Here is a 121,896-nt window from a genome sequence, read left to right on the forward strand (position 1 = left end):
TACCATCACATTGGGGGTTTGGACTTCCACATACAAATTTGGGGTTAGAGACACAAATACTCAGTTCATACCTTTCTCTCAAAGACTAACCAGTTAAGAAATACTGTAAATAAATACAACACAAATGGGGCACCTGGGTTGTTCAGTTGGGCGTCTGTCTGCCTTTGGCTCAGGTCATGATCTCAGGGTCCTAGGATCCCACTCCCTGTTGAGTGGGGAGTCTGCTTGTTCCTCTCCTTCTGCCCCTCCCCCCACTCTTGTGCACACATGTGCTGTCTCTCAAATAAAATCTTTAAAAACAATAAAAACGGGGCGCCTGGGTGGCTCAGTGGTTGAGCGTCTGCCTTTGGTTCAGGTCATGATCCCAGGGTCCTGGGATAGAGCCCCGCATCGGGCTCCCTGCTCAGTGGGGAAACTGCTTCTTCCTCTCTCTCTCCTTCTGCTGTTTCCCCTGCTTGTGCTCACGCTCTCTCTCTGTCAAAATAAATAAATAAATAAATGGTCTTAAAAAAAAGAAAAATAAATAAAACACAAAATAATTGTATTACAATGTCATTTTTGTTTCTCTTTCTGCCTATCACATTTTATCACTATCCTGCTTAGAGCCTTCCAATGGCATAAAATATAATCCACATGCGATTGGCCCTACATTCTTCGACACAAGCTAACCAGGCTGCCTCTGGCTCACCATGCTCTGTCGTATTAGCCTTCTTTTTATCCATTTACTCAATATTTGCTGAATATTTACTATGGACTACACAATATTCTAGATCACAGATCACAAACTATGCTCATAGGCCAAATTGTGAGGCTGCTTGTTTTGATAAATAAGGTTTTATTGGAATAGAGCCATACCTGTTTGTTTAAATATTGTCTATGGCTGCTCTCATGCCTCAACGGCAGGGCTGAACAGAGATCATATGGCCCATGAAACCTAAAGTATTTACTGTTTAATCCTTTACAGAAAAAAGTTTGCTAACGTCTCTTCAGTTCAGTGCTGATATATATTGCAAGTCTCCAATTTGAGTCACATATATAATTTTATTTTATTTTATTTTTTAAATATTTTATTTATTTGAGAGAGAGAGAGAGATAGAGAGCAGGAGCCAAGGAGGAAAGAGAGAAGTAGACTCCCCACTGAGCAGGGAGCCTGATGTGACTCAATCCTGGGACCCTAAGATCATGACCTGTGCTGAAGGCAGACTTAACTGACTGAGCCACCCAGGCACCCTGCCATATATGTAATTTTAATTTTCTAACAGCCACATTAAAGAAGTTTATAAAAAAGAAACAGTTGAAATATATTTCAATAATATATTTTATACAACCCAGTACGTCCCAAATATCATTTCAACATATAACCAATACTATAAATTATTAATGAGATATTTTGCATTTTTTAAAATATGAAGTCTTTAAAATTCAGTGTCTATTTCACCCTTATTGCATATGTCAATTTGGGGATAGCCACTATTCTGGTGCTCATGAGCCACAAGTGGCTAGTGGCTCTGGTACTGGATGGTGCAGTTCTAGAAGCAGGTGATGCAGGGATGAATAAAGAAGAGAAAATTTCCTGCTCTCATGAGGCTTACATTCTTAATGGAGGGAAGAAACAATAAGCAAAAGCATAAACAGATAAAAATAAGAGATAACATAGATTTTATTATTTAAAAGCTTTTTAAAAAAAGATTTGCTTGGGGATGCTTGGGTGGCTCAGCAGTTGAGCGTCTGCCTTCGGCTCAGGGTGTCATCCTGGGTCCTGGGATCGAGTCCCACATTGGGGTCCCTGCATGGAGCCTGCTTCTCCCTCTGCCTGTGTCTCTGTCTCTGTCTCTCTCTCTCTCTGTGTCTCTCATGAATAAATAAATAAAATCTTTAAAAAAAGATTTATTTATTTACTTATTTGACAGAGAGAGAGATTGAGAGCACAAGCAGGGGGAACAACAGAAGGAGAGGGAGAGGGAGGGGAAGAAGCAGAGGTTTTAGGCTTGATGGTGGGTAATAAGTGGTGGTGTGAATGTTGGGGCAAGAGTTGTGTGTTTAACCCAGGGAAGGCCATGCAAAGAAATCACTTACTGGTCTCTGTAAGTAAGATATATAGTGAGGATTAACTTCACCCAGAGAGAGGTCTGGGAGGTGTATCCAGGCCCCCACAATGTCCTGCCTGTAGAAATGTCTCTCTTTGCCTGGGGACTTTGGCCACAAGGCAATCTAACAATGAGACTTAAGACAGGGGCTGTGGGCCATGCTGTCAGATAAACTGGAGACCACAGTCTTCATCCACACCCGGCAGGGACTGGGGATGAAAGGTCGATCACCTGTGCAGTGCAGTGTGTGACCGAGCTCCCATAAGTACCCTGGACACTGAAGACTTGGGGGGACTTTCCTACTGGTCTCATCACTTACTCTCTGCATACCGTCATATTCTGTGGCTGGTAGGAGATAATGCCATTGTCTGTGGTTCCACAGAAGAGGACAGCCTGAAGCTTCATGATTGGACTCTGCCCTATGCACCCCTTCTCTTAGTTAACCTTATCTGTATCCTTTCCCTGTAATAAACCACAACTAAAACAGCGTTCAGTGAATTTTTCTAGCAAATTATCCAAGCTGAGGGTGGTTTTTTTTTTACATATTCTTTTTTTAATCGGAGTTCAATTTGCCAACATATAGCATAACACCCAGTGCTCATCCCATCAAGTGCCCCCCTCAGTGCCCGTCACCCAGTCACCCCCATCCCCCGCCCACCTCCCTTTCCACCACCGCTTGTTTGTTTCCTGAGGGTGGTTTTAGGAAGACTTCTGGACTTGTAGTTTGTGTCAGAAATCATGTGGTCTCTTGTGGGTACTGATTCCCATAACAAATAACCTTGCCCGAAATAATCAGCAAGACCAAAGGCCAGGGGAGTTCAGTAGTTTGGACAAGTTTCAAAATGTTAAGCTTGAGGATCCCATTAGTTGTCTCGACATCACCCGCTGACTGAGGGTGACAGGGTCAGTGATAATTCTGAGATGTTTGCAAGACTTTTGTTAAGGCTCGTGTGATTTGCCTGCTGAATTGGTGTCTTGGTTACTGGAGATTGCAGAAGGTGTGAAAAATTGACATGATTGGAACCATTTTGGAATAGAGCCAGAGTGGCCCTAACAGAGAGACCGCCTCTCCTGTCTGTTTAAACTGGGCCAGAATCTCTGGACTGGGCAAAGCAGCAACTGTTTCACAAGCAAATGTTTGAGAAGTCAACAGGACAACAGTCATCCTGATCATGAACCTGGGTCATGTCATGGACTTTCTGAACGCAGAATAGCTAACTCAGGCAGGCCAGGGATGGTTTCGTTCGCTAACACTGATAGAATTGACCATGAATGTGTGTTAGCGGCTCAGCCCCTTGACCATTTCATTTTCTCTTATCCAACTCTTCGCTCCATGTCCTCTTTCTCATCCAAACCCCTGGTTTCATCCCACAGGTACGGCACTTTTCTGATTATCACTGGAGTCTCTGCTTCCCAAACTGCAATTTTTTAATCCCAAATAAGTATTTCCTCTGACTTTGGTTCTTTGCTTTCATGTTGACAAAGGTATATCCCAAGTGGGAAACACACTCTCGAACAGATTTTTTGCCACTGGGAGGGCAGGGCAGGGGAAGGCTTCAACACATCGGGAAAGCATTCAGATAGTAACGAGGACTATTTGCTAGTCCTATACTAGGACTATTGTTAACCTATACTGAGTGTGAGATGAATGAAGTCTGGTCACAGATGTTCAGAGGGCCCAGAGGGAGGAGTTCTGAGGCCTCTGGGGACAAACATAGTTCATTCAGGATCGTGGACCTGACAGGCCAGACATTACTGGTAGATCGGTTTTGCAATTTTATGGAAGTCTCCATACCAAATTCATAATTTGAGTCATTAGATGCACTCTAGTGGACGAATGAATGCAAAAACCGAAGAATGTTTTGGTTCTTCCCTTGTCTGCTAGGGAGCTGGGAAGAACCAAGCAGCTGTCTTGGTTTTCCCAAAGTCTTGACTGTTTGTCTAATTTACAGCCATTGTTTACCTATCTTAATTTCTCTGGTTCAGGAGCAGATCATTGCCATGTTACAAGGACAAACCAGGATGGCAAAAGTCTGGCAAAGAGGGGTCATTTTTCTACGGAAGCAGAATGGATGTCATGCAAATGTGCCACAACTTTTAGAATTTGTAGCTGCTGCTTTTGTATAGAAGTCATCTGGGGCATTTTCCTGATGCTCAGGTTCAGTCGTTTCAGTGTGAGTCTCAATTGTGAGGATAGCAATTTCAGAAAGGGAATAGCAGGAAGAAGATCATTTACTTATTGCCCATTTTTAATTGGAGTCCCAGAGGATGTGAGAAAATCTCCTTTGTTTCTAATACATCTCCAAATTATGAATGACCCCAAAGGCATATGGTTGTCAGTATAAATATTAACAGTTTGTCCTTCTGGTAGCTGGCACACTTGGATCAAGGCATGGAGCTCTGCTCATTGGGTTGGTCGGGTTCGTAGGAGCTCTCCCCTTCTGAGTAGGTCATGCTGGGTAGTCACAGCACAAACAGCAGAGCAATTCCCTTTTTCATTTCTACAGCAATGAACGAGATTCGATGAGGATTCATTTAAGGGGTGTCTTGTAAATCAGGACTTACTGTTAAAATTGGACGTTACTCCCTCAGTCATGAGGCTCACCATCAGGTAAAGGTAGTAATGTTGCAACATTTAAGTAGATTAGGAGGTAAAAGCAGAGGGATCTCATAGGAAGTTACTTGCAAAGAGATGTTGAGTGCATCAACTTCTTAACGTTGAAGAAGACTTTGGACAATGTGTGAAGTTTGCAAATAAATGTCATCTTCTAAGGTTAAATCTGCTGAGCTTGCACTAACTCGTAGCTGAGGCTGGAGCCTTAAGACAACTAGGATACACGGGCAACAGAATCAAGTATGCTGTAAAGGTCTTTGTCTATTACTGCTTTCTTGCCTGAGCATTCCCAAAGCTTGATTATCCCTTTCATGGACAAATAAAGTAAAAGATTTTGAATACTTAGGTAGCTTTAAAGCAGGCAGTTCTTACAGAGTTTATTTTAGTCTTATAAAGCTCATGTTTATCTTCCCAAGGAAGCGATTCAGGGATGGAAATTTTAGGTAGGCCAGAGTACAGAAGTTGATAGAGAAAAATCAGAAACCCACAGTCTACAACATCCAGCCAGGCCTAGGAATCTACAAAGCTGTGGTTTTGTTGTAGGTGTAGACAATTCCTGGATTACTTGGATTCTTTTTAGAGACAGCTGGCTTAGACTCTGACCTAGGTAATGAATAATATCTAGAAATAATTGTGATTTTTCCTCAGAGACTCTGCATCCTTTTCAGCTAACTGTTGCAGCAAATACATGGACGCCTCTTTGGCAAAGGACCACAGCAAGAAGGTATCTACATATCGTAAATGGGTGGATTTCTTAGAGAACAGGAGTACTTAAATCTTGAAGTTGCAGGGATCAAGGGCAGGCCACCCTAAAATGAGCCACTTTGGCATATTGATTATTTTATTTTTTAAAGACTTTATCTATTCATGAGAGACACACTGAGAGAGGCAGAGACACAGGCAGAGGGAGAAGCAGTCTCCCTGCGGGGGGTCTGATGTAGAACTTGATCCCAGGACCCCGGGTTCAACCACTGAGCAACCCAGGTGTCCCAGTATATTGGTTATTTTAAATGAAAGTTACTTAGGAAACAACTGGTGCAAGAACACTTGGAGCCTCCTCTGTTCCCTCCAAACAAGAAACAAATCTCTCGGATAAAAAATATCATCTTTGTACTAAGAAATACAAAGACATCCCTATCACCAGAGACAAGAACTTTAAAGTTGTGAAAACTGTAGAAGCAAATCGTTACCTTTCCCCTAATTTATTACCTCAACTGTTGCTTAAAATTCTCTCCTAATTAAAGCAGCCAAACACCTGCTTTCTTTATCCTGTAAATTCCTCACAAATTTATTGCCTCTTTGTCTAAAATGTATGAACACTGCCTGCCTTGGTCATTTCTTTGGGCCTCAATTTCATCATTGGACCTCCCTGAGCATGTAATAAAACCTTGCATTTTTTTCTCTTGCTAATCTGTCTCCTGTAAATTCAATTAGTTCAGCTGGGAGATCTTAGAGGGTAGAGGAAGACTTTCTCCTTCCCTACAAAGTACTTGGGAGAAATAAGAATGGGCTTCAGTGAATGCTTGAGGCATGATTGTCCAGTTATATTGTCCAAATAAAGTAACAAAAACTTGATTGGGTGACAGGTGCACGGAGGATTAATCAGATTAAAATAGCCCACCAATAAGCCCATAAAACCCCCTAGATCTAAATGCCAAATCAGCAACCCTTTTGGGTTCCCTCCCTCTTTGGGGACTTTGTACTATCACTCAATAAACTTTACTATCACTTAATAAACTGCTCTGCTGCCCACCACCCTTTGTCTGGTCTACCTCTTCATCCTTTGAAGTAGCATGACTGAGAACCATGGGCACTGAAGGAAAAGAAATCCTGTAACAGTAGAACTAACAATAGGGACCTTGGGTGCAGAATAACTGGGAAATGGGAAATAACTGTCTTATTAATTGATCTTAAGTCCTGGACACACGGTTATCCTTGTGCATTGGATTTATGATCCAGCAAGATCAGGAATGTTGCAGGGACAGGTACAGGGAATGACAAGCCCCTGGGCGATTAGGCCTTCTTCTCTGGATGTGAGGCTTTGTGTGGCCTCAGGTCTGAATTGATGTAATGTAGGGGGAGGTTTGGTTATATCTATCTGAATCTGTATAGGTTCTGCACTTTTTATTCTTCCAATGTCAGCAGTAGAAGTAGGCCACAGGGGTTTCTGAGTGGTGCAATGAGTTAAGCATCTGACTACTGGCTTCAGCTCAGGTCATGATCTCAGGATCATGGGATGTAGCCCTGCATCCAGCTCCATGCTGAACACAGAGTCTGCTTGAGATTCTCTCTCTCTACCTCTGACCCTTCCACTTGTGCTGTCTCTGTCTCTGTCTCTGAAATAAATCTCTAAAAAAAGAAGTAGCCCACAGGTTTTTAGGCACCTCAATTAAATTAGTGGACTGTTTTTGAATTCTTCTTCTGTGTCAAGGACAGACTGTAAGGAACATAGAAGATCAGGTTAAACTTGATCAGGAATTCTAATATGAAGTCTTCATTGGAGGCAAAATATAATAGTCCTTTTATTTTTTATTTTTTTAAAGATTTATTTATTTATTTATTAGAGAGATTGAGAGAGAGTACACACACAAAAGTGGGCAGAGAGGGGAGGGGCAGAGGGAGAGGGAAAGAGACTCTGCTGAGAGAGGAACCCCAAGCAGGCCTCAATTCCACAATCCTGAGATCGCCACCTGAGCTGAAATCAAGAGTTGAACACTTACCCAAATGAGCCACCCAGGTGCCCAACATATGCCCTTTTTTTCCCCCCTTTTAATTTAGCAGAAAATCTCTGCCTGGGGACTGGGGCTGTATCATATAGTAAGTGTTTTTCAGGAAAAGGTCCCAGAGCCATTTGTACTGATGGTGATGATTCTCTCTGGACTTTGTTAGATGACTCTACCATGGAAACTTCCTCTTTACTCTGAGGGATTTGGGATCCCTGGGTGGCGCAGCAGTTTAGTGCCTGCCTTTGGTCCAGGGCACGATCCTGGAGACCCGAGATCGAGTCGCACGTCGGGTTCCCGGTGCATGGAACCTGCTTCTCCCTCTGCCTGTGTCTCTGCCTCTCTTTCTCTCTCTGTGACTATCATAAATAAATTAAAAAAAAAAAAGTCTGTTTACTCTGAGGGATTTGTTGTTTTATGAGGGGGGGGTTCAAAGTAGAAAGCATCTCTCAACTAGAATTTGACAAGGTATCCCATTAATTTTGATTTTAGTTTCCCCTAGGCTATTCAAGAGAATTATTGGCAATAATTTACTGGAGAACCCCTTAGAGCCGTCATCTGTGGTGGGGCCCCTATGGGGTCCCTCCTTTGAAGGTAGACATGAGGACATTTGAGAATTCACATAGGACCTTTGAAGGCAATCTCTTTTCCAGTGTCCCAGTGTCTTATACCTGAGGCATTACTCTTTGGACCAGCGTTTTTCTGATGATGGAGCCCTAGGAGAGTGCAGTGGGAGAGGTGTTATTTTGAGTTCGTGGCCTTGAAGATGTTATAGCCATGGAGCCATTAGCTTGATGGATTTTTGTGATTTTGCTCAGGGTCCTTTCAAATTGCTCATCTATGGTTACAGTTCAATCAGGCAGTGGCCTCCTGCCTTATTTTCAACTACTGATTTCAGGAGATGGTTCATTTACAGAAAGGGCAGGCTGGGTGACCTGATTTATTGTATGGAACCCCACATGCCATAGAAAAAGGCCTTCCAAAAGGGCTCTAAAACCTGCCACAGATTTATCTTTATTTTGTCTGCATGTTTGTTTTACACACCAATCAGTGCAAGCAGTTAAGACTCTAGGAATGGCCTATAAAAAGATTCTGCCAGCCACTTCTGGTTGAGGATCTCTAATTCATCACTCGAATTCATTTGCCATCTTGCTTTCTGAATCCACCTGGGCTTCCCAAGGACCTGCCAACAAGTGCACAAGCTGATAGAGATCTGGCAGCCCAGAGTCACAGGCCTGGGTGGTGACTCCACACTCTTCAAAAGCTTTTGAGTTTCCTCTATAGGTGTAGGAAATTCTGTAACTTTGTTTTGGTTTGAAAGATTATTTATTCATGAGAGACACAGAGAGGCAGAGACACAGGCAGAGGGAGAAGCAGGCTCCATGCAGGGAGCCCGATGTGGGACTTGATCCCGGGACTCCAGGATCACACCCTGAGCCAAAGGCAGATGCTTAACCACTGAGCCACCCCGGCACCCCTGCAATTCTGTAACTTTGAATGAGGATACCTGGGTTTGTCTAGGGGTGTTTGAGTGGCTAAGTCAGTTAATCGCTGACTCTTTTTTTTTTTTTTTTAATTGCTGACTCTTAATTTCAGCTCAGGTCATGATCCAACCCAGCATGGGGCTCCCCATTCAGCAAGGAGTCTGCTTGAGTGTTTCTCTCCCTCTCCCTCTGCCCCTCCTCTGTGCCGCTCACATGCTCTCCCTCTCTCTCTAAAATGAATACATAAATCTTAAAAGGTAACTGTTTAGTAGCCTCTTAAGGGGTGAAAGGCAGTTCAGACAGAGAACTTAGTAAAATGTGAGCACTCAGGTGAAAAGAGATTGCACAGAAGTGGTAGGAATCACATTGGCTATCCTCACCTTGCATTTTTGGTACTTCTTGCCTTTTTTTTTTATAATAATAAATTTATTTTTTATTGGTGTTCAATTTGTCAACATACAGAATAACACCCAGTGCTCATCCCGTCAAATGCCCCCCTCAGTGCCCGTCACCCATTCACCCCCACCCCCCGCCTTCCTCCCCTTCCACCACCCCTAGTTCATTTCCCAGAGTTAGGAGTCTTCATGTTCTGTCTCCCTTTCTGATATTTCCTACCCATTTCTTCTCCCTTCCCTTGCCTTTTTAATCTTTCATTAGCCTTTTGTGATGAGTCTTTTAGTGAGGCTATTTTGGAATCTTGAAGCCTTTAGGAAGTTTCTGCATATCAATTAAAGTAGGTATTCTATTTTGTTTATTCAGCTTGGAATCCCTTGTGCATCTCTCAAGTGCCAGTTTCTTTTTTTTGTTTGTTTTGTTTTTTTGTTTTGTTTTGTTTTTTGTTTTTAATTTATTTTTTATTGGTGTTCAATTTACCAACATACAGAATAACCCCCAGTGCCTGTTACCCACTCACCCCCACCCCCCGCCCTCCTCCCCTTCCACCACCCCTAGTTCGTTTCCCAGAGTTAGGAGTCTTTATGTTCTGTCTCCCTTTCTGATATTTCCCACACATTTCTTCTCCCTTCCCTTCTATTCCCTTTCACTATTATTTATATTCCCCAAATGAATGAGACCATATAATGTTTGTCCTTCTCCGATTGACTTACTTCACTCAGCATAATACCCTCCAGTTCCATCCACGTTGAAGCAAATGGTGGGTATTTGTCGTTTCTAATGGCTGAGTAATATTCCATTGTATACACAGACCACATCTTCTTTATCCGCTCATCTTTCGATGGACACCGAGGCTCCTTCCACAGTTTGGCTATTGTGGACATTGCTGCTAGAAACATCGGGGTGCAGGTGTCCCGGCGTTTCATTGCATCTGTATCTTTGGGGTAAATCCCAACAATGCAATTGCTGGGTCGTAGGGCAGGTCTATTTTTAACTCTTTGAGGAACCTCCACACAGTTTTCCAGAGTGGCTGCACCAGTTCACATTCCCACCAACAGTGTAAGAGGGTTCCCTTTTCTCCGCATCCTCTCCAACATTTGTGGTTTCCTGCCTTGTTAATTTTCCCCATTCTCACCGGTGTGAGGTGGGATCTCATTGTGGTTTTGATTTGTATTTCCCTGATGGCAAGTGATGTAGAGCATTTTCTCATGTGCGTGTTGGCCATGTCTATGTCTTCCTCTGTGAGATTTCTCTTCATGTCTTTTGGCCATTTCATGATTGGGTTGTTTGTTTCTTTGCTGTTGAGTTTAGATCTTGGATACTAGCCCTTTATCTGATAGGCCATTTGCAAATATCTTCTCCCATTCTGTAGGTTGTCTTTGAGTTTTGGTGACTGTATCCTTTGCTGTGCAAAAGCTTCTTATCTTGATGAAGTCCCAATAGTTCATTTTTGCTTTTGTTTCTTTTGCCTTCGTGGATGTATCTTGCAAGAAGTTACTATGGCCGAGTTCAAAAAGGGTGTTGCCCGTGTTCTCCTCTAGGATTTTGATGGAATCTTGTCTCACATTTAGATCTTTCATCCATTTTGAGTTTATCTTTGTGTATGGTGCAAGAGAGTGGTCTAGTTTCATTCTTCTGCATGTGGATGTCCAATTTTCCCAGCACCATTTATTGAAGAGACTGTCTTTCTTCCAATGGATAGTCTTTCCTGCTTTATCGAATATTAGTTGACCATAAAGTTCAGGGTCCACTTCTGGGTTCTCTATTCTGTTCCATTCATCTATGTGTCTGTTTTTGTGCCAGTACCACACTGTTCAAGTGCCAGTTTCTTAAATGAGCAGTCTTGTTTAAGTGGAATGTTGCTCATAATGGCTCTTGCAGTGCTACATCACTTTCAGTAAAATTTTGCCATTCTTCCAAAATGGAAGTTTTTTTTTTTTTATTAATTGAAGTTAAATTTACACACTTTTAAAAATTAAGTTAAAGTTTAAGATGCAGAGCAAGAAGTTCTGTTTGATGGAGCAGAGGAGTCATGGGATGATAAAATGAAGGCAGTTTATGGCCTACCCTCTTCGGTGCCCAAATCTCCAGGGAGTTTACAGAACCCTATCTGTCTCAGGTTCCCATTCTCAGCAACACTCTAGGAATCCGCTCAAGGAATCTATATACAGCCTGTTCCTCCAGCTCCCCTCCAATGTGCTGGGACTTCAGCACCCCTACGCTGCCAGAGACCCGCTCCAACTGCTCATCCTGCTGTTCCAGACCCACTGTTGCTGTGCTTGCTGCTCCTCAGTGAAATGGGAGCTGGCCAACTGGAGCTCAGAGTTGAGGCATCTGTATTTCTCTGTTGTTCCAGCTCAAGTTCGGGCCACCACTGTCCCCTAGCAGTGCCTGTCTAGTTTTTCTTCAGCTAATGCCTGCACAGATGAAGCTCACATCTGATCCTTCATGTCCCTGACAACTGGCTGAGTACTTGGATAAAGGTTTTTCTTATACTCAATTCAGTCATGTTGAGGTTGAATTTTCGAGGATTTGCTTCAACCATGCTGATGATCTCAAGGTCCTCTCGATCCCACTCCATGCTCGAGAGGTTGTTTCTCAGCTTGATGGCGATCCAGCTGATTTCTTGCCTCCTAGCTGTGAAGGGGTGCTGGAAGAGCTCTGTCCATTTGTCAAATAATCCCTGAGCAGTGTGGACTGCCTTCTGTACCTCTCCTTTCACCATAAAGTAGAGGTCTTCTGTAGACACAGGGTCCCAGCTTCTAGCTGCCTCATGCCTACTCTGTGCACAGGGCATCTGCGGCCTCTGATCCTCCTTCTGCTGACCTCACCAGCCTTCCCCAGCCACTGCCTCCTCAGCCTGGGTATCCCAGAGCAGCTGGCGTGCACAGGCCTGGGCGTATGGGTACACGGGCCCACCGTGGGTCCAGCACTCTGTCACCCTGCAGATGGTCCCCTACTCTGATGCTGGTCCCCTCGCCTGCCTCCCACCCTGCCAGGACTATGGTAAGCACAGGTGCCAGAAGATGGCATGCTCAGTTCTTTAGATACAAAGCATCCCATTGAAACAAATTTTATTCACCTGAGGCCTCCTGCTGAACCCAGTTGGGTTTTTTTTTTTTTTTAAAGATTTTATTTATTTATTCATGAGAGATACAGAGAGAGAGAGAGAGAGGCAGAGACACAGGCAGAGGGAGAAACAGGCTCCATGCACTGGGAGCCCGATGTGGGATTCGATCCCAGGTCTCCAGGATCGCACCCTGGGCTAAAGGCAGGCGCTAAACCGCTGCGCCACCCAGGGATCCCCCAGTTGGGTTTTTAAACTGGACCCAGACAACTCCAGCCATAACCACGAATGATTCCTAACATGGCAAAGGTTGAGATTTCCCACTGAAAAACCTGGGAATTGCGATCCGAAGGGCTATGAGCCTGGCTCCAACCAGAACCACCTGGTAGCTCACTTGGCTCTGGGAGGAACCTGCTGCCAGCTCAATCTGACCTGCCCTGGGGAGGAGAGCCAATTAGATGGGGAGCTCGGTGCAGGGCACAGAGCTCAGGACTGAGAGCCAAATGGCCCTCAGAAATGGCAAGAAAGACCATGAACTCAAAAGGCTTCGAGGGATACCATGCCTGTGTTTCTCACTGACCCCCAACCACCCCCAGAAGTCCACCTCAGATCTTGTCACTGTATCAAGTCTGTTGAAGAACAAAAATCTGGTGTCACCTGGAGCTCAAGTTGCTGCAAGAGGGTCTCGAAGATAGTCACCAATGAAAAGCTATGAGGGCAGAATTCCAGGAATGTATTTCATTTAGGCAGCCATAAAAGCTTTGAGATTAAAGACAAAACAAAACCAGTCACCACTACTAAGAAGATAAACATTGTGAATGATGGAAGTGTTGACAGACTGAATACAGCTGTTGTAGGAACGTGCACATTTCTCAACAGCTGATTCCTCAGCAGTGTCATGAGAATGTAGATGAAACAATTAATGGCTCAGTTGTGATACACTGGTGATATATCAAATATCCCCAAAGACAATAAATTAAATGTTTTATGCAGTTTTATGTTTAAAAAACTTGTTAATGTATAGGCATTGGCACATTTAAAAAAATATTTATTTGAGGCAGGGAGGAGCAGAGGATGAGGAAGAGGAGAGAATCTCAAGCAGATTCCCCATGAGCTCAGAGCCCAACTTGGGGCTCCATTCCCATGACCCTGACATCATGACCTGATATGAAATCAAGAGTCAGAAACTTAACCAACTGAGCCACCCATGTGCCCCAGCATTAGCACATTTTTATTTATTTATTTAGGCAAATGAAACCTTTTATTTTTTAAAAAAATTTTTTATTGGAGTTCAGTTTGCCAACATATAGCATAACACCCAGTGCTCATCCCGCCGAGTGCCCCCCTCATTGCCCATCACCCAGTCACCCCAAACCCCCCCCCACTCCCCTTCCACTACCCCTTGTTCGTTTCCCAGAGTTAGGTGTCTCTCATGTTTTGTCACCCTCACTGATATTTTCGCTCATTTTCTCTCCTTTCCCTTTATTCCCTTTCACTAATTCTTATATTCCCCAAATGAATGAGACCATATAATGTTTGTCCTTCTCCAATTGACTTACTTCACTCAGCATCATACCCTCCAGGTCCATCCACGTTGAAGCAAATGGTGGGTATTTGTCATTTCTAATGGCTGAGGAATATTCCATTGTATTCATAGACCACATCTTCTTTATCCATTCATCTTTCAGTGGACACTGAGGCTCCTTCCACAGTTTGGCTATTGTGGACATTGCTGCTAGAAACATCGGGGTGCAGGTGTCCTGCCATTTCACTGCATCTGTATCTTTGGGGTAAATCCCCAACAGTGCAATTGCTGGGTCGTAGGGCAGGTCTATTTTTAACTCTGTGAGGAACCTCCACAGGGTTTCCAGAGTGGCTGCACCAGTTCACATTCCCACCAACAGTGTAAGAGGGTTCCCCTTTCTCCACATCCTCTCCAACATTTGTTGTTTCCTATCTTGTTAGTTGTCCCCATTCTCACTGGTGTGAGGTGGGATCTCATTGTGGTTTTGATTTGTATTTCCCTGATGGCAAGTGATGCGGAGCATATTCTCATGTGCGTGTTGGCCATGTCTATGTCTTCCTCTGTGAAATTTCTGTCCATGTCTTTTGCCCATTTCATGATTGGATTGTTTGTTTCTTTGCTGTTGATTTTAAGTTCTTTATAGATCTTGGATAGTAGCCCTTTATCTGATAGGTCATTTGCAAATATCTTCTCCCATTCTATAGGTTGTCTTTTAGTTTTGTTGAGTATTTCTTTTGCTGTGTAGAAGCTTTTTATCTTGATGAAGTCCCAATAATTCATTTTTGCTTTTGTTTCTCTTGCTTTCATGGATGTGTCTTGCAAGAAGTTGCTGTGGCCAAATTCAAAAAGGGTGTTACCTGTGTTCTTCTCTAGGATTTTGATGGAATCCTGTCTCACATTTAGATCTTTCATCCATTTTGAGTTTATCTTTGTGTATGGTGTAAGAGAATTGTCTAGTTTCACTCTTCTGCATGTGGATGTCCAACTTTCCCAGCACCATTTATTGAAGAGACTGTCTTTTTTCCAGTGGATAGTCTTTCCTGCTTTGTCGAATATTAGTTGACCATAAAGTTGAGGGTCCACTTCTATATTCCTCAGCATCTTAAAAGCCATCTACAAAAAGCCCACAGCAAATATCATTCTCAATGGGGAAAAAACTGGGAGCCTTTCCCCTAAGATCAGGAACACGACAGGGATGTCTACTCTCACCACTGCTATTCAACATAGTACTAGAAGTCCTAGCCTCAGCAATCAGGCAACAAAAAGAAATAAAAGGCATTCAAATTGGCAAAAAAGAAGTTAAACTCTCCCTCTTTGCAGATGACATGATGCCGTACATAGAAAACCCAAAAGACTCCACCCCAAGATTGCTAGAACTCATACAGCAATTCAGCAGTGTGGCAGGATGCAAAATCAATGCCCAGACATCAGTGGCATTTCTATGCACTAGCAATGAGACTGAAGAAAGAGAAATTAAGGAGTCAATCCCATTTATAATTGCACCCAAAAGCATAAGATACTTAGAAATAAAGCTAACCAAAGATGTAAAGGATCTATACCCTAAAAACTATAGAACACTTCTGAAAGAAATTGAGGAAGACACAAAGAGATGGAAAAATATTCCATGCTCATGGATTGGAAGAATTAATATTGTGAAAATGTCAATGTTACCCAGGGCAATTTACACGTTTAATGCAATCCCTATCAAAATACCATGGACTTTCTTCAGAGAGTTGGAACAAATCATCTTAAGATTTGTGTGGAATCAGAAAAGACCCCGGATAGCCAGGGGAATATTAAAAAAGAAAACCATAGCTGGGGGCATCACAATGCCAGATTTCAGGTTGTACTACAAAGCTGTGGTCATCAAGACAGTGTGGTACTGGCATAAAAACAGACACATAGATTAATGGAACAGAATAGAGCATTGGCACATTTTTAAATCAAATTGCATACACAGGGCTTTTTATAATCTAGGAAAGTAGAATGCCAGGAGTCAACAAAATGTAATAAACTTAAAGCATTAAAACAGAAGGCACTTAACAAAATCTATTCACTATAGCAGCTGATATACCCTCATTTATATCCTTCACTTTATAAGTGGCAGTGAACATGTACCTGGATTGGAGACCACACAGAAATATGATGGAGTTTCGTGGCCGCAAAAAATCTAAGACAAACAAGTAATGAGCCCTTGGCCAATGTTTTTTTGTTTTTGATGACCTTAAGTCTACTTTGACTTTTCTCTCGTAAGAGGAAAAAACCAGAAGGATTCAGAACTGGAAGAAAAAGTGAAAGCCCGGAATGTAATTACTTGAGGGTGGGGGGGGATTGGTGGGTATTAACTCACTAGCCCCCCCACCACCCACCCCTGCCCCAGAAAAAAAAACCCACAAAAATTCAGCTGAGTTACCTTGAGACCTAATTGGCCTTATCCAACAATTTGTGAATACAGTAGACTCCTAGTCATAGGACAGGCTAATTTAAGACACCTAATAGACAGGCTCTCCAAGGAGCTGTACAAAATGGGGCACCTGGGTAGCTCAGTCAGTTAAGCGTCTGCCTTTGACTCAGGTCATGATCCCAGGGTCCTTGCTCAGTGGAGAGCCTGCTTCTTCCTCTCCTTCTGCCCCTCTCCCCTGCTCCTGTGTGTGTGTGTGTGTTTGCATGCTCTCTCTCTCTCTCAAATAAATAAATATCTTAAAAAAAACAAAATGCAAAAAATGGAAGGCTTTTATAGGAAGGAGGGTAGAACAAGGAGATTATTAGCAAAAGAAAAAAAAAGGATTATTTAAAGCATGATTACCTTCTCTTGGGGGAAGTTTGGGGTCTTATCAGGCAGATGACCTCATTCATGCTGACCAGGAAATGCCAGACTGATTGGTTTAAAATTCCACTCCTGGGAGAGGTTGAAACTACAATTAAGTCTTGATTTGCTACCCTGGGGGCAAATGACTACCTTGGGCCTATTATTTCTTTTGTTTTTAACAGTTGTAAGAGTGATAAATGCACAAGGTTGACATTCAAATCTAAGGAAAGGTATGCAAGCAGGAGTAACTAAAAGTAAACCTCTCCTAGAATTTCCCTTCATTGCTCTCCTGAGAGGGATTCCTTATTTCTTACCCTTTTCTGCCTCTGTTTATTCCCTTATTTTGTTGGGATACATCCCAATACTGTGAAAAGTGTGTTTACACTACTCGCCAGTTGTATTGGTAATGGAGCTGGGTCTAGACCTCTAGAATTTTGAAGGCTTGGTGTTTGGCTTCTAGCCTCCTGGGTTGCTGATAACGGTCTGATACTCCTTTCTTTGCAGGTGACATTTACTGCTGTTACAATATATAATCTATCTATCTATCTATCTATCTATCTATCTATCTATCTATCTATCATCTATCTATCTATTATCTAACTACCAGAGGCTGTTTAGATTGAGTTTGAATACCTTATTCTGAGGCCTGACCACTTGTGTCTAGTTGCAGGTCTACTTCCATTTAGTCTATGCAGCACTTGGAGGGTCTTTCCAACAAGATTGTATCTCAGTCACCTACATGAATTAACCTAGCCCTTCGTTTCAATCGTGAATAGGCAATGACTAACCACCAGACGTCTCTGCAAAATCAACAACAAAATTGATGAAGGACCAAGATGAACAAACAGAAAAAAAAAAAAAAAAAAACAAAAATAATTCAGGGAACTGAAAGTTTTAAATTGCTGACTGGTCTCTAAGTTCGTGCCTACCAAAACCTCAAGTGACCCAGCGTGCTATTCAGTAACTCACTCCCTTCCTCCTATAAACAATGTTTGTATATCTCTATCTCTCTTTTCTGACCTCCAGTATGGCCTCCCTCATCCTCACCCACAGCAGGCCACCTTGATTTCCCTGAGAATTAGAAGAGTTAGAAGAGAATTCGCATGAGCTCCCAACACCATATCTACCCAATCACCTGATCCTCTGTCTTCCTCTTACCATGAAGTCATTGTCCCTGCTCTTAGAGCAGCCCAGCTCCTTCCCCTATGCCCTAGATCCCATCTTTTCTCTCCATCCTAGGGATGTGGCTTCACCTCTGCCTCCCCTCTGTCCTGTATCATCTTCCCCTCTCTACTGTATCATTCCCATCAGCATGCAAACAGGCAGGTATTTTCATGTCTTGAAACACAACAAACAATCCTCTGCCTTTCCCCTCCAGGTACTGCCTTTCTCTCATCCTCCCTTTGCAGATGAACTTGAAAAACTTGTCTAAACTAGTTGCCTCTGATTCTTCATCTCCATTCTGTCTTAATCAAAGATTTTGCCCTCACCATTTTGCCAAGATAAATCTTGTCAAGATCAACAATGATCTCCTTATAACTAAATCCAATGCTTGATTCTCAGATCCCATCTTAAGTCAGATGCAGGCAATCACTCCTCTTTGAACACTGTCATCACTTGGCTTCAAGCCCTCACATTCCCCTGGTTGACCTCCAATCTTACTGGCAACTCCTCTTCACTCTCCATAGCTCGTTCACCCTCCACTGTCCACCCTCTTAATGCTGGAGTCTCTAGGACTAAGTTCTTGAACTCTTATCTACACTCTTCATGAACTTCTTTTTGAAGACCATCTATATATAATATCTACAGCCCCAACTTGTCTCCTCTGATCTCAAGACTTCGTGAATATAACTGCCTATTTCATATTTCCTTTTGGATGTCAAAAGACATCACATGTTTAATAGGTTCAACATTGAGCTCCTCATCTCAACATCCCTCTTCCCAAATGGCTCCTCCCATAGTGGTTCTGTTACAGAAAACAGTAATGAGCTTTCCTAGCATTCTACCTAAGAACATGAGAAGCCTCTCTTTTTCTCATATGACACATCTCATGCATTATACATTATATAATATACTCATTTTATATCCAGAATATGACACCTTGTAGTCACCTATGCCATACAACAATCATTTCACACCTGGGCCTTCTGTAATAACATCCTTACTAGAATGATCACTTCTTTCCAGTTTGCCTGATTTTCTCATTCAAAGTTCAGTCTCAGGAAACCCCCTCAGCCCCACAGAAAACTAGGATAATTTTTCATCCTACTTCTACCTGAGCTCTGCTTCTTCCATGGCGTCCTTACAGTCTATTCTCAATGGAGATAGATAGGCTGATTTTTATGAAAAGCAAATTTAATCATGTCACTTCTCTACTCAAAACCCTTCATTGGCTCCCCATGGCACTCAGAGAGGAAGCTGTTGTTTTCAGTGGCCTCTGAGACTGCAGGATCTACAGACTTGAAAGCATGAAGATGGAGAGTTCCTTTTTGATCAGGCTGATATTGAGGTACTTGTGGCATGTGCAATTGGCAGTGTCCAGAACTAGAGGGAGAATTGAGAACATATTCTATTTGTAAAACAAAAACAGATGGTTATGGAAAAAGTGGCAAGTAGGAATTCCAAGAAATTAGATATATTTGTTAAACTGGAAAAAAAAATAAACTGGAAAAAATAGTAGATAGGACTGAAAAGTAGATAGGACTGAAAGACAAAATTATATAATCTGTATTTAGGTATTATAATGATAAATGTCATATACATGTAATTTGTTTATATAGTATCTCAATTACAAAATGAAAACCACATAAATCTATATCTTTGTAACATGATGCCCTAAACTCCCAGAATCTTCAGTGTGACCCTTCCTAAATATGACCCTCAAGATCAGGAAATCTGAAATCAGCATTGATATAACACTGACATCCTATCCAAAGACCATTCAAATTTCACCAACTATTCAATGATGTCTCTTTCCTGTTTGGTTCGTGCTTTTCACCTAATAATCACGTTTTTTGTCTCCTTCAACTTAGAACAGTTCTTTAGTCTCTTCCTGTCCTTACAACCTTAAAAGTTTTGAAGAGTATAGACCTTTCATTCTGTAGGATGTAGCTTGGCCTGGTTTCCTCAGGACAGGACTCAGACATGCATTCTTGGGAGGAATATAATGAAGGGATGCTCTTCCCACTACATCACATAAGGAAGCTCTTGATATTGACCTATTCGACTACTGGTGATGTTAATCTTGATCACTTGGTAAATTTGTTGTCCTCTAGGTTTTTCCACATTATGTCATCACTTTTCTCTTTGAACTTGATAAGTATTTTGTGAAAAGGTACTCTTAAACCATGTCAGTATTCTCATCTCATTAAACTTCCATTTATTTGACTTAGTATCCATTGATGATTCTTGCCTGAATTAATCACCACCATTGTGCTAGTTGTTAGTTTTTCTCTCTCATTCATGATTTTATTTATTTAGGTACTTTCTCTTTTCTTTTTGATAAATCTGGCTAGGGTTTATCAATTTTACTAATTTTTTCAAAGAAGCATTTCCTGATTTCATTGATCTGTTCTATTGTTTTTTAGTTTCTATATCATTTATTTCTGCTCTAATCTTTTTTTATTTTCTTCCTTCTGATGGCTTCAAGCTTAATTTATTGTTCTTTTTTAGCTCCTTTACATATAGGCTAGGTCATTTGAGATTTATCTTTCTTCTTGAGATAGGCCTATATTGCTATATACCAGCCTCTTAGGACAGCTTTTGCTGCATCTCAAAGGTTTTGGACCATTGTGTTTTCATTTTCACTTGTTTCCATGTATTTAAAAAAATTACTTCTTTGATTTCCTTTTTTTTTTTTTAAAGATTTTATTTATTTATTCATGAGAGGCAGAGAGAGAGACAGAGACATAGGCAGAGGGAGAAGCAGGCTCCTCTAGGTGAGCCCAGTGAGGGGCTCAGTCCCAGCACTCTAGGATCATGACCTGAGCCAAAAGCAGATGCTCAACCACTGAGCCACCCAGGCATCCCTCTTCTTTGATTTCCTGGTGGACCCATTCATTGTTTATTTAGTAGCATGTTGTTTAACCTCCATGTGTTTGTGGTGTTTCCAGATTTTTCTTGTGGTTGACTTCAAGTTTAATAGTGTTGTGGTCAGAAAATACACATAGTATGATCTCAATCTTTTTGTATTTGTTGAGGCCTGATTTGTAACCTAGTATGTGATCTATTCTGGAGAATTCCCATGTACACTTGAAAAGAATGTGTATTCTGCTGCTTTAGGATGGAATGCTCTGAATATATCTCTTTAAGTCCATTTGGCCCAGTGTGTCATTGAAAGCCATTGTTTCCTTATTGATTTTCTGTTTGATGATCTGTGCATTGATATAACTGGGATATTAAACTCCCCTACTATTATTGTATTATTATCAATGAACTCAAACAAACATCATGTTTGTTATTGGTTGCTTTATATATTTGGGTACTCCTATGTTGGAGGCATAAATACTTACAATTTTTAGGTCTTTTTGTTGGATAGACCCCTTAATTATCATATAGGGTCCTTCTTCATCCCTTGTTACAGTCTGGCTTAAAGTCTAGTTTGTCTGGCAGAAGAATGTCAACTCCAGGTTTGTTTTGACATCCTTTTGCATAATAAATATTTCTCATCCCCTCACTTTCTTTCTTTTTTTATAAGGATTTTATTTATTTATTCATGGGAGACACAGAGAGGGAGGCAGAGGGAGAAGCAGGCTCTTCACAGGGAGCCCGATGCAGGACTCGATCCCCAGATCGAGATGACACCCTGAGCTGAAGGCAGATGCTCAACTGCTGAGCCATCCAGGCGTCCCACTCCATCCCCTCACTTTCAATCTGTGGGTGTCTTTAGGTCCAAAATGAGTCTTTTGTAGGCAGTATAGAAATGAGTGTTGTTTGGGAATACACATTTTTAAAATTCTCTTCTTTAACATTATTTTTTAATCCCTCTGGAATTTTTTCTTTACATATGAGGCAGGAATCCTATCTTTTCCCAAGTATAGCAATCAATTATATTGTTGAAGAGTTTATCCTTTCCTCCACTTTAATTACAATTTCTTTGGCTGTAGTTTGTGTAAGGGACTCATATCAAGAATGGGAGGATAGTTCATGACTCACGTTGGTGCTAGAACAGGAAAGTTGGGAACTGAGGATCCTCTACATCTTTCAAAAGCTAAGTAGTTTGTTATCTTTCATGGACTATAGGACTTACTCATCATGCTTCTCTCTGCCTCCTCCTTCTTGTAAACAGCTTCCCCTGCTTGCACATGTGCCCCATAGCCACCAACTTCTATCTGTCTGATTTGACCACTGGACTGCACACCATTATTGACTATAGGGGCTCTACAATGCCCGTGGCTTGAAAGGAATAATCTACTTGGCTCCATCCAGGCTATAGATTGGTTCATCTTTCAGTGGTCTACCTCTGGTTTGATCACCTTTGGTCAGGGCAGGGAGCCAAAGTTAGAATAGTTCCTGGGGAAACCCCTACAAAGCTGTACATAAGATAAAGCAGTTTCTTGGGATCCCTGGGTGGCACAGCGGTTTGGCGCCCGCCTTTGGCCCAGGGCACGATCCTGGAGACCCGGGATCGAATCCCACGTCGGGCTCCCGGTGCATGGAGCCTGCTTCTCCCTCTGCCTGTGTCTCTGCGCCTCTCTCTCTCTGTGACTATCATAAATAAATAAAAATTAAAAAAAAAAAGCAGTTTCTTTAAGAAGGCTGAGTCATATGGAGAATACTGAACATATCTACTAATTCTATAGTCATACATTAAGTTCTCATGAGGCAGGTTTAAAAAAAAATCAATTTGTAGGGGCACCTGGGTAGCACAGATGTTTAAGAGTCCAACTCTTGGTTTCAGCTCAGGTCGTGATCTCAGGGTCCTGGGATCCAGCACCGAATAAGGCTCCGTGCTCAGCATGGAGTCTGCTTAAGAATTTCTCTCCCCTCTTCCTCTTCACCTTCCCCCCTCAAATAAATAAATAAAATCTTTTTTCAAAAATCAATTTATACATTTTAAGAAGTTAGGATATTTGGTAAAGGTTCTATGAATCTGACAATTAAGGATTAGTTTAGGTTCATGGGTCACTATTGAGAAACACTGATTTAAGTCCTCCACTTCAACTTCTCAGATGAATAAACTGAGGCCCAAAGAGGATGATGGATTAGTCCTGGTCCACATGGCCTGTCAGTAGTAGACCTGGCATGTGAACCAGGGTTGGCAGTACAGTGAGGCAAAAGCAAAGCACCCAGGATATGCAATTTAATGAGGCCATCACTCTCAGAGTCATGCTAGTGTTAGAGTGCCTTCCTGGCCTCACCTTAGGCCCCCAGGCCCTATTAGAATGCTAGAGTCCTGCCTACCATGAGGGACAGATCAATCACATCTGATTTGAAGGGCTTATGTGAGGGGGACTTATGGAGAATTTTCCTGCATTTCTGTCTTCAGGGAGAAGTTCCTGAGAGACTGGTTCAGCTGGTTTTCCCAAAGTGAAGGATCTGATCATTTGAGATAATTTGAGATGGCTTCTTCAGTGATGGAGAAGCCTGAAATATCCTCTATACCCAGAGTATTGAGGGCCCCTCTGTGCACAGAGTTCCTTTCCTGGGCTATCTTTAGCTGGTTGCTGAGGGTTGCAGCATTTCTGAGACCTGGTGATGGATACTTCTCTTTTCTCCCTTTCATAAAAATAGGTCTTCCAGTCCAACTAGTCTTGTAGGATCTGTTCTTGCAGAATTGGAACATGTAGGGTTTGAGTTTCTCTTGTCTTCTGTCTGGTATCTGCTTCCTTCGTGCAGAACTGCTTACTAAGAATTTTACCACAGGAGGATTTTAAGAAATTTAGTGCTGGCTTTGTTTTTGGTCAAGGTGAAAAATCTTCAAGATGATCAGTAAAACAAAGAGGAAATAAGAGAAGAACCAAAGAGAAATGCCCTGAACCACTTTGTGACTTTTCTGCTCCCATCTACTCCTGCCTGCTCCTGCCTTTTCCCATGCACAATCTTTTCCCACCTGGACTTTTACTTTTCTCTCATCCTGATTTGGTGTATTCTCAACATGGCAGCCAGAGGCATTTGTCAAAATATGAATCTGGCAAGAAAATGAACAAAAGACATTCAGATTGAAAATGAAATGAAACTATCTCTATTTGTGGATGACATAATCTTATATTCTGAAAAATCCGAAGATATACACTAAAAAAACTATTAGAACTAATTAATGAGCTGACTGAAATGATAAGATACCAGTTATAAAATCAGTTGGATTTCTATATACTTGTAATAAGCAATCCAAAAATGAAATTAAGAAAACAATTTCATTTATAAGAGCAATCACAAGAATAAAACACTTAGGAATAGATTTAACAAAAGAAATGCAAAACATATTCTGAAAACTACAAAAGTTGAAAGAAATTAAAGAAAATCTACATAAATGGAAACATCTCATGCTCATAATTTAAAAGACTGAATATTAGTAAGATAGCAATTCTCCAAATTCATCTATAGATTCAATGCCATCCCCTATCAAAATCCCAATAGGTTTCTTTGTAGAAATTGACAATTGATCCTAAAATTCATGTGGGAATTCAAGAGACCTAAAATACCCAACACAATCTTGAAAAAAGAAGAAAAAGTTGGAGGACCCACACTTCCCAATTTCAAAACTACAAAGAAATAACAATCAAGACAGTGTGGTACTAGGGTAAGGATATACACATATATATAGAATAGAAGTGGAAATTCAGAAATAAATACATACATCTATGGTTCATTAATTAAGGATATCAAGATCATTCAATGAGGCAAATGAATAGTTCTTTCAACAAATGGTGTTGGGACAACCTGATAGCTACGTGCCAAAGAATGAAGCTGGACCCCCTACCTTGCACAATGCACAGAAATCAAATCAAAATGAATTAAAGAGTTAAATGTAAAAGCCCAAATTCTTTGTATTTTTTTTCATAGCCTCGATAAGACAAGGCCTCAAAAAATTGGTTTAAGACTGATTTAAGGGCACTTGGGTGGCTCAGTTGGTTAAGTGACCCACTTCGACTCAGGTCATGATCTCAGGGTCCTAGGATTGAACCCTGCATCAGGTCCTATATTGGGCTTCATACTCAGCAGGGAATCTGACCCCTTCCCTTCTGAAGGCTTGTGTGCTCTCTATGTCTCTCAAAGATTTTATTTATTCATGAGAGACACACAGGGAGGCAGAGACATAGGCAGAAGGAGAGGCAGGCTCCCTGCAGGGAGCCTGATATGGGACTCGATCCCTAGACTCCAGGATCATGCCCTGAGCCAAAGGCAGATGCTCAACCGCTGAGCCACCTAGGCATCCCTTGGCAACATATTCTTTGCTGTGACACCAAGGCATAAGCAACAAAAGAAAAAGATAGATAAATTGCACTTCATCAAAATTAAAAATTTTGTGTTTCAAAGGATACCGTCAAGAAAGCAAAAAGGCAACCCACAGAATGGGAGGAAATATTTGACAATCCAGGATATATGAAGAATACTTGCAACTCAATAAAAAGACAAATAACCCAATTAAAAAATACATGAAGGATCTGAATAGACATTTCTCCGAAGAAAAATAAATGGCCACTAAGCGCATGAAAAAATGCTTAACATCATCAGTCATCAGGAAAATGTAAATCGAAACCACAGTGCTGTAACATTTTCACACCTACTATGACAATTAGTATAAAAATAAGATGAGTGTTAGCAACAATGTGAAGAAAGAACCCTCATACTTTGCTGGTGGGTGTGTAAAATGCAGCCACTTTAGGAAACAGTTTGGCATTTTCATAAAAAGTTAAACATAGTTACCAGTTGACCTAACAGTTTCACTCCTAGGTATACACCAAACAGAAATGAAAACATAAGCCCAAACAAAAATAAAAGCTTGTACATGAATGTTCAAAGCACCATTATTCATAATAGCCAAAAGGTAGGAACAACCCTGAACTCTATTAACAGAGGAAGAGATAAACAAGATCTAGTATATACAGACAATGGAATATTATTTGGTCATACAAAGGAATGAAGTACTGAAATGTGCCGCAGCATGGATAAATCTTGAAAATACGATGCTAAGTGAAGGAAGCCAGTCATACAAGAGCACATATTATACAATCCCATTTATACAAAATGTCCAGAATAAGTAAGTATATATAGAGACAGAAAGTAGGCTGGTGATTACTATGGTCTGGGGTGAGGAGGTGACATCCAAAGGGAAGGGGTTGCTTTTTGGAGTGATGAAGATATTCTAAAATTGACCTTGATGATGGCTACATAACCCTGTGAATATACTATAACGCAGTGAACTGCGTGTTTTACTGAATGAATTATATGGTATATAAATTATATTTCATTAAAGCCATCCATGCCTACAGCCATATCTATATATCTATGATCACATCCTGCCTCTGCCGAGCACCCTCCAGGGCTCCCATGTCACTCAGAGTCAGTGTCAAAGCCCTTACAATGACCTAGAAGCTCCACCAGGATCTGACACCCCACTACTTCACTGCTTTCATCTCTTGCCCTTCTGCCCCCTTTGCTGTTCCTCTAACAAGACTGTTTTCTCCCAGATGAACTGCAAAGCTCATTCCCTTCCTTCCTACAGATCTCTGCTCAAATGCCACCTTCTTGATCATTCGATTAAAAATCACTGTTCTTATCCCATTGTCTTGCTCTATTTGTCATTTCTATAGCACTTACCATCTTCCTAGCAGGGATGATATACAAAATATTTAACAACCCACACTATAGGTATAGAAATATAGAGTGTGGAATAAGGTATAGATCCTACAGACCCCTGCTGTGCTGAGTATCAATCCTTTAGGATCTTAGGGAGATGGAGGCAGATGGTGTTCCTGGGAAGAGTCAGGGAAGCCAGGGGCACTTAGGCTTTAGGGCAGATGTACAGAAATGTTTCAACTGCTCTGCCTTACAACTACATACCTGATGAATAACAGCTCTGTTTGCATCATATCATGCCCGTTTCTTATATTTATCATCAATCTCTCATGTGAGGGCCCAGGGCAGGCCACCCTAAAATGTACCACTTTGTCATATTGATTATTTTGAATTAAGAGGGATGCCTTGGTGGCTCAGTCGGTTAACCATCCAACTCTTGATTTTGGCTCAGGTGGAGATCCCAGGGTTGTGGGATTGAGCCTCAGGTTGGGCTCTGCATTCAATAGGAAGTCCGCTTGAGGATTCTTTCTCTTCCTCTCCCTCTGCCCCCATCCCCACTTGCATGCACTCTCCCTCTCTCAAAACAAAAAACAAAACAATAACAACAACAACAAAAACAAATTAAAAAAACTTCAAAATAGAGTCACTTAAATGGCAAGGTAGGAAGAACACTTTGACCCCTGCTTTGTCTCTAGAAAGCAGAAAATTTATCTCCCACATGAAAGGTACCTTGCCTTCACCAGCAGGGGGAGAGACATCCTTATCATCAGAGACAGGGAATTGAGGGCCAAAGAAGCCTATATAAACAAACCTTGTTACATTTACTAATTTATTACCCCAGCCCAAATTCTCCTTAAAATTCCTTGCTAACTGAAGTTCCCAAACGTAAGTTTTCTTTGTCCTGTCAATTCCAATCTAAATTTATGTTTCTTTGTCTAAAAACTATGAAAGCTGCCTACCTCGGTCATTTCTTTGGGTCTCAATTTCATGATTGGGCCTTTGTGTGCGCATAATTAAACTTTGCTCTTTTTTCCTGTTAATCAGTCTCATATTAATTTAATTCTTAGACCAGCTAGAAGAAGCTTGAAAGGTGGAGTAAATGAACTTGGTCAGAGCTATTTCGGTGAAACCATGTGGACAGAAGTTTGATTGGAGTGCATTTAAAAGAGAATGGAAAGAGAGAAATAGGAGTCAAGAAATAGACAAGAAACCTTTTTTTTTTTTTTTTTTTTTTAAGAAAGAGTTTTTCTGTGAAGGAGAATACAGGGTAATTCGGCTTTCCATCTTCCTGCTAAGCTAAATTCCAGGCCCCAATGAGGTCTGTTTCTTGCTCCTAGATCCTTGGTGGCTTTGGTCTGCTGGTGCCAGGACCTGCCTACCTGGCTGTCTACCTCCCTCTGCTCCCCTCCCTCTTCTTCTAGTTTTAGAAATGGGTTATAGTAGAGAAGGGGAAATGATTTCAGGAGGTGTTTTTAGAATCAATGCTTTATAATTTTTTTCTGTCAGTTTAAGATTTTTTATTTTTATTTTTTATTTTTTAAAGATTTTACTTATTTATTCATGAGAGACACATAGAGAAGCATAGACACAGGCAGAGGGAGAAGCAGGCTCCCTGTGGGGAGCTCGATGTGGGACTCGATCCCAGGACCCCGGGATCATGACCCGAGTCAAAGGCAGATGCTCAACCACTGAGCCACCCAGGTCCCCAAATTTTTTATTTTTTGATTTAAGTTTTGATTTGGAGGTAATAGTAGAATAACACAGGAAGACTCCATGTACACCCAGTTTCACCAAATGGTAACATCTTACATACTTATGGAGCTTATGGAACAGTATCTCAACCAGGAGGTTGACATTGACCATCAGGAAACAAAGTATTTTTGCAACCACAATGATCCCCTCTGTTGCCCATTAAGAGTAACACCGCATCCTTAACCTCTGGTAGCCACCAATCTGTTAATGCATTTCTAGAATCTTGTACTTTTGAGAATGTTATATAAATGGAATCCTATGATTCCAAAGGTATGTAAACCTTTGGGATTGGCTTTTTTCCACTCAGTATAATTCTCTGCAGCTACATCCAGGTTGTTGCTTATATCAATAGCTCATTTCTTTTTATTGCTGAGTAGGACTCCATGGTATTGATATACCACAATTTTTTTTTAACCATTTGTCTGTTGAAGAATGTCTGGGCTATTTCTAGTTTTTGACTTTTACAAATAAAGCTGTTATAAACATTTGTGCACAGATTTTTTATGCATGTGTGAACATAAGTTTTCATTTCTCCAGGATAAATTCCTAGGAGTACGATTGTTGGGCCATATGGTAGCTGTACATTTAGTTTTTAAAGAACTTGCAAACTATTTTCTAGAGTGTCTACACCACTGGCAATGCATGGGTGATTTAGTTTCTCCACATTTGATGTGTCACTGTTTTTATTTTCACTATTCTGAGAGATATATGATAGTATCTTATTGTGGTTTTAATTTGCATTATCCCAATGGTGAACCATGTAGAATGTCTTTTCGCTTGTTCATTTGTCATCTGTACATATTATTTTTTTTTCATAAGGATTTTATTTATTCATGAGAGACACAGATATAGACATAGGCAGAGGTAGAGGCAGAGGGAGAAGCAGGCTCCCTGTGGGGAGCCTGATGTGGCACTTGATCTCAGGACCCTGGGATGACACCCTGAGCCAAAGGCAGATGCTCAACCACTGAGTCACCCAGGCATCCCTTCTGTATATCTTCTTTAGTGAAATGTCCTTCACATGACTTTCCCACTTTCTAATGGGATTGTTTGCATTTTTTACCATTAATCTTGAGAGCTGAAAAAATATATTATTGCTCTTAGTCTCTTGTTGGCTGTGTAGTTTGCAAAGATTTTTCTCCCACCATATATCTTGCCATTTGCTGACACGAGCAGGGGTGGGGCCAGTGTTTCCTCTGGTGTGGTGCTAAAGTAGAATGGTTATCATTTAAAGGTTTCTGTCTTGCTGGGCTACTCCTTTCCTGGTCCTTTAGATTAGACAGAGAAGCCTTTTCTTGGTGGTTTTGTTTTTGTTTTCGCCTGTGTCCATTAGTTTGAGTTTTCAGCTCTTGGTGAGGATATATGAGGCAAAAACAAAGCTAGGGAACAACCATGTCCTCCCTTGGGTCCTTAGGGTTCTAGACAGTCTGCTCTATTCCTTCATTATTCAGAGTTTCTTGTATTTGTCTTATATGCAATGTCCAGGTTTTTTTTTTATTGTACCTAGCATAAAGAATAGATGAGTGTGTATCTATTCCAGCTTCCCAGAAATGGAAGAGTTTTAGGAGAAGCTTTTAAAAATCTTTTTGAGATGTGAAATAATGCAAGCACATCTGCATGCGATGGGAATGATAGGGAAAACATGAATGACACGGGATGAAGAGAGAGTTGCTGATAAGATATCTTGGAGGAAGAGAGAAGCATGATTTGGCCTTAATACACAAGATTTGGCCTTAAATAGGAGAATGGACAGTTCATCTAGTAATGGATGTGAAGGCGGAGAACATGGGCACAAATGCAGTTAAATAAGTGTGCTGAAGAATGATAAAAGAAGGTGAAAGGAGAAGTGTGGTGGTGAAGAATGCTGCCTTAGGTGGACCATTTCTCTGAGCGGATAACTACTGATCACATGCATGAAGCCAGGGAATGGTTCAGGTAAAATCTGGAAGACGAGTGGTCCAGGCAGAGGCACCACCAGTCAGAAGTGTGTTTGTCATGTTCCAGAAACAGTAAGAAAACCTCCTACAGCATTCCCAGACCTAATCTACCTTCCTTGTGGACCACTTGGCTCATCTGTGTTATTTACATGGGTGATTCTCTGTTGCCATGCTTTTCTTTCAGCTCTCTAAAGTCCTCCCCACCAGGATGTGGACTGCATCTGTTTTGTCTTTGTAACCTCAGCACTTGCTGCCACACTTGAAACAGAGGAGGCACTTCGAAATATTCTTTCAGTGAACAACCACTGAAAAAGTTGCTCTAGAAGGTGACTAGGCAGGGACAATGGAGAGATCATGGATTTGTAGTACACAGATTTGTGTTGGAGTGCTGGCTTGAGCCAGGAAATAGCGAGGTGTGTGTGGATGAGCTGCTTTTCCATCTCCGCCCAGAGAACACATGCACGTGCAAGGACCATGGGTTTTTATTCATTGTTATTCCAGATCCCCAGCAATAGAATGGAAACCATATAGAGTGGTAATTGTCTCTTGGTCTAATGTATCCTCATCTTCCTGCTTTAATCTTCATGATTATCTGTGGATGGTCTCTTGACTGGTGCAGATGGTCCTGCACAGATCACCTCACCTTTTTTTCACTCTCCCACCTTCTCCCTACCTTCCAATGTCCTTTCAATCCTCTCCCCAAAGTACCTTCTTCTCTTGAATCATGATGCTTCTTCTTATCTTGAGTCATGATGCTTCCTAAAAATCACAAGCCTTCAGACTCTTTTTCCTTTTTTGGAAATTGACACAGCCTTTGACAGGACTCATCATAGCTTCTCCCCTCTCTCCCTAGACCTTTGGGAGGTAGGGTGGGGGTAGGGAGAAGCAAGGAGAAGGGAAGATTTTCTGCATTTTATCTTTTTATCTTTAAACTTTGGACATCCGTTACTACTTGGATTGATCTGTCACAACTCCTCAAAAAGATTCATATGTGGAGTGCCTGGCTGACTCAGTCAGTAGAGCATGTGACTCTTGATGTCAGCGTTGTGCATTTGAGCCCCGAGTTGGGTATGATGCCTACTTTTAAAAAAAAATCAGGTGGAAAAATTCATATATGGTGGATAATGCACTAAGGCTAGCTTAATTTTAAACTCTGTCTCCTGTGGCCACTTTCATCTTCTTCCCTCTGTTCATTTTTCTTGATGTTGCCCCATGGAGGACCGTTTCCCCCAACTCTGTTTTCCCCATCCCTGCCCATAGGAGAGATTAAGCACTGTCCATTGTGCACAGGCTATTCCCTTGGATTCAGAGCTTCCTGTTACTTTCCCTTCCCAACTTCCAGTTGGCCTTTGATTTAGCTCTAGGTTCAGCTCCTAAAGGCCAGCATCTCTTACCCTCCTGCTCTATAGCCTTCTTCCCAGAGAGGCTGGAGGCTCTCCTGCACTGTGCTGACTCTGGTGTAACCGACACCACACCAGACATAAGGTTGTTTATCATGCTGGTTTTCCCCCGTAGATGGTGAACTCACTGAAGGCAGAGTCTTTCACTGGCCCTGCCTCCAGGCTTCAAACTGTGTGGGAGATAAATGAATGATTACATAAAATAAGGGCTTTTTCCACCCCATCCAGGGAGGTTCACAGGTTGAGCCGAGACCTCTGATGTAGTATTTGGAGAATGGGCAGAGCACTGTCTGCAAAGGAGGTGTGTGTGTGGGGGGGTGGATTCAGGGGTTGGAGGGGATATCTGTGTAATCAGAGTTTTTTTCTGTCTCTCTATGCAAGAAGGTAACCCATGTAGACAAGTGATAGGCATGTGCAGACCACAGAATGTGTGCTGAAGAGAAATGAGCAAAAGTAAGTGGGAAAACTGCTGACTTTAGAAGGTACTGAGAGCTGACTCAGTGATAATTCAGGACACTGCTCTCTGCCTTGAACAGTCTGAGTTAACATTTCTTTGAGGGGCGTGCCAGGGTGGCTCAGTTGAGAGGCCAACTCTTGATTTTGGCTCGGGTCATGATCTCAGGGTCATGGGATGCCCTGGATCAGACTCCTCACTCAGTGGGGAGTTTGCTTAAGATCCCCTCTCTGGGGCACCTGGGTGGCTCCGTCGCTGAGTGTCTGCCTTTGGCTCAGGTCTTGATCCCGGGGTCCTAGATCGAGTCCCACATCAGGATCCCCGCAGGGAGCCTGCTTCTCCTTCTGCCTGTGTCTCTGCCTCTCTCCGTGTCTCTCATGAATAAATAAATAAAATCCTTAAAAAAAAAAAGATCCCCTTTCCCCTCTCCCTCTAACCCTCTCCCCCACCTCATGCTGGTGTGCACTCTCTCTCTTTCTCAAATAAATAAATAAATCTTTAAAAAAAAAAAGGAGGGGGAGAGGCTGAAGGAGGGAGTAGTTCTATTTCCTGCCAAAAGCTGTGTGCCTCCTGAGATCATAGCAACAAGTGGGTGTCTTCTTCAGCTGAGAAGTGAGAAGAACACACCCCATGGTGGGGGGCACTCCAGGGTTGCTGTGTGCCCTTCTGCTTCTGGGTGTGGCTGGCTGGGTGAGGCATCCCTGCATCTAGATGTAAAGACTCCTAGGCTGGGAGGACTTGAGCTGCTGCCTAACTGACCGTTACAGATGCTCCCTTCAGGGTTTTTTCTTCAATATTTTAATTAATTAATTAGTTAATTAATTAGACAGAGAGAGAGAGAGAGAGAGAGAGAACAAGGGTGAATTGGCAGGGACCCCAATTCGGAGCTTGATCCCAGGACTCTGGAACCTGAGCAGAAGGCAGATGCTTAAATGACTGAGCCACTCAGGCATCCCTCAGATGTGCCATTTGGACAAGGTTCCACAACTTAGGGAAAAAGGCATCAATTGTGGTCAATAAATTAGAGAAACTGGACATTTCAAGATGTTCTCAATAGGCAACTACAGGGGAACAGACTTGAGGGATTTTTTTTAAAGATTTTATTTATTTACTCATGATAAATAGAGAGAGAGAGAGAGAGAGAGAGGGGCAGAGACACAGGCAGAGGGAGAAGCAGGCTCCAGGCCGAGAGCCCGAGGTGGCACCCGATCCCGGGACTCCAGGACCGCGCCCTGGGCCAAAGGCAGGCGCCAAACCGCTGAGCCACCCAGGGGTCTCACTTAAGGGATTTTTTTTTAAATTTTTATTTATTTATGACAGTTACAGAGAGAGAGAGGGGCAGAGACACAGGCAGAGGGAGAAGCAGGCTCCATGCACCGGGAGCCCGATGTGGGACTCGATCCCGGGTCTCCAGGATCGCGCCCTGGGCCAAAGGCAGGCGCCAAACCGCTGCGCCACCCAGGGATCCCCACTTAAGGGATTTTTTAAAAAAATATTTTATTGGGACACCTGGGTGGCTCAGTGGTTGAGTGTCTGCCTTCGGCTCAGGGCCCGATCCTGGGAGCTGGGATCGAGTCCCACGCTGGGCTCCCTGTGAGGAACCTGCTTCTCCCTCTGACTGTGTCTCTGCCTCTTTCTCTGCATCTCTCATGAATAAATAAATAAAACCTTTTTTTTAAAAAAGGAAAAATATCTTTAAAAAAGATTTTATTTGCTTATTTGAGAGAGAGAGAGTGTGCAAGAGCTCAAGCGGGGTGGGAGTGGTGGAGAGGAGTAGAGAGTGAGAAGCAGACTCCCTGCTGAATAGGGAGCCTGACGTGGGGGCTCAAAGTGGGGCTAAATTCGGGGTTCGATCCCAGGACCTGGGGATCAGGACCTGAGTCAAAGCAGATGCCTAACCAATTGAGACACTCAGGTACCCTGTAGACTTGGGGCATTAAAAACACTGCTCATCCCCAAGAGGAAAGCAAGAATTGGTTAAGAAGTAGGGCTAGTGGACACCAAATGGTGATAGAATTAAAGACCTGTGATTAAGAATGTCGGCAAGTGGAGGAGAAAGTAGAGTCGGCCCTTGAGAAGAGTGAGGAAGTAGCTGAAACATTCACAGATCCTGGGAGGAGAGTGGAAAGTAAGGATTTGCTTATAAAATTCCATAACCATTTTCAGGGGTTAAGGAAGAGTATGAGATCTTTTGTAATTGTTTCCTGTCTTGAAACGGGAACCAGATAACACGAGGTGCCTTTTCGTGCTTTCAGCAAAATTGAGGAAGAAGATAATGGAGTTAACATGTGACAGATCATTAGAAATCATTTTGAGGAGGTGGGCTGAATGCTGCTATGAGGTATTTTTTTTTACATGTTCTTAATATTTAAACCAGTAGACTTTGAATATAGCAGATTACCCTCTGAATGTGGGTGGACCTCATCCTCGAGCTGAATCAGGTCCACCCACATTCAATCAGTCTAAGGCCTTAAGAGAGAATACTAAGATTCTCTGAGGAAAAAAGAATTTTGTCTTCAGACTGTCCTGCAGATTTCAGACAGGCCAGTTGCTACAATCACATGAAAATAAATGTCTCTCTCATATAAACCAATAGGATATACGTATTATGTATAATTATGTATAATACATATATTCTATCGATCCTGTTTCTCTGGAGAACTCTACTACAAGTCTCAAGCTAAAGAATGTTTTCACATAACATAATTTATCTCATTTGATGTTCAAAACATTCTATCACAAGTTAAGTATTGTTGAGACAAGACCAAGGTGTGAGTAGAAGTGGGTATCTACATCTCTCATTCTTCCATCCCATCCTTCTCTGTCAGGCTGTCCTTGTTTTTTTTTTTTTTAATTTTTATTTATTTATAATAGTCACACACACAGAGAGAGAGAGAGAGAGAGGCAGAGACACAGGCAGAGGGTGAAGCAGGCTCCATGCACCGGGAGCCCGACATGGGATTCGATCCCGGGTCTCCAGGATCGCGCCCTGGGCCAAAGGCAGGCGCTAAACCGCTGCGCCACCAGGGATCCCTGTCCTTGTTTTTTTGGTTTTTTTTTTTTTTTTTTTTTTTTTAGATTTTATTTATTCATGAGAGACACACACAGAGAGGTAGAGACATAGGCAGAGGGAGAAGCGGGCTCCCAACATCCCTGCAGGGAACCTGATGCGGGAGTCGATCCCAGGACCCCAGGATCACTACCTGAGCCAAAGGCAGATGCTCAACCACTGAGCCATCCAGGTGTCCCTGGGCTGTTGCTGTTTATCTTCCTCCAAGTAACAGTCATCCTGAGACCAGCAGGGAGACAGCTGAACTGGACAATGGCAGTGTCCTAAGCAGGCAGAGCTCCTCTAGGTGGGGCATGATGGCAGCTTGGACAGAGGTGCTTTGAGGCAGAGGTGGTTGGGAAAGTCCGAGTCTTTGAAACAGCTATCTCAGGGTGAGATTCTGTTCCACGTTCTTCATTGCCTAACTCTTTAGGTTGCAAGCAATGAAAACCCCAATCATATTGAAGTACATAAAAAAGGGAATTTACTTGTTTATGTAATTAAAAGACCAAAAATTTGGGTGTGATGGGATACAGGTTCTTAAGCTATGTCATCAGGACTTGATCTCTCTTTCACCATGTTTTAGTTCTGCTTTTCTTTGTGTGGGCCTCATTATTTAGCAGATTTTTCTGAAATGGTAACAAGACACTGATGAACATGTTTTTTTTCCATCCCACCAGCTGAGGATTCACAGTAGAGAGAGAGAACAACTGCTTCCCAGTGGTTCCCACAAATGTTCTGAAATGGACTCTCATTGGCCCATCTTGTAACAGGTGCTTACCCATGACCAATCTCTGTGGAAGAGGGGTGGAATATGATGGGTTTCTCATTGGGTTCCATCCAAGCTCTGGACAGCCTAGAGTATATCAAAATCTTTCCTGATTTTCTGACATAAAATAATTTACAAAGGAATTAATTAGTAGATTTATCTACTGAAAATTAAAAGTATTTGGATGTCAACATCCATGATAAACAGAAAATTAAACAAAAGTATTTGCTAAATTCACAGTTAATAGTCTTATTAAGGTCTGAAAGTACAGAGTACACACACTGATAAAAAAAAAAACACTGCCTCTGTGACTTAGAAAAAATGGGCAATTGGTAGCACCACTAAGACATCCCACAAATACCCCCAAATCAGATTGCAAAATGGACCCTCCTCATTCATATCAGTTACAATGAAACAAAAACAAGCAAGTAACAAAAAATGTTACTCATGCTATGTTAAACTATAATTGTAAAGACCAGAGGTACATGGTTTCAGATATTGTTTGATCAGAGCTCTAGTTTTATTTCACTGGGATTTCCTCTGTCTTCTTTTTTTTGCATGTCCAACTTCTTCCTCAGGCTGGCTGCCCTCATGGTGACAAAAAGGCTGCAGCAGCTTCAAGTTTCATAGAGTCACATCACACTCTCTGGACTGAGAAAGAGAGAATTCCAAACAAAACACTTGATGTTCACATTGATTGGATCGTCCTTAAACCTATCCTGGGACAAGACAATGCCACAAGCCCATTTCATTGGAAAAAGATGAGATTATCTTGTTTCATGTAAGTCCATCAGAGACCACTCCAGAAGCTGGGTGAAGTCAAACCCACCAAACTTCATGGTTATTATAAAAATGAGGCAAGGGAGGGATAATTGCTGGGAGATAGCTATAAAGTCCGCAATATCATCATTGTCTCCAAATGACTCTTTTATGTTGCCCATCTCTCTGCATTGCAGCCAGAGTTATCTTAGTAAATCTTGCATAATCATCTTGCTTAAAACTTAATTGTCTCACACCACTTTTATGATACACAGTCCTATTCCTTTCCTATGACTTACAAAATCCTCCAAGAATTAGCTGTTCGGCCTCAAGGCTTGCCTTCTAAGTCTGTTTAGGCTTCTCCCTTGCCCCAATTTCCCCCTTTTCTCATCCTTCCCATCTATTTTCCAGGCACACTGATCTTTTTTCTTTCTTTTATCCTTCTTTCTCTTTTCTTTCCTCCAGAAATTTATGCATACTGTTTCTTTTACCTGGAGGATTCTTCCTTCATGTCTTCACTTAAAAAAATTTATTTTTACCTCTTAATTCTCAGGTTAGGTGTCCTCTTCCCCTGGGCAGACTATACTGATCTTTTCTACTCCAAGGCTAGGTTAGATGTCTCTGCTCACCTATGTCATCTATCTGCCCTCCTCTAGCTTGTCAGTTCTGTGATGACAAGTTTGTCTTGTTCGCTACTACCCCCAGTTTCTTCCACTGTTCTTTGACACATAGAGCATGTACAATAAATATTTGTTGAATAAATAAATGAAATAACAGAAGAAAATGTAATAGTTGGGGTGATGAGTGGTTCAGTTGGTTAAGTATCCAACTCTTGATTTTGGCTCAGGTCATGATCTCAGGGTGGTGAGGTCGAGTCTGGTGTTGGGGTCCGTGCTGGGCATGGAGCCTGCTTAAGATTCTTTCTCTCTCCCTCTGCCCTTCCCCCCAATCTGTCTCCAAAACAAAGCAAAACAAAACCCAAGGGAAAAAAAAAAGAAAACATAATAGTTAATAAACCTATGTAAAATATTTACCTTTGGACAGTAGCCTTAAGGACAATTTTTTATAGCTTTCTATAATTTTCCAAATCTTCTTCCATAAGCCTTTAGTACCTATATTATAAACAGTGCAGAAAAAGGTAAGTTCTTCCAAACATTGATTGGAGAATTGATTTCAAGTAACCTCTCCCATTGTTCCTGGCCCTGACCTTGGGAACCCCACAGGGTATATCTGTGCCTTTTGTCACGGAGACATCCATGTTGTCAGTTGTAGGTCTTGAGGAGAAAAACACACAAAAAGGAACAAGAGTGGTTCTCCTCCTTTTTTTTTTTTTTTTCTCACTCAGACATCCCTGGGCTGATTGGAAAGGAGAACAAACACATTTAAAAAAAAATCTTTTTAAAATTGTGAAACATACCCTATAGGGAGAACAGTTTATGAAGACAGAGTTGAGTTTATAGAAAGACAATAAAAGGAGTGCCCATATAGTCATTACCCAGGCTAAGAGATGAAACATTAGCTTATGTTGGAATCTCCTTTATATGCTCCCCAATTGTGTTCTTTCCTCCTCTGGTCCCAGAGGTAATGACATCCTGTACTTTATACCAATTGTTCCTTGCCTTGACTTTACTGTTTTATTTATTTATTTATTTATTTATTTATTTATTTATTTATTTACCACTTAGGTATGTGTCTTCAAACAAGGTTTATTGTAAATATTGGCATTTTGACTAATGTTTATTATCATATTTTAAACTACTATATTTTTTATACCCGTTATGTTTCTTGTTCTCTTTTCTTTGGCTTTTTCCGGATTGAGTGTTTTAATTACTCAATTTTCCCCTCTTTACTAATTTGGAGCCCAATTACATATATGGTAGACAATTTGATAAGATTATATAGGTTGCTGAAGCTCTCTCATTTCTCCTCATTATTTCCCCCTCCTTTCTCAAATTGGATAATTTCTATTGATTTGCCTTCAAAGTCACTGGCTTTTTCTTCTGATGGCCTCCATTCTGCTGCTAATTTTATCAAATACATTTTTTGAATTTAGGTATTATAATTTTCACTTTTAGAATATCCTTATCTCTGTTTTTATAGTTTTTTTTTAATTTTATTTATTTATGATAGGCACACAGTGAGAGAGAGAGAGGCAGAGACACAGGCAGAGGGAGAAGCAGGCTCCATGCACCGGGAGCCCGACGTGGGATTCGATCCCGGGTCTCCAGGATCGCGCCCTGGGCCAAAGGCAGGCGCCAAACCGCTGCGCCACCCAGGGATCCCTGTTTTTATAGTTTCTATTTCTCTGTTAATATTCTTTATCTGTTCAGTCATTAAAACCAAATTTTCCTTTAATACTTTGAACATAATTTTTCTATCCAAATCTTGAAATATGTTTTTTCTAGGCTTAGAAATATTAGTTGATGGTTATTTTCCCTTAGAACATTAAAGCTCTATTCATGCATTTATTCTTTTAACAAAGATTTGTTGTGTTTGTTCAATACTGGGATAAATAAAATACGGCTTCTCCCTTCAGGTGGTCATAGTCTGGGCTGTGTAAGAAAATTATTGAAAAGTAGCATAATAAGTACAAAAATGGAGTCATGAAAAGGTGTATTAATGGCACAGATGATTAATCTGACTGTCCATCAAGGAAGACTTCATGGACGGGGTAATACTGAGTTGAATCTTTTAATATAAATATGAGTTTACTAGGTAGATAAGAATTGGGGACAATTTTGAGCATACAGAATGGCATGTGAAAAGGTGCAAAAGCATGAAGCAGCGTGCTACACAGCTTCAAACTGTACAACATATTAGTCTTTCAGATGAGGCGGAAGAGTAGGTTTCATCTCTCTTGCACTCCCCTTCTTTAAGCTGCTCCATAGAACTGAGTCTCATTTACCAACCAGTGTTTCAAGATGATCCTAGTTTCCTTGTTTTATTAAATCTCTCTTTCATATTTTCAGTGTCTGTCTTTGTAACATGCGTTTTGGTTAAGTTCTTAAGCTCTATCCTCTAGTTTTCTAATTCTCTCTTGAGCTGTATTTATTCTACTGCTAACCCTGTCCTTTGAATTTTTAGTTTTAATTATTATAATTTTTATTTCTAGGAGATCTATTTGGTTTTACTCCAAAACTACTTTAACTCAGATTTTCAGGTTTGAAACATTAAATATATATTATTTTCTCATTTTGATAGCTTCAATATCTGAATTTGTTTGGAACTGATTCTTCTGTCAAGTTTTTTTTTCTGCTAGCCATTATTCATGGTGACTTTTTTTTCCTTGTGTGTTTCATTTGTTTATTTGTTTTTACTTTTCTTGGAAATCTGTGGACATTCTTTCAGAGTGAGGATAGGAGATTTTCCTCCAGAGATTTGAGTTTGCTTTGACCTTCCAAAATCACTTTGCATCAGGTTGTTATCTGAGGTTTTGCTGGCCAGTGGGAAAGAGTAAATTTGGGCTTTAAATTCATGTGAAATAATGGTATGTGGTTAAAAAATTATCAGGGAGATAGTTCTTCTCTCTGTTCCATGCCAAGGTTCAAGACTTTCACTTTCCTGGGTTAGGAATGTAGGCGGGTCTGTATTAGGTCACTGTTTTACAATGGATGCTGTCCTTTGGGGATCTAGTTTTAGGGCCATTGTCCTGTTAGACACTCTAGGGCAAGTCATGAGTTTCTCTCCTGTCTCTACTCCTTGGCTAGAGAGTCAAGTCATACTCAAAAAGTCATACTCAATTTCACAAAGTTTGATAAATGCTGTAAGACTAAAGCTGGGATCAGGGCTCTATTCACATATACTAAATTAGTCCCTGTATGAATATTTCTTTTTCCAGATCATGTATGCCTTCAGGAAGGTGTGTTTTCTATTTTATTCAACATTTTTTTTTTTGGCTATGAGAGAAAGGAAATACAAATATGGAATGGGGGACCCATAATGTTGACTTGAAATCAGTATCAATATGGACTCTTGATTTTACAAGAAGATATGTATGTATGTACATTTGTGTGTGTGTGTGTGTGTGTGTATGTCTATCCTAGCTCTGTCCATTGAAAGAGCCTAGAAATAATAATATCCAGTAACACATAGGATGCCTAGCCCCCAGATTTTGGTTTCTAAGTGCCATTCCTCACTAAAATAACTAAGAGTACTTGAAAAAAGTGACTAATTTCATGTCTGAGGAAGTGAAAGGACATTTGGAGGACTATTTGTGCCAGAAAGCAGTTACTCAAATACTGATGGAGACGTGTGGAAATGACATAGGACCCAGGCTGCTGGGGCTCCCACTGGTCAAATCTGGGACAATTTGAGCCTCAGAAAAGAATAACAATGAGAATGTATCATAATACACTGAATAAAACCTCCCATGAGTCCATAGTAATGCTCTGGATGGGGAGATGGAGGAATGAAAGTTTGGGAGAAAGGCACCTTTCATAGAAGAATACATGTCACAGATTAAGTTCCCAAGACTGGTGAATGGAGACTTGTATACAGAAAGTTCACTGGGGAAGGTTTCTATGATCAATACTCTGGGATACTTCAGAAAACAAGACTGGGCAGATCGTGGAGGTAAACTGTGATGTCACCATAGCTGAGAAATAGCTATTTTCAATAGGGAGTTCTGAAGTTGGGATGACTCATCAGAGTTGTCCTAAGTTGGGACAAGGGGCCCTGCAACTGTATTCCCTCCCACTACATTCTTAGAGATGAGGATCATCCTCAAGGAGCAGCAATAACCTTGGGGAAGGCAGTTTCATTCCACAGAGGGTGATTCTTGGGGAAGGTCTCAGCTGAGAGCCCTCAGCAAACAATACTGGGCAGCTGGAGGAGTGAGCATCCGTCCTGAAGGGGGAGCCGGGAAAGCACACTACCACATCCACTGCAAAGCCAGATAATAAATATGAAGAAATGATAGAATTCGAAAATTACAATTTTGCAAATTTTAATGCATTCACTGATCTATACCAAGATTATCAATGTCTGGACCATCAATACTAAACGGATTTGGTGAAAAGTTTTGGGGGAACAAAATGTTCATGTGGCTCTGAAATTTCTCACTTTTTAATTAATTTTTAATTGTAAAGAAGGAAAACGTACCTTTACAATGGAGATATCTGACAGATACCACTTGAACTCAGAGATTAAACTTAATCTCACAAATAAGGGGGCAAACTGACCTTAGGTGCTTCTTGGTGTGATGTAAAGAAAAGCCCACAGCTTCATGTGTCTTGAAATTTTGCCTACCATTCTAACCTTATCTTTTTTTTTATTGTTATTTATTTATTTGGGAGAGAGAGAGAGCATGAATGCGAGGAGGAGCCAAGGGAGAGGGAGAAGCAGACTCTGCTGAGCAGCAAGCCTGCCCAGGATCTGAGCCAAAGGCAGATGCTTAATTGACTGAGCCATCCAGGTGCCCCCATTCTAACCATATCTAACGATAAAGAGACAATCAGACAAACCTAGTACGTGGGACATTCATTGACATCAAAAATGTCAATGTCTTTATGTACAAAAAAGATGGGAGGAATGCCGTAGATGAGGATTTGACGAACTATAATTCATAGGTCACATCTTGAGATATATCCACACCCATTTGCTTACATATGATCCATGGTTGCTTTGTGCTGTACAAGCAGAGTTGAACGGTTGAAACAGCCACCTATCTGGCCCTTCACCAAAAAGTTGAACAGTAATCTCACAGAAGAAGACATAGACATGGCCAACATGCACATGAGAAAATGCTCTGCATCACTGGCCATCAGGGAAATAAAAATCAAAACCACAATGAGATACCACCTCACACCAGTGAGAATGGGGAAAATTAACAAGATAGGAAACAACAAATGTTGAAGAGGAGAAAAGGGAACCCTCTTGCACTGTTGGTGGGAATGTAAACTGATGCAGCCACTCTGGAAAACTGTATGGAGGTTCCTCAAAGAGTTAAAAATAGACCTGCCCTATGACCCAGCAATTGCACTGTTGGGGATATACCCCAAAGATACAGATGCAATGAAACACCAGGACACCTGCACCCCGATGTTTCTATTTTCTTTTAATAAATTAATTTTTTATTGGTGTTCAATTTACCAACATACAGAATAACACCCAGTGCTCATCCCGTCAAGTGTTCCCCTCAGTGCCCGTCACCCACTCACCCCCACCCCCACCCTCCTCCCCTTCCACCACCCCTAGTTCGTTTCCCAGAGTTAGGAGTCTTTATGTTCTGTCTCCCTTTCTGATATTTCCCACACATTTCTTCTCCCTTCCCTTATATTCCCTTTCACTATTATTTATATTCCCCAAATGAATGAGAACATACACTGTCCTTCTCTGATTGACTTATTTCACTCAGCATAATACCCTCCAGTTCCATCCACGTTGAAGCAAATGGTGGGTATTTGTCGTTTCTAATGGCTGAGGAATATTCCATTGTATACATAGACCACATCTTCTTTATCCATTCATCTTTCGATGGACGCCGAGTTTGGCTCTTGTGGACATTGCTGCTAGAAACATCGGGGTGCAGGTGTCCCGGTGTTTCATTGCATCTGAATCTTTGGGGTAAATCCCCAGCAGTGCAATTGCTGGGTTGTAGGGCAGGTCTATTTTTAACTCTTTGAGGAACCTCCACACAGTTTTCCAGAGTGGCTGCGCCAGTTCACATTCCCACCAACAGTGTAAGAGGGTTCCCTTTTCTCTGCATCCTCTCCAACATTTGTTGTTTCCTGCCTTGTTAATTTTCCCCATTCTCACTGGTGTGAGGTGGGATCTCATTGTGGTTTTGATTTGTATTTCCCTGATGGCCAGTGATGTGGAGCATTTTCTCATGTGTGTGTTGGCCATGTCTATGTCTTCCTCTGTGAGATTTCTCTTCATGTCTTTTGCCCATTTCATAATTGGATTGTTTGTTTCTTTGCTGTTGAGTTTAATAAGTTCTTTACAGATCTTGGAAACTAGCCCTTTATCTGATACGTCATTTGCAAATATCTTCTCCCATTCTGTAGGTTGTCTTTTAGTTTTGTTGACTGTATCCTTTGCTGTGCAAAAGCTTCTTATCTTGATGAAGTCCCAATAATTCATTTTTGCTTTTGTTTCTTTTGCCTTCGTGGATGTCTCTTGCAAGAAGTTACTGTGGCCAAGTTCAAAAAGGGTGTTGCCTGTGTTCTCCTCTAGGATTTTGATGGAATCTTGTCTCACATTGAGATCTTTCATCCATTTTGAGTTTATCTTTGTGTATGGTGAAAGAGAGTGGTCTAGTTTCATTCTTCTGCATGTGGATGTCCAATTTTCCCAGCACCATTTATTGAAGAGACTGTCTTTCTTCCAATGGATAGTCTTTCCTCCTTTATCGAATATTAGTTGACCATAAAGTTCAGGGTCCACTTCCGGTTCTCTATTCTGCTCCATTAATCTATGTGTCTGTTTTTGTGCCAGTACCACACTGTCTTGATGACCACAGCTTTGTAGTACAACCTGAAATCTGGCATTGTGATGCCCCCAGATATGGTTTTCTTTTCTAAAATTCCCCTGGCTATTCGGGGTCTTTTCTGATTCCACACAAATCTTAAAATAATTTGTTCTAACTCTCTGAAGAAAGTCCATGGTATTTTGATAGGGATTGCATTAAACGTGTACATTGCCCTGGGTAACATTGACATTTTCACAATATTAATTCTTCCAATCCATGAGCATGGAATATTTTTCCATCTCTTTGTGTCTTCCTCAATTTCTTTCAGAAGTGTTCTATAGTTTTTAGGGTATAGATCCTTTACCTCTTTGGTTAAGTTTATTCCTAGGTATCTTGTGCTTTTGAGTGCAATTGTAAATGGGATTGACTCCTTAATTTCTCTTTCTTTAGTCTCATTGTTAGTGTATAGAAATGCCACTGATTTCTGGGCATTGATTTTGTATCCTGCCACGCTGCCAAATTGCTGTATGAGTTCTAGCAATCTTGGGGTGGAGGCTTTTGGGTTTTCTATGTAGAGTATCATGTCATCTGCGAAGAGGGAGAGTTTGACTTCTTTGCCAATTTGAATGCCTTTAATGTCTTTTTGTTGTCTGATTGCTGAGGCTAGGACTTCCAGTATTATGTTGAATAGCAGTGGTGAGAGTGGACATCCCTGTCTTGTTCCTGATCTTAGGGGAAAGGCTCCCAGTGCTTCCCCATTGAGAATGATATTTGCTGTGGGCTTTTCGTAGATGGCTTTTAAGATGTTGAGGAATGTTCCCTCTATCCCTACACTCTGAAGAGTTTTGATCAGAAATGGATGCTGTATTTTGTCAAATGCTTTCTCTGCATCTAATGAGAGGATCATATGGTTCTTGGTTTTTCTCTTGCTGATATGATGAATCACATTGATTGTTTTACGAGTGTTGAACCAGCCTTGTGTCCCGGGGATAAATCCTACTTGGTCATGGTGAATAATTTTCTTAATGTGCTTTTGGATCCTATTGGCTCATATCTTGTTGATAAATTTGCATCCATGTTCATCAGGGATATTGGTCTGTAATTCTCCTTTTTGGTGGGGTCTTTGTCTGGTTTTGGAATTAAGGTGATGCTGGCCTCCTAGAACGAATTTGGAAGTACTCCATCTCTTTCTATCTTTCCAAACAGCTTTAGTAGAATAGGTATGATTTCTTCTTTAAACGTTTGATAGAATTCCCCTGGGAAGCCATCTGGCCCTGGACTCTTGTGTCTTGGGAGATTTTTGATGACTGCTTCAATTTCCTCCCTGGTTATTGGCCTGTTCAGGTTTTCTATTTCTTCCTGTTCCAGTTTTGGTAGTTTGTGGCTTTCCAGGAATGCGTCTATTTCTTCTAGATTGCCTAATTTATTGGCGTATAGCTGTTCATAATATGTTTTTAAAATCGTTTGTATTTCCTTGGTGTTGGTAGTGATCTCTCCTTTCTCATTCATGATTTTATTAATTTGAGTCTTCTCTCTAATAAGGCTGACTAATGGTTTATCTATCTTATTAATTTTTTCAAAAAACCAACTCCTCGTTCTGTTGATCTGTTCCACAGTTCTTCTGGTCTCGATTTCGTTGAGTTCTGCTTGAATCTTTATTAACTCTCTTCTTCTGCTGGGCGTAGGGTCCATCTGCTGTTTTTTCTCTAGCTCCTTTATGTGTAAGGTTAGCCTTGTATTTGAGTTCTTTCCAGTTTTTGAATGGATGCTTGTAATCCGATATATTTCCCCCTCAGGACTGCTTTTGCTGCATCCCAAAGGTTTTGAACGGTTGTATCTTCATTCTCATTAGTTTCCATGAATCTTTTTAATTCTTCCTTAATTTCCTGGTTAACCCTTTCATTTTTTAGCAGGATGGTCCTTAACCTCCACGTGTTTGAGGTCCTTCCAAACTTCTTGTTGTGATTTAGTTCTAATTTCAAGGCATTATGGTCTGAGAATATGCAGGGGACAATCCCAATCTTTTGGTATCAGGTCAGACCCGATTTGTGACCCAGTATGTGGTCTATTCTGGAGAAAGTTCCATGTGCACTTGAGAAGAATGTGTATTGAGTTTGGATGTAAAGTTCTGTAGATATCTGTGAAATCCATCTGGTCCAGGGTATCATTTAAAGCTCTCGTTTCTTTGGAGATGTTGTGCTTAGAAGACCTATCGAGGGTAGAAAGAGCTAGATTGAAGTCACCAAGTATAAGTGTATTTTTTTTTGTTGTTGTTGTTTATGATAGTCACACACAGAGAGAGAGAGAGGCAGAGACATAGGCAGAGGGAGAAGCAGGCTCCTTGCAGGGACCCTGAGGCAGGACCCTCGCCCTCCCGGGTCCTGCTCCACCTCCCTGCGAGCCCCTTTCCGCCCGGGAAGGTTGGTGCAGCTCCTGCTCCTCCGGGACGGGGCTCTCCTGTCCTGGGGACACTCGCCCCGGCCTCAGCCCGGCTCCTCGCGGGGCCCCTCCCCCTTGGAGGCCTTTTGTTTCTTTATTTCTTTTTCGCCGTCTTCCTACCTCGATAGAAGCGCGAACTCTTCTCACTGTAGCATTCCAGCTGGTCTCTCTTTAAATCTCAGGCCGAATTCGTAGATTTTCAGGATGATTTGAAGGTTATCTAGGTAATTTGGTGGAGACAGGTGACTTGGGGACCCTACTCTTCCGCCATCCTGCCCCTCCTCACGCGATGTTTCTAGCAGCAATGTCTACAATAGCCAAACTGTGGAAGGAGCCTCGGTGTCCATCGAAAGATGAATGGATCAAGAAGATGTGGTCTATGTATACAATGGAATATTCCTCAGCCATTAGAAACGACAAATACCCACCATTTGCTTTGACGTGGATGGAACTGGAGGGTATTATGCTGAGTGAAGTAAGTCAATCGGAGAAGGACAGTGTATGTTCTCATTCATTTGGGGAATATAAAAAATAGTGAAAGGGAATAAAGGGGAAAGGAGAATAAATAAGTGGGAAATATCAGAAAAGGAGACAGAACATGGAAGACTCCTAACTCTGGGAAACGAACTAGGGGTGGTGGAAGGGAAAGTGGGCGGGGGGTGGGAGTGACTGGGTGGCGGGCACTGAGGGGGGGCATTGGAGGCGATGAGCACTGGGTGTTATTCTGTATGTTGGCAAATTGAACACCAATAAAAAATAAATTTATTATTAAAAAAAAAGGTTGCCAACTCTTGCCTTAGACTAACAATGACTAGAAACATGACAGTCAATCACAAGTATAAGGCCTCGATTGGACTCTGGATTTTTTAAAAAGCTGTAAAAGAAAATTGGAGAAAATTTGAGTATGAACTATATTATTATATTATATGTTAAATTGTATTATTGAATCAATGTTAGATTTCTTGGGTGTGATAATGGTTTTGTGGTTATGTGGGAGGAGTCCTTCCTCTTTGAAGATATATGCTGACATAGTTAGGAGTTCAATATCTGGATGCCTGTAAGTTACTTTTCAGCCAAAGAAGAATCTGTGTGTGTGTGTGTGTGTGTGTGTGTGTGTCTATAAAGAAAGATCAAACAAATGTAGTAGATTGGTGAATCCAGATAAAGGTTATATGATGTTTGTTAAAATTTTGTTTGACTTTTTAGCTTTGAACTTTTCCCAAAAAGTTCGTGTGTGTGTGCGTGTGGGAGTGTAGTGAAAGAAATCTTAAAAAAAAAACAAAAACTTTCTTAATCTTAATTCTCAATCTGGATAAATATTCCAGAAGTCAGTTTTCAGGCTGTTTAAAATGATTCATTTAATTTTTTCAAAATCTAAACATGAAAAAATTTGAAGCAAATTTCTCCAGAGTCCTGACATTCTCTTCCTATTCTCATAGATAGAATGATGATAGCTGTTTGAGAGGAGGGGAGCTGGGTGCTTTCAGCCTGGGGGAGGCCGAGACACTGTGAATCAGTGGGCTGAAAGGGAAGGCCACCATAATGTAAGAATATCTGGCTACAGGGCAGTAACTAGAGAGAGCAGGTGGCCTCTCCTTTCAGTTCCTAGTGGTTAGTTTTGAACTTTTTTTAAAATAATTTTTAAAAATTTTATTTATTTATTTATGATAGTCACAGAGAGAGAGAGAGAGAGAGAGAGAGAGAGAGAGAGGCAGAGACACAGGCAGAAGGAGAAGCAGGCTCCATGCAACGGGAGCCCGATGTGGGATTCGATCCCGGGTCTGGGTCTCCAGGATTGTGCCCTGGGCCAAAGACAGGCGCTAAACCACTGCGCCACCCAGGGATCCCAGTTTTGAACTTTAAAGAATGGGAAATTTCCGAATTAACAACAGCTCCATGGAAAAAATGTGGTTGAGTGGTAACATGGTCCTGGGTTCAAATCCCAGCTTGGCCACTTTCTGCTAGTAGGGTGTGTCGAATAAAGACAACCATCGGTGCCCGAGCTAATATTCAGGGGATATTTGCTGTGTGCCAGGGTATGTTAGAACTTCACAAATATTCATTTAATTCTTACAGCACTAGGAGGTGAGCTGTTGTCATTCTCACTTTATAGAGGAAGAAACTGAATCCAAAATTGTTAAAAACTGGCCCAACGTCTCCTGCGTAGTGGATGAAAGAGCTGGGGTTGGCATCAAGCCATGTCCCTCTGGAGCTCCCACTTGTCACCATGACACCATACAGCCTTTCAGATACGGCTGTTAGGGAGAAGAATCACGGTAAACATCAACCAGCTGATGGTTTGGCTTTGACGAGGGGCCAGTCTATGTGCATAACCTTTAACACTCTCAGGTAAAGCGTGCACTAGAGTGACCATAGAGCTCATCTTTGTGATCGGGCCATTCCAGATGAGGTCTCTGCAAGGACGATTTTTAAGGGAACCAACCCCAATCCACAAAATGGGAGATCCTTTCTATGGAATGATGTTAAAATTTACCAAATTCAGTTCTGGGTGGCAGGTGGGTCAGCTATCAAATTCTAGAAAGCCAGGCTTTCCACTGGGGATGTGTGCCTGAACATCCTCCTCATGGAACTCTAGACACTTGCTCTTCTTTGCTGCACGCTCCCTCCTCTTCACTGGTAGCAGAAGAGAGCACCCAGGGCAGCCCCAGTGGTGCAGCGGTTTAGCGCCGCCCGCAGCTCGGGGCATGATCCTGGAGACCTGGGATCGAGTCCCATGTCAGGCTCCCTGCATGGAGTCCGCTTCTCCCTCTGCCTGTGTCTCTGCCTCTGTGTGTGTGTGTGTCTCTATGAATAAATAAATAAAATCTTAAAGAAGAGAGCACCCAGGGTGGATTTCCTGTCAGCTTAGCCAGAGAGGCTCCCTCCTGCGGGTTGGGGCAGGAACCAGTCACAGATACTCCCAGGGAATGAGAGTGAGCTCAGGGAAAGATCATGCACTTGACCTCATCAACTTGAAGCTTTACCCCAAACTTCCTTATTAGCCTCTTGTAGGTACATGATAGTGTGCCCGAGTTGGAGGGACTGAGCTCTCAGACTTTGGGGCCTGCCCTATGGTTAGATAATGATCAGACCAGGGGGCTGCAGATAGCCTTGGCATGGTTACCTAGCTTGGTGCCTCTGTGTGGCACACACACACACACACACACACACACGATAGTTCCTTAATGTGGGTCAGTTTATCCTGGGATGCTGGTATTTCCCTGGATGGCATCATGCCACCCTTTTGGGTGTGTGTAATCTCCAGACTACCCTACCCTGGCGAGGTTCCTTGAAGGGAGGAGATCAGCTCATCCTACACCCCTCCTGTCCCATCAAGCACAGAGGTGGCCCTGCTGGAATAGCCTCTTTTAGTCCTCTCTTCCTAGAGCCTTGGGTTCATTTCTAGATAAGTCGAGACTTCTTCTGTCCATAGTTAGAAAGACACTATTCAGATTTTGCACATAGCTGCGCAGGCAAAAACAGGGTTTCTAATGCTGAGGATTGGAGAGGAATTTCGCAACTCACAATCCAAAGGAGAAGTGTGGGTTTCCTCAGCTTCCCCCCACTATGGAGATTAATGTCATTGCACTGGTGACCAACAGGCAGTGGGGCAGTAAAATAGATATGCATCATGCCAGGAGGAGCATGAGGACGCCAAAGGCTTCCAGCTTCCCTCCCCCCTCAGCTGAGGGGCTGGTGGGCCAGGCTTCCTTGAGGGAAATCAGCCAGCTGAGAGACCCGGGAGCACATCGTGCAAGCAGCAAGTGTGGTCACAGCTCTGGAGGCAGCCTTCGGCTTGGGCCACACCTCGCTAAATGTCCTACACAGGAAGGAGGAGGCACGTGGGGGCAGACTGTGAGAGCCTTCCCTCCTCACACTAGGCGCTTCCAAACGCTTCCCATCATTCCTCACCCAGTGTCCCTCTGTGGCCTGCTTTTCTGACTGGGGATTGTGGCTGGAGGGCAGATGTGGGAAGGGACTTTAAAGAGAGAAAGGGAAGGAAGAAGAGAGGGGAAAAAGAATAGAAACTGAGAGCCATTGAAGTCAGAGGAGCAGGGAGAGCGGCCAGAGGGAAAGTGGGCTCAGAGGGATGGAAGATGGGGACATCTGTTGAGACACTAAGCTCCACACTAAGCACTCCTACCACAACTAAGCAAATCCTTAAATTCTCCTGACAGAGGGATGTGAGAAGGCACCCCCAGATTTGCCTTAGGCCTCCAACTATGGGGGTGTAATGGACTGCTGTGCCCGAGGTGGCTCCCTATCCAGTGATGAGTGTGGTGGGAACATCAGGATGGGTCCATCCCCACTCCTCTGGCAGTGACTTTGGCTCCATGACCCCCCAGTGGCCTTGCCCAAACTGTCTTCCCTCTGTCCAGCCCGGGACCCATCTACATGATGGTCTGAAGGCCGTCTTAATTCCCCAGGCCTCTCCACTTCCCCTCATGTCCCTGTGTGTCTCATCTTTTCCCAGCCCGGCTCTGCCTCTCCAATGACCCGAAGTAGCAGAAACCCTAACACTAGGTACTAGTGTTATGTTTATTTGACATCTGGGAAAACCAGGGCACGGAGAGATACAGTGAATTGCTTCAAGTTTTGCAGCCAGTATGTGGCCACACTGAGACCTGAACCCACCTGCTTACCTGCCATCCACTCTCCATACCCTTTCAGACATGGGGCGACAGTCTGAGACAAGTTCAGAGGTGAACCCACTGCCACATGGCTATTGTGGCTCAGATGCCCCAGGGTACATAGGAGGCAACCGTCGGTGGACTGGGGCCTTGAGCTCCGCTGCGTGGGGATGACATCTCCCTGTGCCTTTCAGGAGTCACAGGGGGTAGCTCACAGGTGTCAGGGACAAGTCTATGCTCTTTGATGGCATCACTCATGTTTTCCCAGACATCAGCTTTCCCCCACCTGGCATCCATGTCTCCTGGGGAGCTGTGTGTACACCTTAGAGGCTCCAAGCATTTTCAGGCTTGCTGGTTTCCACATGGATCTGGAAGGATCTGGCAAGGTCCCATGAAGGTCTGGGGCCACATGCCTCCTGCTCCTCCTTCTCTCTTAGCATTGCCAGGCCCAAGTACCTCAACACAGAAGCAGCTCCCTGAGCTACACGCCAGTCACCCCAAAAAGACAGCATCCTGCTGACTAGGGAACAGCTCATGTCTGGCTTCTGAGAGGGACTCAGATAGCACATCCTGCCTCAACTGAGATTCAACCTTCATTTGCCTTGGTGTATGAAAGCCCTGTTCTTCCTTGAATTGGTGGTGGAAGGACCTGGAAGACAAGGAAGTAACAGAAGCCAGGATATAAAATGATGAGTGGATATGGGGAGGAGAGAAGGTGCATCTCCAAAGATGTCAGGTCCCCATCAGGAGCAGGTCCTTTGGCTGGCAGCAGGCCAGGGTGATGTTCATTTGGCTTGTCTGGACTATGAGGGCTGCTGGGTGGGTTTGCCCACATCAACACGACCCTCTGAGCTCCCAGGATCACTGCTCTTTCAAACATCCCTGACCTTCTCAGCTGGCTCAGGGCTCCTCTCAGTGGTCCTCTGGGTTTCCTGGGGCTGCTTCTTCCTCTTCGGCAGACAGAAAATCCACACTTCCAGGTTATAAAGCCACTGCTACTGCCTTGTACCAACTTGTCCCTCTTTTTGGCCCAAGGAAGGAGTGTGTGTGTGCATGCACATGTGTGTGCATGTGCACATATGTGTGTATGCGTGTGCACACCTGTGTGTGGTACCCAGGGCTCTGTCTCTTCCCCATTCACTCCTGGCTGCACAACCCCCCCACCCCCAGAAAGGAAGAGTGCCAGCATCAGAATGGTGACAGCAGGATGAAGACCACAAGTCAGTGCTGGTGGGCTTTTTGCAGAGATGACAGAAAAAGGGTGCCCAGCAAGGCAAGCCCCATGACCTCTCTCAGACGGTGGCCTCTGACTGCAGTTGCCTGGCAGGTAGATGAGGATGCCGTGAGGGACAGCAGAGAGGTGCTGTGTGTCAGAGGGTTCTGGGGTGTGTGATTGCAGTGAGCAGGCCGCTCTGAGGCCTGGCTGGGGAGGTGAAAAAGGGCAGGACCGGAAGGGAGGGGTCCCTTCAGTCCCCTGTGTCCTGCGCCAATGTGGTTGCTCCTCCTGTGCTGTGACCACACTTAGCATACCAGCCTCTTCCTCACCAGGCTGAACATTTTCCCACCTCGTTGGTTTCTAAGTCTGCCACCACAGCACCCACATTACCTAACCCATCTGCCTACAGCCTTTCTCCTCTGACCTTGGGCGGCCTGAGGCCCTGCCACGCCAGGGGGGTGGGGGCACACACTACCCTCCCTTTTTCTCATTCCTTCTTTTCAGATCCATTCATATCTACCCCATTTGGAATGTGTGCCAGGCCCTATAGAGCAGGAAAAGTCAGGGGATTTTCACCTAATATTTTTCTGGTGACTTTTCAGACACCTAAATTCCTTAGGCAGTGGTAAAGAGGGAAGTTCCCACTGTTCTTTCCTTCTAGACACTAAGAAGATCTCTTGGGCAGGGAGGGGGCTGGGAACCCATAGATGTTGGTCCCAGAGAGCAAGGCCCTGCCCCTGCCTCCTGCAGAGCCCTGGACAGGCTGCAGGGCTCTCAATCATCCATGAGACCCCAGGGGCGAAGGGGATCTGTGCCTTGCTTCCCGGGCAGAGTCCTCAATAGGAACAGGCTCCCAGACAGGGAATGGATCTAGGCAGACAGGGCCATAACCAGCAGAAGCCATGCTGGATTGTGGCGTGAATTCTGGTGTGGCACAGACAAGTGAGGACAGAAGCGGTCCAGGAGGCCAAGGCAAACCAGAAGGGGAGCCAGGCCACTTGCATGGCTCAGTGGCTGGCATATAGGGGAAGGTGGCAGTCTGGTGGGCACATGCATAGAGAGAGAGGGGATGACGGGAAGGGTAGCTACCAGAGAGGATTGCATGGAGCTGTAAGCAGCAGAAAATCCAATGCATGGCGGTGTGAACAGTGGGAGGTTCTGTGACTTGTGCATTTGCGCAGCCCAAGTGGATACAGTGCTGCAGTAACGCCACTCAGGCCACCAGCACCTTACCCCTTCCTTCTTTATCATCCTTTTACTAGGAAAAAAGAAGGAGCCAGTTGTGTTTTTGATTTAGGAAATAAATTTAGTTCATGCAAATGATCCATCCTTAGAAAATGAATCATAATTATAGAAGTGCATTCTTCTTTAGTTATATTTAAATATAGCTCACAAATATCAGTGTGCTAACTAACTATAGCTACTTCTGAAACTTGAAGTTGCCTCCTACTCAGCCAAATGGCAAGATTTTATCAGTGGAAACTTAGTCACTATTCCCCCCACCAACCTAGCTTTATTGAGATATAATTTACATACATTTAGGGTATACAGCCTGGGGGTGCCTTGGTGGCTCAGGGGGTTAAACATCTGCCTTAGGTCATGATCCCAGGGTCCTGGTCATTGGGGTCCTTGCTCAGTGAGGAGTCTGCTACTCCCTCTCCCTCTGCCATGCTCCCCTCTTTGTTCTCTCCCTCTCTCTTTCTCAAATAAATAGATAAAATCTTTATATTGAAAAAAAAAGGAATGTACAGCCTTATGATTTGACCCACATATATATTGCAAAATGATTACCACAATAAGTTTAGTTAATACATCCATCACCGCACATAATTATCTTTCTTTGTGTTTGGTGAGAAACATTTAAAATCTCCTGTCTTGGCAAAGTCCAGGTATTGTTAACTATGGTCAACCATAGTGCAATTAGAGCCTCAGGACTTACTAGTCTTATAGCTAGAAGTTTGTACTCTTTCACCAACATCTCGCCATTCCCTGCACCCCCTCCAGCTCCTAGCAACCCCCATTCTACACTGTTTATATGAGTTTGGCTTTTTTAAACTTCTCGAATAAGTGAGGTCACACAATACTGGTCTGTGTGTGTGTCTGATTTGTTTCTTTTTTTTTTTTTAAAGATTTTATTTATTTATTTGAGATAGAGAGAGAATGGAGGAGGGTCAGAGGGAGAGGAAGAAGCAGACTCTCTGCTGAGCAGGGAGTCTAATGCAGGGCTCGATCCCAGGACCCTGGGATCATGACCTGAGCTGACGGCAGATGCCCAATCGACTGAGCCACCCAGGCACCCTTGATTTGTTTCATTAAACCTAATGACCATAAGTTTTATTCGTATCATCCCAAATGTTAGGAATTCCTTCTTTTTTATGATTGAATAATATTCCATTTAATATATATATATATATATATATATATATATATATATATATATCTCACATCTTTTTTTTATCCATCCTTCCATCTATGTATCACTTAGGTTGTTTCCATATCTTGAGTAATGCTGCAGTGAACATGGAGTGCAGATATCTGTTTAAGATAGTGATTTTATTTCCTTTTTTATTTCCTTCTGGTAAATACCCAGAAGTGGGATTTCTGGGTCATATCGTAGTTCTTTAAAAAAATTTTTTTGTTGAATCTCCATACTGTTTTCCACAGTGGCTGCATCAGTCTCTTATCTTTTGATACTAGCTGTTCAAACAGGTATGGTAACTCTTCGTGGTTTTGATTTGCATTTCCCCAATGATGAGTGATGTCGAGCATCCTTTCATGTTATCTGTTGGTCATCCATATATCTTCTTTGGAAAAAAGCCTATTCAGGTTCTTTGTCCATTTTCTGACTGGATAATCAGTATTTTTTTTTGGCTCCATTAATTTTACCCCAGTAAATCTTTACTACTTTATCAACATCTTGCACATTCTATTTTTTTAAATGTTTATTTATTTATTTAATTCCGAAAGACGCAGAGAGAGAGGTAGAGACATAGGCAGAGGAAGAAGCAGGATCTCTGCAAGGAGCCCGACATGGGACTTGATTGTGGGCCCTGGGATCATGCCCTGAGCCGAAGGCAGACGCTCAACCACTGAGGCACCCAGGCATCTTTCTTGCACATTCTAAATAGCAGCTGCTGAATGTACCCAGCATATGTTGGTAAGCACAGAAGTCATATATTTCCAAAGCCCACTCACGCTAACTACAGAGCAGAATAATATCTTTTGCATTTCACCCTTCATATTCTGGTAAGCAAAACCATGTTCATGAAAATGAATGTAAAATCCATGGTGGGTCCCAATCTGAATATGCATCTCAAGCACTTCAAGATATCACATAGGTTACTCGGGATACCTGTGTACATAGATGTCAAGCCTACATATCCTTGCCTCCACTCTGCTCTTTTTTTTTTTTAACATTTTTAAATTTATTTATGATAGTCATACAGAGAGAGAGAGAGAGAGAGGCAGAGACACAACCGGCAGAGGGAGAAGCAGGCCCCATGCACCGGGAGCCCGATGTGGGATTCGATCCCGGGTCTCCAGGATCGCGCCCTGGGCCAAAGGCAGGCGCCAAACCGCTGCTCCACCCAGGGATCCCTCCACTCTGTTCTTGAAGAGGGAAGAGAACTTACAGGCCCATGGGAAGGTTCCTAAACACTGGAATTAAGGCCAGTGGGTTTGAGATAAGGGCAGCTAGACTGTGCCCTCCAGGGCAGCAGACAGAGGAAAAGAGATGTGAGCCTGTGTTAGCCCCTCCTAGACCCTGTGCCAGGTGCTTGCACTGTAATCTCTCATTTTCTCCTCTGAATACAGGCATCAACATCCCATTGTTCTGATGGCTAAACTAAAGCCCAAGGCAATTAACTAAACTTCAAAGATCAACACTGTCAGGGCAAGGATGCTTAACCTTCAAGTCAAGGCTGATGGGGAGGGGTAAGGATAGATCTTAATGGACATGACAGTAGCAAGATGGTCCAGGGCTCCTTCTGGTCTCACTAAAGGCTCTGTGGAGGAGAGATGCTAGACCCAGGAGCTAGCACATCTGTAGTATTTGGAAAGAGGAGGGAATCTGTGGGGGCAGATATTCCTTTCCCCTGGGAGTGGCCAAAGTTTGTCAGTGTGAGTGGAAGAGAAATTCCTGAAAGACTAAAGTTGATTACCTGGGCTCCTTATATCTCCTAGGGTTGCTCTGGCATTATATTTAGGATCTGTACACAATGCTTTCATTGTCCTCTTTGGCCAGTAAAGGTACAGAAGATTTCAGACATAGTCTTAATTCTTCACTGTTGCAATTGCACTATCCCTAGGCCGTGAATTTTCAAAAATTTCCTTCCTTCTGTAAGGTTCTGCTGCCATCTTATTGGTTCATGCCTCTTCAAGTAAAATACCTGGATGCCTTTAGGCGTGACAAATCAAGTGTGATAAATACTCCAAAGAACTGGCATTAGCATCCCGTGCCCATTATTCCCCAGCCTGTGTGTATCCGCCCATGTTTTGAGTAATGATGAATTAGTGCAGTCATTTCTGCTACCTCTGATTAACTTATGTCAATAAATACAATAACCATGTTGTAGCTAAGAGTCATTTTCTTTACTTTCAGATTTGAATAGCATCTGGCTAGCAGCCTTTGGGACAGCCCCTTGTAATATTTCATTAAAATGCTAATGAATGCATAGGACAAGCTGAAAATGCCAGGTAACACCAAAGACTAAGACTAAACACAACCTTAACAGAATAGGGGAAGAATCTGCATTATCTGCTTTGTAAAGCAGGATAATTTGCAAAGAGAAACCACTATGACTTTTGCCTTATGAAACAGAAAAATAGTAAATGACATCAGGAAACAATATTTGCAACATATATGACAGACTAAAGATGATTCTATTTCTTCTATAACAAGCTCTTAAAAATCAATTTTATGGACAACTGCATATAGAAGAATGAAACTGGACCACTTTCTTACACCATACAAATAAACTCAAAATGGATGAAAGACCTAAAGGTGAGACAGGAAAATCCATCAAAATCCTAGAAGAGAACACAGGCAGTAACCTCTTTGACCTCAGCCACAGCAACTTCTTGCTAGACATCTCCAAAGGCAAGGGAAACAAAAGCAAAAGTGAATTATTGAGACTCCATCAGGATAAAATGCTTTTGCACAGCAAAGGAAACAATCAACAAAATTACAAGGCAACCTATGAAATGGGAGGAGATATTCACAAATGACATATTAGATAAAGGGCTAGTATCTAGAATCTATGAAGAACTTCCTAAACTCAACACCCAAAAAACAAAAAATTCAGTCAAGAAATGGGCAGAAGACATGAATAGATATTTCTCCAAAGAAGACATGCAAATGGCCAACAGACACATGAAAAAATGGTCAATATTACTTGGCATACAAATCAAAACCACAATGAGATACCACCTCATACTGGTCAGAATGACTAAAATTAACAAACAGGAAACACCAGATGTTGGCAAGGCTGTAAAGAAAGGGGAACCCTCTTACACTGTTGGTGGGAATGCAAACTGATGCAGCCACTCTGGAAAACTGTATGAAGTTTCCTCAAAAAGCTAAAAATAGAGGTACCCTACAACCCAGCAATTTCACTACTAGGTATTTATCCAAAGGATACAAATGTAGTGATCCAAAGGGGCACATTCACCCCAGTGTTTCTAGCAGCAATACCCACAGTAGCCAAACTATGGAAAGAGCCCAGATGTCCATCAACAGATGAATGGATAAAGAAGATGTGGTGCATATATAATGGAATATTACTCAGCCATTGAAAAGAATGAAATCTTGCCATTTACAATGACAAGGATGAAACTAGAGGGTATTATGCTAAGTGAAGTAAGTCAGAGAAAGACAAATACCGTATGATTTCACTCATATGAGCAATTTAAGAAACAAAACAGATGAAAATAGGGGAAGGGAAGGAAAAATAAAATAAGATAAAAACAGAGAGGGAGATAAGACATAAGAGATCCTTAACCCTAGGAAACAAACTGAAGATTACTAGAGGGGAGGTGAGGAGGGGATGGGGTAACTGGGTGATGGGCATTAGGGAGGACACTTGAAGTAATGAGCACTGAGTTTTGTATGCAATGGATGAGTCACTAATTTCTACCCCTGAGACTAATAATACATTATGTACGTTAACTAAATTTTATTTAAATTTTTAAAAATTTAAAAAATCAATTTTAAAACGTCAAACATACCAAAAAATGTGCAAAAGCCACCAAGAAGCAATTCACACAAAAATATACATTAATTCTCTCAGTAAATGTTTTTTTTTTTTTTTTTTTTTTCTCTCAGTAAATGTTTGCTGAGTTCCTACTACATGTTAGGCACCATTTGAGGCACTGTGTATCTGGTCCTTCAATGCTGATGTGCAAGATAAATCAGAAGTAGGCAAATATCTAATATAATGTCAGGTAGAGATAAAAGTAAGAAAACCAATAAAGCTAGGAATGAGGGTGGTGGTGGGGTCTATGTTTTAGATGGGGAGATTTGTGAAGGCCTATCTGTGGCACTGGAGGTGACACTGAAGCAGAGGCTGAGTGAAACTAGGTGGTAAGCCATGCAATAGATCTGGTAAAAAGAGACTCCACCCAGCCCCCCCAAAAAGACATTCCCAGCAGAGAAAGGGGCAAATACAAATGGCCTTGATAGAGAAGAGCTCAGCCTGTTTCAGGAAGAGCTCAGGAGCCTGTGTACCTAAACAAAGTGTGGGAGGAAAGTCTTGGGATATCAGACTGGAAAGGAGGTTAGAGCTGGATCATGCAGGGCTCCTAGATCTTCTAGCAGGAGCCCAAGATACAGGGTGTCCATAATCCATTGTGGTTTGGTTATCTAATAAATTCACTTCCATATAAGGTATAAACAATTTGTGAAATGCATCTAGGAGAGAATTTGCTAGAGATTTAAATAAAGTTGCATGTGCCTCGTTTTTTCCTTTCTTTCATTTTGCAGGTAACAAGCTCCTCATTACACTGAGACGGCTATAGCCAAGTGTATCCAAAACGATGGTGGGTGCATTAAAAGTAGACCTCCCTGCAACCAATTGTGCTAAATACTGATTAGATTTTCTCTTCTGTTGCCTTTAGCAGATTGTCTCTATTTTGTACAGAAGTGAATTTTTTATACACTCAAATTGTACAAGGACTCCCTGGATGCCCTGTTCATCCCTACTTCTCCTCTAAGATACTTCCCACCTTCAACCCCAGAGAAAATGTTGCTACCACCTTCTGTTCCTTGATTTTGTTGGAGTTTCTTTTTTCCCTAAATTTTTATTGTGGTAAAATATACATTAAATTTACTATTTTAGCCATTTAAAAATTTTTTAAAAATATTTTATTTATTCATGAGAGACAGAGATTGAGAGAGAGAGAGGCAGAGACATAGGCAGAGGGAGAAGCAGGCTCCCCATGGGGAGCCTGATGCAGGACTTGATCCTGGAACCCAGGACACGGGGATCACGTCCTGAGCCAAAGGCAGACACTCAACTGCTGAGCCACCCAGGTGCCCTATCTTAGCCATTTTTAAGCACACAGTTCAGTGGTATTAAGTACATTCAGTGTTGTGCAGCCGTTACCACCATCCATTTCCAGAACTCTTTCATCCTATAAAACTGAAATTCTAATCCTGTGATATAATAACTCCTTATTCCCTCTTCCCCCAGATCTTTAATGACTCAGATGGCCTCTCCTGCATCCCCTAAACCCAAGCACTAAGCAGTCTCTTAAAACAACTTAAAATAACTTCTTTTGTGACGTTAGTGTTCACTTTAAAAAATCCCGTCTCTTTTTTCTTTTCTCTCTCCTAGATAGCAGCCTTACTACCTCCTCTGAGGAACAGAAGTCTTTTCTCTCTCTCTCTGGCTCTTAAATCAGCAGCAAGTATTTTATAAAATAACAAAAGCCTATAATGTCCAGATCCCAAAGCTTGGGAGGTAGAGGTGGTGTCAGGGAGTGGGGTTTTTAGAGTGTTAACTGTATGGCATCATCACTCTGAAAAGCAATTTTGTAGTAGCTAGCAAAAGACACACAGATGCTTCAATTCTTTGACCCAGTAATTCCTCTTAGACAATCAAAGATATACACAAATATTTATGTTCAGCACAATATTCTACATAATAGTGAAAACCAGGTATTGCCTCTATGTCCACTGGTAGGGACTTGGCTAAAGTCTATATGTAATCATTAAAAATCATGTTTGAGTTTAATACATGGGAAAATGTTTATGCTATAATGTTAAATGAAAAATACAAGATAAACTATATGTATGTTATGATCTCAAATCTTTTCTTAAATTTGTATCTGCAAAGAATAACTGTAGAGAACCACCTCAGTGTTAAACAATTCTCAAGGAGATGGAATACTGTGCAATTTTAACTTTTTATGTATTTAAAATTTATTTTTGGTTTCCACTTAAATCAATGAGGAAATATGGAGTAAAAGAGTAATTTTCCAACTGAGCATGTTTTGTGGTTTCTAGTGCTGTGTAGGGTGTGCCTGTGGAGGAACTGTGGCTGTTGCCTAATGACATGTCTATTCATCAGAAAGGGAAACATGGCGCCCATATCCTTGAGAAAACGAGTTGGCCTTTCTATGGGTGGAGGGTGTCTTGAAGAGAAACTGGTATTTCTAAATTTGCTAAGAACCACTTTTGTCAGTTGCTCTCAGATGATACCACTTTGGGGTAGCCCACCATGGGGTTGCCACTTAGTTAAGCAGACAGTATTACTATTAAGTCATGTTGAAACCGAGTGGTGCCTGTGGGCCAGGGGAGTGGAGAAGCAAATTAACTTCTGAATTGGGGCAGACTACCCTAATTTTGAGGGCAGTAATGAGACATCAATTTGGGGCCAGGTGATACCCAAGATGGACCTCTCAGTCAAGTTGTCATGTTCCCATGTGTAGTTGTCGGCCCTGTGGGGCCAGAGGTAAATTCCCTGGGTGCTCAGGGACAGACTGGCAAAGAGAGATAAGGGAAAGCCCACTAGACCTTATATACATTGCAGATGCAGTGGGTTATAAGGTCAGTAGTTCTTTCTACCAATCCAAAGAGTGTATTCTCCAGCTTTCTTGGTGGCAGCATCCTTGGGAAGATGACTTCTCCCTCAGATGGTCATTTGATGGGCACAGAATAAGCCTAAAGTGGGTAGGGTTATTTGGAAGAGGCTGGACACTCCTCCCAGGGTGTGGCCATCTCTGGACAGTGGCCCTTCTTGGCTAACGCTCTTCCTACCACCCGAAATCCTGTTGATAGATTTGCCTTTGGGAATCCTGGTATCCTTTGCTGATGAGTGTCTGTTCACCATCTTCATTAGAGATATTGATGTCACAGAATAGCCGTCACCAAAAGCTGCCCCATTCAGGCTGCATCTATCATTGTGAGTGGATTGACTCAACATTGTAGAGGGCCAACCTCTCCTCCCTGCCTAAGTCATCCACCTGCAGATCTTCCTTCTGGGTTTTTTCCATGTTCACCTGTGTTCTCTGCTCTTAGAGGCAGGGTGGTCTGCATTTATTTCCAGCTTTATTGAGATATAATTGATATTCAGCATCGTGTAAGTTAAAAGTGTACAGTGTGGTGATTTGATGTATGTGTATGTTACAAAATGATTAACACAATAAGGTTAGCTTAGACATTTATCACCTCACATAAACTTTTGTGTGTGTGATCAGAATTTTTAAAATCTCCTCTCTTAGCAACTTTTGAATATGCAATACAGTAGTGTTAACTACAGTTATCACAGGTTTGGTCTCTATTTTTATCAAGATGAGGAAAATATCAGTAGACTGAGAGTCAAGGAATCGACCTCTTTCATTAATTCTCTGTGTGATCATGGAGCAGCCTCTGGCCCTCTCTGGGTTTCCTGTCCCTCACCGGCACCTACAATTCTGTGATTCTGGAACTAAGAAGAGTAAGAAGGCAAGGACAACATAGTATGAGTTTCTTCACTGCAAAAGGTTCAATCTAAGAAGAAGGAGGAGGAAAAAAACAAAAATAGTCACCACCATTTATTCGCGCTTACTTTGCCAGGTACTGTGAGCACTGGGAGGGCAATCTTACTAAATCCTCACAATAATCCTGAGAGGTTGAGGATTTTTCAAATGAGGAAAGTGAGCCTCAGAGATGTCAAGTAACTTGCCTAAGGTCACAGAGTTAATATGTTGAGACTTCATCACAGATCTCAGTCTGCCATCGGAGTCCTTCTGCTTTTGAAAAGCCCAGAACTCAGAAGCAGTAGCGGGTCTGATCCAGCTGTGCTCTCAGGGCCAACTGTCTTTTTCAAATGTGCCTTCCTTTGTTAAGATGCAGACATCATTGCTATTTAGGGCTTTTCAATGAACTTCCCTGTTTTCTTCCTATTCTGTCTTACTCAGCAAAATGAATGCATGGATGTTTTTTATGATACAAATTTAATTTCCATTTAGAAATGAAAGTATTTGCCTCTCTACTTTAATTTCCCAAGCCAAAAGAATTTTTCTGTCTTTTTTTGGGAGTCCACAAATAAGTTAAAATTTAATTGAATGTTTTATAATTCAACAGTTGCCAAGAGGTTCAAGTGATAATGGAGCAAACTTGTGGATAGCCTGAGGAGAATGCCCCACCTCTGTTAGTTGTTTGAGCCAACTTTCCAGAAGATTCTCCCCACCCACTCTACTCCTAAAGCCTTTCAATATTCATATGCATTTCTCACATCTTAAGATCCCTATGCTCTCACATACCTCCTTTACTTATGCCATTCACTGAAGCCAGAGTGACATCCCTTTCTCTGCCTGGAGAGCTCCTTATCCTTAAAGAGTCCGATCTGACTACTTGTGTGACCAATTAATATAAAGTATATTTATTTGTTTACTTCTCTGTTCTGCAGGTGAATGTTAAATCAATGAGGGTAGAGGCCTGGTCTCGCTCATCTTTGGAACCACTCTGGATCTGAGCCCACATAATGCATATAATATATGCTCAATAATGATTTTGCAATATTTTGTGTGTATGCATCCATAGCCAAACATTTCCATGCCCTTTGACCCAGTTACTCCTATGATGAGGAATTTATCCAGAGGATATCATTGAAGAGGAGAAAGAGAATTACACAGATAGAAGTGCCATAAAATATGTATTTGCTAAATAGTGGAACAAGCATAATGGTGAGTAAATTATAGTACACGATCTTAATGGAACATGATTCATTCTCATTGATTAAACCAACATATTGACTGCCAAGGAGATGTCAGAAATACAGCAATGAGTCAGATGCCTTCAACAAGTACACAACCTGGCACATCCTTCTAGAGGGATCATTACAAAACTATACAGAAACAGAGAACCATTTGTGGCCTAACATTAAGAGAAAAATAGCAGATTACAAAACAATCTGTACATGATGCTTTCAAATCTAAACAGTGTGAAAGTGTGAACATGTTCTGGGTGGGCAAATGAAGGTATTGCATGGTTAGGTTATAGGTGACATTCTCTTTAGCGTTATTACAATTGTTTTTTTCAAGCTCTAAAGTATTAGACCAACCCAAATGTTTACTGAAAAGGTGGTGGGGGAAAGCTGCTCCTGGGACCCTGGCTCTCCAGGTTGGGCAGGGCCCATAAATGATGGGGCAGGGGCTCTCCAGATGGGCAGGGCCTGCCATGAAGCAATTGGAAAGGCATATTCAAAGCAACTGGAGGGCTTGGTCAGGGAAGACTATCAATCTATATTTGTAGGAGTGTCCATTGAGTGCCACTGTAGGAACCAGCCTTCTCTGTATTTGAGCTACATCAAAGAGCAGAGTCAAGGCTCTGTCAACACTGCTCCTTTAGCACTGTGCCAGGTGGTGGAAAGCCAAAGTCTGGGAACCAGATAAGAGAGTTGAGACCTGCAAGAGTTGGTAGTTGGTTCCTCATGCTGGAAAGGATATTCCCTATATGAAAAGTACCATTGTGTCCATCCTACAGATAAGGAAGCTGAAGCTGGGCTGGACCCAAGCTACCCAGCAGGCAAGTGATGAGCTGGAATTGGAAACCATCCTGGCTCAGTCTGGGCCAGGGTTCTTTCTATATGTCTCCCTGGGCCTGATGATGCATAAGTCTGGATGGAAGAGACCTGGATGGCTGAGAGGCTGGATATTTGGGGAATGGAAAGAAATGGGGAACCTGTTGGTGTGACTCACCAACAGGAGGGTGGTATGATGGAGGGTCTCAGATTTGAAGCAGTAGGCACTGGGTGACCATTGTAGGTTTGGGGTATGATAGAAAAGAGTTTAAGGAAGAGGAGGCTGGTAGCATGTGCTGGCTGGTGTGATCAGTGAGGAGACTGGGCCAGACACATGGTAAGGTTGGTGGGCATCTCTTGTTCTGGCAGGTCAAAACAATACCTGCCCCTTGAGTTTCTTAGAGATATGTCTTCCTGCATCTCTAACCATGAGATTGGAATGGAAGTTGCCATCTTATCTACTGTCTCTCTGTGGATACAGCCTGGTCCAGGGATGGACATCTGATTCAAATCTGGCCAATGAGAGCCCTTCCCTGGGAATTTTAACCTTGGGACCAGTCTCTCACTATTAGCTAAGCTGAGTCTGGGAGCTCTGTCACTACTCAGAGATTTGAGAGCCTCAGAGAGAGGAAATTCTAGCTGAACGCAAGTTCTAGTTTCTACTTTGAGGGCTTAGCCACTCTCTTGCTCATACCACCATGTGAATAATATTCCCCACCTCCTCTTTAGCTAAGCTGGTCTGAGTTTAATCTTTGTCGTTTGCAAACAAAAAGCTCTAATATTTGCTGTTAGGGACATGCCTACTCTTTATCAGTCAAATTTTGGGCAGAATTCTAAAAAATGCTTTAGGGTTGTTTTTGGGCATTCGGTTCATCATCTCTTATATATAAGAAACAAAAAAGGTCTGTCCTCACTATTCAGTGTCAGGCTCAGGAACTCTGGGCTCTCTGTGGGGACAAGGCTTTGGTATCTCTTCAGAGAAGGATGGACCCATCTCCATCACTGGTGTGGTGAGTAAAATTGCTGCTTAGTATGCTTTCCCGCCTGCTTGTTTGTGATTCAGTCCGGGAGAAACTGACATGGACAGGATGCCCACACAGGACAGCCAGACATTTCCTATACAAGTGGTAAAGATATCTCCTGAACTTCTCTCCAGCAAATGCATAGATAAAGGGATTGAGGCAACAGTGGGTAAATGCAATTGTCTCAGTCACACTGAGGGCCAACCTTAGATCCCTCTTCATGTCACAATTGGGAAAGAAGTCATAGAGATTAAGTGTCTCTAAGAAAATCATGATGTTGTAGGGTGTCCAGAAGAGGAAAAACACGATGACCACCAGAAATATCAGTTTGATGGCTTTGGCTTTCTTGTGGTTCTTACAGGAAAACAGTGTCCGCATGATTCTGAAGTAACAGTAACTCATAATGAGCAGGGGGAGCAGGAAGCCAAGCAAATTTGCTTCCACATTGCGGAGCACAGGCCAGAGTTCCTGCAGGACCTCAGGGTAGTCACCAAGGCATTCATTTGCTTTTTGTTTCGTGAACATGAACTGAGGCGTTGCCACCAAGATTGCTGCTGCCCAGACACCGAGGCTGATGGTGACACCATGCTGCACAGTCCGGTTGTTCATAGAGTTGGCTGCCAGGACAATGGCCAGGTACCTATCAATGCTGATCACAGTGATGAAGAATATACCTCCAAAAAAGCCAATGAAGAAGAATGCTGTGGTGAGTTTGCACACAGCATTGTGAAAGCCTTGTTCACTCATCAGGTAGTGAGTCCAGAAGGGTAAGGTGGCCACAAAGAGCAGATCAGATAAAGCCAGGTTCAGGAGGTAAATGTCGGTGATACTCTTGGGCTTCTGGCTGTTGGTGAGGGCAAACACCACCAGCAAATTTCCCAGCAGCCCAAAGGCAAAGACAAGGGAGTAGAGTATGGACAGGAAGACAGTCCCAATGGCCACGATGTCCCCCAAATCACAGGCTTCAGCAGACTCATCGTACTCAAAGTATTCTAAAATCGATTCAGGGGAGTAGGTGGGCATGGTGAAAGCCTGGATCAGAAAGGAAAACAAATAGCAACATTAGTTCTCAGAGAAACAAAGTTGGGATTCTATTTGGTCCCACACATATGCAGGCTGGAAGAAACAAATATTGATTGCATGTCTGACCAATATATGTCCCAATGTCACGCATGTCATCTTGCTTAATCTCCACACCAGACTATTTTTTTTAATTTTTTAAATTAAATTAAATTAATTTTTTTATTGGAGTTCAATTTGCCAACATATAGCATAACACTCAGTGCTCATCCCATCAAGTGCCCCCCTCAGTGCCCATTACCCAGTCACCTCCACCCCTCGCCCACCTCCCCTTCCACCACCCCTAGTTCATTTCTCAGAGTGAGGAGTCTCTCATGTTCTGTCTCCCTTTCTGATATTTCCCACTCATTTTTTCTCCTTTCCCCTTTATTCCCTTTCACTATTATTTATATTCCTCAATGAATGAGACCATATAATGTTTGTCCTTCTCCGATTGACTTATTTCGCTCAGCATAATACCCTCCAGTTCCATCCACGTCGAAGCAAATGTTGGGTATTTGTCGTTTCTAATGGCTGAGGAATATTCCATTGTATACATAGACCACATCTTCTTTATCCATTCATCTTTCGATGGACACCGAGGCTCCCTCCACAGTTTGGCTCTTGTGGACATTGCTGCTAGAAACATCGGGGTGCAGGTGTCCCGGCATTTCACTGCATCTATATCTTTGGGGTAAATCCCCAACAGTGCAATGGCTGGGTCGTAGGGCAGGTCTATTTTTAACTCTTTGAGGAACCTCCACACAGTTTTCCAGAGTGGCTGCACCAGTTCACATTCCCACCAGCCGTGCAAGAGGGTTCCCTTTTCTCCACATCCTCTCCAACATTTGTTGTTTCTTGCCTGGTTAATTTTCCCCATTCTCACTGGTGTGAGGTGGTATCTCATTGTGGTTTTGATTTGTATTTCCCTGATGGCAAGTGATGCGGAGCATTTTCTCATGTGCGTGTTGGCCATGTCTATGTCTTCCTCTGTGAGATTTCTGTTCATGTCTTTTGCCCATTTCATGATTGGATTGTTTGTTTCTTTGCTGTTGAGTTTAAGAAGTTCTTTATAGATCTTGGATACTAGGCCTTTATCTGATGTGTCATTTGCAAATATCTTCTCCCATTCTGTAGGTTGTCTTTTAGTTTTGTTGACTGTTTCTTTTGCTGTGCAAAAGCTTCTCATCTTGATGAAGTCCCAATAGTTCATTTTTGTTTTTGTTTCTCTTGCCTTTATGGATGTATCTTGCAAGAAGCTGCTGTGGCCAAGTTCAAAAAGGGTAGAATTTTGACGGAATCTTGTATCACATTTAGATCTTTCATCCATTTTGAGTTTATCTTTGTGTATGGCCCACACCAGACTCTTGATGGAGTCTGTAACAGATTCCTCTGACAGAAGAGGAAATCAGGTCTCTGAGAGGTTCAAGGATTTGCCCAGGGCTATGCAGTGAATGCCTCAACTAGCATTTGAATCTAAAGCTTTTGAAACTTGGGACAGATCATTTCTTCTTTGATTTTCAAATATCTATCCAAAAGATTGACTAGTGTGTGGGTAGCGGCTGATAAGACTGTGGGCGTAGAGAAGAGGGAGTAGGATGGTAGGGGTGCAACCATAATTCACATGTCTAGTCCAAACTTCCTGAAGCAATTCTCTATCTCCTTCCTTATTCCCACCTCCTCTACCCTTTGAGACTGAAGAGAGAGGTCTTACACACTCTTCAGACACAGAGCCCTGAGCAGACCTGTACCCAGAAGCCCCTCATCTTTGTTTTTGAGAGCCCTTTCTCTTCCTCTTGGAACCAACAGGTCCATCTCACCCTTAAGGGGTAAGATACAGAGTCAAACACTTTAGAGTGACCACCTTGTCTCAGTTTGCCCAGGACTTTTCTGGGTTTAGTGCCAAAGTTGGAAACACCTCAGTTCTAAGCAGACAGTCATTCCACAGGTCCAAGTGAAAAAGAGTGTTGCCATTGCCATCAGAGGGCCTCTGCTTTCATGAAAGGACTGATCAATCCTGTATGGGGGATCGTGCTCAGTTAGACTGCTGTGCTGGGCCCAGGTAGCTAATTCACCCCATACTTATCAGCCATGCATTCACTGTGGCTTGTCCTTCCCCACGATTCATAAGAGTTTTGTTCCTTTAGAACAAAAACCAAAGGGGAAGACATTACTGCACAGGCTGAGAAGCAACATTTGTCCCCTTCTCCCCTGACCTTCCCAGCCAGGACTCGCTTGTCATTCACTCCAGGAACTGTAGGGGCGACCCTTTCACTCTGGCCACTGAGAACCCCCCAAGCATATTCAGAGCAAACCTCCTGGTTGTCATTGTCTCCCTCCCTACCACAACTGAAAACAAAGTTCACACCTTTTTAACCAAGGGAGTTTCCACACCCCACTGCATCCTTTTCATGCTGGTTTTACCAAATGAGGGCCCACCCTCCCAGCCAAGGCTTTGCTTCTCTCTTCCCAGTCTCGGCTTTGTGTTCTGGTCCATCTCTGCATCTTCCTCTGCATCTCAGATTCTTCCAGGAAGAGGTGGGTTAAGCCTTTCCAACCTGGGCCATCTCAGGCTGGGATGGAGTTCTCAACCCCCAGGGAAATAGTACGCTTTCTTGGCTTTAAGCCACAATGCCCTTTTCTCAGAGATAGACCTCTGGCTGCGATCTTAATCAACAATATTTAAGTTTAACTACATAAAATGGCTGATGAGCTACACTTTTTGAGCTATACCAATGTCCATTTCAAATGGCTCAAGCTGAGAGAGGGGGAGACAGGGAAATTCCTACTCAGTGCAGGTAGCTTTTGGCAGCAGCACATTTTCCCAGAAGCACAGCTGTGTGACAGTGGAAATAGTCAAGCCCAAGGTGGTCAGTCATAAGTTAGGAAGGCTAGAGCTACCACCTTCTCCCTTTCCTCCTAGTGAAAGGAGCTGGTACAGTTGGCCTTGAGAGAAGGCCAAGGAAGAGAAAGATTATGTGGTATTTCTTTTTTTTTCTTTTTTTTATATATACATTTATTTTTTATTGGTGTTCAATTTGCCAACATATAGAATAACACCCAGTGCTCATCCCATCAAGTGCCCACCTCAGTGCCCGTCACCCAATCAACCCCATCCCCCGCCCACCTCCCCTTCCACCACCCCTAGTTGTGTGGTATTTCTTAGTGCCTGTGTGCACTAGGCCTGCAGCCTAGGAACTTTATACTGATGGATTGGCTTGATTTTGCCAAATCTGCATGAAGTAGATTTAATTTCTGCTCTTGGCACTGCGCCTTTACACAGGGACCACCTCTAAATCTTCCAGCAGGTGTCTCTGGGTCATAGCGGAGGGAGAACAGGTAGTGGGCAGACTCAGGCTCTCCTGTGGCTGAATCTCATGTCTGTTTCTCTGGCCAAGTGACCTCGGGTGAACTTGGAACCTCTGGCTCTGACATTCCTCATCTACAAGACTGCGTGCGACTCATTTTCAAGTCTGCCCACAGTGCTGTTCTGAGGAGAGGACCTGGCAAGGTGTGTTTCATACAGCAGGCACTTAATAAATGCATGTGGTGAGGAAGCAGAAGCACTTTGGAACTTTGCAATCATCCAGGTTGCCTGCAAACTCTTGTGCTGTTTACTTCCACCCTAGGCATTGTGGAAATTTGGTCTGTAAAGTCTGTTTCATTTTTTTCCCTGAAATAAAAAATATTTTTCTTTCAGATTTTTGTTGGGGGAGGGAGAAGTAGGGAGTAAAGCAAATCTTTACTGAGTTTTTACTCAAGTGTCAGGCTCATTGTTAAACACATATTACCTATTTTGGGAAAAAAATTCATTAATTGACTTGAAATTTTAAAAATAAAAATAACACGAGTTATATGAGAAATTAAATAAGTAAGCAGACAGTCTAATATGATAACCAGCACATAGTACATGCTCAATGCATGGTAGTTAACACATAACAGGATACTTATCTCTACTTTAAGGGCAAGTAGATGCACTGAGAGAGGATGAGTCACTTGCTCCAGGCCACACAGCTGGTGTGTGACAGGGCTGCTGTTTAAGCCCATTTGTGGCCAGCCTGTCTGCCCTGCCCAAGACTGGGAGTTCCTGAGAGAGGAGCAGGGTCCACTTCAGCTCTGTAGACCAGTGTTCAGCAGAGGGAGGAACCTGGCACCAAGCAAATGCCACAGTAATATTTGTAGAAGGATAAACACTGTCTCCTAGACTTTCATTCCAAATTGCTCTGTGAGAGTAGTAGTGACAATGGCCTTTCAATTGTCCAGTTCCTAGAGCTGCCTACAGGGCACACCAATGTCCTTTCTGATCCCAGGCCAGGGGCCTTTGCTTGAACCCTGGGTTATTTGTGAATGCCTAGTGTGTTGAATGAAGGAATGAGTGTGTGAGTGAATGAATGAATGAAAGGCATAGAGAAGCGAGGGAAGTGCCACTTTTGTCACATTGCAGAGCTCCTGGAGATAAGTCCAGACCCACCAGCTCTCCAGGCTAAGAATTCACAGCTGCCCATGTCAGCACACTCTTCCGTGCCAGGGTCAGGACCTGGCTCTGCCTCACCTCATGGCTCGGGGGTGGCCCAGGGTTCTATGCAGTTGGGAAAGGCAGCTGCAGTCTGAGCCCTTGGGCCAGTTTGAACCCAGCTTTGCTGGTTGAGGAGCCCAGAGCATGCGAGGGTGCCATTTACATCAGAAACCTGACATCAAGGAAGAACGTCACTGTATTATCCCCGTTGAACTTCACAGCCGTATCAGGGGAGGGACCTTTTTAGGAAGGGTGGGCCTGAGCTCAGTGGTCTTCTTATTATTTCCAGATCCTCTGAGATGTCCCACGATTGACAGCCAAAGATGAGGCCTCTTGGCAGCAGATGGGAGTAGGGCCTGTCCTCAAGGGTGGCCTTCAGGGCAGGTTGAAGGGCCACCAGGGATCTTATTGGCTAGACACTGGCTTTCTGGGCCTCTGAGGAATCCAAGGAGATACACCTTCTTTGGAGGGCCTACTCAGCCAAGTCTCCTACAGCTGGGGGTGCGGGAGGAAAGATGCGAGTGCCCGACTCGCTGAGGGCTGTGGCCAGCAATAGCACAAATCCCTCCAGGCTGTTCCCAGGTCTCCTCAACCTCTCTTCCCATTAATCAAGGTTTACTAAATAACGGTGAACTGCAAGACTTTGAGCTGAACCCAGAAGCAGAGCTTTGAATGCACATGTGTTTCATACTCAAGTAGAAATGAACCCTCCCTTATCAACTCGCTTGCTCGCCTCCATCTCCGATCCGGCACTGCTTCCTCTGGCCCATTTCCTTTTCTCAAGCCTGCTCATTTATTTTTCAACTTTTTTTTGGTCATCATTTACCCATTGTTTCCAATCAGCTTCCCTGTTCTCCACTTCCCTTTTCATTTAAGTGGCCCAAGTCCACTTTCCTCTTCTGTCTCACATCCCCTTCGGGTTGCTTCCCCGTCTTTTGGCTTCACATCCTGCTTACTGTCTGCTAGACCCGGGTGTCTTCCTTTTGTTTGATGTTTGTTTGTTTTCCCTCCTTGCTCTCGGCTTATAGCTTTTTAGACCTCTGAGTGAAGAGCGAGCGGGTTGGAGGTTCTGTTGGTTTCTGATGTCAAGAAAATTGTGGTTTGATGTTTTTCCTTTGAACTGAAGGAAATTAGAGGCTAGTAAAGATTGCTCGAGCCCTGACCCCAGTGTTCTCCGTGGGGATGCCACCGGGCCGAGACCATTCCAGAGTCTGGAGCTACCCTCAGAAAGCCCAGCGTGGAAGGAGAGGAGGTCTCCTGAGTGCCACGCTCTGTACACAAGATCCTACTTAATTCTCTGAACAGCCTCACATGAGAATGGTTGCCCTTTCTGTGCAAATGAACCAATGGCAGCTCTGAGAGATCTGGAAACTCATCCAAGGAGCAATAGAGCCAGGATTTCAGCCCACATGTGCCTCTCTACAGAGCCACCAGACTTTCCCTCTTGGAGGGCAACTCTGCAGCTTATCGCACATCACTTCTCTAGATCTAGAACTGAGAAATAGTAGACACAACGCCCCCCTGGAAAGAAGGTGATCCGTGATGCAAACCTGCACACTTTTCTGGGGTTTCTCTCCTCTGGACTCAGAATCTGCCAGGCTGACTCTGAGGGGAAAGGCAGGCAGTCAGGAGATGAAGAGGGTGGGGATATTCACCTCTCCAGCCATGACTAGGGGGTCCTCACTGCCAGACCCCCACAATCTAGCTCTCATCAATTGCTGGCGAAGAAATCTGGAATCCTTTCTTCTGGAGAAGAAGAGGCTGAAGGCTGTAAGGTCTCTGATTTCCTGCCTTCAAATATACGGTGACCATGGTACTTATGCTGAGCACTGAGTAATGTATGGAATTATTGAATCACTATATGGTACACCTGAAACTCATATAACACTGTATGTTAACAATACTGGAATTAAAATTAAAAGTTAATAAAAAAATATGGTGATGCTTTCCTGAGCCTGTGCTTCACAGGGGCCCACACAGCCCATGGATGACCGGAGAGCTCATTCTGGCTCTGCCTCAATTTCATCATATGTGAAATGAAAGCATCGACCAGACCATCCCTAAGGGCCCAGCTAGCTCTGGCAAACTTAATTTTTCAACGATAACCAGACAGAAGGAAGGACACCTGGGTGGCTCAGTAGTTGAACATCTGTCTTTGGCTCAGGGTGTGATCCCTGGGTCCTGAGATCAAGTCCTGCATCGACCTCACCACGAGGAGCCTGCTTCTCTCTCTGCCTGTGTCTCTGTCTCTCTCTGTGTGTCTCATGAATAAATAAATAAAATCTTTTTTTTTTTTTTTTTTAAAGAACCAAACAGAAGGAAATAGTCTTCAGGCACACCATGAGTCCTGCATCAGTGAATGCACGGCCTGGTGTCAGCTCAGCAGCCCACCCAGCAAACATAGAGCTTCTAGGCTCAAAGCCTGCCAGCATTTGGGTGGGGTTCTGTTTGGAGACAGGGAGCTGGATCACTTGATTTTGGTCCTGACAAGTCTTGAGCCTCACCTTGTCCTAGATAGGAAGCTTTTGGGTCTGGTCCCAAGCCCACACCCCTGGTTGTTTGGATACCCGAGTTTTACCAGGTTCTGATGTTTTTCCCATTTGCAAGGACAGCTAATTTTCTAAGAGACACCCTGTGGGATGCAGGGAGAGGTAAGGATGAGAAGGCAAAAGAGGAGCAGATGGAGGGGTCTCACATTGCACGCTAAAGAGCTGTAATGGCACATTTTGCATCTTGCAGCCCCCCAACCCTGTGCAAGTAAACTGAACGGTTCTCTTTACATCAGCGAGCAGCCTACCTGACACAGCACGGCTTCTCCCACCCACCAGCGTTTGGACCGGCCAAACCAGCAGCCCAACAGTCCCGACGCTGCTCAATGAGCTGGTCCTTCATAGAGCCGCCTGCTGTTCTAGGTTTGACGCGCTTCCCTCTCGTTTCCTCTTCCAAGTTACACTATGCTATTTGGTTATCTCTGCCAAACTGTGAAGTTCTGGAAGGAAATGCTTTAGGACTTTTCTCCAGTAATTGGGAGAGATGGGTTTTAAATTAATTATTAATTAAGCTGGTATCTGTTATGTGTCTTAACCATATGCTTCTGCAAGGATGAATACAAATAGTAAATAAGAGGGTTACTTCTCTGGTTGAAAATAAGGGAAGAGACTCTACTTTGCCTCCTCCCTCCCTCCTTCCTGGGGCACTTGCTTTAGAAAACTTGTCACTGGAAGAACTTTCTCCTCTCTCAACTATGGGTATGTGTCTTTTCGAAAATGTGATCACCCCTTTTGTCAGCTTTATGACCCAGGAATCTTTCTCAAGGACCTGGGGGCCCTCTCTTTGAAAAGCAAACATAAAGAATTAGGGCTCCTGGAGCACCTGGGTGGCTCTATTGGTTAGAAGTCTGCCTTGGGTTCAGGTCCTGATCTCAGGGTTCTGGGGTCGAGCCCCAAATAGGGCTTTCTGCTCAGGGGAGAGTCTGCATCTCCCTCTCCCCTCCTCCTGCTTGTGTTCTCTCTCTCAAATAAATAAAATCTTAAAAAAAAGAAAAAAGAATTAGCGCCCTTGTCACCCAGTTTCTTTGGAACTGTGGGAGCCTAACTTGGGTGGGTGCCTTGCTCCAAGTTGCAAAAATACCTCCCATCATAGAGATATGAGTTTATTTCTTCTCTGGATGAAGCCAGTCAGCTAACACAGATGGTCACCCCAGTTACCATGGTAAAGTTAGGATGACTATGTATGACTGTCGAGTTCTCTTGCTTGAGAACTAGGTATGTGTCTCTCACATTACAGATTGTATCAGCTTGGCTCTATAAAAGGGTAAGAGTTTTTTTACTCCATCTTTGCAATCTCTTAGCAGATTGCCCAAGATGTGTATCGCATTCTTGTTTCATGCCTAGTTAATAATAAAAATGTTTCCCTTTTCTATTATCTCTGTGAGAGGTTTTTCTGGGTTAGAGATCTTATTTTTAATTTTATTTCCCCAACACAAGGCACTGTGTTCAATTTGATGGAGGTAAAAATGGCTAAGATACCATCTCAAAATTGCTGTTAACGTTTAGTAACAGAATACATGAAAAGTTAGGGAAAACCCAAGGGTTGGATTACTTACGCTGAGTCTTAAACTTGGGGGATCTTCCAGGTAGTCAGAGATGGAGATGGGAAGTGGGGATGGGGGCACTGAAGCCCAAGACACTAAGGGTCTGAACCCAGGGATGTTTCCCGGAGTCAAGTCTCAGCACGGAGAGTATGAGGGAATATACCAGAAACAGATGGAAGTGAGGATGTTGCAGTGTGGTTAGAAGGGGCCAGTATGCTCCTGGAGCCTTCATGGGAGTCGAGTTTAGATTGAGTGGAGGGTTCAGGAAAAGATCCAGAGAAAGCAAAGGCCGAGAAGGCAGAAGAAGGGTGAACAGAGTCCTCAAGTTCCACACTAAGGAACTGTAGGAGAATTATAAGACTTTGTAAGAGGGGGGAAGTTACTGGATGCCCTATCTTACACACCCTTCAGGGCTACCTCTCCCATTCATTGCCTGGCCAATATACAGCTCTATAAGTTTGGGAGACTGATAGCAATGCAATAATCGTGCTTGCAGAAATAGAAACTGTAGCTAGTGGAGATGTGCTTGATAACTGTCCGGTGGTTAGGGACTAATTTTGCATTTATCTATACATTCCTCCCAGAGTTTCTGGAAGTATCTCATTCATGCTATTGCTGTGGCTGGTGTCTGCTCATTGCATAGCTGAATAGGCAGGCACTGTATGAGCGTTCCGTGGTAATCTATCCCACTATTGATTCACACCTGGGTGGCTTTCAGCGTGGGGCCTCTATGGACAACACTGCCATGAGCATTTGTGTGTGTGCATCTATATCTCCCACAGCACGGACGCACATTAAAAATGCAGACCCAAAAGCAGACCTACCGTGTGAATCCATGCATATGAAGGTCAAAAACAGGCAATGATAATGTATGTAGTTAGGGATGCACATCTAGGTGGTAAAACTCTAAGGATGAGCAAGGAAGCGGTGACTTCTGGAGGGAGGGGTGGCAGTCAGGAAGGGATATAAGGGAGACTGCTGGGGGCCAGCCTGGGTCTCTCCTGCTGCCTGGCTGGTGGTTGGGTGGGAGGTTGATTTATAAGCTGTTAACCTGCACAGTGCTCTTTGAGTGTGCTGTCTTTCACAATGAGCATAGGTTTAAGGAAAAGGACAAAGAGGGCCTGCAAATTTTTTTTTTTTTTTTTATTTAAAGAGAGGTGCCTGGGTGGCTCAGTGGGTTGAGTGCCTGACTTGATTTTGGCTCTTGTCATGATCTCAAAGTCGTGAAATCCTGAGGCTCTGCACTTGGTATGGAGTCTGCTTAAGATTCTCTCTCTTTCTCTCTCTCAAATAAATAAATAAATAAATAAATAAATAAATAAGATATTTTAAAAAATATATTTATAGAGATGTGATATAGATTTTCTTCCCTACAAAGATGCATAACTCAAAATAGTTGTTCTTTGGCCAAATCAGAAGAGGAGGTAGTTGAAGCCCGTCTGTGGCTGCAGAACCATGAGAATTGCAGCCCCCGAATGCACTGCCCCAAATGCAGCCAGTGCATTCTGAGCCCCATGGAGGGCGAGCAAGATCAGGACTCACCTGGAAGCCTCAATTTTGGCACTCCTGGGCAGAGTTGGTGATGCAAGCCCTTGGAATCCCTAGACTGTGCTGCGGGGAATCAGAGCAGGTTCCCTGAAATGTCAGCGGAGTCCTGGCCTTTGCTGCCATGGCTCCACCTCCTGGCAACTGTGATCCATTGTGGGACAGTGGAGTTCCCTTCCCTGGCTAGCTCATCTGCGGCGGGTGCTGACTCTGGACATCTTCAAGAGGGAAATATTTGACCCTGAGTAAAACAGAGGGCAGCCGAGGACCCTGTTCCAGGTGAGAGGCTGGGCTGGGGAGGGGGTAGCTGAATGTCCCAGACCCTGAGAAGGAAGGTCTTTGAGACCAGAGTTTCTGCAGTGCTGAGACCTTCCACAGCCTGGTCAGGGTGGGAATGAGGTGTCTCCTGGAAGAGGGTGGTTTGGGGAATGGAAGCTGTTTCTGATCTGGGTGGACTCTCGCATACCCCTTCTCATAACCTCATTTGAATGTGTTTAGGGGTCTTAAGGTACACAAACCTTCTGATCTTCAGGTTCCCACGATGACAACACATATTATTTATTGAGCACCAAATATGGGCCAGACGATGGGGTCAGAACTTTATATACCTTGCCCTTAATACAGATTTTCAACCGATACCCATCACTGGGCTTGAGAGATTATCAATTCATGGCTGGTATTCATTTTAAAGCAGGACTTGAATGAGGCTTAGCAAGGTCAAGTGCAGAGCCAGGGCTTCATTCCAAAGCCAAGCTGCCTCTCCCACCCACTGTGAAGCAGAGAGAGTAACAGTTGTAGAGCTTGGCTAAGGTATGGCTGGCCTGTGGCTGACACAGCGGGGCTTCCTTCTGGGGGGTGTGGGCAAGAGCCACATCCTGTCCTGCACCCTGTGTGAAAATGAAGCCAAGCCAAGAGGCAGGCAAAGGCTGTAAATCTGTATCTGCGCACGTACACACGGGGACACACACACACACACACACACACACACACACACACACACACAGTGGTGCCCAAGGCTCAACAGCCCGGTTGCCACCTGCCTCCTCTTAGAGAGCCCAGTCCCCTCCCAGAGCAGACCTGGAAGGCCCACAGAAGCTTCGCCAGGAAGCTAGCTAACTTGCTTGCTTTCCTGCTTGCTTTCTTCTCTCTTTTTTCCCTCCCTTTGAGAAAAGGGAAAGAGAGGGTTTGCTCAATGGGGAGGGGGAGAGACAAGCAGACTGTGCTGAGCTCGGAGGTGACACGGGGCTCTGTCTCACAATCCTAAGATCATGACCTGAGCTGAAATCAAGAGTCTGAGAGCCAACTGACGAGCCACCCAGGGGCTCCACCAGAAAGCTTTCTTGTCTGTTTCTCACACAATCCTGTCTTCTTGTCTCCTTTAAGTTCAACTTTTGTCTACCTCAAGTTTTCTATCTGAAGTATTTGAAAAGGAAAATGAACATTTTTGGGAGAGGGAAAATCCTAAAACTCCCTGGTCTTTCTCTGAGCTCAACTGAGAACCTGCAGAACAGAGACTGCAGAATCTGTGAGGCCAAGATGGCCAGATAAAGGTCAAGCAAGGAGAAATGACAGGCCCAGTCAGTCCTCGCTTGAGGCCTCTATGTAGTTCCTCTTCTCTTGCACCATGTGTGCGTCTGCTCAGAATACCTGAGACTGTTTCCCACAACACAAACCTTCTGAGCCTGTATCCTCACAAGGGTTGTAACATCATATATTAACATCCAACATTGAACTTGTGTCAGGGATTTGTTCGTTAAAATAGTTGTCATTGTAAACGCAATAAGTGCTCTTTATAAAAAATGTAGATGGCACCGAAAAAGCACGGAAAGAAAACGAAAAAAACAACATAGAAGCAAACTATTTACCACACAACTTCCCAGAATCGACCATAGATGGCTAGCTTTCCACCTTTCCCCATCCAATTGCTATGCATGTTTTATTTTGGTATTAAGTATAGTTATTTTATATCTAAGATGCAGGTGCTATACTAGACATTTTTTATTATAAAGTTTTCAAACATACGTAAAAGCAGAGAGAACTGGCGCATACCACACAGCTTCAATTGGCAACTCATGGTCATAATTTCATCTATTCCCCACTTGAAGCCCTAACAGATTACTTCAAAATAAATCCAGGTGTCCGAGCATTTCACCCATAAACAAGTAAGTGTGAGTCTCTAAAAGAATAAGAACTTTTTGTAAACAAAATAATGACTTCAATACTATTTCTCACTTTAAAAAGTTAATAATTCTTCCCTATCATCCAGATGCAATTTTAGATGATGCTTCTTTCAGGTAATTACCTACCCACGAGCATTTCTCCGTGCCCCTAACATGTAATTACCAACACTTCTCATCATATTCCGCGTCAAGTGCATCGTGGATGGTCTGACCACCATCCCTCAAGCCCCTTGGACATTAGGCTGCAACAGCTTTGGGAAAACAGTCCCTCTTGTTAGCGTGTAAATCGAACCAGCGTTGGTGCCCACTGTGACCTCTGACCATTGTGCCCCGCCCCGAAGAGCCCACAGGTGCTGGCAAGTTCTCTGCTCCTACCTGGGCCGGGCCTGGGAAGGGAACCTCTGATGTGTCAATCGGCCACCCTGTCCCACTGTCTCTGTCACAGACCATTTCCCTTTCCTTCCCTCTGAGGGCATCTTTATTTGCGAAGTTAGCCAATAGTATTGGGTTTCCTGTGAGGTAGACTATGTTTAGATGTTGCCACAGGCAAGCCCAGAAGCTCAGGCTAGTAGCCAGTTGGTGGCAGGAGGGTCTGAATTCACAAACCTGGAAGACAGGAGCCTGGGAGCAGACCCAGCGGGGTGTGAAAGACGTGAGGACTCGGGGGCAAATACCCTTGCAGGGAGGGCAGGGAACAGTACAGGTCTCAGGAGCCACTAACACTCACTGAACCTCAGTTTTCCTGCCTGTAAAAGGGGAGCCCACGACACTCCCCAGGGCTGCATTGGGGCACAAATTAAATGAACTACAGCTTCTCCCTTCTCAGTGTGGTCCCGGGCACTGGGAGCCTACTAGTAATGCACACCTCGGGCCCACCACTGAATGAGTCTCTGCATTTTGATGAAACTCTTAGGAGGTTGCTATGTGCATGGATTTTAAGATCCATCGGCAGAGAGCACCTAGTGAGTACCTGGCACCTGGTAGGTGCTTCTGAATTATTTGCCCTTCACCTCCCTCCTCCAAGGCTTTTAGTGGCTCCCTATTACACTCCGGTCAAGCCTAAGGTACATTTCTGCCGGGCACCCACAAACTGGCGCAGGCTCGTTCCCCAATGTCTCCCACAGCCCTTGCTGCTCCAGCTGGATGGGGAGCAGCTGGGTCCTACTCTTCCTGGCCATGTTCCTGCTCCCTACCCTGGCCAGCCCCATCCCCCTCTGCAGCTCCAACCTCAACCACCATGGCCTCACTGCCTTCCCACCACTTCCTTACCTGCCTGGCCCACCTACAGGGCAAAATACGCTCCCTCTTCTGGGGCCTAACCAGGATCGAGTACCCCCGGCACACATTTATTAAAGGGTCAGTGGCTCCTCCGAGGCCTTCCTGGCTCCTCAATGCCTGCCCTGCAGCCTGCGCCCAGCACCCCTGTGGTTCTCACAGCTGCATCTTCCTGCGGGCAGGGCTGGACTGCGTGATCCCCACCTGGCTTTCTCAGTCCTGGAGGCCAGGACAGGGCTGTGGGTGGGACTGCAGTGCCCCAGGCTGGGTGACCTGCTGGCGTTTGAGGAAGTCTGCGGCCAGTTTCCCTTCCTCGTTTCCCTCTGGCCAGGAGACTGCAGCACCTCAACCCCCATGCCTGCCCTTCCTCATCGTCACCCACAGCCACCTGTCGCAGAGCCCACCCAGCAGGACAGCTGCTTCAGCCTCCCTTTGCCTGCCTAGGACTCCCCTCCTGCTTCTCTGAGTGCTCCTCTCTGGGATCCTGCCAAGACTCTCTCTCTTCCAGTTACACAATCTTCTTGGGCAACCTCATCCATGTCATTGTCTTCCTAGGGAACCTTGCTCACTGCCCTGTTACACTATCAGCTGTCCTGTCTTCCTGGACAACCTCACCCCCTTCATGTCAGTGACCACCTCTATGATCTGATTCCACAGCCTTGTCTCCAGCCAGGGCCCAAAGAGTCTCCAATGCCCATCTGTGTCCTTCACACCTCCTGCCATTTACCCCATTGACCATTCTCCATCCAGAAGCCAGAGAGCTCTTTCCAAAATGCAAACTGCCAGCCTGAACCCTCCAGGGGTTCTCCTAGCTGGGAGTTTCAGTTCCAAGCTGGAAAGCATGGCGTTGGCATGATCCCACCCCTTCGGACTCCCATCCTGCTGTCACCACCCGCCCCACCCCCCAGCAAATGGGACATGTTTGTGCCAGTTCCCTGGCCTCCCAAGTCTTACAGAATGATGTGCATGGTTGGCCCAGATCGATGCTTGCACACGAAGGAGGTTGTGTGATGAGAGAAGAACCCCGAGCTTGAGGAACAGGCTATTTTATAGTAAGCTGTGAGCAAGCCTGCTCAACGGCCCAAGGGAGACATTACCTCATCCCTCGGGCTGCAAACATCACCCTGAGAAACAGGCCAAGGGAAGTGCAGCTGAGGCTTTGCATTCTCAGCGCCCTCTGATAGATGGTAGAGCCCAGCAGCCTTCCCCCTTGGGCCACACTTCCATGGACTTGGAAAAGGCACCTCAGGTTCTGCCCTGGGGACTTTCTCCTCTCTGGACCCCTGTTCATCCCTCCCCAGGGCTCCCATTCTCTGCTGCCTGGGGCCAGTCTTCATCCCTCACTTTCACAGCCTCTTTGGTTTTGACCCTTTGTCTGAGCTGTTCCTTATGTTGCCACTTGGGTGTACCCATTATTTTGCGTTATAAGCCCTCAAGAAATAGCAAGTATTTCGGAACTCTTCCTCTCTATCTAAAGACAGTCTCCCAAAGGAGTTCAGGTGTCATAGAGCCCCCCCCCCCACCTGGGAGTTTCAACAAGCAGGGAGCATTGAGGCTTGTCAAAAGGAAAGAAACTAGAAGTCCTCACCACACCCGAACACACTTGGCCACAAACCAACATACCTCCCATCTGTTCTTCCAAGGGCCTGTTCATTTACTCTCTTCTGAGAAGAACACACACCCCTGCCCTTTCCCTACTAAACTGGTATTTATGTCTGAATTCTCTTTTTTTTTTTTTTTTTTAAGATTTTATATACTTATTCATGAGAGACACAGAGAGAGAGGCAGAGACACAGGCAGAAGAAGTAGGCTCCCTGCTGATGCGGGACTCAATTCCAGGGCCCTGGGATTACGGCCTGAGCCAAAGGCAGATGCTGAACCACGGAGCCACCCAGGTGCCCCTTAAGCCTGAATTGTAGGCCACTGTGAGGAGGAGGCACTCATTTTGACCTGCGTATCTCCCATGTATATATGACACATACATGTTAATAACCTTTTTTGTGTTTCTTTTGGTGACCTGTCTCTTATCTCAGGAGCTTCAACCCAGAACTCAGAAGGATAATTATTTTTCCTCCCCAACAGTTTCTGGTGACCCAGATGGGACCTCTGAGATGCCTTACAGATGGGATTCTGGGAAAACGAACAAAAGCCAGTGAAGGATAAGAATTATTTGTCCTCCCACACTTGCTTGTAAGTCCTTATCAGCCTCGTTTTCTCTTGCAGTTGAGACAGTAACTGCCTAGTAGCCTAGTTTCTGTCGGGTGGAGGGATAAGTGGTGCTGGGCAGTCTTGAAGGCAAGAGCCATGGTGGAGAGACAGTGAGGATGGGGGGCGGGAACAGCCTGGCAGTGATGGGCACAGACGCACAAGCAGGCGAGGACTGGAGACTTGGTTCAAATAAAGCTTTGTGGGAGAGACACAGCAAAGGGAAATGAGGATATGATTGATTATGCCTTGCATGCCAGTCCACGGTATTCCCACTTTATGCTACAGGCTGGGGGAGTGCTTTCGGGATAACCACAGCAAACCTTTATATAGCATGGCAGATGTGCCAGTCAGCGTGCTAAGTCCTCTGTGCAGGTGAACTCATGTAACCAGTGACCCCAGAAGCACCTGTAACACTCACAGGAGGACACGGAGGGGAGGAGAGGTTATGTGACTTGTTCAAGGCCACACAGCTCATATGTGGCAGAGCCAGGATTTGAATTTAGCTTTTAGGTTTCCTGGTCTATGCCCCGCATTCTCTGGGGTAGGGTGGGGGGTAACGATGGATTCTTATGCTTTGTGTCTACTGTGCAGATATACACAAGGTACATAAACAGATAGTGTATGTTGCAAAAATATCATGAGAGGTGATTAAAAATAGGATGTCTAAAAAGACCTATGTGGGGGATGATAATGGAAAAAAGTTAAGAGCAGTTGTCTCTGCTCTTAATCAGACCATGGAGCTGTATCTTGTGCTTCAAGCCTGGGGTTAGGGAGTAACAGGACGAAAGTGATATCCTCAGAAAAATAAACCAATGGTTGAGTGGACGTGAGGGAAAGCTGGCGGAGCAGATGGGAAGGAACAGATGCATGTCCGGTGCTTCTCCACGCCAGGCACTGGGCTAGGTATATTACCTATAAGGTCTCCTTTTGATCTTCACCTTCACATTTTCAGATGGTGAGATGGAGACAGGAGGAACAGGTCCTCGGGCACTAGCTGGAAAAGAGCCAGGGCAGGACTCGAACTTCCTGATTCTGAACGCAGGCAGGCAGAAGGCCGTGGACGGAGTAGATAGCAGGAGAGAGACGGTGATTTGGCTAATGGAGAATGCAGAGCATTGGTGAAGGATTGACTCTATTTAGGATTGGGCCTATTTAGATTGGGCCAGGGATTGTTTTGCTGCCATCAAGTCAGTACCTTTATACCAGAAGTTTTCAGAAGCGGAAGGAGGTACTTCGTTCCTCTTCTCCCGCAAAGACCAGATGTAGAAAATTGGGAAGTTAGAAAGGAGTAAGAGTAGACAAAATAAATTCTATTTACTTGTTCCCTCTTCTTAATGTTTACATTTTAACACCACTGGTTAATTGCCACCAATTTCTTAGGCTTGTTTTCATAATTTCTGCTCTGTTTTCATAGTCTCCTGCTCGGGGACTAAAAGCACTCCTCTTTGGTACAAAGGTAACAGGACCTGGCAAAGAGCTCCAGGAGCATTTTGGATGAAATATTTTTAGGCATCATTAAACTATTTTCTTGGAAACATTTAAAAAGTTCCACTCTTCTCCCTCCAAACATGGTGCGTGTTCCCAATCATGTAGAACCTACTAATGGAGAATAATGGAAAATGAACAAATGAATGCCAACTTGAGTTATAACAATATTTCCATTTTAGCTCTTTAAAGTACATGAGGAATTCAAATTAATTCCTAGAATGTCTTTATATTGCTTTCCGATGTTCTGGAGGGTCTGCTTTAGGAAAAAAAAAGAAAATACAATAGCTGTCTTTCACAAGCAATGCCCTTAAAGCAGTTTTCTTTATTGCTGCTATAGAGATGATGTAGTGCTCAATACCAGGGGGCAATAAAGCAGAGCCCCTGGGTTCCTATCACTGACCAGCTATTGAAAATAAGCTGTTGGGGCACTTGGGTGGCTCAGTCGGTTAAGCGTCTGCCTTTGGCTCAAGTCATGATCTTGGGGTCCTGGGATCAAGCCTCACATGGGGATCCCTGTTCAGCAGAGAGCCTGCTTCTCCCTGTCCCTCTGCACCCTGCTCCTGCTCATGCTCTCTCTCTCACACATAAATAAATAAACTATTAAAAAAAAGAATTTATTAGGTCAGCCAGTCCATGTATATGCTCACCTATAGGGTAAACTTATATGTGGCATCAGTGACTCTAGTCGTGGCAGACAAACTCCTAATCCAGGAGAATCCTCTTTATTTCAAACACTATCATTCACAACATAACAAAAACTTCATAGTGAAGTACAAATATCGGGGAGCAAATCCACTGGTAGCCTTGCACTAGTTTGCACAACTGCATCAGTTCCCCTTGACCTGAAGAAGCTAATGCCAGGTTGTTATGGGATCATATTGTGCTTTGGGGACTGGAGTGGATACTATTTAATACAAGACTGTAATTGGACAACAAAACAGAAGGTGAGATTTGGCATGCAGTGCAGCCAAATTAGCTCCTGATGAACTTCCTCAGTTGGATAGACCTGAACCACGATTTAAGGCACCTCGGGTGCACTTTTTAATCCTTCAGGACCAATAATGTCACTTAAAGTGACCTGACACTTGTTTTAAAAGTACATTATAAGATACAAAGATAGCAAAGGCTATCTGTGAAAGAAGCCTATCTGTGAAAGGCTATTGCTGTGAAAGAAATATTTGACCATCTACTTTCTCAGCATGCAGAGAATCTGAAATTAGCAGTCATTTGGCAGCATTTGTCATTGCAAACTTGGAGAGTATGAAGTTGTAGCTGTGACCACAGGTAAATACGGGCAAATCAGATTACAGAGTTTCTGCAATCATCTTGTTGTTACAGTGCCATGCTTTCTTCTTCGGTACTTTTATAGACTTTTCTTTTATAGCAAAAAAAAATTGTTTTTCTTATAATAGATCAACTTGTATTTTATTCAGAGCCAGCTTCTGATTTCAGTTCTGAAACAGAATATCAATATTTATTTCTGTTTGAACCAGCTGCCCAAAGAATCAGTTCTGAGTAAATCCCAGTTACATTTCGATCCACAATCCACCGTTTGAAGGTAATGAAAGGTTGGGCTCCCATGTGGCTGTAGAGAACATTTATCTGACTGTTTGCTTTCATGTAGACATGTTGATAGGTCCTCGAGTGACAGTTGGCAAGAAGGTGGCCAGGGAACCATGCTGAATCATTTTACTCAGTTGGTACACTTCTTGGTGCTGAAACCTACAGTAACACTACAGCACAAAGCGAGCCACATGCTGGGGACACCTGAGTGGCTCAGTCCATTGAGCATCTGCCTTCAGCTCAGGTCATGATCCCTGGGTCCTGGAATCAAGCCCCTGGTTAGGGTCCCTGCTCAGCAGGTTGCCTGCTTCTCCCTCTCCCACTCCCCTTGCGTGTGCTATCTCTCTCTCAAATAAATAAAATCTTTAAAAAGGGAGAGAGAGAGAGAGAGAGAGAGAGAGAGAGCAAGCGCCACAAGCTGATGCCAGGCTTACTTCAAAGTCTTCAACATCCTATTTGGTGACTAGACCTCAGGCTGTTTCAGTACCGTGAGTACTTTCACTTCCAACAAATTTGAAATAGTCTCAAATCCGAATTGGCCACAAGGAGGTGTATCTTTCAATATCTTGAGTGGCTTTAATGGATAATTTACTTAGAACCCCTTTTGCAAAAACGTTTTGGATCAATGATCAAGATTTTGTAAACTGACAATGTCAAGTCAATTTAACCTGCTTGCAAAAGAGGCTGAAGAGGTATATTTCCCTGAAGCCAGTACATGTTCTGCGGTTTAAGTGTACGTCTGGTTGGATAAAGAAGCCAACATTGGCTTGAAATAATATATCCAAGCCACAAAACTATAATTCCTAGGTTATGACATTTCTCCATATGGGGCATTTAAAACACAGATTGGGTAACATTTTGTCATATTGTAAAACTCGTGTGTGTGCGTGTGTGATGATTAGTGTGCTTTTTTAAATAAAGGAAATCCATCTGTGATTCATATGTGAAAATGTGTCTGTCCAAGAAAGAGAAATCCTTGTATGATCTCACTTATGTGTGGAATCTAAAAATAACAAAATATCTGCCGATCAGCAGATTCAGCTCAGCCTCATGGACAACTTCTATCTGCAGGACACTTCCCAGTTCACTGGTTTCATTCAAAGCTCATGGTTTTGTGCACCAAAGCATCTACAGCAGGTGCATGTCCCAGGAAGGGATGGTCTGTGCAGGTGACATTGGCAGGTGACACTGCAGGTGACACTGAACAGGTGACTTTGGATTACCTTTTTTTTTTAAAGATTTATTTATTTATTTATGATAGACACACACAGAGAGAGAGAGAGAGAGAGAGAGAGAGGCAGAGACACAGGCAGAGGGAGAAGCAGGCTCCATGCACCGGGAGCCCGACGTGGGACTCGATCCCGGGACTCCAGGATCGCGTCCTGGGCCAAAGGCAGGTGCCAAACCACTGAGCCACCCAGGATTACTGGATTACTATTTTATAGAGAACCTGCAGACCTACCGCCATTTGGAGTCATGGTGTGCAGGTTCCAAGGCTGACCCTGCCACTCTCAAGCTGTGTGGTTGAGTTATTTCTGAGTCTAACTTGCCCTACTGTGAAAATCAAGATGATAATATCATTAGCAACAACACATGTCAAGTACTTCACATGGTGCCCAGAACGTGGTGGGCCTTCAGGAAATGATCAATGATCATTCAAAGCAAGAAGGTCCCAAAGGAGGTAATGAGTACTAGAAATCTGCACACTTGGGACACATGGAGAAAGGGAGAAACTCTTCCTAATAGGTCTCGGTGGATGCATGCTCAACCGCTGAGCCACCCAGGAGCCCCTCCCTCTCTTATATGAGGGAATCCCACCCGGTACAGCCCAGGGAATGGGAACAGTGCACAGGCCAGCCACAACTTGCACGTGCAGCTCAGACCAGGTTTGCAAAGATGCCCACAGGCACCCGCCCCCTTCCAAGTGAGGTTAGAGGAGTAACTTGGGGCTACTTGGGTAGGTTGGTGGGTGGGCCAGGAGTCCACCCAGGTCAGAAATTTCCCTACCTACAGTGTTTGGCTGTTTCTCCTGAGCTGACAGAGAGCAGACAGATGCCTTCCAGGCATGCTCAGGGTGGGCAACCACAGTTCCTAAAGGCCTTCCCTTCTGGCTCTGGGAGAGCAGCCAGGCCTGGCAGAACCCGGGAGTGGCTGCGGTTGCGGTGGGTGGAAGCGTGTTCTAAATGGAAGTCTTGGCGCTCCCTCTAGTGGTTCTCACGTGAACTGCGGGTCGGAGACCGCTGGGGGCAGCAAGGAGTGTCATGGGGGCAGGGACTGTGTCCACTGCTGTAAGCAGTACCAACATGGTCAACTCTTGGCAGGGATTTGTCATTGACTCCTGGCACACTTAAGGGACAAGTGGTTCTTTGCCAGGCATCCACACTGTGGTAGGCACTGTGCTACCTTGTCATGAATTCCCATGGCAGCCCCTGGAAGGAGCTCTGTCACAATTAAGTTATGGCATGGAACACCAGCTTGGGAGAGAAAGTCACCTGCCCAAGATCACAGTGGGGTGAGGGCATGAGCAGGACTAGAAGCCAGGCCTGGCAGGTTCCTATACCTGTGCTTTCCACCTCATCAAGGGTCTGTGGTCATCCCATCAAGCTCAGCTCTACTCTTTTCTTTGGAAGATCCCATGGTTGCCAAGGTAGGCAGTATCCAAGCCCTGAAATTTCAGAGGATTTGTGCTTATCTTGGTGACCCCACAGCAGAGCCAAAGGGAGAAGACCACAAAGTCCAGATGGCTGGTGGGTGCAGGCAAAGGGGAGCAGAATTTGCCAACCCTGTCTCTTTGGCAGAAGGATTATTTTAGGCTGATTAGTTTTAAGAAACTGCAAACACTGGAGAACCTCTAAAAACCAGATAGAAGTTACTCCTTTGTGAGAGACATTGACATTTCTAAGGGAAATTTTGACTTATAAGTGCATCTCCCTCACTGTACCACGAAGAGGGGGATGACTCTAAATCTCTAGAACTCTTCTCAGTGGAGAAGTAAGGACTTAAATCTGCATAACAACCTTACCCTTGTCTACTGTGCTTTTTCTGGTAAGTTTCCCAAACTCATCTCCCACCCTCAACATCGTCTTTTGTCCTTAGCTGAAGATGGTATTTAAGTTGCTGGTTTCTGCCATTTCAGGGAGTTACTCAGCTGTCCTGGGTCTCTCCCATGTATACAAGAGGTATACGCGTTATTAAACTTTTGTTTGTTTCTCTCTTGTTAATCTATCTCATATCAATTTAATTTTTAGACCAGCCAAAGAACCTAGAAGGGAAGAGGGATGAAATTTTCTCCCCTACATAGGCAATGAGTTGTTGGTGATGTAATTTGAAGTTTGGGTCTGAGAGTGAACGGTCAAGAAAGAATTCCTGAGATGTTTTTGTTGCCAAAAGGTGTTTTTATTATAGCACAGGTACAGGACCCGGGGGCAGAAAAAGCTGCCCTTGTGATTGTGAGGAGTGACTGATTATATACTTTTAAGGTTGTGGAGGGTAGAGAAAGAGAGATAATGTAAGTTTCTAAGGAATTTCTGTATGTTGAAAGCAGGTCTTACAGGACCTTGGAGGTCTGGCTATTGTCAAGATAAGGTTACTTAGCCTGTGGCAAAACATCAACATTAAGGCAGCCATGGGTTCCTTGAGGAATGTCTCAAGTATTTATCAGTGGGCTGTAGTTTGTGAGATGATTTAATCTAAGCTACATTTTTCTCGCCTTTGTTCTCCTTATCATTTTCCCCCCTGAATAATTTTGACCCTTAAATCTTTAAGGTTGCTGACGATGGAAGGTCTTCTTTTCTGTAATTTCTTCCTGCCTGAATAGGGGTATTGCGATGTCCCTACCTGTAGGTCAATGTTGGTCAGTTGGGAAACTTACATATAGATGTTACCAAAGACAGAGGCAGCTGAATCCAAGGTAGATAATATCTATGAACCTCCTTGAGTAGAAAGGACCATCTGTTGGCTTGAAGTTATGGCAGTGAAGGCATCTTGGCACCTGGCAGGGAGACACCAGAAAAGACAACAAAATAAGGTTAATATTATTATAAGAAAAAGAAGCCCAATAAAAAAATACTTTTGATAGTTGACCAAAATTCTCCTCTAGTCCTTCACTGTCATTTTTTTTTTTAAAGATTTTATTTATTTATTTATTCATGAAAGACTGAGAGACAGAGAGAGCCAGAAACAAAGGCAGAGGGAGAAGCAGGCTCCATGCACCGGGAGCCCGATGTGGGATTCGATCCCGGGTCTCCAGGATCGCGCCCTGGGCCAAAGGCAGGCGCCAAACCGCTGCGCCACCCAGGGATCCCCTCCTTCACTGTCATTTGAAGAGAAATTTGAGGTCCTCCACAGGTTCACAGGAATAAGGTGCATTAGTTGGCACACTGGATTTCTGTGAGGAAGATACAGGTTTAATTGTTGATATATGAGTCCATGAGGAATGTCCTTCTAGTTTTATGACCCTGGGAGTACAACATATGACCCAATAGAGGCCCTTGCCTTTTGGAGTTAAATCCCCTGTTGTATTAGACTTAATCCTTTAAATAAACTATATCTCCTGGGCTTATATGGGGTGGGTTGCTAGTAACTGTCAGATCAGGTTTAGGGAGGATGTGGTCTGAGTATTCATTAGCTAAATATTTGAAGAAACCAGAAGAACTCAGAATGTAGTCTAGTTTATGAAAAATAGTATTACAATCTACTATCTGGCACTTGGGTGGCTCAGTGGTTGAGCGTCTGACTTTGGCTCAGGTGTTGATCCTGGGGTCCTGGTATTGAGTCCTGAGTCAGGCTCTCCATGAGGAACCTGCTTCTTCCTCTGCCTATGTCTCTGCCTCTCTGTGTTTCTCATAAATAAATAAATTTTAAAAATATTTTTTAAAATAAAATCTACAGTCTACAAATATGTGTTATTGAACCATATTCTCTCTATAATCACCCTCATTTTTATCGAAGATAGCCAAATCAAGACTAATTCATTTGGAAAAGAAAAAAAAGCCCAATTTTAACAAACTTGGCCTAAGGATTTACATAAGCTCAACAAGAATAGTAGTTGATCACATAGACTTTTAAAATCTGCTTTGTTGGAACATTTATGAAAAATCTCAAAAGAGCTTTTAGTAGCCTCTCTAGGCCAGAAGCCAAGCCAAGTGCCATCAGACATGCCTGCAATATCTGTAGATTTGGGTAAATCCCTCTTCTTGAGGTCCCCAAAATATCCTGAGGTTCCTGTACCTGCCAGGAAGTGAGATTCTTTACTCACCAGGTAAGGCTGCTGGGAATTCTGTAAACAAGGTATCAGGCCAACATTTCCAAGGGGCTCTATTGGCTTCGTGATTCATCAAGTCAGCCTTAGTTCCTTAAACCTATATAGTCCTATACATGCATATCTCTCAAATATGACATCCTAGTCAAAAGCCTTGGCAAATAACCAATGTTTCCAATGGTATCCTGTTACAGGGAAAACAGATTCTTATTGAACTTATGCAAATGATTATAATTGCCACGGAAGAAAGAATATTCTCTGAGAGTTTCTAAGTCTCGGAGGGTTCAGGTAGAGAGAAAAGTTAAATTCAAATTTTTTCACAAAGAAATATTTTATCACATTTATGTAAATCATGGATATCTTAAGAAAAAGCTTCCTTAATCTGGAAGAGCAAACATTAGAGAACCAGCAATATTTCAAACAAGAATCACACAAATTACAACCTCTTCAGTTCATTTAGTCCCATGTTACTAATTCTTGTTCAATTTGAATGAAGCTTTTTAGTTAGTTCTGGGAATTCTTACCTGTTTTAGTTTTATGATATTAGAGATATCAAATACCTGTATTTATCAAAAACCCTTTTTATGAATCTCCTTGAAGATGCAACATGTTTCATAGGAAAATAAGAACAATAACTATAAATGACAAAAGACTCAAAAATGGACATGGTTAAAGATCTGACGAGAGTTTATTATAATATAGCTGACAAGAAAATCTGGTTATTTCTGTGACACCTAACACTTCAATAATCGGAATATGGAGTGATGGCCTCGTATCAGAATATAACATACCAAATAAACAAGCTTAATTAGTCAGAGACTTCATTTACAATTTAAATCTTGGGACAGTTTGTTAAAAAAACCTCCTCGAGTTATAAAGCACATGCCTAAATAGCATTACAGATCACGACAAAACTTAAAACTTAATTGTTTATTTAACCAAAGTGGCAATAAATTATTCCAAAGGCATATGTGTAGAGTTATACAGTTGTTAGCAAAACTTAGCTCCTTTAATATTGAGAAGTTTTAGCTTTAAGTAATCAAAGACTGGATAAAGACAAAACAAAAATTTTGGTTTTTCAGGCAGCCAAAAGAGAAAAAACCATTTTGTTTACATTTTCTTATCAAGAACAGACCAACAATCTAAGAAAACTTTGTCTTTTATTTTTTGAGAGAAAAGCAGAATTTCAATCTTATACCAGTGTGTTTTTAAAATCCATTCATTTCTATCTTAGTCTGTCCTGACCACATATAGAATTCCTTTCCAAAGATTTTCCTTCATACACCTTCTATAACCTTTTTTATTCAGAGATGCTTGCCTTATTTTCATCAGTCTTAATTACATTAAGTAGAACTTTAACCCTTAGAAGACTTAATCTCCAGTGGAAACTAAGTAGTAACTGATTTTGAACTATTACACCAGAATTCTTTTTTGAGATGGCAAATTTATGAATACATTTCATACTTTAAAGACACGTTTCTCCATAGAACAACCTTTTAATAAAGCACAAAGCATGTTTATCAATAGACCCTAGTATCCTCAGCTTCTCTGCAATAAGAAGCCAAAAGCACAAACCTATATTCAGTAATCAATGCTTTAGTATTTTGTCTCATTTGGAAAAGACCTACGTGTCCAATGACTTCAAACTAATTTATCATCCAAACAAAACTTTAAAGTTTTAAGTTACCAAAGACTTTGAAAGCTATCTTAACAAGCCCCATGAAAACTTTGAGACAGACAAAATTAACATCATTTTAAGCCATCTTTTTGCTAACAAATTGCAATAGAGATCATGAGCTTATTTGACCTTCAACAAACTTTAGTAAAATAAGTTTTATATTTCATGCTGACAACTCTAAAGACATGTCTATCTTAATTAAACCAACAAATTCAATTAGTTTAAAGACCAAATATGGTCCACCTGGGTCTATTTAAATGTCAATCAATTTGTTCCCCATTACCAATTTTTACCTGGGGTACTGGTGGGGAAGTCTGAAGTGGGCGGTCCAGAGGGGCTTTCTTTGCTTGCTTGATAGCGAGGGTAGGAGGAGCAGGAGCCAATGCTGCTGGAGGCACTCAGGATGGTATAGGAGCCAGTTATGCAGCTGCACCCAAAGTGGTACAGAAACAGGAGGAGGTGGGGGGAGTGTGGAGGGCAGAAGAGGTGAGGCATTGCCAGCAAGGCTGGAGGTGGATAAAAGCCCAGAGGGCAGAGAAAGAGGATTCTTGATCCTAAAGCTCATCAGCTTGAACAGATGAAAAGACAGGTTTTCTTTCTATCAACAAGTGGAGATAGGTTGTCTATATCAGACTAGAGAAGATAGGAAACTTCCTTGAAACAAAAGGAGTTTCAGCAGCTGCTTGGGAATCTTTCTTAAAGTCTCTGTCCCAAGATAGACCAACCGGAGACACTTGGTTCCAGTTATCATAGCCATTAACCTGGGAAGTGAATGAGGGGGAAGACCACAGGTATAGTTAGAGTAATCTGGGTCTATTAGGAGGAACTGAGAGAGAGACAGTCAGTGTCCCCTTTGACAGGGATGGCCTGTATTTCCTCCAGCCACATGGATTTACTTCCAAGAAGCCTATTTACACAATCACCATCTGGTATATTAGGATGGAGTTTTCTAGCCTGGTTAGTGGCCAAACACATTCTGCATAAGGCCCTTAGGTCAGGGCCCTGATTTAGGGCTATAAAGACTTGAACATAGGGCACCTCAGTACATTTGCACTGTTCCTGTAGAAGAGATCTAATGATACTGAAGATGATACTGAAGCTTAATGTCCCATTAATGGGCTATTTTTTCTCATTTCCTAAGTACTATTGAACACATGCAGTGTTACAGAAGACTAGTCCTTTCTTAAATCTTTTCTGCAAGCTGAATTGTTTCCAGTTGGTTAAAAGTCCTTGGGAACTGAAAAAGAAACATAGAAGATCCATTACCAAGAAAATCTGCCCCCGCACCCCACCATCTCCCAGGTCGCATCCCACACAGGCTATGTCAGAGGTTCCTAGTGCCAAAGTAACCAGCAGCATACCTCTAAGGAGCTGCTATGATCATGAACACCATTTTGCCTGGTAGGAGGATTGCTGGCATTTCCCTACTTTCTCATTTCATCCTAGGCTACAAATGGGTGCTGGTGAATGGGTTGAAATGCTGTGTCATGCCATGAAGAACCCACTATTTTTAAGCCATGCAAAACACTAAAAAAGTTTTACAAGGGGGAATTATCCAATTTTGTAATTTAAGTAGTTAGTAGGGGACATTGATGGAAAATAGTAAAGACAGAAATCCACCATGATCTAAGCCACATTCTCACACATTTAGTCTTTTTTTTTTTTTACATTTAGTCTTTTTAACCAACTCCCCTAGAAAATGGTCCCTGGTGGGGCTTTAATTCAGTTGGGTGCTGGTTTTGGCTGGCTCTGTGTGGATATCCCGAGGCCAGATATGGCTAGACCAGAGATGTGAAGGGAATCACATTAAACCAATGAAGAGGAAATCTCACATAGGAGTCTTAAGACTGGCAGCCATCCTAGTGACTTAGGTGACTGTCCTGTACCTAAGAAAGATAACTTTGTATGAGAATAAGAACAAAAAGAGAGCATCAAGTTTCTGGGTCTTATTACCATTCTGGCCAGAGTACTAGCTTCTAACCAAAAGGCAATCTTTCTCCTCCGTATAGAATAACCACAGGATAGAGAATTGCAGCTTGAACAACTGACATGAAAGTCTTCTGGTATGATCACACTCCTTGAGTTGCCCCTGAAATGAAAGTAAATGTGGAGCAAGAGAAAGTAATCACCAAGTTTGCACCATGGCTTGGAATCCAAATGAGATGCCTCAGACCCCATGCTGAACACCAAAATGATGTGATTTAAAGAGTGGGTCAGAGAGCAGCAAATAGTCATGAAAGAATTTTTGAGACATTTTTGGTGCAAAAAGGTGTTTTTATCATAGCACAGGGACAGGACCCGTGGGCAGAAAGAGCTGCATCTGTGAGTGTGAGGAGTGACTGATCATATACTGTTAAGTTTGTAGAGCAGGAGAGGAAGAGATAACGTAAGTTTCTAAGGAAATTCTGTATGCTGAAAGCAGAGTCTACAGGACCTTGGGGTCTGGTTATTGTCAAGATAAGGTTACATAGTCTGTAGCAAAACATCAACATTAAGGCAGCCATGGGTTTCTTGAGGAATGTCACACTCTGCATGTCTCAAGTATTTATCAGTGGGTTGCAGTTTGTAAGGAGTTTTAATTTAAGCTACATTTTTCTTGCCTTCATTCTCATTAATGGGGTTTCAGGGCATGCCACCAGAATAAGCCATTTTGGTGTATTGATTATCTTGAATTAAAGTTACTTGAGAAATAGCTGGTACAGGAAGGACATACTTTGTCCCCCTGTAAGCAGGAAATACGTTTTCTATGTGAAAGTCACCCTCCCTGCACCAGGAAGTAGAAAAACACTCTTATCACCAGAGTCAGGGAATTCAGGGCCAAGAAGGCTATGTAAATACTCTGCTTTGTCTTTTCACTAGTTAATACCCAAAACTAAGTTTCTTCATCTTGTCTGTTCTTCATAAATTTTTTGTTTCTTTGTCTAAAACCTGCCTGCTTTGGTCCCTCCTTTGAGTCTCATATTCTTTGGGGCCCTCGTATAGACTTAATGAAATATTTTTTCTCTTGTCAATCTGCGTTAATTTAATTATTAGACCAGCCAAAGAACTAAGGGAAGTAGAGGAAAATTTTCTCCCCAACAGAGCACAGGGGCACGTGGCACTGAACCTCAAGCATGGGGCGGTTCCAACCAGATGGAAGAGTGGAGCGGGCAGCAGTTGTGCTCAGAAGGCAGGCTTAGCAAGGTCAGACAAACTATAAATCAGTAGCCCAGTAGATGTCACCTCTCCTGTCCAGGCTGAGGAAATTGGGGGTGGGGTGGGGGGGGAGGCACAACGTATTCTGAGGCACCCACCCTCACTTTTCTCTCTCCCAGGTGGATTGAACTGGCAAGGAGAGTTTTCAGGTGCATAGACTGACCGGGCTGGCAGAGAAGTCTGACAAGCAGGAGTGTGAATAAGAGCAGAGCAATCCTAGCCTCAGAAGGGAGTAGCCTGAGTTGGAAGCACTTCTGTGAGAAAGGGCTGAGGAGGCACTCTGAGGAGGTTGGTGAGAACAACTAAGTGACCCCCTCACCACTCTCCTCACACCAGAAAGCCCTACACAGGCAGATGTGAATGTGTGCATCTCTTGTGACCTGGAGGGCACACACCACTAGACCTGCTTTGCTATGCTTCTGCCTGAAACAGAAACACACAGAGATGATACTGCCATTGACCATCAAGTTTGCCAAAGACAGTGAAAATGGTAAATCGCAAGAGCAGACAAAGGATCTGTTGAAGACTGAGGGAGGCAGAGTTTAGAGGAGGGGAGATATGGAAGCTAAACGCTCAGAGGGGTCCGGTGGGGAAGAGGAGCAAGAGGCCATGAGGTCCACATGCAGGTTGTCCAGTGTCTCAGGGAATATTCACAGGGCCTGTGTGTTCTGAGCAGGGCAAGGCAGCCAGACAAGAGGGCCAAAAATTGAGCCTGTACTGTATGGATTTTTTGCTGGAGGCCCAGGTAGAGAAACTGCTTGAACTATCTTGGAAGTTCCTTTAATTCGGCTTTGCATGTAGGACTCCCATTCCAAAGTAGGCTTCAGAGGTGCTACACTGTGGGTGGCGAGGCCACAAAGGAATTCCCACTCAGGTGACATCTGAGCTGGAAGTACAGTCAGGAAGAGCTTCAGAAATTCCCCTCCCCAGCAGACAGCAGACACACATGTAATTGCTCATTCCACTCCTGTCATTATTAGTACCTGCTATTTTCCTTATCCTTTACTTGCTCAGGGTAATTTTTTCTGAATTACAGGTATTCAGGACACACAGGCTGACACTGGATCTCAGTGGATAGCTTCACGTGGAGTGTCACTATGAGCAAATGGCTCAGTGTATTTCTCTTCACAGTAAATGAGACCATACATGGTTTGACTGGCAGTGGTTGCTGACAGCTGTTTAAAAAGTGCTTTTCAGTCATTCTTTCCACCCTCCCTACAATTGTGTATGAGAAGCAGGTGCTGGCTGGCTGGATGCTGAGCCCACATGCTGTGCCTCTGTTTCCCATTCTTCACAATGAGCAGTGACCATGTCCTCCTATTGGACCTCTCCAGCTCTATATAATGTCCTTGCCATTCTTTGCCAGTTCTTTTTTTTTTTTTTTTTTTCAGATTTTATTTATTTATTCATGAGAGACACACACAGAGAGACAGAGACATAGGCTGAGGCAGAAGCAGACTCCCTGTGGGGAGCCCGATGCAGGACTTGATCTGAGTATCCTGGGATCACAACCTGAAGTGAAGGCAGACGCTTAAACACTGAGCCACCCAGGTGCCCCTCTTTGCCAGTTCTAATAAATTTATTAAGTTCTCTTGTAGATACACTACATGGAACCCTAAGCTGGAGCTGGGGTGAGGGTTGCAGAAATTTGAATCCCGGAGCTTTAGTTTGCAGCTTCCCAGAGACACAGCTATGTCATACTCTAGAAGGGATGGAATATTGGGGGCCAAAGAAAAAACAAAAATTGAGAGAGAAAAATTAAAAGAGAAAAGAAGCAATTTCCAGATATTATAGGCAGCAAGAATGTCTAGAGTCATGCTTTTGGTACAGAATACCTAAGACACTAGATAATTATTTGAAAACATATTTTAAAATAAATGAGTGAGATAACAGAAAGATAAGGGAAATCCTCTGAGCCCAGAATGTAAATCAGGAGAGATAAGGGCAGCTGTAACCTACACAGCCCTGGGCCCCTGCGGTCCCTCAGGGCCAGGAGCCTGGTCTTGGAGGATCATACCTCTGCAACGAGGAGGATAGAGACAAAGTCTGGGCTGGGAAGGCTGGGACTTTTGTTTGAGGCCCATATAAAGCTGGTATCCCCACGGGGCAGCCCCCTCAATTTGTCTTAGCCTCTTCCCTAGAAGGCAGAGACTGAGGCAGAGCCTATATGGTAACGCCACATTGGAGTACAAGATTCAAGAGAACAGAGTGAAGGAAAAGGGAAGTGCACTGGGAGATTAAAAACAACAACAACAACAACAACAACAAAAACAAATACAAAGCAGTGCAATGATTGAGCTGCCACAGTTTCATGAATAAGTAGAGCTGGTCACCTGCTCCTCTGCTAAAGACCCACAGAACTACCATTTCTTAGAATAGTCGGCTGCAGGGAAAAAGGACAAACAATTTTATCCTTTGCTTTTTCTCTTTTCCTTTGTTTCTTTGGTCTGCATGTCCTCTGTGAGACATTCACTCCCTTGTACTTCTGGCTTATATAAACGGGGCTTTCTGGAGAGCTGCTGAGAAAGCCAAGAGGGTTCATGGGTACAGGAAGAACAGACCTAGAACCAGAGCTGCCGTGTCTCCTGGTGCTGTGGGCATGATGCAGGCTGCCCAAAAGCCTTGCTCTCATCTCTGAGGAGGCTGAAACAGGCAGTATTAAGAACGGAGGTTAGGGAGGTGGAGGCCTACACTTCACAATGGTGGTGAGTGCATGAGCCACCACTGGGGTGCTCTGGCTGAGAAGCGTCAGTATTCAGAAGGCCAGCAGTGCTAAGTCTTGGGAGGCACGTAAGCTGGGTCCAGTGTGGGATCTCAACAAGAAATAGATGGTTTATTTATAAAGGGCTACTTCCAAATGTCTGGTCCTTATAGTACAATGCCAACAAGAACTGCTGCCACCTTTAGGCTTAAAAGGACAAAGGGAAGAAGAGATTTCTAGAACTGGAAGGAGAGGGTCATGTACAGCAGATTACCTTGAGAGGAGCAGGAATCTCTAGGGAAGGAACCCAGTGAAGATGAGGCAACTGTACAGGAAGGGATCCAGAGAATTAAATACCTGAGGTGGTCCAAATAGACCCAAATAGGCAGAGTAGAGTGGAAAAGTGTGTGCTGAAACTGGATCTGGAGAAGTAAACTGAAGCTGCCTGCCATATCGATAGGTAAAATTCCAAGTAATAGGAGTTCATATTCAAAAATCAAATACATGCAAGGAACTGAGTCAGCGAATCAGAATTAGGAAAAGCAACAAACCTCAAGACCAGATTAATGCAGACTTTGAATAAAGAAATTATAAATAAAGAATATAGAATGAGTATATTTAAAAATGAACTATTGAGGGGCACCTGAGTGGCTCAATTAAGCGTCTGCCTTCAGCTCAGATCATGATCTCAGGGTCCTAGGATGGAGCCCCATGTCTGGCTTCCTGCTCAGCAGGAAGTCTGCTTCTCCCCCGCCCCTCCCACACTCATGCTCGCACTCTGTCTCAAATAAATAAAAAAAATAATAGTTTTTTTTTTTTTTAAATGAACTACCTGGATGATCTCAAAATAAAAAATTTCTGCACAGTAAAGAAAATAATAAAAAAAAAAAAACTAAAAGACAACCTACTGAATGGGAGAAGATATTTGCAAATGACCTATCTGATAAAGGTTAGTATCCAAAATATATAAGGAACTATACATATATATATACATATATATACAAATATACAACTCAATACTCAACAAAATAAATAATCCAATAAAAGGATGAGCAGAAGACATGAACAGACATTTCTCCAAAGATGAACAGATGGCCAACAGACACATGAAAAGATGTTCAACATCACTCATCATTAGGGAAATGGAAATCAAGACTACAATGAAATATTACCTCACACCTGTCAGAATGGCTAAAATAAAAAAAAAAAAAACACAAGAAACAACAAGTGTTAGTGAAGTTGTGGAGAAAAAGGAACCCTCATGCACCATTGGTGGGAATGCAAACTGGTGCAGCCACTGTGGAAAACAGTATGGAAGTTCTTCAAAAAATTAAAAATAGGGCTACCCTATGATCCAGGAATTGCTGTACTGGATATTCACCCCCTAATTACAAAGACACAAATTCAGAAGGATATATGCACCCATATGTTTATTGTAGTATTATTTATAATAGCTAAACTATGAAAACAGTCCAAGAGCCCATTGGTAAATGAATGGATAAAAAAGATGTGAGATAGATATAGATATATAATGAAATACTGTTTAGCCATAAAAAAGAATGAATCTTTGCCATTTGTAACAACACAGATGGAGCTGGAAAGTATAATGCTAAGCAAAATAAGTCAGTCAGAGAAAGACAAATACCACATGATCTCACTCATGTGTGGAATTTTAGATACAAAACAAGCACAGGAAAAAGGAGAAAGAGAGATAAATCAAGAAACAGACTTAACTATAGAGAACAAACTGATGGTTATCAGAGGGGAGGTGGGTGGGGGATGGGGGAAATAGGGGACGAGGATTAAGGAATACTCTTATCACCATGGGAAAAAAAGGGACATTTTCACTCTACTGAGAGGAAATAAAATAAAATAAAAAGGGTATATTAATACATTTAAAGAAGTAAAAGAAGATACTAGAATGTGATGAAGAAATGAAGGGCCATCAGAAATAGTTTGGGTAAAATGAAAAACAACAGATATTCTGGAAATAAACAAATACAGAATAACTGAAAATATAAAATGCAACAGATGAGCCAAAATTCAATACAGGAGAAAAAGAATTGATGAACTTGAAGAAAGATCTGAAGATATTACCAGAATGCAGAGCAGAAAGACAAAAGTATAGAAAATATGAAAGAAACATGGGGCATGGAGTGAGAAGGTGCAAGCATATGTGTAATCAAGGTCTCAGAGGAAACCTTGGCAGACACACTCTGAAGACAGTCCCCATGCCATATTATTCACACCCTTGTATGATCCTCCCCTCTTGAGTGTGAGCAGGACCTGTGAGTTACTTCTAGCCAATGGCATGTGGACACAGCAAAGGTGATGAAATGTTGATTCTATGAATACTGTTACATTACATTGTCACATTTGTCTTGCCAACAGATTCTGGATAGACTTTTTTCCCACAGGGTCTAATCAGGGATGGCAGCTGGGGCCCCTTGGAAACTCATCATATTCTATGCTTGAGAGAAGTGTCCTTGGACAGAAGAAGGTGAAAACTGCCCCAGTTTCAAGTTGTGAGGAGCAGCTGCTTCCCAGGAGGGGAGAAGACAAGGCAAGAAATAGGCAAGACATCTTGTGGCATCTCTTATGTTTGGGTGCCATGAAACACACTCAAGACTGAAAAGGATAAAACTGCTCTACTTTAATGATGGTCTGAAGAGCAGCAGGATGGGATGCTAAGCCTATGAGATTTCCAAGGCCAGGTGTACACACAGACTTGTGCTCTCTGATATGAAAAACTCTTTGTAGATCTGGGCATCCTAATAGGTGGGACTCCACTTCTACCCAGAGGCAACCGCTAATAACTTTTGGCAGAGTGCCACTGTTATGGAAGGGTGTTTTCAAAAAGCAAACTCTTCTCCTGACCCAGAAAAGCTCTCTGTAAAGGTAGTGAAGTTTGGAAACAGTTTTATTGTTGAATAAGCATAAAACCAGAATGTGATGCACATCACAGACAATCCATTTAAGAGATTGCAAAGACCGTGATAACCTTTCAGAAAGGTTGCAGCAGATTTGTTCCCACTGGGAGGTCTAGAGCATTGACATAGCACCTGAGCACCTTCAACCCAGGGGGTTCAACATCTAACTTGTAGGAGTTTCAGAAATAAAAAAGAAAAAAACAGAGGGAAGAAAATTATCAAAGATACTAGCTTGAAAAATATGAAATTCCCAAAAGACATTATATATAAGCAATTTCATATGATTCAACCCAATGTTACAGAAAATCTTTCTCAGAATGGAAAGACACGAGTCTCCAGATTGAAAATGCCAAATGAACAAAAGAGTATGAATAAAAAAAGAATCACACATCATGAAATTTCAAAACTTCAAAGATAAAGGGAAGATTTTGGAGGAGAGGGACAGAGTGGTGGACAAGGGAAAAAGGTAGCAAGGGAGGGAGAGATCATTTACAAAAGGGTGAAGCATCCTAATGCCTTCAGACTTCTCAACAGCAGTAACTGCTCAAAGGCTGTAGAGCAATGTCTTTAAAATGCTAAGAGAAAATTATATTCAACCCAGAATTCTTTACCCAGCAAATGACCAAGCAAGTATAAGAGTAGAATAAAGATTCTTCAGACATGCAAGAACCAAATGAAATTACCTTCTAAGTGATTTTTCATAGAAAGTTACTGCAGGGTGTGCTTCAGCAAAGCAAAGGAAACTAAGAACTATGACATGGGGTCCAAGAAACTGGAGTTCCATTCTGGAGGGCGGAAAAGGGAAATCCAAAGATAATTACTATTGCCTAAGGAGCAGATTGGGCAGCGCTTGGGTGGCTCAGTGGTTGAGCATCTGCCTTTGGCTCAGGTCATGATCCTGGGGTTCTGGGATTGATTTCCACATCAGGCTTCCCATAGGGAACTTGCTTCTCTCTCTGCCTATGTCTCTGCCTCTCTCTCATGAATAAATAAATAAAATCTTTTTTAAAAAGAGCAGGTTGGGGCAGGAGGAATGAAGGTGGAGCAGGGCTGGTCTAGGGTAAGATAAAATGTGAGAGGGGACTAATAGCACAGTGGACATTTGGAAAAATTACTGAAAGATTCATAGGAACATTTGGAAAAAATAATTATAGCCACATAAATGACTGAGCAAATGTATAAAAGGAATATACCCAATAAAGGAAAAAACAGTTTAAGAAAAGAAACATAGTAATACTTTTTATGTTATAATTATTTTGAGAGGAATGGGAGAGGATAAGAAAATGAAATCCCCAACCATCTCAACAGGAAATCAATCAGAAATAAAATTTATGACTTGATAAATATCAGAATAGCATACTTATTTAGAAATTTTAATGGTAAATACCAGAGAGGGAAAGCAGTTAAAAGTATTTTTGGCGATCTTTTCTGGAATGTGGGACTGATGTGAGGGTTGGGGATAAGGAACAGCTATATTTTCTTATGAACTTTTGGCGCTGTTTAATTTTGTGCATGTATTATTGGTATAAAAATAAAAATTAATTACAATTTTAAAACCCCTGCATACTTTTCTCCCCCACACAGAAAAAGCATATGAACTCACTTTTACATGTTTCAAAGATCAGATAGCTTTTTTTTTTTTCTGTTCTGATGTTTATCTAGAAATAAATCTATTCTGATGTTCTAAGTGAACCCTCTGACTCATACCTGGAGAAATATTTGCATTTATGACCTCAGAGATTTTTAGATCTCTCTGCTCATGTGAGGGAATTTGTGATTCTTCTGTCTCTTCTTTGAATTTCCCACCTCTTGGCGGTTATCAGGGGCCAGAGAGAATGCCTATTCTACACAAGGGGGCATAGTGTTTTGGCAAGTGTTGGGACATGACTTGGATATAAAAGGATTGGTTAGAGTGAGGGATCTAATCTATAACAGGTATCCTGATGGCGCCTGAAACCCAAAACTTTCATAGAGCTTTGTTGCCTGAGCAGCTGAATTTGAGTTGATCTTGCTATTTATTAGCTCTGTGGGCTTGGACAAGTTATTTAACTGACTTAAAATTCTAATTCCTCAATTAACTAAGTGGAGATAAAAAAATAATTAGAATTTTGGTGAGGATTTAACAGGATAATTTATGCAATTTATTTATTTGGCATGGTCAATAAATTAGCTATGATCAGTATTATTTTTAAAAACAACGTTGACCCCTTATACACTTAATAAGGGTACTGAGAATAATATAACATAGTAAAAAAAAATTCATGGAGTTGCTATCAGATAGACTGGAGTTCAGATCTGGGCCCAGTTACTTGCCTTCTTATGACTTGAATGGAGTGATCAAACAAAAGTGAGGTGCTCAGGGCTTCCCACTGGGGCTCATGTCAGTGAGGGCCTCAGACAGTTGTGTCTAGGATGACCAGACCAAAACTCACTTGGTAAGATTTTTGAAATTGAATGAACAGAAATCAGCTCTCATCCTAGAGAGCCATACAAGTAATGTATACAATGCGGTAAATATATTATGTTATAGATGACATGTACAATGTAGTAGATATATTATATACCTATAATATATAAAAAGTTCTTACATATCAATAAAAAAGGTAACTAAATAGAAAAACATGCAAAGGATATGTCAGAAAAAATAGAACACAATGATACCTATGTGAAAAGATTTCCAACCTGCAACATTCAAATAAATGCAAAATAATACAATAATATAGCTAGTTGATTCTGATATACAGGAAACAAATTGATATCAGTGTTTGTTTTTTTATCTTATTTTATTTTTAAAGATTTTATTTACTCATGAGAGACACAGAGAGAGAGAGAGAGGCAGAGACATAGGCAGAGGGAAAAGCAGGCTCCCCATGGGGAGCCTGATGTGGGACTCGATCCCGGGATCATGAGCCAAAGGCTCAACCACTGATCCACCCAGGTGCCTCGATGTCAGTGTTTGTTTTTTTAATTAACCTTTTTATTTTGAGATAATCATAGATACATATGCAGTTATAAGTAATAATAAAGAGATCCCATGTACCCCTTAACTAGTTTTCCCCAATAGTAACCTCTTGAAAAATTATAGTACAATACCACACTCAGGATATTGGCTTGATACAGTCAAGACACAGAACAATTCTATCACTGTAAGGATCCCTCATGTTGCCTTTTTATAGCAACAGCCAAGAATGTTATGTATATGGAACCATATGGTATGTAAATTTTGGGATTGGCATTTTTTTATCACTCAGTCAAATTCTCTAAAATTTCACCCCAGTCATGATGTTATTAATAGTTTTTTCTTCTTTTTTGCTGAGTATTGTGGGATAGATGTACTACAGGTTAGCCATTCTCCCTCTGAAGACAATTGGGTTGTTTACAGTCTGGAGTTACTACAAAGTAAGCTGCTATGAACATTCATGTTCAGTATTTTGTGGGAATTTAAGTTTTTATTTCTCTGGAATAAATGCCCAGAAGAATAATTGATAGGTTGTATGGAAAATTCATGCTTAAGTTTTATAAGAAACTGCCAAGCCACTTTTCAGCGTGGCTGTACCTTTTTACTTTCCCACCAGCAATGTATAAAAAATTCCAGTTTCTCCACATCCTTACTGGCATATTTTTATTAGACCTATTCTGATGGGCATGTAGTGGTATCACATTTAAGTTTTATTTATTTATTTATTTATTTATTTTATTTTATTTTTTAAATTTATTTTATGATAGTCACAGAGAGAGAGAGAGAGAGAGAGAGGCAGAGACACAGGCAGAGGGAGAAGCAGGCTCCATGCACCGGGAGCCCGACGTGGGATTCGATCCCGGGTCTCCAGGATCGTGCCCTGGGCCAAAGGCAGGCGCCAAACCGCTGCGCCACCCAGAGATCCCACATTTAAGTTTTAATTAGCATTTCCCTGTCGACTAGTCATGTTGACCATCTTTTCATGTGCTTGTTTGCCATCCGTGTATTCTCTTTGGTCAAATGTCTCTTCATATCTCTTACCCAATTTCTAATTGGATTGTCTTGAGAGTTCTCTATATTTTCTAAACACTAGTCCTTTGTTGGATGCATGGTTTGCAAATATCTTCTAACCTTCTGTAGCTTGTTTTTCCCTCCTAACAGTCCTTCACAGAGCAAAAGTTTTTTATTTTGATCAAGTCCAATTTTTCCATTTTCCCTTTTTTGAATTGTGCTTTTGGTGTCAAGTCTAAAGAACTCCTTGTCTAGCCCTGTATCCTGAAGTTTTTCTCTTATTTTTCTCAAAGTTTTTTTAATGTTGAGTTTTACATATAAGTATGTGATATATTTTGAATTAATCTTGCATTAAGTGTGAGATATAGGTTGGGGTTCACTGTTTTGCTTCTGAATATTTAATTGCTCTAGCACCGTTTGTTGAAAAGGTTATCCTTTCTTCATCAAATTGCTTGTGCACCTTTGTCAACAGTCAGGCCTGTTTGTGTGGATCTATTTCTTGGTTCTCTAATCTGTTCCATTAACCTAGGTGTCTATTTCTCCACCAATACTACACAGTTTTTATTATTGTGGCTCTCTTATAAGTCTTGAAATCCATTTATTATTCTTTTTCCCATTTGCTCTTCAAATTATTTAAGCTATTCTAGTTCCTTTGCCTCTCTCTCTAAGTTTAGAATATCAGAGTTATATAAGCTTTATTAAATGAATTAGGAAGTGTTCCCTCCTGTATTCTGGGAGAGATTGTTTAGAATTGCTGTTAATAAAAAAATTAAAGAAAAGAATTGCTGTTAATTATTCATGTGGGAGAATTCTCCAGTGAAACCATCATAGTCTGATGTGAAAGTCAATGAAAGTAATCATAGTTCTAATTTCTTATTTGAGAGTTTTAAAATTATGAATTCAATTTGCTAAATAGGTATAGGGCTATTTCATATTAAGTGAACTGCAATTTGTGCTTTTTGAGTAATTAGTCCATTTCATCTAAGTTGTCAAATTTATGTGTCTAGTATTGTTTGTAGTATTGCTTTATTAACCTTTTATTAATCTTCAAGATCTGTAGTGATATCCTCTGTTCCATTCCTGATGTTGGGGATTTGTGTTTTCTCTTTTTTTCCACCAGATAGCCTGGGTAGAGGATTGTCTATTTCATTCATCTTTTCAAAGAACCAGGTTTTCTTCTTGATTTTCTCTATTGTTTTTGTTTTCAGTTTATTTGATAACTTGTCTTTATTGTTTCCTTCCTTCTGGTTGCTTTAGGTTTATTTTACTCTTTGTCCTCTAGGTTCTTGAGACGGGACCTTAGATTACTGATGTGAAATTTTTCCTCTTTTCTAATGTAAACATTTAGTACTTTAAATTTTCCTTTCAGCACTGCTTTAATGTGTCCCACAAATTTTGATGATTGTACTTCCATTTTCACTCAATTCAGTGTGTTGCTAAAAAAATTTCCCGTAAGACTTCCTCTTTGACCCATGAGTTATTTAGAAGTGTGTTGTTTAGTTTCCAAGTGTTTGGAGATGTTTCCATTTTTTTCTGTTACTGATTTCTAGTTAGATTCCATTGTGGTCAGAGAATATTTTCTGTTTGATTTAAATTCTTTTAAATTTGTTGAGGCTTATTTCTGACACAAGACATGGCCTCTATTAGTATTTGATCTTTGCACATTTAAAAAGAATGGGTATTCTGCTGTTGTTGGGTATTCTATAGTCATTTATATCCAAGGTCTTCTATATCCTGATTTTTCTGCCTAGTTGTTTTATCTATTGTTAAGACAGGGGTATAAGAATTTTATTATCATTATACTTGTGATGTGTCTTTTTCTCCTTTACTTCTGTGAGGTTTTGCTTTACATATTTTGCAGCTGTGTTGACTGGAGTGTACACATTTACCAATGCTATGTGTTTTTGGCAGATTGACGCTTTTATTATATAAAATCCCTCTCTGTCTCTAGTAATTTTATTTGCTCAGAAATATACTTTATCTGATATTTATAGTCTCTCTCTTTTATTTTTTTGAAGATTTTATTGATTTGAGAGAGAGAGAGAGAATGAGTGAGCAGGGGGCAGGGCAGAGGGGGATGGAGAGGGAGAAGCAGACTCCATGCTGAGAATGGACTCTGACTCATAGCTCCATCCCACAACCCCAAGATCATGACCTGAGCAGAAACCAAGAGTCAGAGGCTCAAGTAACTGAGCTACCCAGATGTCTCTTTCTCTGCTTTTTTTTTTTCAAATGAATGTTTGCATTAATGTATTCATCTTTTTATTTTCTACCTGATTGTATCATTATATTTGAAGTAAGTTTCTTACAGACAGCATATAGTTGGGTCACATTTTCTAGTTTGTCTTTTAGTTGGTGTATTTTTTTTTTTAGGTAAGCTCTATGCCCAAAGTGGGGCTTGAACTCACAACCCTGAAATCAAGAGTTTCATGCTCTACTGACTGACCCAGCCAGGCACCCTTTAACTGGTATATTGAACCCATTTACACCTAATATAATTATTAATATTTTAAGGGTTACATTGTTATTTTTATTAAACACTTTGTTTTCTATTTGTTTTGTCTGGTTTTTTTTTTTTTTTTTTTTTTTTGTTTCTCCGTTTTTCCTAACTTCTTGTGGACTAACTGAGCATTTTTACAACTCTATTTTGACTTATCCATAGACTTTTTAAATATATCTCTATGTATAGCTTATTTAATTTTTGCTGTATGTGTTACATTACATATCTCTAACATCATAGTTGACAGGTATCAATCAACATTTTGCTGGTTCAAGTGAAGTGTAGGCATCTTACCTTTTTTTTGACTATTTCTGTTTATAATTGCCTTAAATAGTCCTCTATATACATGTATAACCATGTTGGACAGCATTATAATTTTGGTTCAATCATCAAACAACTTAGGAAACTCAAGAAGAAAAGGAAAATGTATTTTTTCATATTTTTACTCTCTTTGTTTTATTCTTCCTTCTTGATGTCTCAAGGTTTCTCCTTTCAGAGACCTTCCTGTAATTATTCTCTTTAGGGTAGTTCTGCTGATAACAAATTTCCTTAGTTTTTCTTCTTCTAAAAATGTTTTAATTTAGCACTTGAAAAATGTTGTACCACTTCTTTCTGGCCTTCCTGGTTTCTGATGAGAAATTCATTGTCTTTTGAATTACTTTTTCACTGTAGAGAAGGTGTTGTTTGTCTCTTTTTGTGTTTAGAATTTTTTTTCTTTGTATTTAGTTTTTAGAAGTATGACTATGATGTGTCATCTTGGTTTGGGCTCTTTGATTTCACCCTGCTCAGGATTCACTCAGCTTCTTGAATTTGTAGGCTTTTTTTTTTTTTTACCAATCTAGGGAGTCCTTAGACATTATTACTTCAAATATTTTTTCAGTTTTCCTCTCACCCAGATTTTTCCTGTCTTTGCGAGGCTCTGATGGTACCAATGTTCAATATTTTGTTATCATCCTGCAAGTGCCTGAGGTTCTTATTCATTTCTTTTATCACTTCTATTTTCCCTCTGATTGCAGATGGGGCAATTTCTTTTGTTCTATCTTCAAGTTCATTCATTCTTTTCTGAGTCTCCTCAATACTTCTGATGAACTTGTCCATTGAGCTTTTTATTTTGTTATTGGAATTTTTGGTTCTAAGTTTTCCAGTTGGTTCTTCTTTATATCCTGTACTTCTTTGAGGAGACTTTCTATTTTTTCATTTGTTTCAAGTGATTGTTCATTAAAGATTTTATGGTAGGTGCTTTAAAATTTTAGTCAGATAATTCTAATACCTCTGTAATCTTGGTGTTGGTGTTTTATTCATTGTTGTTTTCTTAATTTAAGTTGAAACGTTCCTGCTTTTTGTTATGGTGAGTGATTTTCCATTGAAACGTGGACATTTTGGATCTCATATTATGAAAATCTAGATCTTATTTAAACCTTCTGTTTCGGGAATCCCTGGGTGGCTCAGTGGTTTAGCACTGCCTTCGGCCCAGGGCGTGATCCTGGAGACCTGGGATCGAGTCCCACGTCTGGCTCTCTGCATGGAGCCTGCTTCTCCCTCTACCTGTGTCTCTGCCTCTCTTTCGATGTCTTTCATGAATAATAAATAAAATCTTTATATATAAAAAAAAAACAGATTTAAATAAATAAATAAACCTTCTGTTTCAGCAGATTTCTTCTGAAACTGCTCTGTCAGGGGGAAGGAGGATGCTGCCTCATTACTGCCCAATGCGGGTAGAAGTCCAGGTTTCCTACTTGGCCTCTTTTGACATTGAAAAGGGAAGAAGCTCCTCATTAGTTCTGGGTGAAGTGGGAGTTCTGGCTTTCCTTAAGGCCTCCACTGAGACCCTCCTGGAAGGGTCAGGAATGCCAAGAAACTGCTGCCCATATGGCTTCCACTGATGTTATAGGTATTGGCCTCATTTCTGCTAGGCAGTAATGAAAATCCACTCCACTAAGTCTTCTCTAGGTCTTCTCTGACATCATCCTGGGTGAAATGAATCAGAAGGAGGTTGAAGGGCCTCATAACAGCCTTCAATGTGCAGACAGTTAGGCTTCCCATAAGGCCCTAGTTGGAATGGGTAGAGATTGGGCCACAATTTTTTTCTGCAGTTATTGGCCAGAAGAGGAAGATTATTATTGGAACGTTTTCTGTCTTGCTATGCATGCTGCATTTTTCCTGGTCCTCTGGCTAGAAAGAATAGATATTTTAGGGAGCTTTTGAAAGGATCTGTTTCTCTTGGTGTTTCCAGATAGTTGGCTTCTTCTCTTACTGCTTTATTATGCCCTGGGTCTCAAGTGCCTAACTCCACCTTTTAGATATTATAAATATAGTAGTGCTCAAGGAGTTTTGTTGTGTTTAATGGGAGGAATAAGGAAAAATACATTTAATCCATCTTCCCTGAAGCAGAAGTCTAGGTGTATTTATTTTCATGTAGGCCACTTTGTTTACCTCCTTTATAATAATAGGAAGAAGACTCTAAAGAAGGGGAAAATGATTAATAAGAGGTGACTGCTTTTTCTGTACCAGACAGCCTAAGATATAGTTTTGAACTCATTTTACAGGTGAGGAGCACATGTGCAGGTCTCAAGTTTATACAAGTGGCAGAGCTGGAAATCAAGCCCAGGTTGATAGCACCCAAAGCCATGATTCTTAATTCTCCTCTTTTTTCTTATTTACTCATCTCTTTCCAGTTGCTCATTTCTGGTTAAACTTGTGCCTTTTGGGGGCTGTCCGATGGCAGCCATTTCATAGAGAAGTCCCCTAAAGTAAGAGTGAGAGGAATACACACTGGAGTCACACTGCCCAATTCAAAACCATACTAATAATTAGCCAAATGCCCTTAAGCAAGTTACTCAACCTCCTCCATCACATATTCCTCACTTGTAATATGGGAATAATAGTGGACCTGCCTCATAGAGCTGTTATAAGAATTAAATAAATTAATATTTGTAAACTGCTTTGAATAATGCCTGACACAAAGGTATTAATTTAGTCCTTGTTATTATTCTTTATACACTGTTACACAAATGGTCCCTCTTCTGGAAATATTTTTCCCCATTGCCAACCCAATTCAAAATATTGCTTTACATTTATCTTGTGGCTTAGAGTGCCCTTGCCCACTGCCTCTTGTCACCAGGAATATGAATATCCAATTTGGGAAATAAGAATGTGTAGTGTGCTGAGCAGGAAGCCTGGAATCTCACAGGTGCTTAGTAAAAGATTGCGATTTTGCTCTATTAGGGAAAAAGATTTCCTTTAATTCCCAATCTATATTTGTTATTCTTATTTTATAAGTTAGGAATGTGAGAGAGAAAAAGGCTGATTAACTTGCCTAAAGGCACAAGTAGGTTTTTAAATCTTGCTCTAGTGTATGTGCACTGCCTTACACTGCCTCCCTGTGAAATGGCCTATATAGGGCAGATCTAAAAGTAGACAGTGTCACCCAGGTGGGGATTGTCAAGCTATGAGTGACTGGGAAGAATAAGGAAGCTATCCCAATATTTCAAGTGAGAGATGCTGGTGGATTCAGATATATTTTGAAGGTAGAACAAGATGTGCCATTGGTTTGGATGTATGGTGTAAGGCAAAGAGTTAATATTGAATTATGTTTTTGGCCTGAGCAACTGAGGATATGGATGTGATTTGTTAAGAGGTGAAATGGGGAAGACCAGATTTGTGGAACATGAATCAAGTTTTATTTGGAATCAATTATAGTTATATACCTCAAATGAAATTGTCACTGTATACATGAATCAAGTTTAAGGAAGAAGTACAGGTTAGACTAAGGAAATCCATCCATCAATCAATCAATCCATCAGCCTGTTGATGGTATTAAAACATGAGAATGGATGACTGAACTTAGTTGCGTCAAGAGAGTGAAGAAGAGATCTAAGAGCTGAGCCTGGGGTCTTCTGATACAGATTAAAATTAAGTAAGGGATAACAGTGTGTGAAAGAGCTGCTTTAATTGATTCTATTCTCTGAGGGAAATCAGAAACAAGGTAGAGAATGAGGACAGAGGATCAGGGGTGAAAGGTTGTCCTAGAGGTTGGGAGGCTGAGTTGAATAGGGATGTTGAATAGAATTGCCAGGCAACATGGAAAGCCTGCTTGAGGTTTGATGTCAGGAACTACATGCAACTTGGGGAGGGGTTATGGAATCTCAGGCAGGAGCAGCTTTGTGGGTGCAGACATAGAGCAGGCAGAGATGGGTTTAAGGGAGTTGAGGTTTGTTTGGGTAAGTGTAAGAGAGAAAGATGGCAAGAACTTTGAGGCTCCCCTGAGTCAGAGTCTCCTTTCTGCTGCCCCAGACCTTGGTCCTGTTCTCAAGGCTGGTTGAGTTCTCACTGGTGCCTGCCTTCTGTCTCTGTGCTCCTTGTTAATCTCCCTGCCCAGCTCACCACATTCACCCCTCTGGGCCTCAGCCTCCCTCCTCCTCTTTCCCTCCTGCCTCCTGGTTTCATTTCTCATCCTGCCCACAAGCCAGCTCACCCAGAAAAACTGGAACCAGACTTCAAAAGGTATAGTAATAGTGACTTTCTCTATTCAACAAAGACTTCCACCTGCATGCCAGTGCCCAAGCTGATTTTCTTAGAATGTAGCCTCATTGAAATCAGACAGAGTTCTGTTCAGCAATTGGTCCACCCATCCACAAAGCCCTACTATTTGTTAGATCCCTTGTGAAATGTGAAGTGGCCTTCCGCTGTCTTCTGCCATAAGGAGCTTGTTGTCTGGCAGAAGAGGCTGATTCAAGTGAAAAGAATGTAGTGGGCAGTGGGGTGTAGTCTCCCTTCAGACTGAAGGAATTATCCCGTGCCCCCCACCCCACAGCTTCTGGGAGTGCTGCTGGCAGATGCCCCCACCATCAGCCCTCTTGGGAACCGTTTTGGCTGAAGATAGCCACCTAGCCAAAGGTCAAGCTGGTCAGTGCCAGGTTATAAAGGCCCAGCTTCCTCAACCCAAATTGAGACATCGTAGAAGGGTCATCCCAGCTTCAGAATTCCCAAGGGGTGAGCTGAGGCTTTCACTGAGATTCCATCATGGCTCAGCTTCTCCTCCTCCTCAGTGCTTGCCTCTTTCCCTCTCTTCCACAGATGTTGGCCCCAAGAATATCCCTTAATAAACTCCCTGCACTCTAATCTCCATCTCAGAGTCAGCTTCCTAGGAACTCAGTTTACAATAGTAGGTTACAGGGGTGATTCAAGAAAGCAGATGTTAAGAAGGGATATTAACCATTTTTAGAAATATGCTTTTTTGACATTAACTAAAACCACACCAGTACTCTGAAATAATACCTTTACTGTGGCCTCATTTTCGGCTAAATCATAATTGTGTGCCATCTTGTGGGTCTCAAGCCCAGACCCTTCCTCAAATGTAAGTTGTGCCCACACTTTCTCCCCTACTGCCCCAATCTCCAGACCAACATACTGTTTCTTGAGTGTGTATGAGGACACTTGGGATTGTGCTTACTTCTGTCACGCTGGGATCTCATAGTCTGGGCTGAAAGACAGTGATCAGAATTCGGGGCTGCCAGAACAACTGGGAATTGTGGGGCATAATTCGGCAAAAAGGCACTAGAATTCATTGCAAAAACTACCCTCAGCTGCGGGGTTATCTCTGAGAACTGAAGGAACACCATAGATTAAGTGATTATATTCATATGAGAGTCCAGAATAGGGAAATTTATAGAGTGCCCAGTATATGAATGGGTGCTTAGTGTTGGGATGGGGGTGTGGAGATGGGAGGGAGATAGAGGTTACAGGTAAAAGAGGGTTAACTTCTGAGGTGATAAAATGTTCTGAAGCTTATGATAGTGATAGTTGTGCATATCTGTGAATATGTGAAACAGACATTAGATTGTACACTTTAAACAGGTGAGTTATACATGGATTTTATTTTGATAAAGCAGTTTAAAGTAACTGAAGGAAGAATGGAGATGAAACTAGGGGCATCTGGAAGCAGGGGCTCTGATGTTGCCAGGACTCTTCCATCTGTTGAGTTTGCTCTTGCTGCTGCAGGATGACAGAGTCGGGGGCCCCAGCAGCTAGCACTACCACCAGGGAATAGCCAGCTTATGATCTGAGTGGTCCTTAAATGCAGGACTTAGTGAAACTCCCAGTCCTATGAATTTTCTCCCTACCTACCTTGATGGTAGATAAGATGAGGCTGACAGATGATAAGGAAAGACTGATAAGGGTCTTAGTTTGGGCTCCAAGAAGCAGAGCCCAAGATAGGATGTGGGTGCAGGTAGTTCATTTAGGAGGTGGTCCTAGGCATCAGGAATGAGGAAGTGAGGCGGTGATACAGGGAAAGGCAGAAGCCAGCCTAGGATGATACTGAGTAGCTTCTGCTGTGAGCACCTGGGCCAGATCCTGATGGGGACCCTCTGAGCCAGGGCCAGGACTTGGCAGAGGCACTCAGGATGCAAGTGCTCAAGGGAGAACTTGTTCTCAGGGGCTGGTCCTTCTTTCATACAACCTGACTGTAAGGGCTGCCTTAAATGTTGCCTTATCCTAGTCCTTGCCTTGCTTTGAAAGACTAAGTAGGACTCACTGAACAATTGCCCACCAGAACTCCCGCAACAGGAAGCTGGGGTATCTTGTCACCGACCATGTCCCCACAGCCCCCCCACACACAGATTGAGTGTCACTAAATCTTGTCACTTCCGGCCATCAGTCTGGGAATTGAAGAGGAAGCTGCTGGCCTTCCACGAAGCACCCACTACAGATGAGGTAAACTATGAGGGCATATGGGCCTGGGTATCAGTAGACAGCATTTATTGAGAAATGGTATTTAGGGAGGGCTTTAGCATTTCCTTCCTCCCCCCACCTTCCAGTCCCTTCCGCTTCTTTGACATTTTAAGCATCGTGGAAAACTTGGAGTATGTGGCTGGGCCTCCTGGCATCTGAGAGATGCCGGGACAAGTGGCCAGTCCTGACCTGGGAAACCCTCCAGGTGAATCCTGACAAAGATCTGGAGTTCACTCCTCCTGAAAGCATCCCACTCAAGAAGACCATTGCATAGGACTCTGGGAGATACCCTGTCAGAAACCTAGGCCTGGGGGAGTGGTAGGCAGCCATACATAGAAGGTCTCACCCATCCATGATGGGAGCTCCTGAAAACCTCACAAAAGTTCTCTATGGCAAAGAGGTATCCTTGGGCATGCATGCCACAGGGCATTGGTGCCAGGCTATCACCAGAGCAATTCCAATAGACTTTCTCTGCCCCCTCTTTTCCTCCCTCTCCCAATGCAGCCCTGGAGGACGGAGAGGCAGCAGAGAGGGTGGGGAGGAGAAGCAGGAGGAAGACAAGTTCTCCCCTCCCCCTCCCAGCACCGCTCTCTCAGCCCAAGCAAGGCCCAGGCTGGAGGAGGGGCCATGCTGAGTGGGCAAAGGTCAACACTGTGGTAAGTGATTGAACTATTTTTAATACCTAAAAGAAACAGAGTTTTAACAACAAGTATGACACAGGAAGGTAAGGGGTCTGATGAGCACTCATACCCATGGGGAAGAATGAGTCAACAGGTCTGCACGGGCAGTGAGGAGAAAGAAAATGTCATTTTCTGCTACAGCCCTCATGGGTTCATTCATCTAGCTTTGCCCAAACTTGCCAATATGGCACTCATTTAAAATTCTATATATATGTCTAAAATCTGCTCAGAACCTGGAAGAGAGGAGAAGTGTGGTGAACTGGCACCCTCAGATCCTCATCAGCCAGTGAGGGCTGTCCCTGCACCATTTCTTAAGCAAAGGGAATTGTTGGTTGCTAAGCAGCTACCTCAATTGTGCCTGCTGCAGCCACTCCCCATCAGAAGGGCCCCAGACAGTGAGATATAATCAAGCAGTCAAGACAGGAATATCTAAGAACTAGAATATTTACAGTAAGTTCTGAATTGGCATTCAGCCAGGACCTGGTGGTACTGTGGTCCCAGATGTCTATAATCAGCATAGTTATTAAATAGCTTGAACATCATTCCTGGGAAAAGCTACACCCTGCATGCTTGTTGATAGCTCAGTGATGCGTGGCACAAGGATTCTCCTTCCACCCTGAGACAATGGAAGGGACAGTCTAGCTTAGAGTTTGCAAATTCAATGTGTACACAGATCATGTGGGCTTCTGTTAAGATGCAGAGTTAGCTTCACCAGATCCAGAGTGGGGCCAGGATTATGCATTTCTAACTTGTTCCTAGTGATGTCAATGCTTCAGTGTATGGATTACTAAATTTCAGTAGCAAAGAGCCAGTCTAAGTTCAGTCTAAGCCCCACATTATAATCACATGAAGGAATCTGCAAAAAAACTGAGATTCAGATTTCATCAGTCTGGTGTGAGGCCCTGACACTGATATTTTTTAAACTCCCCCATAATTTTATAAACTGCTAAGACTGAGAAATGCTGATTTTGAACATGTAAGAAGTTTGACTGTTATTTATTTCATAGCTGCTCTTTACTTATGAAGATAAACATGGTTGAAGAGTTAATGCCTGCATGGCCAAAGGATGAAATCAATCTAATTCTCTCCAGATATGATTGAAAACGCCCAGGAAGTGCCATCCTATCTGCAGCTGTTATCTTACACTATTGCTTGAGATGGCCACTAACCGAAGTACCCTCCGGCTCTCACTGCCATCCAGGGGCAGACAGTGCTGCACCAGACTTGGGGACAGCCCCTACTGAATGGATTGTGGTTGCTCTGAGCTGTCTGTGCAGAAGGAGGGGAGGCAGGGTGTGTGCAAGTATGTGTGTAGGAGACATCTATACAGCTGTAATGGAAATTCTGCATGACTACATCAGCCGGAGTGCCCCTGGCGCCAATGGAGCCTTCCTCTCTGAGTCTCACAGCTGGAAAGTAGTTTCTTTATTTGATGCAAGGCAATGCCAGCAATGCTTTGAGACCACTCTGTGAAGTTCTCAAGTGCTTTTTGTATCCATTTCCTAGGGCTGCAGTGACAAGTCTATCATCAACTGGAAGCCAAAGTCCAAAATCAGGATGCTGAGAGAGCCAAGGCAATCATATCAGATTAAAGGCCCACCCTACTCAAGTATTCATCTTAACTACTAACATCCACAATGGTCCTAAATCTAAATAAGGTCATGTTTGAGGAAGAACATGAATTTGCGGGGGTTGGGGGGATATGATCTAATCCAGTACACTTTTCTTACTTATAAAGATTCCTAAGGACATCAGAGGTACATATTAGAAATACTTTGCCCAAATGCCTTCCAAAATGACCCATAAATAGAAGTCCTCTGTCTAACACTTGAGCCCAGCCCTTTCCCTTTCCAGCAACTTCGCAAGCTGCTGAATGCATTGGAAAGAATGCAGAACGTGGAGCCTGGTGGACCTGAGGTTGAATCTCCACTTAGCTGTGTGACTTTCCTTAAGTTGCTTCTACTCTCATGATCTATAAAATGGGTCAATAGAGGGGATAACCAAACATCTCTTGGACACTTTCTTTTGTGTGATACACCATCAAAGAACCTTCAGAGTCATTATTTGATTAGTAAAATATCATTCTCATGTGAGGATAAGTTAGTTAACTTATAGCCTAATACCATGTTGGTGAGGAACAAATATTAGTTCTTTTTACTTCACTCCTCACCCAAAGTGCTGGCAATTTGATACTCCTGCCTACTCTTTAAGCACAGCTACCTGGATTATCTGCCTGTGCATTTCCTTTTTAAAAATTAAATTAGGGGATCCCTGGGTGGCTTCATGGTTTAGCGCCTGCTTTTGGCCCAGGGTGCAATCTTGGAGTCCTGGGATCGAGTCCCACATCGGGCTCCCTGGATGGAGCCTGCTTCTCCCTCTGCCTGTGTCTCTGCCTCTCTCTCTCTCTCTCTCTCTCTCTTTCTCTCTGTGTGTGTGTGTCTCATAGGTAAATAAATAAATAAAATCTAAAAAAAAAAATAAATTAAATTAGGGGCACCTGGGTGGCTCAGTCAGTTAAACGTCTGCCTTCAGCTCAGGTCATGATCCCAGGGTCCTGGGATAGAGCTCTGCATCAGGCTCTTACTCAGTGGAGAGTCTGCTTCTCTCCCCCTGCTCCTCCCATTCCTCGTGCTCTCTCTCTCACTCACTCTCTGTCTCTCTCAAATAAAATCTTTTTAAAAATTAATTAGTGTAATTTAATTAATTTGTTTTTTAAGTAACCTCTATCCCCAACATAGGGCTCAAACTCACAACCCTGAGGTCAAGAGTCACATGCTCTACTGACTGAGCCAGCCAGGCACCCCTGTTTTTCATGGGCAGCATGGAACAGAAGACTTGGGGATCAGCTCTGCCAGTAACTCATTGTCTTTTCATCTGGCTCTACCTTGCTGCCTTCTCAAGAATGAGCAATATCTTATACAACATGCCAGTGTGGAAAGTGGACTTCCAGGGCCTGGGAGGTACAAGGCTCTCAGATGCTGTGGGGTGTCCCTGTCCTGAGTTCAACATCAAAGTGGCCCTGAGCTCACCTGCTCCACCTCACCATCTGCCCCTACGTGAGTCTGCCCGTTACCTACACTGAGTTGTGTTCAAAACACCTTATGGAGCCTCCAGGTAACTGGCTTCTAATGTTTAAAGAAAATGTGAAACCAGCAGAAAATCCCCTCTCTGGGATGGGATGTGTGTGTGTATTTTCTTGCTTTCTTGCAGGACTTCCTATTTCTGCAGAAATTCTTCCCCTACCCCATTTAGCTCTAGAAGTCACTAGGCATCCATGCAAATCTGTCAGCTACTGCATCACATTCTTGCTTTGTTCTCTTCTCTTTCTTCTCTAGAGACATCTTCATTGAGTTGCTGGTGTGTCCTCCTGGCACAGTGGACACTTCTGATGGGCAGAGCTGCCAAATCTGCTAGGTGTGGCTATCCAGGTGTCAAGCCATGGAGATGGGGGGTCCCACTCCCAGTTTACTGGACAAACCTTGGAACATTGCCTATCAACAACTGGAACATCCCATTTCTATAATCCATCACATTTTTAAGGAGCACAAATGTTTCTATCTTGTTAAGTCACAACATCCTCATGGAGATTTTATGCTGATGTTGCAGACATCAAGAAAGGGAGTTGGACTAGATAATATTGATAGATTTCTTCAGCTCTTATTTATTCATGCAAGAAGCATTTGGGGAACACTGTCACTGGATATTTGGGTTGCTCTGAGAATTTAGTACTAATATGTTCAATGCTGCAGTGACCAATCCTGCCCGTATCCTGATGTACTAGGCTACTTTCCATCCGTGGAATTGCTCAGCCACAAAGGATGCCCACACTCAACTTTACTAGATAAGCTGAACTCTTTTCCCGATGGATTAAGTTACCTTAGACTCCCACCAGCCCTATAGAAGAGTTCTCAGAGCTACAAAATCCTTGCCAACACTTGGCATTGTCAGACCTAAATTTCTGATCATCCGGTGAGTATAAAATAGCACTTCATTACATTTTTTATTTTAATTTCCCTGACTACAAATGAAATCAAATATCTTTTCTTATGTTTATTGGTCGTTTGGGTTTTCTGTTTTGTGAAGAGACTATTCAAGTTTTTCACTTGTTTTTAGATAATGTTATCTATTTCTTATAGATTTTAGAATGTCTTTATATATAATTTTGGATAAAAGTCTAAAGTTATGTGTGTTGAAAATGTCTTCTCTCGATTTTTGGATTTTTTTCTTTTTCTTTTTATGTGTCTTTCAGTGATAAGTTTTTCATTTTAATGTATTTGGCTTTACTAATGATTTTCCTAAAAGATTAATGATCTTTGTGTCTTTTTTTTTTTTAACTTTGTGTCTAATTTAAGACATCAGCTGTGCATTATCAACAATAGCCAAACTATGGAAAGAGCCCATATGTCCATCAACTGATGAATGGATAAAGAAGATGTGGCATATTATATAATGGAGTATTACTCAACCATCAGAAAGAATAAAATCTTGCCATTTACAATGATGTGGATGGAGCTAGAGTATATTATGCTGAGTGAAATAAGTCAGTCAAAGAAAGACAAATACCATATGATTTCACTTATATGTGGAATTTAAGAAACAAAACAGATGAACATATGGGGAGGGAAATAAAAAAGAGAGGGGAGACGCCTAGGTGGCTCAGTTGGTTAAATGTCTGCCTTTGGCACAGGTTGTGATCTTGGGGTCCTTGGATGGTCCTAGGCTCCTGCTCAGTGGGTAGCCTGTTTTTCCTTCTCCCCCTGCCTCTCCCTCTGCTTGTGCTCTCTCTTTCTGTCTCTCTCTCAAAAAATAAAGTATATTGAGAGAGAGAGAGAGAGAGAGAGAGAGAGAGAGAGAGAAACCACATGAGACTCTTAATGATAGAGAACAAACTGAGTGCTGATGGAGGAAGGTGGATGGGGGATAGGCTAGATGGGTCATGGGTATTAAGGAGGATACTTGTTATGATAAGCACTGGTGTTGTATACAAGTGATGAATCACTAAATTTTACCCGAGAAACCCATATTGCACTGTGTGTTAAGGACCTAGATTTTATGTTTTTATTTTTAAAGATTTTATCCATTTATTCATGAAGAGAGAGAGAGAGAGGCAGAGACATAGGCAGAGGGAGAAGCAGGCTCCATGCAGGGAGCCCGACGTGGGACTCGATCCCGGGTCTCCAAGATCAGGTCCTGGGCCCAAGGCGGCGCTTAACTGTTGAGCCGCCCGGGCTGCCCAACTACCTCGACTTTAAGTAAAAATTTGAAAACAAAGACATCAACTATGGACTGATTGTGTCCCCCCTCCACCAAATTCATGTTAAAGCTCTAAATCCCAATATGATTGCATTTGGAGATAGAGACTATAAGGAGGTAACAAAGGCTAAGTGAGGAAATGAGGATGGGGCTTATCCAATAGGATTAGAGTCCTTATAAGAAGAGACACCAGAGAGCTCTCTCTCTCATCTCCATGGAAGGCTCTGTGAAGACATAGTAAAAAGGCAGAAAGAGACCTCTCACCAGAAAAGGAATCAGCTGGCACCTTGATCTTGGACTTGCAACCTCCAGAATTGTGGGAAATTGATTTCCGTTGTTTAAGCTACCCAGTATGTGGTACTTCGTTCTGGTGGCCCAAGCAGAATAATACAATATCCTTCCTTACCAGAAGGTTACAAAAACATTTTCCTATATTAACTTTTTAAGGTTTTATAGCTTTTCTTTTCATGGTTACTTCTTTAACCCACCTGGAAATAATGTTTTTGAAAGATGTGTGGAGTATGCGGTTAAAGATTTTTCATATGGCTAATCAAGAGATTTAGCATTTGTTGAAAATTTTTTTCTTTTCTCGCTGAGCTATAATGCCAACTGTGTCATAAAACAAATTCCAACCACAAGTGTGTTTGTTTCCGGGCTCTATCTTTGGTCCTTTGATCTATGATCCTCCCTGTTCAATTATTTGGTCTTAATCAACCAAAGTTGTAAAATAATTACTGATAATCTGGTATGGTGAGACCCCACATCATTCTTTAGCAATATCTTGGCTCTTTATAGGCATTCATATTTCTAAATAAATATAAGGCTAGTTTTTCAATCACAGAAAAATATTGTGAGGGTTTTTAATAATTATATTAAATCCTTAAATCAGTTTGGGGAGAACTGACATCTTTTGCTATTAGTCTTTTAAAACGTGAACACAACATATTTCTATACCTATTTAGGAGTTCTTAAATGCCTTTTAATAAAGTTTTACAGTTTTTTCTATAAAAGTTCCTGTCCTTTTTTAAAAATTTTTTTATTTATGATAGTCACACAGAGAGAGAGGCAGAGACACAGGCAGAGGGAGAAGCAGGCTCCATGCAGGGAGCCTGACGCAGGACTCGATCCCGGGTCTCCAGGCTCAGGCCCCGGGCTGAAGGCAGCGCTAAACCACTGAGCCACCCAGGCTGCCTATGGAATTCTTTTTAAGTTATATTTTATGTCTGTTGCTGAGATACAGCAATGCAATGGAATTGGGTATTACCAACTTTTCATTCAGCAATCTTACAAAATCATCTTGCTAACTTTAATAGTCCATCTATGGACTGTCTTGGGTTTCCTACATTTGTAGATTCATTTGTGTTTTTTCCTTACATCCTCTGTAAACAATGATATCTTTATTTCTTCTTTTTAGTCCCTACACCATTTATTTCTTGTTCTTATTATGCAGATTAGTGTCTCTCATACTAGGTAGAAGTAGTGATAGAGTAAGCATATTTTTCTTATTCCCAATTTTTAAAAAATTTTTGTGTATTTTTTATTGGAATTCAATGTGCCAACATATAGTACAACACCCAGTGTTCATCCCATCAAGTGCCTTCCTCAGTGCCCGTCATGTAGTCAACCTATCCCCCCATCCACCTCCCCTTCTGCAACCTTTGTTTGTTTCCCAGAGTTAGGAGTCTCTCCTCTAATTTTGGTTAAAAAATTAACCCTCTCTAATTTTGTCTCCCTCTCTAATTTTTGTCTCCCTCTCTAATTTTTCCCACTCGGTTCCCCTCCTTCC

General features: G+C 42.6%; 1 protein-coding gene, 2 long non-coding RNA genes and 1 pseudogene across 5 annotated transcripts; 2 read left to right on the forward strand and 2 right to left on the reverse strand.

The window, feature by feature from the left end:
* Positions 1–11,416: 11,416 nt before the first annotated feature.
* Positions 11,417–12,098, reverse strand: LOC112668880 (syntaxin-6-like; annotated as a pseudogene).
* Positions 12,099–63,378: 51,280 nt separating this feature from the next.
* On the reverse strand, positions 63,379–81,011 carry CX3CR1 (C-X3-C motif chemokine receptor 1). Of its 3 annotated transcripts, none has more exons than XM_025461237.3 (2): positions 80,907–81,011; positions 63,379–66,316 (listed from the first exon to the last, which is right to left on the reverse strand). In XM_025461237.3, the coding sequence occupies exon 2, from the start codon at positions 66,305–66,307 to the stop codon at positions 65,237–65,239; it is 1,071 nt and encodes a 356-aa protein (XP_025317022.1). In that variant the 5' UTR covers positions 66,308–66,316; positions 80,907–81,011; the 3' UTR covers positions 63,379–65,236. The 3 variants fall into 3 exon arrangements, with proteins under 3 accessions (XP_025317022.1, XP_025317020.1, XP_048955846.1); XM_025461235.3 differs by lacking the exon at positions 80,907–81,011 and adding an exon at positions 79,053–79,128; XM_049099889.1 differs by lacking the exon at positions 80,907–81,011 and adding an exon at positions 68,262–68,578.
* LOC112668738 (uncharacterized) lies at positions 76,641–114,980 on the forward strand. The gene is made up of 3 exons (XR_003141843.3): positions 76,641–76,776; positions 82,035–82,142; positions 114,682–114,980. It is a non-coding gene; the product is annotated as an uncharacterized LOC112668738 (long non-coding RNA).
* An 802-nt stretch (positions 114,981–115,782) lies between these two features.
* LOC125753426 (uncharacterized) lies at positions 115,783–119,713 on the forward strand. Its single transcript, XR_007405260.1, has 2 exons — positions 115,783–118,826; positions 119,210–119,713. It is a non-coding gene; the product is annotated as an uncharacterized LOC125753426 (long non-coding RNA).
* The last annotated feature ends 2,183 nt before the right edge of the window (positions 119,714–121,896 follow it).

The sequence above is a fragment of the Canis lupus genome, chromosome 23 (genome assembly GCF_003254725.2).
Source record: "Canis lupus dingo isolate Sandy chromosome 23, ASM325472v2, whole genome shotgun sequence".
Lineage (NCBI taxonomy): Eukaryota > Metazoa > Chordata > Mammalia > Carnivora > Canidae > Canis > Canis lupus.

Coding starts and splice junctions, on each gene's coding strand:
- CX3CR1 (XM_025461235.3), bottom strand. CDS start 79,127: ATGGTCTGTGACAGAGACAGTGGGACAGGGTGGCCGATTGACACATCA. Junction 66,317..79,052: donor CCTTCCCAGGCCCGGCCCAG/GTAGGAGCAGAG, acceptor TTTCTGATCCAG/GCTTTCACCATGCCCACCTA.